This window comes from Manihot esculenta, chromosome 6 (genome assembly GCF_001659605.2).
Source record: "Manihot esculenta cultivar AM560-2 chromosome 6, M.esculenta_v8, whole genome shotgun sequence".
In the NCBI taxonomy this organism is placed as follows: Eukaryota; Viridiplantae; Streptophyta; class Magnoliopsida; order Malpighiales; family Euphorbiaceae; genus Manihot; species Manihot esculenta.
Genome location: NC_035166.2, coordinates 2,835,510 through 2,957,656, shown reverse-complemented (window position 1 = coordinate 2,957,656; position 122,147 = coordinate 2,835,510). Strand labels below are relative to the sequence as shown.

Genomic DNA, 122,147 nt, shown 5'->3' with positions numbered 1-122,147 from the left:
TCCAAACTTCAAAACTTATGTTTTTAGCTCAAAATCTTCAAAATAACATAAAAACCAATCAAACCTTTGCAAGATTTGATGAAAACAGGAAGAATTCTCAAGGAAGATAGGGTCTCACCTCTGAACGTGAAAGAAAAAGGCAATCCTTATCCTTTCAACCGACTGAGGGCCTTTTATAGGTGGCTGGCCAGACCACCTTCGGCGGCCTAACGTGAAACCGAAAGCCATGCAAGTTCGGCGGCCGAACCTGGCTTTTCTGCCTTGGTTCTTTTCTCTCAAAAACTCATTCCATTTCAACTTTAAAACATTAAAACATACTAAAATACTTTAGAAAAAACATTATTCTTCCCTTCTAGAGAATTCCAACATCCTGAATTCTACCGGACAACAGGAATTCCGATGTCAGACTCTAGCCGGGTATTACATTCACCACATGATAGGGTCACGTGGCAAGACCCTAATAAGTTATGACACACGGTTGTAAAAATCTCACTCACAAAAAGGAAGGCTAGGGCATCGTAACACTCGGTGTTTAGAACGCCATGACTCACTCTCTCCTGAACAGTTCGAGTCTTCATATAAAGTTACCGTTAGCGGATACAATCTAGCAGATTCTCATTACACTTATAATCGCTAGATTCTCTATCCACTAACTGGTACCAGTCGAATTTTGAGGAGATGAAGTAACTAACTTCATCTTCCTATAGTATAAAATCTAATAATCACAGAGATCAATGGATGCATTCTAACACAACTACTCTTGAATTTAAAGCATCTCATTACACTCGTCGTTTTTTCCTGTTTACTGATTTGAGTATTGAAATAGTTGCTATAAGCGCTAATTATCTCTTTTTTTATTTATAAATTGACTAATCGCAGTATAATCTCATTTCAGTTATATTAAGTATAAATTATTTTTGTCTAAAAAAAAAATGAAAACTGTTAGAGATATGCCCTTGCTTTTTTTTTTTTTTTTTCATTTTCAAGAAATAGAGATGGTCATGAGGTTGATATTTCTCCTTATGTGAAATTTCCTCCTACAGTTTTCCACTTAAAAAAAATAAGGAAATTAAATATGACAATAAAAGACTTCTCTTTTCTTAAAAAAAAAAACAAATTCAGATTTTTTATGTATGATTTTTTTTAATAAATCAAACTGATATTTAAAATTTATCAATTTTAATTAATTTATATTCACACCAAACAGAACTATTAAAGTAATAAAACATTCTCTTAAATTTAAAAAAATATTTCATAATTGAAATTGAAATTTAAAAATTCTGATTAAAGAAAAATAAATGTGTTATTTCATTTCACATCTTAGTGGTTTATGTATATCTTTTATGAGTAAAGTAGTATTTTTAATGTTTATTTTCTTGATAAACCACAATTTACTGTATTCAATTTAATGAAATTTATGTTTTAATTTCTATAATTTTAAAAAATTTAATCTTTTTAATTTTTGAAATTAAAAAAATATATATAATTTTTACTATCACACCCACTGCATTCCCACTTCAGAAATTTAGCAAAACGTATGATTTTATATAATATTTAGTTTAAAATTATTAAATAAATTTAAAAATTATTTAGTCTAATTATAACCCAACTGTTACACCTACTGTGAAAATAATAAAATATAATTAGGTATATTGTTTATTTGTTTAAAGACTGTTTTATTTTACATATATTTTTTTTTTCAGCAGAACCTTTTTTATTTATTTTGTTTTTTTTTTCTTTTTTGGAATTTTGTTGATATTATAGGAAAAGCAAGGCATGATAGATGATGCAATAGTAGCAGCTCCTTCCTAGAAATTTCTTGATGGTGAGTGGGTGACTGGTTTCTTAAGAAAAAAATAATTTTGCTGATTAAACACACTCATCATCCACAGAAATGATTTACTTCTCTTTTTTGCAAATTTCTTGTATGTGTCTGAGTGTCGACAGCCTATTAATAAAAATATATGTATTATAATTTTAAATAAAATTATCATGATTTTAAATAATATATTATTTTTTAATTAATTGAATATATACAATTAGGAACAGCCGTTATTAATCAGTTTTTAGGTTTTTTACATTATTTTTTATTAAGTTTTAATCCGATTATAGTTATACTTTTTTAACCCTCCAATTCTATTTTCAGTTAAATTTAAATTTTAATCGGTTTAATTAAAATTTTTTAAAATAAAAGTAAGATTGAATAAAAAAACAAATATTAAATTTTATTAAATAAATAAATAAATTATATAAAAAATATATTTTTAAAATAAAAATTAAAAATTAAAATAGTAAAATATGAGACTTTTTAAATCTATTCAAATGTATTTATTATCTAATTAAATCTGAGTGCAAATAGTTATATTATTTATAAGTAAAAAAAACATGTTTCAACTTAATTATTTGATAATTAAATTAATTAAATTACAGATTAATTTTAAATTATATAAATTTATTAAATAATTATTTTAAAAATTTAAAATCAAATTAAAATAAAATCAGATGATAGATTCGAATTAACCGATTTTGATTTGATTTCAATTCAACCAACCCTAAAATAAAGCTTCAATCCAATTTATGGTTGGAATTGAATGGTAACCAGGCCTATATATATCATAGAGTAAGTAAGAAGTTTATTAAGGGAATAAATTGTCTTAATCTCTTCTGCTCTGATCTGTTTGGTGGCGTTGGTGTTGTTCTTCTTCTTCTCACTTTCTGACAGTTTCTGCAGCAAAAGCACATAATATCTTTCCATTGCTGGAAAAAGAAACAAAGAAGAAACTCTTCGTTTCCAGGTCAGTCGCAGTATTATATATCTTCATTTTCTTTCAGATTCAGAATATTAATTTCACTTTTTATTTATTAATTTATTTACCTTTTAGTTTGATATCTTTCTATGAATTATTTGTAAAGTTTCCTTTACAGTTAATCTTTTAGATAATTTTATTTAAATTTTTTAAAAAATTATTAATTAATTTTTATATATTATAAATATTTTAATTTTTTTTATAATATTTAACTGTTAAAATTAATTAATTTATGTTTATGTGCTCAATCGAGACAGATTTTTACTAATGTTTATTATGTTTGGGAAGGATCAAGAAGAAAGCAATCCTTTGTTTGGGAGAAAAAAAAAATTATGGGAAAGAAAAGGAGATAAACACAAAACTAATCTTTCCTAATGTTTATTATGTTTGGGAAAGGATCAAGAAGAAAGTAATCCTTTGTTTGGGAGAAAAAAAAATTATGGGAAAGAAAAGGAGGTAAACACAAAAGTAATCTATAAGACTATCAATTCTCCCTTTTTATGTCCTCAACCCCCTTCCCTCCTTATGTTTTCCCTCTCGTCCAAACAAAGCGTAAAAATATTCCTCTCTATTTCCATTGTGATCATGTGATTGTATTAATTTCATGTAAAACCAATGAAAGTTCAAATATATTTGTAAATGCAAAGTTTGATTTCACTAGTTGGAATCAAATTCATTTATCAAATTTAATATATATTTGTAAATACAAAGACTAGTTGGAATTAAATTCATTTATTAAATAAATTAAATTTGAGTTGATAAATACTTGATTCGTTAAAATTTAAAAATTTATTTATTTAATAAATTTATAATTTAGTTTTTCAAATGTGTACTTATTTAATTTTTAAATTTATTATTTTTTAATTTAGGGTTATAAGTGAGTCGAATTATTTCTAAACCATATGATAAGTTTAGGTTGTGATTGAGTGGTAAAAGTATTTTAATTAAAAAAAATACTATTTTAGATATTATTTGAAAAATAATTTTAAATTTTATATAGATATCATAATTTTTTTTATTAAATGCCACTCCAATTAAGAAATATCAATACTCAACAAATTTTAATTATTATTAATATTTTAATTGCCTCGATATATATAATTTAAAAAATAAATTTACATTGTTAAAGATTTCTTTCTTTCACGAAAAATACTTTTTTTTAAAAAATTATTTTCTATATTTTTTTTTATCTTTAAAACATTCAGAATTAAATGGAAAATATATTTTATTAAAAAAATAAATTATTTTAAATTAAAAAAGTATTTTTTACATTTTAAATTTTTATTAGAACTTCAATATATAATTTTATCTTTAAATTAAAATTAATTAATAAAAAATAAATTATTTTATTAAAAAATATTTTTTATGAAAAATATTTTAATATTTTTAAAATATAAGTATTTTCAAAAAACAAACATAGATATTAAATATTATATTGAGTTTGTTGTTAATATTTTCTTCATTATATTATTTTATTAAAAAATTAAATTAAATAACTCATATTATTATATAACTTTTAAAATTAATAATGTTTTAATATATATTAATAAATTAATTGTTATTTAAAATATTATAATTTAAGTCAGATAAAATAATATCTTTAGGATAAAAATGCATCATTTTCTTCAGCTTTCTTCCGCTTTTAGTTTCTATATCTCGTCCAAACTAGGGAAATGTTTTCTTTACAAGTTTACAGTTTAGTTTTCATGGGTGGAGTCTTGTCCTTTTTTTTTTTTTTTGCATATTTTAATTTCACATATAACTAAAAATTTAAATTTATTTCTGAATTATATAACAAAAATTAAAAATATTAAATTATATTTTTATCTTAATTTATTTTTAAATTATTATTAAAATATTAATAATTTCAGAAAACTCCTTGTTTTTTAAACTCATTTTATTTATTTTTACTATTTTATATGTTTAAAAGGCCCAAGCCCATTCCATAAACACTTTCAGCCTAACAACCCAAACCCACATAGAAATTCAGCCCATCTTTTTTAGCTTTTGTTTAAAATGATCCGTTTTATGATAAATAGTTTAAATAAATTAATACAAAATTATATATTATTTTAATTTTTTAAAATTAAAAAAATAAATTCTTTTATTTTAATGAAAAATTTTAATTAAAACAATCAATTAAATTGTGATCTTAGAATTTATTTATTTTAAAAAAATACTTTTTATATTTTTTAAAATTCAAAATATCAATAAAATTTAATCAATGAAAAAGTTAAAGAAAATTTTAATTTATTTTAAAAAAAATAAATAATATTTTATTTTTTTAGAAATTTCATCAAACTTTAACTTCAAATAAAAATAATAATAAATTTGATAAATAATCGAGGATATTGCAACAACCAACGACCCGTGAGTCGGTTGCCCATCACCTTTTAACTTCTTTCAAGGTCAAAGGACAACTATTGCGGCCATTTCTTGTGCACGTCATGGAATACACTTATCACAAGACAAGACGCGTGACTTATTTCATATTTAAAAAATTATTATTTAATTCTTATAAATATGTAAATTTATTAATTATCTTTTGATTTTAAAAAAATATTAAAATATTTTTAATAATTTATTAATTAATTTTTTTATTAAGTTATTTATTAAATATTATAAAAAAATTAAAATATCTTTAGATAGATTAATCAGTAATATTTTTATAAAATTAAAAAGTAACTTTCTTTATATTACAATAATTAAGTAGTTAAACAATTGATTATTAACACTTAAGAAAAAATTAATTAGTATTTTTTAAAAAGTTTAAAAATATTTAATATATTTTTTAAAATTAAAATTTTTTATATTTTATATATAAAAAAATAATTTAGTCTTATTAATTAATTTTCTTAATATTTAATTATTAAATTTAATAAATAGATTAATTAGTAAATTTTTAAAATATTAGAAATAATATATTTTTTAACAGCTCCACTATGCATTTTCTATGAAGTTTTCAATGTGGATAAATATTTTCAAAAAGTTGGTGGTTAGACATAAATGCTCATTCACATTGTAATAGTTAATTTATTTTCTTTTTCTATGCTTATTTTTATTTCTTTATTTAATTTATGGGTAATTTATGCAGACCTCTTTAAAATTTGATAAAACTATTAAAATTTTTAATAATAAATTAATTTTTAAATTAAATTTTCTTCTAATAAAATAATTTTTTAATTAATAAAAAATACTTGTTAGTCGATGATTGCAATCGAAATATAGTCGACTATAATGGTATTACGATAATATGATGTAAAATTTAAAAAAAATATATTTTTATTTAAATTTTATATTTTATTATTCATCATTTGATTTTTTTAAATAATTAATTAATATTTTCTATAAACATTATTTTATTTGTTTTTATAAAATAAATTTCTAATAAAATTATTTTTTATATAAAGTAATAATTAAATATATATATATATAATTTTTTTAGATATATAAATCATTATAATAATTTTTTTGAAATTAATATTTCTTATTGTTTCACCATATTAAGAAGATGGAATTTTAAAAATATGGAATCTGTTTGACATTATTAAAAAAATCATTTTCTAGAAAAATATTTGTTTAAATATTTTAATTAAGCAATATTAAAATTAATTTAAAATTAAATTTAATAATTTTAGTTTTTAAAGAGTGAAATGTGATTATATAAATCAGTTAATTAATAATTTTAGATATATAAAACATTTCTAACAAATGTATTAATTTCTAAACGAATCTATCCATTGCTAATCTGGAAACAAAATCAAAGTTAAACTTAAAACCAAGAAGGCTAGTACTATTCGCTTATATAAATTATTTGGTTCAATTTTTAATTTTTAAAAAATTTAATTATTTTAATTCATTTCAATTTTAATTAAAAAAATACCTATCAATACATATTAAATTATAAAATATTTAAATTAAAATATAAAAAATAAAAAATTAATTAAAAAATTAACTAATAAAAAAATAAATCAAACCAAACAAAATCAATTTGATTGAAATTAATTTTTTATCTAATTTGATTTCATTTTTATATTTTAATTTTTAATTGATTCAATTTAAATTAAATGGCACAAACTGAACAATCACACTTAAGTGCTCCGACATTTGAGAGTATAATAAGCATATGCGTCATACGACAACGGACTGTGGCCTAGATGGTCGGCTGGGTGGTCGGTGAAGCTCCACCTTTACTCTGCCATGCATTTCTCTTCGATCACGCTTTAACTTTGAAAAAAAAACACAGTCGCTTTAACTTGCAAAGAAAAATATTAACTCTTTCCCAAAAAAAATCAGTTTATAGATATTTTCATTGAAAATAACAGCACAATAAAAATAGACTTCCTTCCTACACGTTAATGTAGATATTTATGCTTCCAATCAATTTAACTATATGTTTTTTCTTTTTTTTTAAAAAAAATATTTTATTTAAAAAATTCACTAATTAATTACTTAATTTTAAAAAATATTTTAAAAGATTTAAACAACTCATTACTTGATTATTTAATTTTAAAAATATTTAAAAATATTTAATTTAAATTTTTTTATAATATTTAGCTATTAAAATAATTAATATATAATTTTAAAATATTCAATGTACTTTTTAAATTAATAAATTAATTAATAATTTTTTATACTGCATAAAACTAGATAATATTTTTTCCTTTAAAATAATTTCTTTATTATATAAGACCCGTTTACTCTTTTTTTATTACTTAATTCTTAATATAAAATAATTAATTCATCTAAAAATAAAAAATAAAAAGTTACTAGATGAATTTTAAATTAATAAGATCGCATTTAACTCCACCTCAAAAGTTAAGTTTGCAAAGGAAGGTTTGCAAGATCACTTACTGGATAGACTTTGAGGTAGGGTTAGGTGGGTCCACATTATCCTATTTAACAAAGCAAAGGAAAGGATTGGATGTAGACAATAATTTTAAATAAATACTCTTAAGTTCTTAAAAAAAAATTTAGTCGGCATTTTAATATTTCTGTTGTTAACTGTTATATATTATTATAATAGTTATAAAAAAAATTTAGTTGGCAATTTAATATTTTCGTTGTTAATTTTTATATATGATTATAATAATTATAAAAAAAATTTAGTTGGCACTTTAATAATTTCCTCCTTAATTTTAACATATGATTATGATAAAATATAATTATTTAATTTTTAAATTTAAAGACGAATATTACTCGATTTATATGGAAAAGATCAATCAAACCTCATAAATTTAATTTAATTTAATTTTAAATTTTAATAAATTTAATCCCATTAATTTGATTTAATTTTGATCAATAAATTTTTAGTTAAATTAAATCGAGTGCTTTTATATTAAATTTAAATAATTAATTATTAAATTTAAATTATTATTGAATTCGTGAAATAAGATTTAATTAGATAAATCACATGAAATCAAATTGATCAATTCAATTTAATTACTATAACATTACGATATTATTTTTATTTTAATTAATTTAATTTAATAGCGAATCGAATCGATTAATATTTAAAGGTATTTAAATTTAACAAAATATAATTATTAAACCTTTAAATATTATAAAAATATAACTATTTAATTCGTATAATTCAAAAAATATTAATTAACTGATGCAGACGCATTCAGAGATTAAATATATATTTTTTTTTCATAAGTTTACTAGGAAATTGCATAAAGAGGAGACTTAGAGGACAAGTAAACGAAATGATAGAAATTTCCAGTCATCTTCCCATCCGAAGTGTAAGCTACGACAATATGCTTACTTTGATTCTTTATTTTTAAGTTTGTCTACCAAGCTATTCCTTTCTTTTAGAAAACCAAACAATGTGATTTTCCATTTCTCCATTAGAAAAAAAAAAGGGAAAAAGCTCAACTTCTCTTCACTTCTTCTTCTTCTTCCATCTTCAGGATTCTCGAGTTGACTAGCTTCTGCAAGTTTTCTTTTTTGCTATTGGTTCTCTTGTACTGTGTGTTTCTTCTTTATATTTTCAAGGTATATTATACGATTTTATCAGTTAATGAGTCTCAAATTCTGTTGTTATTTTTCATTTATATCTTTAGGTTTGGCATTAATTTTCATTAAATTAAAAATATATATTGTTTTATTTCTTGAATCTTGGTGGTGCAGAAAGAAAGAAAGAGAGTTTTTCAGGAATTGGCTGTTCTTGCATTTCCCTGGGTATGTATTTGAACTTTCTTGATCCTCTGTTTCTTTATTACAGGAATTATCAATATTTCATTTGTTTGAGCTTCAGCAATTTCATTTTTATATTTAATTTTCCTTTTTCTTTTCACAACAATTAAGTCTGTTTTAAACTTAAAAGAAAAAAATTATTATTTAATTGATACGTAAAACCACATAAATTAATAGCTTAATTTTAAAAAATCTATTAATTAGTCAATATATTAATTTTAATCATTAAATATTCTACATATTAAAAAATTTATTAATTAATTTATTATTAAATATTTATTAATTAATTAGTCGATAGTATAATATTTACTGAATAAATTTAAAAAAATTTAATATATAAAATTAATAAAAATTAAAATATTTTTAAAATTAAGAGACTAATTAATAAATTCATCATAAAAATAAATAGTAATTTTTCTAAAACTATCAGCATAAAACTTAATTAATTTTTCTATTAACTTCATTAAAAAATGAAAAAGAAAAAAACAAAAATCAATCTCCTTTTCAACATGTAATATTTAGGAATGAACATGTGATGAAAATGTCAAAGGCTAAACACAATTAATCAATGCTACAACCAAAATTTCAACCTTAAACCAGTGTCACAGTTAATTCTTTTTTTTTTTTATTTAATTACTTTAAACTTAATTTAAAAATTAAAAAAAATTAAGAATTAGATTAATAAGATTAAAAAAGCTAAAATTAAAAAAAATTATAGAAGTTTTGAATTTTTTATCATAAACATCATCATTAGTTTTTATCTCTTTGCCTGCTAATAAAATATTGATAATAAACTTCCGCCACAAAAAAGTTAAGATTTATCAATGAATTTTAATAACTGACGAAAGATTTACTATCAATTTTAATAACGGATTTTCATCTGTTAGTAATTTTTAATATAAAAAAAATTATGTAAAAATTCACTAACGAATTTAAAATCAGTTGGTAATTTATTAATATTACTAACCCTAACAGATTTCAAAATCTATTGGTAATTTATAAATATATAAAATAATTAGTATTGAAATTCACTTAACGGACTTAAAATCCGTTAGTAAATTTATTAGTAATTCACTAACACATTTCAATCTGTTAATACATTTAAAAAAGTGTTTAAATTATTAAAGAAATCTAAATTCGTTACTAAATTTTATCATTAAATTAATAAGTAAAAGAAGTGTCAAATTTAATTTTTTATCATAAACATTATCGCTAGTTTTATCTCTTTGCCCGCTAATAAAATTTTGATAACAACTTTAAATTTGCCAATATAAATTAAAATATAATATTATTTTAAGTAATATGAAAAATATATAAATTTGCCAATATTATGTATTAAAGCAGGAGTAATATTATTATGATCAAAACAAGAGTTTAGTCATTAATTCATTTGAGTTTTTTTCATTTATTAAATTTTGGTTTTAATTAGATTTTTTTTTGCATATTTTTGGTTTTCATAAAAATATTATTAATTAATTATAAGGTTTTTTAGTAATAATTTATTAATAATAAATGTTTTACATAAATATATTTAAATAGATAATGTAACGACCCGAAAACTGGACCGCTACCGGCGCTAGGATCCAGATCGGCTTAAGGCCGTCGGGACCCGTAGCAAGCCTAACATACATCCTGTATAACTGCTATAATCTCATACATGATCAAACATTCTATAAAAACTTTAAAACATTTACTATACCAAGCTTGACCTGAACATACTATAAACATATAACCCACACCAGAGCCCTCATCAAATGCTCTAGTGTGGTTCACATTACATAAGTCAAGCCTGGTTTCTCATATAACATCATTTAAAACATAACATACATCATATGCAAAAAGGGATTAACTAGACCTTAAGGCCAAGCACAATACTAATCCATAAACATAACTCCACCATACGCTACATTACATTACATTACATTACATTATCTTACAATGCATTATATCAATTTACATTATATCACAATACATGTCCACGCTAACATGCTAATCTATTATAAAGACATAACATTTACCCTTGACGTCTTCCTGGACTACCTCTGACTTGCAAGCCTGGGGATTAGGGGAAATGGGTGAGCTAAAAAGCCCAGTGAGCAGAACAAGGAAAAACAGTTTAATAAATCATATGCTATCATGGAATGCGTCACATCACAAACATTTCACATCACGGATGGACATGATCACCAAAACTCCTCTGTCTGTGCCCGACCCTCGAAGGAGCTCCTCAGGACTTCTGTAACATAACATGGTGCCCGGCCCTCGAAGGGGCTCCTCAGGACTTCATTAGTGCTCGACCCTCGGTGGGGCTCCTCAGGACTTTATTAACATATCATATCTAGGGCTATTGGGGTTGCCTTGGTCCATCCACATCAACAACAAATTATGCAATGCAACATCTTCGTGAAATCTAATGCAACAGCCTAATACATATACATGGTATTCATGATGCGTGAAACATGCTAAAAACATTTGAGTTAGTTCTACTCACCTCTGGCAGATGCTGAACTGACTCTGCAACAGCTAACACTGCTGGCCTCCTCGGTCCCCCGGGTCCGATCCTACACAGGTGGACTCGAATGAGGTGCCAAACACACCCTAAACAACTCATAAACAACTCCCCAAAAACCCCCTAAAACATCATAGAAATCATGCAAAGGAAGGCTGGACAGGGCACTTTCGGCGGCAGGTTCGGCGGCCGAAAGTCCCTCCAGAGCCGAAAGCCATGCACCTTCGGCGGCACCTTTAGCGGCCGAAGGTTCCTTCTAGATCCGAAACTTATGCATGTTCGGCGGCACTTTCGGCGGCCGAAACTCCCCTCCAGAGCCGAAAGTCCAACTTTCGGGGGCAGGGTTCGGCAGCCAAAACAAGCCACCACATACAGGTTCGGCGACCAAAAGTCCCTTCGGCTGCCGAACCTGAGTTCTTCCAGAATGGTAGAACTCAGCTTCCTCATGCACAAACAGCCTCCCAACCTTCCAAAACAATCCAAAACCTCACATGCTCTCTCCCAAACATGCATACACACTCCCTCATGCATATAGAGCATAAACTAACTTAAATTTCTCAACATAACATCACATAAATATACATTGAGCACAAAACCCACATAAACCTTAACATGCACATCTACCCTCACACAAGCATCAAAACTTCCTAAAACTTCATTAAAACATAAAGGAAAGCAAAGATCCACACTTACCTCTTGAAGATCGAGGGTTGGTGCGATCCCTAACTTGGAGATGGGAGAAATCTAGCTCCTTGGGTCTCCAAGCTCCAAAACTTGATTTTAAGCTCAAAACTCTTCAAAACAAAGACACAACTCATGAAAACTTGAGGGATTTGAAGAAAAAGTATGAAAACAACCAAAGGAGGACATGAACTCACTCTAGCTCGAGAATGGGGAGAAAACTCGCCCATTTTTTATCTGAGGGCCTTTTTATAGGTGGCCGGTCAACCACCTTCGGCGGCCTAAGCTGTCTCCACAACTCCACCACCTTCGGCAGCCTAACGTGCCCCCTAAACTATCCCATGTTCGGCGGTCGAAAGAAAGCCACTTTCGAAAGCCTAACGTGCCTCCTAAACAGCCCCATGTTCGGCGGCTGAACCTGGGTTCTTCCCTCCTTGGTCTTTTCTTTTCAAAACTCAATTTCTTTTGCATTAAAACCATAAAATCATGTGAAAACATTTTAGAAAACACATTTTACCCTTCTAGAAGACTCCGGCATCTTTGAATTCCAAATTCCGATGCCAGGATCTAGCCGGGTATTATAAATAATACTTATATAGTATCATCTTTAACTCAATATAATTTAAATTAATTATTCATATAACTTGTATAATAGAAGTGCATTGTTAGTATTTTGATTTTATACGTGATTTAATAATTATATCATGCTTGTGTCAACACTTAATCATATTTGTGTCGAATTTATGGCCGCAAAAACATAACTTGCCAACCAATTATCATCCTACTAGAGATATCAATTATCATCCTACTAGAGATATCACGAGAAGAAAACTTTAAATTTTTAAAAATTTTATAAGTTTCAAAATTTATTTTAAGAGGTGCATAATGCATTTCAAGCTTAGTAGGACAAAAGATACGAATTATGAGTTGAGAATATAAGGAATCAAAATCAAACTCAAATTAAAATCAACCTTCTACAAAAAAAATTAAACCGAACTAAGTTAGATTAGCCCTGGACTATCCATCCGACCCTAGGAGATCCAAAAGTGAGGTAAATTTCACCTATCCTCCTTGAACTTATAGTGTTGTAACAACATTGTCTCTAAATTTAATTTGTAATATAAAACTCTTCAAACTTTGATCTGTAATAACTAGGTACATGATTATAATATGATAAAATAAATTAAATACCCTAAAAAAGAAAATAACTTAAATAACTCTCTCTTCTATCGCATTTCTCTCTCTTTAATTTCTCGAAATACTATCTCTTATCTCACTACCTTTCTAGTACTCTCTTACATTTTTTCTTAGTCTCTCTCGTACTTTTCAAAAAACTAATTTATTTTGATTTTTTTGAATAGTATAATTAGTTTTGATTGGGTATTGTTAAAGTGTGAACATAATTCCTATATAATTATAGGAGATTATATAATCATAGGAGATTATATAATCATAGGAGATTATATAATCATAGGCTATTATATAATCATAGGCTAATTGATTGATAAAGGATTCTCATGAGTTGGCTTATCAAGGCCTTGTGATACTAGACATAAAATTTGCTTAATAATGTTCAAATATAGAGAACTTTCATTTCTACATGGAAACAAAAATATAAAGTGCGAAACACCCATTTAATTGATTTTCAAAGAAAAACTAGATTCTTCATCGGTGTTTAGGTAAACTTATTATCAATGCAAATTTCAGTAGTCTTCTCTTATAGCAAATTGAGTTTATTTAACAAATAGCATGATAAGGATATTGTAGCCATATATTCAGATTTACATGTTGACAATGTAACAATGAATTGTTTCTTCAACCTCCATAATAGCATAATCATCCATGAAAAACAAAAACCTAATAATACTTTTTTTATTATAAATTTCTCTCACAAAATCACTATTACAATATCCAACAAGTTAGAAATTTTTAGAGGAAGAATAAAACAATCCAAAGATAATTGTACCTTTTAAATAACGAAAAATAATTTTAGCAACTTTCATGGGAGTAAAAGTAGGAGTTTTCATGAAACAACTCACTACTCCAATTGCAAAAAAAAATTCGATCTTATACATATCAAGTATCGCAAGTTTCTTATAAGGCTTTTGAATATAATGAGATCCTCCTTCTTCCCTTTATGGAACTTTGATGACTTTGTTCCATATTTCATAGGTGTGTTCACAGGATTGTAATCAAGCATTTTGAACTTTATCAATAGCTCCCTTGCATATCATTCCTGTGAAATAAAAATTTCATCTTGTATTTGTTTTACTTCTAAGCCCGAATAATAAAGCAATGCTATAAATCTATCATCTCAAATTTAAATGATATAGCCTTCTTTAAATCTTTAAACAAACTTGAGTTAGCAAATAAAGATGAAATCATCAACGTAAGCAAACAAACAGTATATCTCCAAATTTTTATATTCAACATAAAAGCGCATATTCATAAGGGTAACAAATAAATCCATTATCTTGGAAGTACTAGTCAATGTAAGTATTCTATGCATTTGGTGTTTTGCTTCAACCCGTACAAATCTTTATTTGGTCTTAACACTTAATCTTCATGACCTTTAATCATAAAACTCAATGGTTGTTTGACATAAACTTCATCTTCAAGATAGTCATTTAGAAAAGCTAACTTTATATTCAACTGACCAATCTTCCATTTTATTTGAGCTACTAGAGAAATAAACGAATATATTATCTCCATTTGAACAACAGGTATAAAAACTTATTCATAATCTACTCCAAACTTTTATTTGTAACTTTTAGCAATAAGCTTCACTTTATATCTTTGCACATCTCCACTTACATCCTTTTTTATCTTGAAAACCGTTTAACTCCAATTGTTTCATGACCATTGGGAAGATTTGATAATTTCCATGCTCTCCCTCCATGACTTGTCTCCATCTTTTATCTTTTATAGTTTCATTAAATTTAAAAGCTCGCTATCTCTGAGAAGATAAAATAAATTATCATAATATTTAGTAATTTCTTCAATTTCATCGTAGAGTTCTTGAATATTTTTCATCTTTTGTGACCTTCCATTTGGACTTCCTTAAATAAGCACCATGGGTTATTAGCTTTATTCTTCAAAATATGGGAAGAAGTCATAAACAACCTTCTTCTTGCTTTTCCTAATTCTAAATTACCTATTCATTGAATTCAATATATCCTCTTATCACTATATTGCCATTGCTTGGGTTGCACAACTTGTACCATTTTGAATTTGCATTATAGCTAATGAAAGTATGCTTGACACTTGATCATCAAGCTTAGATCTTTCTTGTTCTGGCACATGAACATATACAATGATTTCAAAAACTCACTAGTAGTTGACCCTAAGCTTTACTCACTCTATGCTTAGTAGGGAGTCTTTTATTTCACGCTTATTATTAAAGATATATTAAATAAATAAATTTCATAGAAACAACCTTTAACCAAAATTCTTTAAGTATATTTTTAGCTTTTAACATACTTCTAGCCATGTTAAGAATAGTTCTATTTCTTTCTTTCAGCCACACTCAAAGTATTATTTTTCAGTTTAGACACATAATATATATTAGTAATAAGTCTATGGCTTTCATCTTTTGAAGAAATTAAAATAATATATTTTTTACACATTTGAATTGCTAAGGAGTATCCGAATTAGATATTGCCATACACTTTTTATCAAGCTATAAAAATATTTTTTTTTGTTTCCATTCATGTGTTATTGACTCCATTGTCTAAAAACTATAAACTTGCATTATTATTCTCCATATCTTTGAATGCTAGCAATAAAGCTGGATCATCTAACTCCACCTTGTCATCAACTATATTAGCTTTCTCCTCAACATGATTAGTAATATTGAAAAATTTCTAAGAATAATGCCCACATTTATGACAATTATAGCACTCAACATTAGATTTGTGATACCTCGTTTTACTTAATTTGCAATTGTTGCCTCTTCCTTTTCCTCTTGTTCTTTCATGACTTTTATATATCTAACAACTTTTTTCATTATTGTTGTGCTTGTCATAATCACCTATGCCTCTTCTATTTTGAAAGTGTCATCAACCACAACCTTGTACTTGTCTTCATCCTTACCCTCTTTGGTTTTTCTCTCATTTACCGTCATTCAAATAAACTTTGGTTTTAAAAACTTTCCCTTAAAGCTCTTTATGTCTTCATGAGCTTGTAATTCTCCTTCTAATTCCTTAATTGTCACAAAGTCTAAATCTGTTGATTCTTCAATGACCCATACCACATAATCAAATTTTGGTGGCAAAAATTAAAGAATTTTATCCATCACACTAACATCTTCTACAGACTCTCTATATCTCTTTATTTGGATTACTATGGACTTCATTCTTGAGCAAAAATCTGAAATGATTCAAGTTTCTTTATTCACAAGACTTCAAATTCTCCTCGTAGAGTTTGGAGCTGCACCTTTCTCACTTTGTCAACTCCTTAAAGGAGATTATTTAAAATCTCCCAAGCTTACTTTGCGTTGGTAGCATTGACCACCTTTATGAATATAGACTCGTTCAAACCTTGCTGGATAAGAGCAAGGACTTGTTGACCATTTTTCTTTATCTTAGCAAAATTATCCTTCTCATTTTGAGTCAATAATGCTTTATCTTCATATGGAGTATAACCTTTATCAACAATCCCTTATGCATCTTGTGAGCTAAGTAAAATTGTCATACAAATACATCAACTTTCATAACATTAGTGAGATAAAGGAATTGAAACAAGAAATGAATATTGCTAGCCATTTTTTTCAACTTTTTCAGCCAAGTAACCAAAAGCTCTAATACCGCTTTATTGGAGAGAAAGAGACATTTAGAGAAAAGAAACTTAGTGGAAGAAAATGATTATAAACTTCACTTAACTTACATTATCAAACCACAAAGTATATGAGATATGTATAGGAGTACAAGGGTGACTATTGAATCACAAGTATATGAACTGTAATTATGAGTCTAAGTATATAAAGCACAATAAATAACTACTATATGAACAAAAATACATATTGAACTTAATTACACACTAATCAAGATACATATATCTAGAAATTACAGATTAGTATTTAACAAGAGGAAGTATACTATCGAATAACTCAATAGAGCCATCAATGACAACAATGACTGAGAGAGAATCGTGGGACTCATACCAGGCGATATCATAGATGTTGTCATTTTTATCCTATGGTTTGAGCACAACCTCACACAACCACCTCCTTGGTCCTTTGCTCCTCAGCCTGATGATTGTCCTCAGACTTAAGCAATTATGCCTGTCACGGTTTAAAGTTCATTTGTTGTTCATTTAAGAGAAATGATAAGGGATTGAGTTTGCTCACTATAGAAGTAACACCCCTCCTTCAATCTAAGCACAAGATAAACGAACTCAAGAGGACTATAAAAAAACATCCAGGCATAGGATTTCAAGCTTTATGCCATATGATGTAGAGGTTTCAAGAGAGATGTGAAACTTACTGGCGTTTTAATCTCTTATAACTTTAGGTAAGAGTATAATCAAACTGAGTCGAGCTAATCTTTGAGAAGTTCAGACTCGATTAGCAATAAAATTTAAAAACTCGACTCTAGCCTTAAATATGAGCTTGAGTTTGATTCATGAAAAAATTATTAAACTTGAGTTTAGTTCAAATTCAATTCATAACAAACTTATTTATAATCTTGAGCCAATTCATAATGAGCTTTAACATTTAAACTATTTTAAAGTTTCATAATTATTTATTATTAGTATTATTTATAACTTTAAATATTAATATTTATTATTTAAATACTAATTATAAAATCTTTAATTAATTATATAAAATGTATCTAGACTAAATTTAGTATAATATAATAATGAGTTTAATAATTATTTGATAAAATATTTAAAATATTTTGTGTAAAATTAATTAAAGTATATAATGATGTATAAATCTATATATAAAATATTGTAAATGATATATATATTGTAAATGAGGAAGAGAGTTTATGTCCAACTTATCATAATTTTGATTAAATCTGTATAATTTTATTGCTAGTATCAAGATATATTAATATATTATTTTTTAATTATTAATAATAATTTATTAAAAAATATTTTTAAAAAATATTTTTTAAAATATAAAGAGAACGTCTACTTAAAAAAGTAAATATAAATAATAAAAAAATATATAAACTAATAATATAATCGATCAATTAAAGGAACATGAATATACTTACAATATATATGGTTATAAAATTTATTATTATTTAATTTTATAAGAGTAGTTGAATATTAAATTAATTTTTAAATAATTCATACATAATTTAATTCTTATTAAATTTAAATATTAAATAATTTTCAAAAGAGATGGTCGATAAATTCTGGAATTGCCAAACATCAAGTCGTATAGAGCCCTCCTTACCAACAAAGAAGACTAAACTTGCAAAGACTAAACAATGGAACTTCACTACAAACCTCAACACAGAGATCATCTTCAGGATCATCTCCTTTAAAAACCAGATCTGAAAAATTGAAAACCACGTACAAATAAAGTCATTGTAATTTCTCTGCCAAACGTCAAACGTGTAGCTATCGTGTTGTTGTCTAGACGGCCACGTCGCATGACCGTATGCACGTGTCACCATATCTACCCACGTGCTTTGATTTCTTGCAGTTTGGGGAATGGGATTCCATGTTTCTATTACTTGTTGCCAACTCCTGTGACCCAGCTTTTTTTTTTTTTAATTTTCTTTTTCATGATTTGTCCACGTCGCCTTTAGACAGAAATATTAAATTTCAATTTCTTTATATATTAATACTACAACACATTTCTAATTAAAAATATATTAAAATTCATATTATTCTAGTTAATTTCGTAATATGTCTATGAAACTTTTTAAATGAAAAATAAAATAAACAATAAAAAAATAAATGACTAAATTAATATTTAAAATATAGAGTTTTGCGTAATATAAATTCTTTTGATGTATATTAAATAAGAAATATTAAATAATTCAAAAAAAGAAAATATTAAATAATTTTTCTCAACGACTATAATAATTGATATTTTTTCTACTAATTAAATTACAAAAGAATTATATTGAAATAACCGCTAACGCTAAACATTAAATATATAAAAGTCAAATTCGAATATTCTGTTCAAAAAATATTTTAAAGAAAAGACAAAATAAAGGGCAAATACTAAATAATATTTAATTTTTATTTTAATAAAAATAAAATAAAAATAAAAATAAAGTGACCTTTTTCGTTAAGAATAACATATTAAAAAATAAAAAATCTATAATTTTATTTGAAAAATTTTAATTAATAAATATTCATCTTATAATTTTATTCAATTTACTTTTTTTATATATATTAAAATTTATATATTAAGATTATATTTATTTTAAAAATTTTAAATTTCATTAAATATTAAAATATATTTTAAATATTTATTTAAAAATAATAATTAATAAATAATTATTTTAAAAATAAAATAAAATAAAGTAATATTATAATAATTAATTTATATATTAATTAAATATATAAAAAAGATAATAATTTTAAGATAATTAAAAAATAAATAATAATTATAAAACAGAGAAAATAATAATTATTTAGAATTTAGAAAATCTATATTTTAATTTTATATGCTAATATATCTTTTTATCATATTCTATAATCTTTTATAAATTAAATAAAATAACAAAAAAGAAATTCCATTCAAATTTTTATTTTTTCCCTCTTCTTTAATAAAGTATAGTATCAATTCTCAAGTTATTTTTCTTCCACTTTCATTTTCACACATCACTAAAAATCCTATCTATTTAATGTGGTTGTAAAGTTAAAAAAAATTTATTAATAAAAGAAAATTAATATTTAGTTTTAAAAAAAATTATAAATTGATCTTTTAATGTTAAAAAACATTTTAAAATACCTCTAATAATTTACTAAGTAATTTTTTTAATATTAATTATTAAATATTTTATTATTTAATCACTATAATTTTGAAATTTTATTAATTAATTTATTAATTTTATAAAAATATACTAATAAATGTTAAGAATATATTAAATATTTTATAATATTTAATAATTAAAATTAATGAAAAATTAATTAGTAAATTTTTTAAATGTTAAAATATTTTAATATATTTTGTGAGAATTAGATAGTAATTTTTGAATTCTGTTATAAAATTAATTTTAATTTTAAACTGAATTAATTAATTCTAACATAAATGTCCAAAGACTGGACATAACGCGAGAATATCTCTTAACCTTATATGGAAGGCTTACTGATGTTTAGTTTGTTCCAGAGAAGCGTCAACACTTTTGAGGTGTGAAATTGAAAAGCCGCTTGCGTTTTACGGTAAGTTGTTTGTCGTTTTCACTGCGTTTTAAAGTGAAAGTGCTCTTTCTTTACAAGTTAAAAACGCGTTTTCTGTTTGGATGTGACTCAACTGAGTAGATAATGTGATTGCTTTGCTTAACATAGCTTTGGTTTCTCAAAATTTCTGTTTGGAAAGAGAGATTTGGGAGGAAAATCAGTAGAAAATCTGAGTTAGATGCTTGTCTTTTTTAATTTTTAATTTGATGGTGAAAAAATTGGTGGAAATATTGTGAAATCTAGAGGCTAACGGTGCCATCTCTCCTGCGACAGTATATAAATGGATAGTCCGTTCAAGTCTTCGCCGTATCGCCGGCGACGTGATCTAGAGGCCGGAGACCCCTCCACCGATGATGAGTCCTCCGGTCCCTTTGACATTCTAAGTACTAAAAACGCCTCTATTGAACGTCTTCGCCGTTGGAGGGTAATATAATTTTCTCTCTCTCTCACTGTGTTTTTATTTCGAGTATAACTTAGTTGTTGTAATTTGTGAATATATTTCTATTGGATTGTGCTTAGATTATGTGTTTGGGTGCTTGAATTGGTGGTGGATGCAACTAAATCTCTGATAGGTTCTCTAGACTGAATTAATAAACATTGGCCAATGCAATTACAGAAGAACATTTGCTCCTTGTTATTTGATTTGATGTATTAATTTCATCCCAGATAAGTTGGTGCAACAGGTGTCTGCCGATTAGGTTGTCTCCTATGTTAATAGTTGTTTTTATCTCATCTCTAATGTTTTCCTTGAAGGTAGCAATAGTTTTTCTATTCCCTTTTTTTTTTTTTTTTTTTTTTTTTTTTTTTTCTGGCTAATCGGAAGATGCTTTTCTTTAGCAAGCTGCACTTGTGCTTAATGCTTCTCGTCGTTTTCGCTACACCCTGGACTTGAAGAAGGAAGAAGAGAAGCAGCAAATTTTAAGAAAGATAAGAGCACATGCACAAGTCATACGAGTATATAATCTCTCCTACTCGGATATTCCTTTACATTATTAACTTTAATTGACTTATGTTTTTATATATCGTTTCTGCTGCATCAGGCTGCATATCGTTTTAAAGCAGCTGGGGAACAAGCAAATGGTATTTCTTTTTCTATAGTTTTGCTGTTATTTTTATGCTAATCAACTGTAGACTAAATTGTATGAATAATATGATGTGGTTTTAGTTGGGAGTTTTTCTTTGGCTTTCATTTGATTTGAGTGTCCTTGTGCTTTTTTCTTGTGCATTTTTCATGTGGTATAGAAAGATAATATATAAAGATTTGGTACGTTAAAGTCACTTTATGTTTTTAGTTTTCTTTCCCCTGAGTTTCTACTCATTATTTATTTTATTTTATTTTATTCTTTTAATTCTTACTGTTTCTGCTTCAATTTTGGGTTTAGCTGGAAGTAAGGTCGTCAAATTCCCTCATAGTTTCAACAAGGAATGAATGATGTGTTGGCACTTTGATCTCTTCTTTCCATTCTTAACGGGTCAATTATTTCTTTGTCATCCTTCATTTTTTTTTTTTTAAATTTCTAAATAGTTATCATACCTTTGTCAATATTAGCACAGTGAATTAACTTCAGCATCCATATATAATTTGTTGCTAATATCAAGTGCAAGAAGCATTAGTTCAATATCTTTAATCATGAACACATTTGCTTTTATTTTTTTTCCCCAGCTGCATTTGTTCCCATTGTTCTGATATATATGGAACAAGATTGGTTTTATTTTTAGTTATTTGGGTATTTCCCTGTGTGTTTCATGCATGCGCTGCTTTCCTCATTTTATGCTTTTAAGTTGTTCATCCTCTTTTTGGTATGTTATACTACATCAGTTGTGGCAAGTTAATTGCTATGAAGTTCAAAGGGTTATTGGTTTAATTTATGGACTTCATAAATGGTGTATTAGTTAGGATTGATTTCATTTTTCTCTGGCAGGAAACGTAGAATTACATGCAACCCCTACAGGTGATTTTGGAATTGATCAAGACCAACTTTCCACAATGACAAGGGACCATAAGCTTGAATTTCTAGAGCAAATTGGGGGGGTAAGCTCATTATATATATTTCTTTTGATTTATTTGTGTACTCTTTCTGGCAGGTTTTATCTTACTTGCTTCTTTTTTCTTGTTGCATGCGTGCATCAGATAAAAGGGCTTTCTGATATTTTAAAAACAAATATTGAGAAGGGGATCTATGGAGATGATGCTGATTTACTGAAGCGAAAGAACGCATTTGGATCAAACACATATCCACAGAAAAAAGGGAGGAGTTTCTGGGTAATTGCTATTGCAGATATATAACTGCAATTTGTCGGGATTTTTTTCCATTTTCAAAAGATATCGAATTTATAGGTGTACCCGTCATCAAATTTAGTTTTGTGCTTTATTTTGCAGATGTTCCTCTGGGAAGCTTGGCAAGATCTTACTTTAATCATATTGATGGTGGCTGCTGTGGCTTCTTTGGTGCTGGGTATAAAGACAGAGGTGAGTTTGTACAAAGCATTGCCAATTGTATGACCATTTTGAGTGTTCAATACAAAATATCATTTGGAGGCTTTTTGTGATCATTTATCTATTTGTAATTTTTGAAAGCCCAATTTGTGTCTGATGCGTGGACCATAAATTCTCAATCCATGTGATGCGGAATCCAGGACCAATATGCGATAAAAAACCCTGTTACACAATTTGACAAAGAAGAAGATAAAGATATCTTCTAGAAGGTTGCTCTACTACACTCCTAACACCAACGAATGTGATTAGAAACATAGATAATAGAGCGAAAGTTGCTCTACCTCACCCCTAACCAACCAATGTGATTAAAAACATAGATAATCAAGCGAAGGTTGCTCTATCACACCCCTAACCAACCAATGTGATTAGAAATATAGATAATCAAGCGATTCCAGTTTCGAGAACGCCACAAGAAATTCTTGATAAGTTAACTAAGCATGGAGGAGATCTATATGAGAACGCCACAAATGTTAAACCTTGATAAATTGCTAAATAATGGAGAAGAACCAAATATTGTTTATAATATCATTTTTATTCATTGGCCTATTGTGGCTGTCACCTTAAGAGTGTTTTTATAGTTTTCAAAATCCTAATTCTATTGTAGGAAGGTGTAATTACAACATAGGAAGGGTATCTAGTCAAATAATCAAACCTGAATTACATTAAAGATCATTTTTCTAAATTATCTTGGAGAAATCTCCTTTCTAAATGGGCTGCACGAATTTGGCTTCTAATATAGGCCAAATTAATTTAAAACAAATTCCACAAAATACTAAAATACCAAAATAATAAAATTGACCTAAATGCAATTTGGCCATACATGTATTACGCGATTTGAAATTGTGTTGCGTGTTCACATGTATTGAAGAGAGTGTGGTTTGTTTCCTTATTCTCCCATACTTTCCAAATATAGTTCTCATCTCGTAAGCCTTGAATTGAGCGATAGTAACTTGATTTGTCATGATTTGAAGTTTTTCATTTTAAATCTTTTGAAACATCGTATTATTTCCTTGCTCGTATCACCATTTGCCCTTGGAAAATAAGGATTGGGGTTTGAAAAATTGTTGAAGTTTTGGTCTGATAGACTGTGTTTGGTTGCTGGAGTGGAACATTCCCATTCAGCCTAGGGAAGTCTATTCTTAGGCAAGTGACTTGGGACTTGAGTCGTATTGTAAGATTTCTATCGTTCATTGGTGCTTAGTAATTAGGAGGATGAAGGAATCTACGACAGACCTTAGAGAATATTTGGTTTGTCTGAAATGGAATGGGAATTGGAATGGAAATTGATGTCTATATTTGAGGAATTTTATTCAATGTTTATTTTCAAAATAACTAAATGGAATATAATGGTCGTCTACAAACTATAATTAAATATAGATGTTATTTCAACAAAAATTGAGTTTTTCAAATGTAAACATCTTACAAAAATTGGATTCCTTGTGAACCAATCAAGAATAGTGAAGTCCTTTTAAGAATAGCTTCCCAATCCTCTCTAAAAAATAAACCATACATAATATCAAGAACTTTTCCTTGTTTGATCATACTAAACATCCCTTTTTCAGAACAAAAGAAATGATTGATATCAATATTTTGATATAATTTTTTCTATTTTATTTCTATGCTATAAATGACTCAACTAAGATAATATCCAAATTAGTTGAGGTCAATTATATGAATTTGCTTATTCCTTTCTACTCATTTTATTGCCATATCTTTTGAAATATTTTATATATCAACTCTTTTCTCAGTACTGCCCTTCTTGTATTCTAATATCTTTCCCTCCTTTCTTATCCAGTATCTATCACTACTACAGTGTGTGTAGCACTCTATGGTGGTTCTCTATCTCTTTTGTATGCTAAACCTATGTTGTCTACTTTAGAACCTTTTAAATAGTACATAATCTTCACCTTTCTTTGATGTCCTCTTCTAGCACTTAAAATTTTCATTGGCTAATCGCACACCTTACCTAACTTGATTTTACTCCATCACTTCTTTTTCTTATCCTAGCTACTTTATCCATCTATGATAATAATTAGAGACAATATGAAGGAAAATGATTATGCATATGCAATGTGTGCATAAATATGGCACGAGAGATGCATAGCCATGAACCTCTAGATATTTATTAATTTAAAATGAGAATGTCTGTCTAGGTTCGCATAATTAATGGATTTGCTCTTTATGCTATTTAGCCATCTTTTAGTTAGTGATAGAATGGAAGTGTTTCTGAAAGCAATTGATTTGGTGGATTGATTTGAAGATTCATAGATATCTCAATATACTTGTAGGATAAAGGGACCTTCTAAAGAAGGTAATTTTGAAGCTCTTTGATTCTTTATGGCCTAATTGTTTTGAATAGTATACATGTTTATTGAATGTGATTTTTTATGTGAAGTAAGGTCTTTAACTTAATCAGAAGTGCATAAAATTAATATTGGTAGGAATGGGTAGTGTTGAGCATATTTCAGTTTTAACAAAACCTTTTTCTCAGGGTTCGCTCTTGGTTTAGTTTAAGATTTTCAAAATATCAGTATGTTCAGTTCAGTTAGTTTATTTGGTTTGCAAAACTGAAAACAACTGAAACAACTTTAATATTATATTTTTGTACTCTCTTTATATAAATATTATATCTAGATATAAGAAATATATTTGTGGTTCAATTTTTCGATTTCTAGCTTGGCTTTTTGTTTATTCTGGTCCGGTCTAGTTCAAAGCTCTACCAAACACTTGCATAACACTAGTGACAATGGCGAGTTAGAGTATCTTATATCCTTATTAGTTTGTAAAAGGTAAGATCTTGTCTGTTAGGATATAATTGTATAAGTTTTTTCAAGGCCCAGGGACTACTTATTTGCTGTATTTAACTTGAAGTGATGATGTTCAATGTTTTTCTGTTGAGTGTTGTTTGATTTCTGAACTTCTAAAAATAATTTTCTCTTGATCTATAATTGAATTTTTACTGTTTTAATGACAATACGGGTATGTATGAAAAGAACTGCACCACCTACCCTTTTTATCCTGTAGTTTTGATGTTAAATGTTGGTTTACATGCATTCACTGTCAGTTCTATTATGTCATTACTTGATCGACTGAATTGATATTACTTCGCTGTTATTTCATGTCTTTTACTGTGTTTTTCTCGTACAGGGTATTAAGGAGGGATGGTATGATGGGGCCAGCATTGCTTTTGCAGTTATTCTTGTCATTGTTGTGACAGGTTAGAGATCCAAGTGCAGTGTTCTATTGAATTAGAAATATTTGAAGCATACATTGCACTGGACTGTCAAATGTGTAGTACTTTATATATTACATGGGTACATCTTATCTCGAGACAATTTAAAATTTGATCTTGTCATGCATGTACAAACTGGTAAATGAATTGAATATTGATTACCACATTAGTCATCACATTGTTGTTGTCGTTCAATTATAGACGAAATTGGCTGTTTTGAGCTCAATAAAGTTGTGGAAGCCTTTAAATTGCTCATATTAATGCACATTGGTAATTAACATATCAATTTAATTTCTATCAGTTACTGCAAGTGTGGCAAAATGCGCACACAAATATTTGTTTGGATTGTGCTTATTTGCCTTAATTTTTTTTTCTATATTTTTGCAATTATGAGTAATGAAAAGACATATTAAGCACTATAATGAACAAGTATTAAGCACTTTGAATTTTTTGGGTTGTTGATCATTGATGTTTCATTTGTAAACTGAGTTTGTTCATAATGACAAATTGCTATGGGTCTTGCCACAAATTATTAATGGTTTTTGTTTGGGAAGATTTTGTTTTCTTGTTGAAGTAGGAGCTTCTGCTGTGTGGAAAATAAATGTGGTTCAAGCGTGTTGAAGGGCAGTACAATTTTGAGGGAGGGAATATCTTTTTGCATATAGCATGTCCTGTTTTTGATTGAGAATTTATAGTAATTTCTTTTATAGTGGCTTTGTGGATAGGTGGTTTGTTGACCATCTTACCTTGTTCTCCTTTTATATTCTTCAAGCACTGCACATACTGGAGAGTACTCATGCTTTTGGGATGTATGCTGAAGGGACCTCTATGCATTGTGGTTGTTGGATAATTAAGCTGCAGTCTAATTGCTGAATTAAATGTTTTTATCTGTGCACTACTATTACAAACTCTGCAGATATGACGTTTTAGAGCCATTGTTGTTCCTTTGTTGTTTAGATACAACGAGATGCATTTTCACAGCTTATCTCATTAGTTGCTTGTGAAATTCGTAATCTTTCTTGTCCAATATAGTAAATGATTGGAACTCTGCATTTTACACTCTTTGATAGGAAGGAAATTGGACATTGAAGAAAGTGATAGGAGGGAAAGAATGAATAGAAAAGGATGTATCACTAAAATATAGTAATGATTGGAACTCTGCATTTTACACTCTTTGATAGGAAGGAAATTGGACATCGAAGAAAGAGATAGGAGGGAAAGAATGAATAGAAAAGGATGTATCACTAAAATTTCTTTATGTTTGGAAACCAATGAAAATTGGCTTAAATTGATTGACCATAGGAATGCAAAATAATTATGGGTTAGTTTGGTCCTCCCCTTTCTCTTGTCAATTTCCCCCAAAATGGAGTGGTTTTTTAGCTGGCCCATCAAAACGGACACACTACATTTTCCCCATTCTAACCTACTTTTCTTCTTATTTCACAATTGAAAAAGTCGCCTCTTATTTTATCTCTCTTTCTTATTTCTATGTCGTTTCCTGCTCCCTTTTCATCTTCTTGCTCCTAGTACAGTAACTAGTTATCTTGTGTGATGAGAAAGACTAATCACGGGCAGTGAAGCCTCATTGGTGGTTCTGTATGACATTGCCGTGATTATATTATATGTTTGTATCTTTTGTTATTAATAGAAGTTACAAGCTTTGTGCTAAACCTAGCTAGTTTGTCTCGTTATCTATTGTATGAATGTGTACTTTGCTCTGTTTAGACTACTATTTTAATCTTGTTCTTTGGAAAATAATTTCAACTCTACGCTGCCACAAGAAAATAAAAATAATTTATTTTATGCTGCCATTTCTCTGTAGAAGAGAGTATCCTTAACTTTCTTCATTTATTTACAATAATCTTAATTTTCTTTACTTTTTGTCTTCAGCTGTAAGTGATTACAAACAATCCCTTCAGTTCCAAAATCTAAATGAGGAGAAGAGAAATATACATATGGAGGTGCATTTCTACCACAATAAAAAGTGCTTGTGACTGGATTTTGTTTCTTTTGCATGCAAGTAACGAAGAAACATTTGTGCAGGTTATTAGAGGGGGTAAAAGAGTTAATGTTTCAATATATGATATTGTTGTTGGAGATGTCGTGCCCCTCAATATCGGTGACCAGGTGAGTACATCAGCTCTCCATTCTTTGCAGTATATTTCACTTATTTTTTTCAGCATAATTTATGGACAGTCTAAATACATCTCTAGGTACCTGCTGATGGAATTTTAATCACTGGTCACTCTCTTGCAATTGATGAATCTAGCATGACTGGAGAAAGCAAGATCGTGAGCTTTTTGACCTGGTCCTTGCATGTGGTGGAATTGCTTACTTGTACCTTTTTATTCAAGTGATTATTCTGCAGGTTCACAAGAGTTCCAGGGAACCATTTCTGATGTCAGGCTGTAAAGTGGCTGATGGCAGTGGCACTATGCTGGTAAATTTCATTTTCTTCTCTCTTTGCCATTGCCTGGCATAATACTGTGTCCCTTTTCATAAAATGATGTCTACTTTATTCTCAACAGACCAACTATGTAGTTACTGTAAGGTATTAAGAAACATTTGGTTGATATTTCAAGAGAGATGAGGGTGCAGAGCTTTGTACCATAGTGTGGTATGTTGCAGTTTTAAAATTTGTACAGCCATAGCACATTATTTTTGGGGACCTTTTTTACACGTCTTTTCTCTTTTCAATTGTGGACCATACAGGCACAAAAGATGCAACAATATACAGACTTCCGCACTTCCATTCAATTTTCAAAGACATCTTCTATTTGATGTCCTTTGTTCACCAGACACGTACTTTAGAGGTTGCTATTAGGCCTTGGCAATGGGAGTATCACCTGACACAGATTCTTCCTCTCCCCTTCCATATGATATAAAATATCTTCCTATTCTTAGACTAGAGGGGCCAGGCCTTGGCAATGGGAGTATCACCTGACGGAGATTCTTCCTCTCCCCTTCCTTATGATATAAAATATCTTCCTATTCTTAGACTAGAGGGGTCAGAATGGATGAAAAACTTTATTCGTAAGAAATGCCTTTTGCATTAAAGAAGGAATACGAGTATAGGAAAAAGAATTTGCTTTATACTAGCGCAATATTTCATCAGCTAGCTCCCTTCCTGTTTGGAGATTTCTTCATCAGTTCATGGGATAAAAACCCTTCAATGTTGCCTTTTGTAGAAATATAATATTTGTTATTATCTTACAATAGAGATTACAATCTATTTATACATGAGAGAGTATCTAAACAGGAAGGAAAATCAAGTCTATGATTATGCAATCCCTAAGATTAAGCCACTGACTCATCTATCAATATTTACTTCCTATATTAACATATTTACTTTCTATAACTTATAACACTCCCCCTCAAGTTGGATCATAAATCTTAATCATGCCCAACTTGTTACATATATAATCAACTTGAGTCCCATTCAGAGCTTTAGTGGAAATATCTCCTAATTGTTCTCCAGTTCGGATATGTCCTGTTGATATTATCTTTTGTTGGACCTTTTCACGAATAAAATGACAATCAATCTCGATGTGTTTAGTCCTCTCGTGAAATACTGGGTTGGAGGCAATGTGGATAGCTGCTTGATTATCATACCACAACTTAGCAGGCACCGAATTTGTGAACCCAACTTCTTCCAACAGTTGACGTATCCACAAGATTTCACAAACGACTTGTGCCATGGCTCGATATTCAGATTCAGCACTAGAACGGGAGACCACATTTTGCTTCTTATTTTTCCATGAGATCAAGTTACCTCCCACAAAAACACAATACCCAGTAGTTGACCTCCTATCAACTTTCGAGCCTGCCCAATTAGTATTAGAAAAGTATTCAATATTTGAGTGTCCATGGTTACTATAGAATAGGCCTCGCCATGGGCCCCTTTAAGGTAACAAAAAATCTGTCTCAGAGCATCCCACTGGGCAACAGTAGGAGAAGACATAAATTGACTTACCATACTCACTGAATATGCAATATCAGGACAAGTCACCGTCAAATAATTCAGCTTGCCAACTAATCTTCTATACCTTCCAGGATTTGCAAATGGCTTACTGTCTTCTGTGGTAAGTTGAAGGTTAGGGGTCATTGGGGCACTACAAGACTTAGCACCCAATTTTCCTGTTTCTGCCAACAAATCAAGAACATATTTTCTTTGAGATAAGAAGATGCCTTTCTTACACCGCATAGCTTTGATTCCCAAGAAATATTTCAAGGAACCCAAATCCTTTGTATGAAACTGTGTTTTAAGAAATTCTTTTAAGGATGTGATGCCAGCAATGTCACTTCCTGTAATAACGATATTATCCACATATACTATAAGCAGAATTACTCCACTATCAGAATTTCTATAAAACACTTAGTGATCACACTTACTCATCTTCATTCCAAACTATTGAACCACCTCACTAAACCTGCCAAACCATGCCCGAGGACTCTGTTTCAAGCCATAAAGGGATTTTCGAAGTCTACAAACCTTACCTGACGGGGAGCAACAAAACCAGGTGGTTGCTCAATATAAACCTCCTCCTGAAGATCACCATGAAGAAAAGCATTTTTAATATTCAGTTGATGCAAGGCCAATCATGAGTAGCCGCCAAGGAAATAAACAATCGGACAGATGCGAGCTTGGCAACTGGGGAGAATGTATCAGAATAGTCAACTCCATAAGTTTGTGCATAACCTTTGGCCACTAAACGGGCCTTGAGGCGAGCAATAGATCCATCAGGGTTTACTTTCACTGCAAACACCCATTTGCACCCAATAGCCCGCTTTTCTGGGGGCAAGGACATCAACTCCTAAGTACCATTAGTGTCAAGGGCCGTCATTTCCTCTTCCATTGCAGCACGCCAACCAGGATGGGACAAAGCCTCAATAACAGTTTTGGGAATTGAAATAGAATCTAAAGCAGTGACAAAACAACGAGAAGAGGAGGATAATTGATCATAAGAGACACAAGATGAAATAGGATAAGTGCAAGTACGTTTACCTTTGCGAAGAGCAATGGGCAAATCCAAATCAGACAGTGAAGGATCAGTGGGAGCAGGATCGGTCAACGAAGAAGTGGGTAGCGGAACGGAGTCAGAGTCTTCTAAGCGTCTAGAATACATATGAAAGATGGGAGGGCGACCTGGCACATGAGCGAAAGGTGTAGGAGTAGTCTGAGGAGATAGAGAGCGAACAGTGTATAACAAGAGGTCATCTTCCTCCTCCTGGGTGTTATAAACAGATGATGGCGGAAAAAACGGAGTGGACTCAAAGAATGTTACATCCGTAGACACAAGATATCAATTCAGATCAGGAGAAAAACAATGATACCCTTTCTGACGTCGAGAGTAGCCAAGGAAGACACGTTTGAGTGATTTGGGATCCAATTTAGTAACCTGTGGACGAACATCACGAACAAAACAAGTACAACCAAAGATACGTAGCTCAATAGGAAACAAAGATTTAGTGGAAAACAAAATATTATAAGGGATATCACCATGAATGATGAAGGCATGCGATTGATCAAAAAACAAGTAGTGGATACAGCATCAGCCCAAAAACATTTAGGTACCTTCATTTGGAATAAGAGGGCTTTGGCTACTTTAAGAAGATGTCGATTTTTTCTTTCAGCAACTCTATTTTGTGAATGAGCGGTAACACAAGAGGACTGCTGAAGAATCCCTTTTTGTAACAAATAAGATTGAAATTCCCCAGAGAGATACTCTTTAGCATTATCACTTTGTGAAGAATTTTAGGGAAAATTTTGAGTATTGTATTTCACTTTTTAATCTTTACAATTGGTCTACATGACTATTTATACGCAGAGAATCATATCTAAACAGGAAGCAAATAATCAAATAATAATTACAGAGATAATTAAGGATCCTAATCAGATCAAATCAAATCCCTAGAATTAGCTAGGATTAGTAAATAAGTCAACACTCCCCCTCAAGTTGGTGCAAAGATGTCACACATGCCTAACTTGCAAATCAGATTATGGTAGATCTTGTTGTTAAGCCCTTTAGTAAATACATTCGCAAGTTGCCCCGTAGAAGTCACATGAACTAGGCTCAAGACACCGTCTGTTAATTTTTCTTTAATGAAGTGCCGATCAATTTCAATGTGCTTGGTTCGGTCATGTTGGACTGGATTTTGTGCTATACTTATAACAACTTTATTGTCACAATACAAGATTATCTTGTCTCTCTCGGACAATCTCAACTCTTCCAATAACTTCTGCAACCATAAAAGTTCACATACTCCTTGGGCCATTGCTCTGTATTCTGCTTCCGCACTTGACCGACCAACAACACTTTGTTTTTTGCTCCTCCAGGTGACAAGGTTCCCCCCACAACTGTGCAGTAGCCAGAGGTGGATCTCCTGTCATCGAGAGATCTTGCCCAATCTACATCCGTAAAAGTTTCAATTCGGAGGTGACCATGTTTGGAGTAAAGAAGCCCTTTTCCTGGCGCAGACTTAAGGTATCTCAAGATGCGAAGTACAGCTTGCATATGAGTCTCGCGAGGGTCATGCATGAATTGGCTGACTAAGCTAACAGCATAGGCTATATCCGGTCGAGTGTGTGAGAGATAAATCAACCTTTCTACCAATCTCTGATATCTTCCGATATCCACGGACTCACCAGTTCCTGCTTTCAGCTTGTGATTACTTTCAATGGGAGATTCTGCTGGTTTACACCCCATCATACCAGTTTCTTCCAAAAGATCCAGAATATACTTTCTTTGGGAGATGAAAATTCCTTTTTCTGATCTAGCCATCTCAATACCTAGAAAATATTGCAGTTTTCCCAGATCTTTGATTTCAAATTCCTGGGCCAACAACCTCTTTAGTTGAGCCATTTCTTTTTTGTCATCACCTGTCACCACTATATCATCAATATACACAATAAGAAGGGTGATCTTACCCTTATGATGTTTGATAAACAGAGTGTGATCAACATTGCTTTGTTGGTAACCAAAGGACATCATGGCTCTGCTAAACTTGTCAAACCAAGCTCTGGGAGATTTTTTTAGCCCATACAAAGCCTTTTTTAATTTGCACACCTTTCCTTGTGTCTTCTCGTCAGCGAACCCAGGAGGAATTTCCATGAACACTTCTTCCTCTAAATCTCCATGGAGGAAAGCATTCTTCACATCAAACTGTTGCAAGTCCCAGTCCAAGTTGGCTGCGCAAGATAACAAAACTCTAATTGAGTTCATTTTTGCAACCGGGACAAATGTCTCTTGGTAATCCACTCCATAGGTTTGGGTGAATCCTTTAGCAACCAATCTGGCTTTAAACCGTTCAATTGTGCCATCAGCTTTGTATTTCACTGTGAACACCCATTTACAGCCAACGAGTTTCTTCTCAGGTGAGAGAGTGACAAGCTCCCAAGTCTCATTTTTAGCCAATGCTTTCATCTCTTCAATCATTGCTTTCTTTCATTTAGGATCTGCAAGAGCTTTCTTCCAATCCTGTGGAATAGACACAGAGGAAATAGACAAGGCAAAGGCTCTATAGGAAGGAGATAAAAATTCATAAGAAACAAAGTTAGAAATAGGGTGTTTAGTGCAAGATCTGACCCCTTTTCTTTGTGCAATAGGTTTATCTAAGTCATTGAAACATTCAAGAGTTGTGGGTAACTCACCAGAAGAAAGAGTTGTGGGTAACTCACCAGAAGAAAGAGTTGTGGGTAACTCACCAGAAGAAAGAGTTGTGGGTAACTCACCAGAAGAAAGAGTTGTGGGTAACTCACCAGAATAAGATTCTCGACTCCGAGTAGACTGCATAATAGCTTCTTCTGCCTTGTCTCTCCTTGAATACCTTCTCAAATTTGACTTGTCCAAACGACCAGTTCTTTCTCCCTGATTGGACATCTCCCTTTGTCTACTAGAACTCAAACTTTCTAGTTGAACCATATCATTCAGAATCACAGAATTCGGGATCACCTCTTCTTGCTCATTATTCTCCCCCTGAAGAGGTGAGTGGGTGGTACTGAAGTAGGGTTCAGTTTTTCGGAAGGTAACATCCATACTAACGAAGTATTTCCTAGAGGGAGGATGATAACACTTGTATCCCTTCTGTGTTGGAGAATACCCAACAAACACACATTTAAGGGCCTTGGGATCCAGTTTTCCTGCCGTCCTAGTATGGACAAAGCAAACATACCCAAATATTTTTGGTGGAACAACGTATGAATTCTTCCCTTGTAGAACCGCCAAAGGACTCATAAAGTTAAGGGTCTTGAGAGGCATTCTATTGATAAGATAAGCAGATGCAATAATTGCATCTCCTCAATATGCTTTGGGTAGATTCATGGTGAACATTAGAGATCGAGCTACCTCCAATAAATGCCTATTTTTCCTCTCAGCAACGCCATTTTGAGCACTAGTATAAGGACAACTAGTCTGGTGTATTATCCCATTACTCTCCAAATAAGCAGAAAAGCTACTATCCATGTATTATTTTCCATTGTCAGTTCTCAAAATTTTCACCTTAGTATCAAATTGAGTACAAACCATCTTATGAAAGGATTGAAAACAAGAAAAGACATCACTTTTAGCTTTAATCAAATAGACCCAAGTCATTCGAGTGCAATAATCAATAAAGGTGACAAACCATCGATTACCAGATAAGGAGACAGTTTGAGTAGGCCCCCAAACATCAGAATGAATAGTCGCAAAAGAAATTTGACTTTTATTATGACTCAAAGGATAGGATGTTCTAGTGTGTTTAGCATACTCACAAGCATCACAAAATAGAGAATCAAACTGAGTTTTAGCAAACAAATTAGGATAAAGTTTTTCTAAGGTAAAGAATGATGGATGCCCTAACCGTCTGTGCCACTGTATTATTTCCTGATTGACATCCTTATTTTCTCCAAAACAGGCTTGAGATATCGAAGAACCTGGATCACCCTCCAACATATATAAGCCATCATGCAGTCTACCATTACCAATCCTCTTTCCTGTTTGAAGATCCTGAATAACACAATGACCAGGAAAGAATTCAATTTTACAATTAAGGGCATTAGTGATCGCACTAACAGATAAAAGGTTGACAGGAAAGTGGAGAACATGGAGGACAGATGATAATTTAATATTGGATGTGCATATAACAGAACCTGTTCCGGATATGGGAGTAAAAGAGCCATCAACAATTTTGACACTATCTTTGGTTAGGGAAGGAAAATAATTGAGAAAGCCTTTAGAAGAACCTGTCATGTGTCTATTCGCACCAGAATCGATAATCCATGGAATATTATGAAGAGATGAAGCATTACCTAACTTTACAAAGTCAGATGTGACACTAAAGAATGAGTAATCAGAGTTAGGAATCGAGACTCTTTTACCTTCTGCTATCGACACCCTTTTACCTTCTGTCATTGACATCCTTTTACCTTCTGCCATGGTAAAGGTTTATAAACTGTGACAGAATAGGAGGTATCCAATGTTGTACACAGAAGAGAGCCCAATCGATTCACCAAAAAGACCGGGTAGCAGCACGGGAAGGCCGGAAAGATGATCGGAATCGTCGCCGGAGTGATCGGAGCAGCAAAGCAGTGACAAGCGATGGGTCACGCGCCGGGAAGTGCCGGGTCACGCGCCGGGAAGGGGTGGCGCGTGAGCCTCACGCGCAGGCTTTTCCGGCGTCGAAGCTGGTTGATCGGCCGGCGGCAGTCCGGTAGTTCTCCTGGTGCCGGTGGTGAGAGAATGAGAGGCTCCTAAATGGGTTAGTACCAAAAAGGTAGATCTAGGGTTTTGAAACCCTAAAGAGGAAAAATTGAATTTGGACCCAAAAAAATCAGGAAAAGGCTCTGATACCATGAAGAATTTTGGGGAAAATTTTGAGTATTCTTGTATTTCACTTTTTAATCTTTACAATTGGACTACATGACTATTTATACACAGAGAACCATATCTAAACAGGAAGCAAATAATTAAATAATAATTACAGAGATAATTAAGGATCCTAATCAGATCAAATCAAATCCCTAGAATCAGCTAGGATTAGTAAATAAGTCAACACTTTGCAATATACGGATGGAAGTATTGAATTGGGTTTGGATTTCAGCATAAAATGCACAAAAAATAGAAAATAATTCTGAACGACTCTTCATTAAAAATAACCAAGTAGTACGAGAGAAATCATCAACAAAAGTAACAAAATACTTAAAGCCAGACTTAGACACAACAGGACAAGGACCCCAAACATCTGAATGGACTAACTCAAAGGGGGACGAAGCCCGTTTATTGACTCGAGGCAGTGTAGGTAAACAATGATGTTTGGCAAATTGACAAGACTCACAATCTAGAATAGACAAAGAATGAAATTGTGGGTATAACTTCTTCAAAGCCGAGAGACAATGATGCCCCAAACGACAATAAACATCAAAAGGAGTTAAACGCGTGGAGCATACCAGAGATTGGGGAGATCGAGATAGTTGCTGATCCAAGATGTAAAGACCCTCTGACTCGCTCCCTCTACCAATAATTTGCTTCGTCGAAAGATCCTGAAAAACACAGTGATCAGGAAAGAATGAGACACAACAATTCAATGCACGAGTGAGTTTACTCACGGAAAGCAAATTAAATGCGAACTTAGGGAGACATAACACAGAGGATACAGAAAGAGAAGGGGTTAAGTTGACATGACCAGAACCCATGACAGAAGATTTAGTGCCATCAGCAAGAGTAACATAAGAAGGCGATGTATGAGACCCAAGATTGGACAAAAGGGTAGAATTACTTGACATATGATCGGTAGCACCAAAATCAATAACCCATTTGGAAGATGAAGACACAAGACATGCAGTAGAGTTACCTGACTCGGCAATTGCAGTGATAGAGGAGGAATTAGAGGATTTTAGAGATGCCTGGTATTGGATGAATTGTGCATACTCATATGCAGATATCAAAATTCCCTGATCGGAAGATCCATTCAATTTGTGTTCCGTGATTTTAGTCATCATAGGAATCACATCAGTTACGGTGGTGGTTTTAACTTCAGCCATAAGGACAACCAACCCAAAACGATAGCAACAAAAGAAACATAGAATCAGAAAACAGTACCCGGCGTGAACAGTACCCCGTGAACAGTACCGATGAACAGTACCCGTGAACAGTACCGATGAACAGTACCGATCAACAGTATCCGTGAACAGTGCCGATCAACAGTACCCGAATATGAATAGTACCTAAAACACCTCCACCCAACACCCAAACGGCAAACAAACTTCAGATCTGACAAGGGGACGGTGTGGCAACACTAAAGACGGTGAAATCCAAATGTTACCCTTTATGGGTAACCGAAATGAACAGAGCCCTAGGTCTCAAAAAAAAAAAAATTAAAACTTGATGAGAGAGAAAAAATTAAATCTCTATGAGAAAGGCTCTGATACCATGTAGAAATATAATATTTGTTATTATCTCACAAGAAAGATTACAACCTATTTATACATGAGAGACAATATCTAAACAGGAAGGAAAATCAATTCTATGATTATACAATCCCTAAGATTAAGCAACTGACTTATCTATCAATATTTACTTTCTATATTAACATATTGACTTTTTATAACTTATAACACCTTTTTTTTGAAAATATTAACCGGCCCAAAGGAGGAAACAAGGGAAAAAAAATGGAAATTCTGAAAGGTTTATTGTGAGTTGATAGCTTTATAAAGCTTCATAACCAAAATTTAGAGTACTCTGTGGATCAGATTTCATTATCGAACACACTCATATATATATGTATTTCTCCATTTATTATCTATCAGCATAAATTTATAACTTTTCTTTCCCCATTACCTAACCCTGCCCACAAGGTTTTTTTTTTGTTAAATTTTACTTTTTTCACAAGATTTTCCTGTACCTATAAATCTTAGCAGTGATTTGCCTGGTAACGATCTTTCTAATGTATTAAACTGCTCTGTCAGGATGAAATGTCAAGTACATATATTTTTATAGAAGGTTCAGTTTGCTTTATTCTTTTTCTCTTTCCCATGAGTGTTTGATCTCATACACATGTTTCAGCTACCTGTTTTTGTATTTTTCTCGTATTGTATGATTTTCCTAAAATTGTTATAGGTGATGCTTTCACCTAATGAGGGGGCATTACAACTTAACTCGTTTAATGACACTTAGAACCTACCTTTTCAGTTCAAGTACATAAGAAACCTCTTTTTTCCGAGCAAAAATAAAAACAAGGAAGCAAAAGGTGGTCTCAACTTTTATTCGTGGCTTACTTTCATCTTCTTTACAGGTGACAAGTGTTGGTATTAACACTGAGTGGGGGTTGCTTATGGCTAGCATTTCAGAAGACACTGGTGAAGAGACACCCTTGCAGGTTGCTTTTCTCATCACTGTTTTTAGTTAGGTTTGAATTGGTTTTTATAATCTGTGCTCATTTTTGTGAATGATGACTGGTAGGTGCGCTTAAATGGAGTTGCGACTTTTATTGGTATTGTTGGACTGACTGTGGCTCTGCTTGTCTTGGTTGTCCTTATGATCAGGTAACTGGTGCTTTTTGTCTCCGAGTGTGTGTGGATATCTGTGTTTATGTACATTATTGTTCATCCAATTTATGTTCCAATAGATTCTTTACTGGTCATGGGAAGGATCCAGATGGAAAAATTCGGTTTAAAGCGGGTAAAACTAGTGTTAGTGATGCAGTAGATGGAGCCATTAAAATCCTTACTGTGGCGGTACGTGCACTTCTAGTCAGATGCTAGTCTTTATTCACTTTTGTGGTCAACTGATGTTTAGAGTTTTTAGGTCACCATCGTTGTAGTTGCAGTGCCTGAAGGTCTTCCTTTAGCTGTTACTTTAACGTAAGTTTCTTTTCATAGAAAACGTCTCTTATGTATTTTTAATTTTGTGTAAACATCAAAATACTGTTCACAATAGTGCATTACAATTTACACCATCACCTCCTCTCTTGTTATCATTTGAAGTGGTATGGGTTATTGATTTCTGTATCTGATTAACTTCCACCTTTTATGGCAAATAATGCTAGTTGACCACGTTTGCTGCTTCCATTGTGATATCTTTTGGATTTGTCCATTCTTGTTTGCATTCTAAAATTTTCTTTATGACAGTCTTGCCTACTCTATGAGAAAAATGATGGCAGATAAGGCCTTGGTATGTTTATTTTCCTTATTTTTTACTTTTGGTTTTTACTTTTGGTTGTTTCTTTTGTCAAATTTGACTACTTGTGCTCAATAGAGATCAAATTGCAGGTGCGCAGGCTTTCTGCCTGTGAAACCATGGGTTCTGCAACAACCATTTGCAGTGACAAGACTGGAACTTTAACCCTGAATCAGGTAAATTGTTATGTACTTTTATGTGTGTGTGTGTGTGTTTTTTTGCATAGTTCTATATGGAGAAGTGGAAGAGATTTTGATACTATTTCATTTTGTATCTGTTTAGAGTTTGGACCATGTCAATTTAGTGGATGATAAGATTTTAAACATTGATTATATTCTGTGTATCATGTTTGATTTGTTGCAAGGAAAGAGTTTGCTGCTGCAATTCTTTCTTTTTGATCAAAGAGATATGGACAGAGTTCTTCTAGTTGCAGGAGGGTGTTTCATGCTTCTTGATGTGTTTTAGAGATTTATGGAAAAGGGGCAGGGACTGTGATGCAATTCCAGTTTGTATCTCGTTAGAGCTCAGACCATGTCAATTTAGGGGATGATAAGCTTTTAAACATTGATAATATTGTAGGCCTACGGAAATTGGGTATGCTGTGGAAGAAAATTGTCTAGGAGCATGTTTGATTTGTCACAAGGAAAGAGTTGCTTGCTGCAACACTTCTCTGTTTGATCATAGAGGTGTGGACAATTTTTTTTCCTTAATTCCCCAAGTAACTGTTTCTATTATTCACAGATGACTGTTGTTGATGCTTATGTCGGTGGCAAAAAAGTTGATCCTCCAGAAAATAAGTCACAGTTGTCTCCTAAGCTGTTGTCATTACTTATTGAAGGCATTGCACAGAATACAAATGGCAGTGTTTTTATTCCTGAGGTAAGTACACTTAGTATTTTTTGTACGAGCTGTGTAACCAAGCAGAATTCAAGCTAATATACACCATGATCTGTTTCATCATTGCTCTTTGGCAGGGTGGGGGAGACCTAGAGGTTTCTGGATCACCAACAGAGAAGGCAATTCTTGTTTGGGGAGTCAAGGTTTCTTTTGTAACTATGTCTTTTTTGTCAACTAGGTGAAGTTTGAATTCTTAAACTAATTATGGTTACCTTTTTCTTTATTTATAGATGGGCATGAATTTTGATGCTGTCCGATCAGAATCTACTGTTATTCATGTTTTCCCATTCAACTCACAGAAAAAAAGAGGCGGTGTAGCATTACAACTGGTAATCTTACTTGATTGTGATAGGGAAGATTAGTTGGCTTATTATTAAGGGTGTGCTGTAAGAATTGAAATGCATATTAAAGCTACCAAACCAAACAAATTAAGGGAGTAACCAAATCAAACAAAAATTTTCGGTTCAGTCCATCTGTTTCTTCCCATTTCAGATCAAACAAATACCCAACCACAAATCCCATGATTTCAACTAAAACACAACAAACAAACACAATTCCAACAATCTAAAATGCAAAATTACGTTTAAAAATCACCTTTTTTTTTTCTTTGGAAGAAGAAAAGACATGGGAATCTTTTTGACTTTTCTTCACCTTTTTTGCTTTTCCCTTGATATTAGTAGTATATAATAAATTATTTTAGTATTAGTAGTATGGAAATAGAATATTAATATAAATATGTTATAAATAATATTTGTTTATTTATCAATAATATTTATCTACAGAAAATTAATATAATATATTTAGTTATATTTATATTTTTTATTATATATTATATTATTAGTCTGTATTAGATTTATATTCTATATTTATATTTTATATCAACTAATATTATTATTTATTATTGTAGATTATTCTATTATATTATTCTATTATGTAGCATAAATATAATCTATATAATTTAGAAATTTTAATATTATTTTACTATTAGTTAATATTATTATTTAATTAATTATCACTTTTATTATTATTATTATTTAATTATTGATATATTAATTATATATTTATTTAGTAAGGCATCATCTTGCCTCCCGCCTAAGGTGATAGGAGGCTTTGTCACCTTATGGTTACCTCTTGCCTTGATAACATTGAATTGCTACCCTCCTATGTGGTACTATATCTAAGCATGTTCGAAGCTAATCTCCATGGGCATTTGATGGTTGTAGGAATTGCACTATGTTAATAGTCCTTAAGTTTTTTTTGATAAAAAATAATTTTTAATTTACATGAAAGATCAAATACAAGAAATTAAAATGTATTCTTCTAAAAAAACAATAAAATGTTATTCAACTTAAATACAAGAGATTGAAATGTAATAAAAGGATTAAATTTTATAAGGACAAAATTTCTCTCCTTTCCATAAAAAAGACTAGATACATTTCTTTCCTATTTTGCAACTAGTTATATGAGTGGCATATATATTTCTCTTCTTTCCATCCTCCTATATGAGTAGGATTGAGCTTTTTCTTGCAAGGGTGTAGGTAGGAAACATATTTGAGGTGAAGGGGGTGAGCAAAAATTTATTTCCCCAAGAGGTGAATTTGGTTGGTCAATACCAAATCGTGTTTGAAAAGACTTAAAATAAGGAGAAAATTTTAAAGCGTAGTATCAATATGGATTGTGATTGTGACTTCTCGTGTTTATGTAATATGACTTGGGCAAGTCCTAAAAGATTATTACGACTTGCTTAAGTTTTTGGCTAACTTGAGTTTTATTTCTTTGTAACATACAAAAATCAATTTTAAATAGCTAGTCACTTAAAGAAAATTATGGAAAAGATTTTTGGGCTCCTTCAAAAAATATATATTTTTTTCTAATGTAAGTTCTATATTTAATGCAGAAATAATTTGGGCTTCAAAAATTTTATTTATTGTATTTTGTTTTAGAACCATGCAAAAATATTTTTAAATGTCAAAAAATTATGAAAATTTACTTTTGAATTCTTTATAACATTCTTCAAGTTTTTACCATAAAGTTTCTGTTTTTTTGATGCAATATTAAATTTAGGGTTTGTTGAAATAATATTTTCTTCTAATTTTCTTTTTGAGTCCATGGATAAATAACTTGAGAATTTTTAGAAAATTCTCAAGAATTATATTTGATTTTCCCATGGTCTTGATTTTTAACAAAAAAAGTTGTATATATGCAAAAAAAAAGAAGGTTATATATATGCAAGAATAACATTAGTGACTGGACTATTAGCGGCCAAACTCGCGGCGATTTAAAAATAAATTCTTACCCCTTCTCTAGATATATTTTGGCTAAAGGCCTAATAAGTCCTTAAAGCATTTTCTAATAGCCAAGCTAGCCCTTCAACAAAATTTGCAGTTGACTATGCTATTGCTTGAAGAGACTGCTACCCAGAACGTTCTACCTGGCATAAGGGGATAAGCTTCAATGGAACTTGCTAGATATTCTGTCACTTGAAATTCTTAGGCTCTCGGGGCTAAAGGACTTCTTTTCAGTTTCAAGAACCTGTTCTTCTCGGAACTAGAGGACAAAGCTAATGAACATGAATTCTTTGGATTTGCCGTGCTAGGTGTTCCTCTTATTGCGCTAAGTCCAGCTAATAAGCTCTTTTTCTACAAGCATGATATCAGCCCAGGCCTTAGGAACTCCATTGAGATGAGAATATAAGAGTTGGATTTTCATGGTGATAGAGATGAGAAATTAACGGATGTTATATCACGTACTGTCACTTGATAGAAATTGGGTAGACTTTATCTAAAATTTAAATTTATGAGGTTTATTTACTCAAAATTAAAATATTAAGAGCATAATTTAACCCAAAATTTAATGGAGGGCTAAATTGAATATTAGAGTGTTGAATCCCACATCGGTTGTGGAAAGGGGTTGTGTACCCCTTATATGGGCTATAGGCAATCCTTCTCCTTGAGCTAACTTTTGGGGTGGATTAGGCCTGGTCCAAATTTAACATGGTATCAGAACCTCCCCATCCGATGTTGGGCGCCTTATAAATATGCTACGCACCAATAGGAATTATGGGCGTGGGGGTGTGTCGAATCCCACATCGGTTGTGGAAAGGGGTTATGTGCCCCTTATATGGGCCATAGGCAATCCTCCTCCTTGAGCTAGTTTTTGGGGTGAGTTAGGCCTGACCCAAATTTAACATAGAGTATAATTTAAGGGCTAATTTGAGTCTTTTGCCTATATTTTTTCTAGATGCACCCTTTTGGAAAAGAACCCGATAATATTAATATTCTAAGAATATGAATGGGCATTGAATTCTTGATCAAATGGTTTGTCCACTTGCTTCCCAGATGACATCATTATTTTTTTTAACCTGTTATCTTTGTTGAACTAGTCATCAAGGGTTTCAAAAAAATGGACCGAGGTAGTGCAGTACAGTTTCTGTACGTAGGGATGTTTTTTTACATTCAAGAAGTTGATGGGGAACCATAGTTCTTGCTCTTTCTCTACATTTTTCCAAATTTACTATGTATGAAATATTGGAAATTTGTTTGTGATATTAAATGTAGGAAATTGTTTAAGCAAAAAGTTGTCTTGTGTATATCTTTTTGAAACATATTTAGGAATACAGCTTTATAACTTGTTATTCCTCAACTTTCTGGATATATGTTTTAAGTTTGGAGTTTTTCATGAGTAACTATGATTGAGTCATACTGTCGCACTTGTGATGACTTCTTGATTTTAAAATTCTATTGCATTTACAGCCTGATTCTGAAGTTCGTATACACTGGAAGGGAGCTGCTGAAATAGTCTTATCCTCATGTACAGCTTACATTGATGGAAATGATGACATCATCCCAATGGATGATGAAAAGGCGAGTTGAAAAGCCCTACTTTCTGATTTTTCTATTTGTTACAAATTGAGGGTCATAACTCATATTTCTTTTAAACCTAAATGTTATTTTATCCTTTGCTTTTTATTTTAGGCAAGTTTTCAATTCATGTTTTGTTTACAGGCTCTTCTTTTCAAGAAAGCTATCGAAGATATGGCAGCAAGCAGTTTGCGCTGTATTGCTATTGCATATCGATCTTATGAGATGGACAAAGTTCCAGTTGGTGAAGAGGAGCTGAGTCGATGGTCATTACCAGAGGATGATCTTGTTTTGCTAGCTATTATTGGCTTAAAGGTATTAATTCCCTTTGAAATCACACTGAACCATTGTAGTGCAACATTTTTATTTTTCACTGTAGTCTTTTTATTTTTTATTTTTTTTTCTCTAAATTGATCACTGATGGATTTCTTTGTATTTGACATTACTTTTTGTTCAACATTGATTCTTAGAGAGGTGACACAGTAATGTTTTATTTTAAAAAGAAAGGAGATAGCTGACTTTTTGCTATCAATAACTCTATGTATCAGCTATTCTATCAAATTCTTTTGTTGATAAAATACAGTCCACAATGCCAGATTAAAAGTATCCATATGCCTTGTAGAGTTTTCTTATTTTTATTTCTTTATTTAAATGTCATGAAGTAGTTACATTATGTTAAAAAAGAAATTCATACCCTATTTTATGTCGGCAACACAAATACATACTTATATGAGTGTTATGTAGTTTTCCATGTGAAAACATTGTGCAAGGTTTAAAAAAAAAGATATTTTGGTAATGAATGTACTTGATTAAATTTAGGATATGAATTAATACACATCAGATGCATTAAGATTTGTCCTACGCATATTCTAAAAAGTAAATAATTTTAGTTATTATAGATTTTATATAAAGAGAATCAAATCTATTTATATTTTAGCTTGACAATTATCGAAGAGGTCACTGAGAGATGGTATATTGGGATATAAATGATAGTGGTGTTTTTGCTTTAGGCATTTTGGTTCCATTTATTTTTGAAATTTAGAGCTATGCCATGGAATTCACTTGCAAGTGGGAATTATCCCAAGTGAATCGAGTTTGATATAAATGAAATGGAATTTGAAATAAATAGTTTTTGAAGGATAAATTTGATGGGTGGAATTGCCAATGGGTGTCATAAAATTTGTGGATTCATTTCTTCCCAAGACTACAGAAATTGTGAACATGTGTGCAGTATGCTAAATTTTGTTGAAATTGCATGCAGGACCCATGCCGACCCAGTGTCAAAGAAGCAGTGCAACTATGTCAAAGCGCTGGTGTGAAGGTACTTCTGTGATGTCAAATTTGATATGTTGAGAGCATGTTACTGTGAGCGATGAAATATTTCTCACTTGTTTGTTGTAATATTTGCTGTCCTCTTTATTGGTTTTTATTTTATTAATTATTTTTGAGCTTGTATAATTTGAAATTGGGAGTGGTATTTTGTGACAATATGTAAAATCCCATGCATTCTTTTGTTTGGACTACTGAAAAATGGGGATTAGATATATGCTTATAATTGTTTTCTACATGCTCTTCTGAATCATACATACACAATCAGCTTGATTGTGTTGTTTTTCCGTCCTAATACTTTGGATATATGTTGCGATGTTGATTGCATGTCCTATATCAGTCTATTTTGGCAATGCCATATATCACATATCCAAAGCATTGATGCTGTATTGCTTATGCAGATTGCTGTACATTTTGAAGACCTAATGTAATAACAAAGTAAACTGTTTTGGTTCCATTAGGACATTACCTTTGTGGTTGGAGTTGGATACCTGTCATATGGAGTGGAGAGGTCTCAAACCCCTACCCAACTCCCTGCAAATGATTGAAATTGACATAATCATCAATTAAAGAAGACTTCTGTACCCTTTTCTATTACTGAAAACCCTGGTATCTTCTGTATGAAACTATTTGATATGGTTTTGATTGATGCCATGGTATTGGTGTGGCTTGTTCATGTCTTAAGTCATTAAATAAAGTGGAACCTGTTAGTTATAGCCTCCCCATAAAATAAATAGTTATACAGTTGTCGTTTTGAAAGTTGCAAGCATATGAGATTTAGTGTTGTCCGTTGAATCGTTGCAATCAGATGAGTGCACTTTCACAGTCGTTCTAATGTTGGCACACTATATCATGACAAGCTGCGGATCTAATTTAAAAGAATCTTCTATTTCCCCGTCTTTCCATAGGTGCGTATGGTCACTGGCGATAACCTTCAGACTGCTAGAGCAATTGCTTTGGAATGTGGAATACTAGGTTTAGATGAAGATGCTGTGGAGCCCACCCTTATTGAAGGAAGAGTTTTTCGAGAATACTCGGTTGAAGAAAGGGAAAAACATGTTGAGAAGATATTGGTATGAACTATGGGTCCATGTTTGAAATTCTTTCTGTTCGTCTTGCATCTTTCATATCCTAATAGTTTATCCAGGCGATAAATTTGTTAATTTTGACACAAGCACAATATACTCTGTAGGTAATGGGACGATCTTCTCCAAATGACAAGCTTCTGCTTGTGCAAGCATTGAGAAAAAAGGGACATGTTGTTGCTGTAACTGGAGATGGTACAAATGATGCTCCTGCATTGCATGAGGTTTGTTCAGTTCTTGTATTTGAAATCCATGAATTATTTGTATGTTGAAAAGATTTTGTTAGAGAACTGGAATTGAATAAATAGTGATCAATAAATTGCAACTATTGCTTGGTTTTCGATCACTTGAATCTCTAGTTATTTGGTTTTTGTTTTTATGTCAACAGATCACTTGTGGTCACACTATAATATTTATGATCTTAATAATTCTAATCTTTCTGTGTTGTTCCTTTTCTTCAACCATTCTTCCAGTGTTGCTCTTTTTCTTCAACTGTTTGTGTGGGGTGTGCACACATGCACTTATGTGTTGTTTCCATCTTATTTTTATTTTCTTAATTTTATTTTTGTTTTTTGTCATTATTATTAGTGTCATTGTATGTTCAGGCGGATATCGGCCTTTCAATGGGCATTCAAGGAACAGAAGTCGCCAAGGAAAGCTCAGATATCATTATCCTGGATGATAACTTTGCTTCTGTTGTGAAGGTTTGTTTGGAATCAAAAGTGTCAATGATATCCAATTATGGAGCAGGACTAGTGTCAGGTTTTTGTAATTCCTTGTTTGCAAATGTTGAATTTCATTGGTGAGATCTCAGCCTTGCTATTCTGCATTCTATTGCCATTTATGCAGAATAGTATAATTACTCTTGAACCCTCTGCCTGCTATTCGGGTCTGATTAAAAAAAAAAAACCTCTTGAAATAAATACAATATTCGATTTTTTCAATCAGTGGAAGTACCAACACATTAGATTCTGTTGTATGTAGGTTGTTCGATGGGGTAGATCTGTGTATGCAAATATTCAAAAATTTATCCAGTTTCAGCTCACAGTTAATGTTGCAGCTCTCATCATAAATGTTGTGGCTGCAATCTCATCTGGTGATGTGCCATTAAATGCTGTTCAGGTATGTGGATTCATCTTTCCAGGAGAAAAGTAGATTGTCAGACGTACAACATGAAAAATAAAGGCGTAACGTTTACACTTTTTTTTTTTTTGCATACTTGGGTTAATCTTTCTCCTCTTGCTGTACAGCTTCTCTGGGTTAACCTTATCATGGATACTCTAGGAGCATTGGCGTTGGCCACTGAACCACCTACTGATCACCTAATGCATCGTTCCCCTGTTGGTCGAAGGTAAGAATGTTATGATGGCTGCTCCTTGACGTACAAATGTTATATCATCATAATTAGACTATCTCCAAGAATATGGTAAAATGGAGCTCAAAATATCTATAGCTGAAGGTGAGCTATGTTGGATAAAGCTAGGATATTGAAGTGGTTGCTTGCAGCAAGACTCTTTAGGTGGGTTTAGCTAGGGTTGGCCCTGATCCTTGGCCTTATTGTGTGCCCCCACCAATCAGACATAATCGAGTGGGTAATCTAAAAGTTAAAAGTGGTTGGATATACAATATTAGCATGATATTTATAAGCAAGGGCTTGATATTCATTTATTTTTCAAATTCTAATATTCTTTCTTTTAAATTATTGCACAGATTTTTTTAGTTGGTTGACATGATCCTTAAGTTTAAGGTTCAACTTATCCAATAAGTTTGGATGGTACTTCAGTTACAACAGAAATTTATGCTGCTTTTTTTTTTAATCTTGAGAAAATGGACTTGGTCTAACTTACATTAAAAGCTAACTCAAAAGCTGACACAAATGGGGAGGAGCATCCAAGCCCTCAAACCAATACGGGACTAACACACCCTCCTCACACCCACCCAGTGCCATACACCTAGAGTGTGGAACACTTATGTGAGGCCCAATGTAGATCGAGAGGCTTTGGTACCATCTTAATAAAAAGGACCAGGTCTAACTCACACCCAAGAACTAGATCAAGGGAGAGAGAGAGTGTCCAAAGTCTTATAAGAGTGTCCAAAGTCTTATAAGGAGCATATTATCCTATATCAAACCAATGCGAGATTAGCACCTACTAATCTTCCAGTCACTTGAAACTGACTACGTCTTCCCAAGGTTAAGCTGTTTATCATCTCTAAGTCGGTCACCTCTTTTTCATAAACATGTTCAATAAGGTTAACATGTTCGATAAGTCAACTTATGCAAACTGTAATATTTGTTGGGATTGTGAATTTTTCTTTAATAAATTGCTTTGTCCTTGCTTACGAGGCAAGGAGTTGCTAATTTTCAATTTTTGGTAGTCCAAGAAAAATGGATTTTTGACTTTAATTCTATTGTTTTATGTCTACTTGGCATCTTTTGTTCACTTTTCAGAGATTCAGCTCTGTTAACAAACCAGCTTAGGCAATTCCATTTTGCATTTTAGATGTTATGTAAATTTGCTCATGTCATATCATTTATTTAGGGAACCTCTGATAACAAATATCATGTGGAGGAACCTGCTGATACAGGTAAATGATTTCTTGTTTATATTATTTTCAGGTACAAATGATAACTGTTATGAAATTCATAACAAGCATGTTTTCAGTAATTTTACTTGTATTTGAAAATTCAGGCAGCGTATCAGGTGACCGTGTTGCTTATTCTTAATTTCCGAGGAAAAAGTTTATTAGATTTGAAGCATGATAATGCTGAGTACGCAAACAAAGTGAAGAATACAATAATATTCAACTCATTTGTGCTGTGTCAGGTTAGTCCCTTGCTCTATAAATTAGCATATTCTTGAAGAATTTTGAGAGGAATTTTTTATTTTATTCCGATTGAATTGATCTTTACAAGGATTGAGTATTTATACATAAACAAAATCGACCTAAAAATATTTACAATAAAAATAAAATCCCTATAATCAAACCTAATTAGGATCCCAAAGATTTGAATCCTCCTAATTAGGAACCTTCTATGTTGGTCTTTAACACTCCCCCTCAAATTGGTGTATAGATATCACATATGTTCAACTTGTAAACCAAAGTGTGATAGGTCTTGTTGCTAAGTCCTTTGATAAACACATCAGCTAACTGTTCATCGGAAGTCACATGACCTAACCTCAAGTCATTATTAACTTCTCTTTAATGAAATGAAGTGTCGATCAATCTCTATGTGCTTCGTTGGGTCATGTTGAACCGGATTGTGAGCTATATTGATGGTAGCTTTGTTGTCACAGTACACATCGCTCTATATTCCGCCTTAGCACTTGATCGAACAATAATGTTTTGCTTTTTGTTTCTTCAAGTGACAAGGTTTTCTCTCTCAAGTATACAATAACCATTAGTCGGCCTTCTATCGTTAAGGATTCAGCCCAATCTGCATCTGTGAATGCATGTATGCGAAAGATAACCCTATTTAGAGAATAGGAGACATTTTTCAAGAACAGACTTCAAGTATCGCAAAATGCGAAAAACAGTTTGCATGTGAGACTCACGAGGATTATGCATAAACTGATTCCCTTCTTTGATATGACAACCTCGATTTACAGGAAATATTGCTGTTTTTCTATATTTTTAATTTTAAATTCTTGAGCCAAAAGCTTTTTTAGCCGAGTCATCTCTTCAGTATTATTTTCCGTCATTACTATGTTATCAACATAGATTATAAAAAGAATAATTTTACTCTTGTAATGTCTGATAAATAAATAGGGTATGGTCAGCATTGTTCTGTTGAGCCAAAAGCTTTTTTGGCTGAATCATCTCTTCAGTGTTAGATAGCCATAGGCAATTATAGCTCTGCTGAATTGATCAAACCAATCAAGTTTTGGGTGACTGCTTCAACTCATACAAAGCCTATTTTAGCCTGCACCATTTTTCTTGTGTTTTTTCATCAGCAAATCTTAGAGGGATTTCTATATATACTTCCTTCTTCAAGTCTCTGTGGAGGATGCCTTCTTCACATCAAATTGATGTAGACATCAACTTTCAAGTCTCATTTTTATCCAATCATTGCTCCCTTACAATTAGAATCTTTGAGAGCTTTCTTCCAATTCTGTAGGATAAACACAAAGGAAATAGATAAGGTAAATGCTCTATAGGATGGAGACAAAAAATTATGACAGTTAGAAATATAGTGTTTTGTGCAAAACCTAATTCATTTTCTTTGAGCAATTGGTTTATTTAGATCATCAATGGGTTCAAGATTTATGGATGACTCACTAGATGGAGAAGGAGAAGATTCACGACACTGACTAGGCTGCATAATGGCTTCTTTTGCTCTTTTTTTTTTGTCTCTTTTTGAGTATCTTCTTAAATCTAGTTTATCCAAATGCCCAATTTGGTTATTAATAGTCTCTCCTATATAGTAGTCTTCTCTAAAGTAAAACACTCTAGAGTTATAAAACTAGAAATTATCTCATTGTTCTCCCTCAAGAATTCAATTTTACAATCAAGTGTTTTGTTATTAATAGGAAAATAAGAAATATGAAGAACAAAGGATAGTTTGATATTTGGAGTACAAACAATAGAATAAGTTTTAGAGATAGGAGTGGAAGAACTATCTGCGATTCTGAAAGTGTCTTTTTGTAGACATGGAAGATAATTAAGGGAGTCTTCAGATGAGTCTATCATATGTCTATTTACACCAAAATCAATAATCCATGAAGCAGAACCAAGCAACGAAATAGAAGCATTATCAGAAGCCTTTACATTATTCATACAAGTCAATATCATTTTAAGAAAAATCACACTTTCTGTCAAAAATAGTGAAAAAAAACTCTTATTGGAAAAAGAATTAATGTTCACTGGCAAAAAAAGCACGGGTCAAAGTATCCTAAATAGGAAAAATTGAATGTAGATTCTAAAATTGAAAAAAAAACTATGATATCATGAAGAATTCTGAGAGGAATTTTTTTATTTTATTCCAATTGAATTATTTATATATAAAGAATTAATCTAAATTATGAATATTTACAATAAAAATAAAATCTCTATAATTAAGTCTAATTAGGAATCTTCTATGCTGGTCAATAATTCTAATGGTGATTTAAGGTTTATTTTTAAACTTTCAGTTCTCACATTCTCTACTACTTTAGAGTTTGTGCCCCCCTTCTCTCGCAGAGCAATGAGAAAAGACATATAATTGTAAAACGTATGCCACAATTATGCTAATTTTATTTCTTTTCATCTTATTTGGTTTGAACTTCTTAGAAATGCCTTATAAATAAGATGGATGATCGAAGGATTTTCTATTTTGTTTTGTAAGTGATAAATTTGCACCTCTTGATTGATTAAATTCTTGAATTTAGCCTAAGTTCATTAACTTTAGGGGAAAAAAAAAAGAAACTATATTTTTATGTGGACTTGCAGTGTACCTGGAGCTAGGTATAAATTACTTCCATCTCAAAGAAAAAGAGGATTTTCATAATATAGATTTTGGTACTTGTGGTTCATTGATAACTTCATAATTTAGTCGTTGAATAAAATTATGAATTTTTTTCAATGTAATATGAAATATTTAGTCCCTCTCAAAATCTTGTTCGTGTCTATGTAGTTCTTGCTATATGAGGTTTTTAGTAATCAAATATACCAATCTTGCTTCATATAATAGGTCTTATTTTCTTATGTGCGATTATGTAAAATATCTTCATGCGTAATTGATTATGACATAGAGATTGGCAAAATGTGATGAAGAGCTAATTGTTTGAACTGCAGATCTTCAATGAATTTAATGCCCGGAAGCCAGATGAAGTAAATATTTTTGAAGGAATCACAAAGAACCATCTCTTCATGGGGATAGTTGCAGTAACACTCATTCTTCAGGTATACTTCTAAATTCTCCAGTTTGTTAAGGCTTTTTGTATCTTCTGTGACCATTTATATTTACACCGATATTTTCTGTCCTGATGTTTTCTTGCAGATTATTATTATCGAGTTTATTGGGAAGTTTACCTCAACAGTAAAGCTTAATTGGAAGCAATGGTTGGTTTCTGTTGCTATTGGTTTCATCAGGTTGGTGATTGGAGTTGTTTCATGTATTTCTATGACATCTAGCACAGCAAATCTTAACTGTCCTTCAATTGGGATATTGGGGTCCAGGTCTGGTGCCCCTTTCTTGAGCCAGTACTGGAACAGGCTCCGAGCTGTCGGTTTGAGCCGTCATTTCAAACTGGAACCTGACCGATTCAAAAAACCTTTTTCTTCTCTTATTTTTGTTTTTTTTTCTGAAAAAATAAAAATTTATATTAGTTCTCTTACTAGGAACTAAATAGACAGTGTCTGATAAATCTATATCTTGTAGATTATCGTAATTCTTAGTAGAAACATTTTTTAACCAAAACTGTTTCAAACCATTACCGTCTGAACCATGAAGTCACCTGAACCGGAATCAGTAGTTCTGGCCCATCAGTGATGTTAGGCTTAGCAACTAGATTATTGTTATATAATTTGTGCTTGTCTAATGGGATCCCTTTTTTTTATTTTATGTTTTCTTTGTGCAGTTGGCCTCTTGCTTTTGTTGGCAAACTGATACCGGTTCCGGAGACTCCATTGCATAAGTTCTTTCTTAGATTTTCTCGGCATACAAATCCTCAAAGCACCGAAACTTGATATTTCAAGTGGTATATTTTCCTTAAATATACCGATATTTTGATGTTATTATTATTGTTATTATTATTATTATTATTTAATATCCTGACGTGGGTTTCAGGTTGATCAGAACAAGGCATGAGGATTTACAGCATTGCCTTTAAAACTTTCATATACGAAGTTAAAATACATAATTTAGATGTTTTGTTTTGTTTTTGTTTTTTTTTAAAGTCTCTATTTTGCGTTTATATAGAATGAGATACGAAATTATACGGATCTTTTACTTACAGTTGTTGATGAAGAAAAGGGAAAAGGGCAGCAATCCTGTTTTGAAGGAGTTTTGTGTTGTTTTATTCTTTACACGTCTGCTTTTCCCGAAAACTTTTTTGATGTTTTTTCAAACTTTATTTTATTTTTTTATTTTTTAGCTTGTGCTGGTGGATTGTGTTTGTACATGTATATTACTTTTGAAAGTAAATTAAGGATGTTACTGTGGATTATTACGCGGTGTGGGGATGGTTAAAACTTACAGCAAACATATTATATTCTCTGCTCGAATATTATTAATTTGATTATTATTTATGTTTAGAGAAATTTTTAATTGTAAATACTCGGATATGATTAATTTTTTGTGTGTTTCACGACGTGTGGAGCAGTCAAAATTTAGTTAAAAAAATATATTGTCAAAAGAAAATCAAGTTATTTGAATTTTTTTTTAATAAAAGAAGCCGTTTTGAATTTAATAAGATTAATTTAAATTAATACATTTTAGTTGTAAATTAAAATTAAATAATAAAAAAATAAATTATTTTATTAAAAAATATTTTCAGATAACGGAGCCTAAATTAGTATTACTGTTATTACGGGTTTTATTAAAATGAAGTAGCTATTTCTTGATGTAAGACCGTCTCTCGCCTATTCCCTCCCAGCCCATGGGTTCATCGTCAGGTCTTCAATACCACGCTCCCTCATCTCACCAAAATCCCTAGAGAGTTGAGGGAGATAGCAACAATAACACGAGGACTGGGGGTTTGATGTTGGTTTGTGCAATTGTGGTTATCTGGAGATATATTTTCAGATGTGATTGAGAGATGAATCTTGTAGTTTCGATTTTGGCGACCCATACTGCCCAACTGCTTTTGGTGTAACACATGTTTTGGAGCATCGCCAGAGAAATGGGAGTGAAGCAAATGAATTTTAAAATGTTTTTAATAATTAATTAAAATTTTTTTATTTTTATAAATGTGAGAGAAAAAAATAATTAAATAACATAATAAGTGCCATGTCAGCAAATATTATTTAAAAAAGGCTACTACAATTTTAAAAGGGATTTTGTATTATTCAAAATAACCATAATTAAAGATTAGGTAATTTGAGATACCATCAACATAATTTATCCCATTATTGACAACCCCAACCAAATTACATAGAAAATAAGAAAAGCCTGCTTGGTATAACAAACAAAAATCCATGAGGAATTCAAGTCCCTTTGTGTAAAACCATAAAAACCAAGTACCAAGAATGAACTGCAGATATTACAGTAACCCATGAAGGTTGTGATTAAGGCATTAAGTAGACTCACATTTTAAGATGATGATGAAGCAATAGGTGGAAATGATGCATAGCTTGCTCCACCGTGGGTGCATATCTGCCGCTACAATACGCGGGCGTTTCAAGACCCCTCTGAACGCCTTCACAAAGCATAACATCCTCCATCTGCACATCAACAATGAATGCTTAAAAAAAGAGCCTAATATTTTTACAAGAACTGATTGTAGCCTCTGTACCTGTACTCTCTCACTATCTTCTAGACTCTTCTCAATGAAAGCTTTGTCATCCTGAGGACGGATGTAAGATATTAATAGAGATGTATCATTAAAATTTATTCCTGACAAAAAGACATATCAACCATAATATTTATTTTAAAAAAAAAAAAAAAACATGATAAACTATCTGTCCCGAGTTTCAATTCCACCAACAAAGAATATAGCTTTATTATCCCAAGTTTTATTTTATCACAAAGTGTCCATTTACCTAAATTACATATTTACTATTTATTTAATTACTTAAATAATAATATTTTATTTATTTTATATTATAATCTATACATATCTAATAATATACAATATTGTTTATTAAAAATATAGCTTTATATAATATATATTTTCAATAAATCTTTAAAATTAATAAATATAGTTACTGATATATACATATTTGTATAAATAAAACAAAACCAACTTAAAGATCATGACAGCATTAATAAACTATAACTATAAACCATCTATGTTTAATTAGAATTTCTAAAAAAATCAGGTTAAATAATTTTTATAAAATTAACTACTTTTTGCCCTTTAGAGAAGCATATCATTTAGAAAAGCCTATTATTTTCTAATGAACTATTTTAGTATTTTATATTAAAAAAAATTATATGTTTTAATTATATAATTACTTAAATATAAATTCTGGATGAAGGAACCATTTGATAAAAAGGAAAACATAAAGGACATAATTACTTCAAACTGAAAAAGAAAACTAAATATTTCTCATATAAAACACAGGGACTGACTTGTGCTTTTTGACATACCTCATGGAGTAATTGTAATTTACGATAAATGTTAGAATTAGTTAACTTGACAATGTACCTTGTGAGAACCTTCAATAAAGTAGTCAAATATAACTTGGCATTTGGTGGGTCCTAGTGGGACCACAAGGTTGGTATCCATCCAAGGTCCATACCTGTAAGACCCATAAATGATTCAACGTCTAAAACAGAAGGAAACTATAAATAAATCAATCATTACATCTTGAACTTAACCATCAACCTGTTGATCATAAAATTAGGATAAATGAAAGCATATAAAGCTTTTGATCCAAGCCGCCCAAAATCCTCTTCACTTCCAGTTGAACCACCTTCACACCTTTGGATACTGACCTTTTCATACATCTATCTCAAAAATGGCAGTGATTTTGGTCAACCAATGAATATGTCAAAAATATGATGTTTTTATAACAGTCTCAAACTTTGATTTTATTTCAATAAGATTGCTTCTGCTAAGACATTCAGCCAAAGTTATACACCAATCAAATACATCTATCAGTCTGATCATATAATTTATGTATCATCTTCCAAATTACAAAAGTTACAAAAGATATAAGATTGGTCCGACCTCTACTCGACTCCGAAGCTGGTGATTATCATATCAAAATATGATTTATATTTTATTAAAATCTAGCACTGATGAACTATCAAATGAATTAAATTTGGATAACTTTAAAATGATACAAAATGAAATTTAGCGACAACATTGAAATTGGAGATTAAGTTAAATGACCATAATCAAGTGCTACTAGTGATAAAACTAAAACATATATATCCAAGAATGATAAGGAAGCATGAGATGCATACTATGGTGGAGTAAGAATCAAGCTTCAAACCAGATGCCAGAGCTTTATGTGCATGCGGGACGTGGTAGCCACCATCTAAGTAATTATCGCAGAACACCTGAAAGGAGGAAGGAGAATCAGCAGTCCACGAAATCAAATTACACAAATGCAATATATGGTCTCTGTGTCTGAAGTCCAATGTAGAGTGAGCTTATTGCCAAGGATGATGTGACAGCCCAGCCCAAATGGACCCAAATAATTTTTCAATCCATTTTCTACTCCGATCAAAATGGTTAATCCAAATTATTTAGTAGTTTCTAACCAACAATTATATATTTCTACAAATTTGCTTATGTTGCTGATGTGGAATTGTAATTCCCAGCTGAAGGGGGACGTCACAAATGATGACTAGGTGAATTAATTCATTGCAAGAGATCTCATTCACCTTGCATAAAAAGTAACAAAATCAGATGCCAAAAATGAGGAGGATACTTATATTTAAGCATCTTACCTTCCAGTTACATTCAATATCGTATACACGTCTACAAACATAACTCAAAGAAGAATCAACTCCATTGGTTTTGAGTGCATCAGAACAGCTACCAAGCCATTCACTTTCCACCATATTGCCATCAACTTCTTGATGAGTTGAACTCTCTTTGCCTACATTGAGAAGAACAAATGGCCCCCAAGTAGCTACATTTAGTGGAATAAGCCCAAACTCCTATACTCCAAGGCAGGAGAAATTAACTAAATTATTCATTGATTCTAAAATTGCCATATATTAGTGGAAAATGATTACTATTATAACATTTCAGCATACATTTACTTTGAAATTTTGCATCCCAGTTATTCTTGTCGCTTTAAGAAGTCCTCCATCTAGACCATAAGTCCAAGCCTGCACAAAATAATTGCATACATTAAAAAAAAATCATGAAATAGCTTGTCATAAGAATAGTAATGCTAAAACTTCAGTATATATATATGTGGAAAAGTAACTCAATTCCTTTGGTTATGAATTCTATATATCTGAGTTATGGTTTAATGGGGGGAAAATGAAATGGAAAGGACATGAGATGTTGCCTATAGTAACTTCTTAAATTCTGGAGACATGTAAAGTTGTGAATAGTCATATATCATGGACTAGTGAAGAACATAAAACTTGGCTGGGAGGAAAAGTAATGTATGATAGTATAGAAAATTCATTTTTTTTACTACCACTTTCCACTCACTACAAGAAAATTACGATTTCCTAACGGATTTTACTAACGGATTTTCATCCGTTATTAATTTTAACGGATTTACTAACGGATTTGAAAATTCATTAGTAAATCTTAATGTAAAAAATTTTGTGTAAAAATTTACCAATGGATTTGAAATCCGTTGGTAACCTATTAGTATTACTAACGGATTTCAAAATCCGTTGGTAATTTATAAATATATAAAATAAGTAGTGTTAAAATTTACTAACGGACTTAAAATCTGTTGGTAATTCACTAACGAATTTTAATCTGTTAGTAAATTTAAAAAAGTGTTTAAATTACTAACGGGCTCTAAATCCGTTAGTAATGTGTTCAAAAAATTACTAACGGATTTGAAAATCCGTTAATAAATTTTATCATTTAATTAGTGAGAAAAAAATGTTGAATCAACGAACGGATGTCATCCGTTAGTAAATCCGTTGGTAAATTTAAAATAACATCTCGTATAAAATTTTTGCGTTCGTTTTAAAAACCCACATTTTTTTTGTTACTAACGGATTTCAAATCCGTTAGTAATTCTTGGAGGGAAAAAAGCCCACTTTTATTTTCAAAATTTAGTAACGGATTCAAATTCATTAGTAAATCCGTTAGTAATCCGCATTTATAAATATAACACCACCTCTTCTCCTTTTATCATTCATTCATTTTATCATTTTTATTTCTTCCATTTTCTTTCCCTTTCTCTCATTTTCTTTCTTTTTCTATTACTTTCTTTCATTTCACTTTCTTATTTCATTTTTTTTTCTCATTTTTTTTTCTATTATTTTCCTTCCATCTCTTATTCTTTTTTATCTCATTCTCTTCCCTCTTCTATTATTTTCTTTATTTTCCTCCATAATTTTCCTTTCACTTTCTCCATTTTCTTGTCCATTATTTTCTTTCCTTTCCTCTCTTATTTTTCATTTTCTCTATAATTATCTCATTTTTTTCATCTCATTTTTTTCTATTATTTTCCTTTCATCTCTTATCCTTTTTTTATCTCACTCTCTTCCTCTTCTATTATTTTCTTTATTTTTCTCCATAATTTTCCTTTCACTTTCTCCATTTTCTTTCCCATTATTTTCTTCCCTTTCTTCTCTTATTCTTCATTTCTCTATAATTATCATTCATATTATTTCCTCTCATATTATTTTCTCCTATCATTTTCTTTCTATCTATATTTTTTCTCTTAGTTTCTCTTCATTTATTTTCTTCTCTAATCATTTTCTCTTTTTTTTCCTCATTTTTCCAATCATCTTTTAACTCTACTCTCATTCTTCCTTCTTTGTCATAATTTTTATTTTTCTATCATTTTTTTTTCTTTTCTCTTTTTCCTTTCTTTTTTTTTTTATCATTTACTCTTCTCTTATTTCCACTTTCTATATATTTCTAATAAATATTGGACATAAATTAAAAATTTAGTAACAATAATAATATAATTTTAAATCTTATTGAATTAATAAAAAATAATATTAATAATAAAATTTATTATTTAGTCGAAATAATAATTATTTTAAAATTATTTAAATTTTCAATAGATTTACTAACGAATTTCAATCCGTTGGTAATTTACTATCGGATTTACCAACGGATTTAAATCTGTTAGTAAATTATTTTTCTATCAATTTACTAACGGATTTAAAATCCGTTAGTAATAATAATGGAAATTCCGTTAGTAAATTCGTTAGTAAAAATTTACCAACAAGTTTTTTAACAACGGATCATAATCCGTTAGTATTAACCGCTGCTCTCGCATCCTCAACGGATTCATCTTCCCTTTTCATTGTCGATCGTTGTTGCCCATAAATTGAAGCACAAAAAGACTCAAATCCAGAATCGCAGCTCATTCTCGTGTTTCAACATCCTCATCATTGCAGCATTCGTTGACTCCAGCATCGCAGAGTCCGTCGACCCCAAAATTGCAGCGTCTGTCGACCCCAGCAGCATCGCTGCATCCATCAACCCCAGCAGCATCGCAGCATCCATCAACCCCAGCAGCATCGCAGCGTCCGTCCACCCAAGCATCGAAGCGTCTTTGTTCGTCGACCCCAGCATCGAAGCGTCTTTGTCCGTCGACCCCAGCATCGCAACGTTTGTCGTCGACCCTGACGCGATGTGGGATGAAAGGACCAGTTTGATAATTTTTTTTGAGAAATTTATAATTTAGTCACAGAGTATTGTCATTATTAACAAGTCAGTCCCTGCATTTTTAAAAACCTATTAAAACGTTATTATCTTTTCTCTCCGTCAACGAAATAGTCCTTCCGCCTATTTCTGCCGTTAAAAATATAGCAAATACCAAATTACCCTCTCTCTTCTCCTCCTTCTCCTTCTTCGATTCTTCCTCTTCTTCTCCTTCTTTTTCTTCTTCGGTTTTTCTTTTTCTTTTTCTTCTCCTTCTTCTTTCTCTTCTTCTTTTTTTTTTCTTCTTTTTTCTTCGTCTTCATCATCATCTTCATCTTCATTTTCTTCTTCTTCTTTTTCTTCTTCTTTTTCTTCTTCTTTTTTAAGAGGAGGGACTATTTTGTTGACGGGGAGAAACGATAAGGACATTTTAATAGATTTGAGAAAAGATAAAGACGTTTTAATAGATCTGAAAAAAGATAAGAACGTTTTAATAGATTTCTGAAAATGTAGAGACTGACTTGTTAATAATGACAATATCCAGGGGCTAAATAAAAGATTTTATTTGAGGGCATAATTGGGTTTTAAAAATTTTTTCTTTTATTCCTCATCTATTTTTAACGGAAAAGAGAAGAGAACGAAAGGACTATTTCGTTGACAGAGAGAAAAGACAAGAACTTTTAATAGATTTCTAAAAATGCAGAGACTGACTTGTTAATAATAGCAATATCCAGGGACTAAATAATAAATCTCCTTGTTTTTTTAGATTGGATGAGAGGATCAGAAAGAGGAAGAGGGAGAGGGAGAGGGAGAGGGAGAATGGTTTCTGCATTTAGGAACTAGGTGAAAGTATGTAAGACTTTTCATGTTAAAGGTTATTAAAAGAAGAATGATGTAATAGTTGTATTTTGAAAACACAAAGGACATTTTAATTGGAGCTAAGAATTATAAGGACTAACTAATGAATTTTATTAAAATTCAGGGACCAAATAGTAAATTTCCAAGAAATATTATTTTGTATATAGAATGAAAGATAATTATTAGTTTGAGCTCAAAAAATTCATAGGATGGTTCCAAAATCTACCCTACATTATCTAAAGCTATTCACATCACTTCCACAAAGAGATTCTGAAACTCATCCACCAGACCTCCAATCCTACTATCAATGTCCCTGACATGATAGCTGTATCATTCTCCCTACAAAACTCTTGTGATCCCTCTTATACAGTTTCTAATGCACATTAAACATGCGGACTAAAACCTTACTAAAATCACTTCAATCCCAGTAGCACTCTTGCAAGAACACCTTATGGTCAAGAACATAGGAAATGTTAAGGTATAGCACCAGTTTGGGATGAATTTAAGTTGCCCTATGCTATGGTGGAGTGGCATTTCCTAATGCTTTTGAGAAGCATGATCACATCAAAGAAATCCATCATAGGTGTAATATTTTGTATCTCTTGTATTAGAAACCTTTGGATGAAAACAAGTTCTGCAAGTCAGGTGCTTCTCAGGCTTAACAGATCATGAAATTCATATGAGAGAAGTGTTGGAAATTTTCTTTGAAAGTAAATCTGGTTATGAATGTTGTGTTCAAATGATAATACTCAAGTTAATAGAACACATACTTGTCCTACAAATTCTAATGTCCTTAAAGTCTGCTAAAAATAGAGCTGGTTTTGTTTGCAAGTATTGTTAGGTGCAAAGTTTAATATTTCCTACAGCTTTAACCCTAATCCCTTGTGTAGATATATTGGATTCCATTGGCTAAGTTGTTGTGTTATGCAAATCGCCTATTGATAATCGCGCAAATAAAGTTGATTGAATGCATCACTCGAATAAAGTTGATTGAATGCATCACTCGCATAGTACCCACCATGCAAACTTAGCAACCCACAATCAACTGTTGCATCATCCAGCTAGTCTGTTTTCAATTGATGATTTCAATTTTCAAGTCAAATGGAAATCTCAAAAAGCTTTCTCAAAGTTCAACTGGATGAAGAAGAATGTTATGAAGATTAAGTAAAAATTTAGTTTAACTCCCTATATCAAAAACTTCCCCAAGAATTGCCAATGGAAGAGAACATTTTTGGTTCCATTAGGTATCAAAACCACAATCAGACAAGACAGCCAATTAATCTATGGACTGAGAGAAAGAAAAAATCAAGTATCACAGTGGCACATACTAACATTGCTCCCAACAGTTGAGTTAGAATTCATCTATTGAATTAATTCACTACAGAAGCAACATTAGAAAATTTAGCAACTAAGCTCTGTTTCAGAATCTAGGTGCCACTGCTATGCTAACAAACCATGGTCCACAGTAAATGTCCTAATCTTGTCCATCTTCGAAGTGGACTGCTTTATGCATGTCTTCTTGTTGGCTTAGAGAACAAATGCCTAAGCTAACTGGTCACTCATCACTTAATGATTCACTAGTGATATTATTTTGGTTTACCCTTCACATAAAAGCTGTTCCCAAGCAAGAAGGGAGCGTTTACCTATGATATAAATTTGTGAATTATACTCTTCATCAACCAAAATGGTGTGACACAAAGCATTATAATTCCAAAATTGCATGAAGAGGAACCAAATAAACTCACATGATAAGGGCATACAAAGCAAGACTTTTTCCCACTTCCTGATGCAAGAAGAGAGCCGTGATGGCGACAAACATTGTGGAAGGCATGAAGTTTGCCATCATTATCTCTACACACAAGAAATTCTACATTTCCCAGTCTGCCAGAGTTGATACTCCATTAGGTTCTCAGGAAAGAAAAAAAAGAAAAAGAAAAAAAGGAAAATGATTGGTTGGATATGACATCCCTTGTATGCATTTCAACCAATCTTTTTTTCCTTTTCTTCTTCTAATAACCAAATTGGAGGCCGCAAGATTAGCAACATTCAAATGACAGCATATTGAAAAAAGCAAGAGAAAAAAAAAAAACCAACTTTGCTACCAATATAAATGTACCTTCCTGTGAAAAAGTCACCAGGATCCTTTACCTGCTCAGTATATCCTGAAATTCAACATACAACCCACAAATTGATCACCAAGATTCTGATATGTGTGATGTATGCTAATTGATAATAGTTGAAGCCTCTACTTTATGCATAATGAAAAAGGAATTTACTATTTAGTCCCTGTACTTTAGTATAACTGACTACTTTGTCTCTCTATTTTCAAAAATATAATAAATGGCTCCTATCCTTTTTAAACCCTTAACTATATAGTCCTTCCGTCTATTTAAAACCTTAGTATGTAACTTTCTTTCTAATTAGTATTTGTAATTTCAAAATGTAACTATTTTGTGCCTATAATTGATAATATTTGAAGCCTCTACTTTATGCATAATGAAAATAAAATTTACTATTTAGTCCTTGCGGTTTACTGTAATGGACTACTTAGTCTTTCTATTTTCAAAAATACAATAAATGGCCCCTATCCTTTTTAAACCATTAATTATATAGTCCTTCCATCTATTTAAAATCTTAGTATGTACCTTTCTTTCTAATTAGTATTTGTAATTTCAAAATATAACTATTTAGTGCCAATAATTTCCAAATCACAACTATTTATTTCTTGCAATAGATGAAAAGATTGTATAGTTAATGTTTTGAAAATATAGGGACTATGTAGTATGTTTTCAAAAATTGAGGGACTAAATATTAATTTTCCCTGATGAAAACACCTGGGAAACCCAAGCTAGTAATTCAATTTAGTCTTAAATTGCAGTTGATAAAATCATACCAAATTATCAAATTCCTCGTGTTATTACATTTTCTAAGCAACTTGACAGACTTTTTCCAAAAAAATAAGTAATACTAATAACTAACCAACAGCCTGCCAGCCTCCATAGAAGACACGATGGAGCTCATACTCATAAAATGAAGGATCTGTATACCAAGAGCTGGGTGGAGTCAGGGCTTTCTCAATCGGAATGCGAGGATCAAATTCATCCACGAGTTTCTGATAGTGAGAATCGCGAGAGATTGGATTAAGAACACAGCAAGAGACCTTGAAATGCAGACGTTGAGCAAGAATTGGAGTATGATTTTTAGATTGAAAGCGGCGACCGTTGATAAGCTTAAAAGGGATCAGAGCGGTGGCGATGGCCATGGTCTTTGCTTCGACGGTTGCTTGCAAATAAACTACATGCTTCAGTTCTCCCTTTTTTGACAAAAAAAAAAAGCGTTATATATATATATGAAAATTATTATCAGTTTATTTTTAAAATTTTATTTTAAAATTATGAAATCGAAGTATTTAATTATTCTATTAAAAAAATAATTAATTTTTTTATAAAATGATTAAAAAAATTGAATTTCAAAATTATAATATTATTTTAATTGAATAATTTTAAAATATTATTTTTATTTATCCCACCCTAAATTTATTTGTATGAGCATTTTAAAATCAGTCACGTTGAATTATTTTATAAAATTAAATTCGTTAATTTTACCGTTAAAAAATATTTAATTTTTTAAAATATTTATATTTTTTTAATTTTTAAAATTTAAACTATAAATTTTTTTTATGTCTTATAATTTAAATATCTCATCCTATCGTCTCTTTCACTAAAGCAAAACTAATGATTTTTTAATAAAAAATAAAATACAATTTAATTTTATAAAATATAAAATATTTTAAATAGCAATAAATTAATAAATATTTTCAAAAATATATAAAGTTTTATTTTTACTATTTAATTTTTATATTATCACAAAATTCATTAATTAATTTTTTAAAATTTAAAAATTATATTAAAATATTTTTAATGTTTTAAAAATATATTAATTAATTATTTATTAATTTTAACAGCTAAATACTTTACTATTTAACTGTTTTAATATAAAAAAAAATTATTAGTCAATTCTTTCATTTTATGAAAAATTTTTATTAATTATATTTTTCATATTAAATATATTTTAAATTTTTTATTATATTTAATAATTAAAATTAATGAAAAAATTAATTAATAAATTTTAACAAATTTACAAATATTTTATTATATTTAATAATTTGTCTATATTATGTAAATTAAATAATAATTTTCTTTTTATTTTTTATGAGTTATCTGAAAATTTTATATATATATGTTTAAATTTTCCTATTACTTATTAATTTAGAATCTAATTTACTGTACATTTTAATTATATAAATTAAATTATTAACATATATGGCTAGCATGAAATAAATTAAATTTATAAAATCTGGAACGCAATTGAAAAAAAAAGAATGAAGGTTTGAACCCAAAATCAAGCTAACGAGTCCTCGAGATGTCTGGGCATTTTTGTGATTATCCTAGGAAAGTACGTTCACTTTACGGACAACACAACCGACATCAAACCAACTCGATTAGTAATTGCTTGTCGTGTGACGTGTTTTTATACATCCACATTGTCGTTGTGTAACAGTAGAGCATTTGGTTTGATTTAAAATTAAATTAAATTAAATAAATAAAAATTAAATTTTAATATTTATAAAAATAACTTAAATTAATTTTAAATAAAAATTTATTAAAATTAAATTAATTTTAAATAAAAATTTATTAAAATTAAATTAATTGAACTATTAATAATTTTTTTTATACTTTATTTTTAATATTTAAAATTTATTTAAAATATTTCAATATTAATTATAATTTAATTTTTTTATATTATTAAAAATAATATTTTATTATTCATTAATTAATTTAATTCAATTTTATTAATTTTTATTGATTAAAATTAAATAAAATTAAAATATAAAATTTTAAAAATAAAAATTTAACTAAATAAAAAAATTAAAAATTAAATTAAAATTTTAAATTAATTTAATTTAATTAATTTTTTCAATTTAAACTAAATACTATTCACGCTCACTGCATGCCCAAACACAGCAATTCCTTCACCCTTTTCGACCTCTATAAAACGGCGTCGCTTTCATCTAGTGTGAATTTAAAATATAAATTCATTTTTTTATAAAAAATCTCAAATTAAACCCAATTTTGGATCTGTAGCGCACGAATTACATCTACCATCTGCTTCTGCCTCTTGTCCATATCACATCTCTGCTTTTTGTTATCGCACACGTAGGTGCACACGTGTATGATTTAGAATATCTAATAATTTATAATTTTTATAATATAATTAAAATTGAAACATTAAATTATTTGATTGTGATGGAAAATATTAAAAAACTATTTCTCTTTTTTTTTTGGGTGATTTACGATTTAGTCCTTGGGTATTGCCATTATTAACGAGTCAGTCCCTGTATTTTTAGAAATCTATTAAAACGTATTTATCTTTTCTCTCCGTCAACGAAATAGTCCTTCTGTCTATTTTTGCCGTTAAAAATGTAGTAAAAGACCAAATTGCCCTCCTTCTTTTCCTCTTTCTCCTCCTTCTCCTTCTTCTTCATCGATTCTTCCTCCTTCTTCTTCGATTCTTCACTTCTACTTCTGCTTCTGCTTTTTCTTCACTTCTGCTTCTTCTCCTTCTTCTTCTTCTTCTCCTCCATCATCATCATCATCATCTTCTTCTCTTTTTTTTTTCTTCTTTTTTGAATGAGGAGGAGGAGGAGGAGGAGGAGAGAGGAGGAGGAGGTGGAGAGAGGAGGAGGAGGAGGAGGAAGATGATGATGATGATGATGATGATGATGATGATGATGATGATGATGATGAGGAGGAGGAGGAGGAGGAGGAGGAGGATGATGATGAGGAGGAGGAGGAGGAGGAGGAGAGAGGAGGAGGAGGTGGGAGGAGGAGGAGGTGGAGAGAGGAGGAGGAGGAGGAGAGAGGAAGGACTATTTCGTTGACGAAAATAAACGATAAGGACGTTTTAATAGATGTGAGAAAACATAGGGACTATTTCGTTGACGAAAAGAATCGATAAGGACGTTTTAATTGATGTGAGAAATATAGGGACTATTTCGTTGACGAAAAGAAACGATAAGGACTAAATAAAATGTTTTATTTAAGGGTAAAATTGGAATTTAAAAATTTTCTCTCTCATCCTTTATCTAATTTTAATGGAAAAAAGGACGGAAGGACTATTTCGTTGACGGAAAAGAAAATATAAGGACGTTTTAATAGGTTTCTAAAAATACAGGGACTGACTTGTTAATAATGGCAATACCCAGGGACTAAATCGTAAATTACCCTTTTTTTTTTAATGTTTGAAGTACTCAACAGAATTTATAGGTGAAAAATATTTTTCTAATATAATAAAAAATTAAATTATGTTTTTAAATTTTTTTAATTTTTATTTATTTGTAAAAATAATTTATATGTAAAAAATATTTTTATTGAAAAATATTTTTTAAAATAAGTTATTTTTATTATTTGACTGTAATATTAAAACTATATGATATTAAAAATTTATATATAATGTGTTATTACAATTCTCAAAATACAGAAATTTATATTTATTTTTTTAAAAGAAATCTATTTTTCTTAAAAATAATTAATTTTTTATTTTAGTAATAAAATATTTTCCATTTTTTTAAATAAGTTAAATATTAAAAAACATTCTCCGTAAAACTATATATAAATTTATTGGTGTCCATTATTTTTTTTTAACACTACAATTAAATAATAAAAATAAATTATACTCTTAAAAATATTATAAAGAATATTTTTATAAGAAATAGTTTTCTTTTATAAATTAATTATTTTCCATAAGTTAAGAATTTTTTTATTTTTTTATTTTTTTATCATGAAATATTGTTTATTCTGTAGATGATATTGATTGTGTTCTGTAGATGATATTAAACAATCAAGATAGAAATTCTTTTTGAGATATATATCTTCTGGACCTTTCAATAAATGAGATTGAGAAATGTATGGTCATACTCAAATAAATTGATAGTGTAATCAATATTATTTGGTTTTATCAGTCTACTTAGAGATCGAAAAATTATAAGTTTGAATTTTATAAGTTTGACATTGACTATAATTTATGTTCAAACTAAACATCGTGTGACAAAGAGATTAACACATGTTCTGTTTATTAGACTTTATTGGACTATCGATTCTCATATTAATTGGATAGTCATAATGTCTTGCTAGAGACCGCTTATGATTTATAGGTCTTATGGGACTGAAGTTATTGCCAATTAATATGAGCCTATTAAATCACACACAAAAGAATGTTACTGATGTGCTATGTCATATTAATGGGCTAAAAGCACGTTAGTGTAATTAATAATTATAAAGATGTTATTATTATTAATATTATTTATTTATTATTATCATATAATAATATTTAAAAGATCTGCAGTCTATCTATAACTGTTACAGATAAATAATTTTTTGTTTTCGCTTTGAAAAATGACCTATCACATAGATATTTGAGTATCTGCGAGATTGTGATAGTTGGTTATAAATACTAACTCTTTTACGAAAAAAAAGTGTGAGAGAACAAAAAGACTAAAAAAAATGAATAAAAGACCTTTTTTTGAATTGTGGGAGTAGGTTTTTTTGAGTGATCGTTTTCTGAATTGCAGATTGGGGAGCACATAGCTTATCCATCCATTGAGAGAGCTAGCACTCTAGACAGAAACGTTCCTGTAGATACCATTGATGGTGTTTATTTCGGAAGCAGCACCATTAGTCTGAAACGGTCTCTTTCATCAAGTCTAAAATGTTAGTCTCTTATCCTTCCTTTCGCATTAAACGAAGCACTCGGATCTTGAAAGGGGAAACATAGATTTTTATTTTCCGCTGCGTAGTTTTGGATTGCAATAATCTCTGGGTTTCCTTACATTGGGCTCCTCCTCCCAAATCCGCTATAAATAGAGAGACCATCATCCTCAAAGAGAAGAAAGAAGAAGATCAAGTCTCAATTTGTAGAAACTCTGTCAAGACTATAAGTTACCAGCCCTGCAGAACTTTCACTCATGTTTTAGACTATTAAATCTATAAGTCCTTCCTCTCTAAATCGAAGAGGTATTCTCTACCAATTCAAGAATAAACTTTTTCAACCCCTTGAGTCACAAGTGTCAAAGAAAAGAATATACCAGCTCTATAGAACTTCCACCTAAGTTTTAAAACTATCAAATCTATAAGTTCTTTTTCTCCAAACTAAAGAGGTCTTCTTTATCGATTTAAGAATAAGCTTTTCAAGTCCTTGAATCACACAAGTCAAAGGAAGAAAATCAAAGGATCGAGATTTTTACCTTAAGAAATTCATTTTTGTAGATCGAACTTCATTCTTTTATTAAATTGATATTTATTCATATTTTTCTTATCTTTAATTTCAGACATGAAATTTATGTGTACAAATTTCTAGCACGCTCAGTAGGATCTCACTTCCTTTCATCTCTTTCCTTTATGAAGAATCAAGAATCAACTTCCATGGCTTCACAAGGAAATACACTAACTACTACACAAAATTCAAGTGAGAAGTCATCTGGAATCGTTTAGGCTTATGAAAAATCCAAGAAATCTAATACCATGACTATCATGATGACTAACACAACCACTCTAGAGGAGCAAATCGTCAAAATGGGTAAACTTTTGAAAATATTGGTTGACTCGATCAAAGAGAAAGATAATCAGTTACTTATTTAATGAGAAAGATGGACAAGTTGACTGAGAAAGGACCAATAGCCATCAAGGAACCTCAAACCCAAAGTCAAAAAGAAGGCGTGGAGAGTTCTATTGTCGTTACTACAAAAAGCTTGCAAGTTATTATTGGTGGCTCGATTTCTTCAAACCAACTCAAGGATATCATCAAGGAGGTCATCAATAATCAAGTTGAAAGTATCACCCAACCTTCCTACACATATGCTAAGCTTTACACTCAAAGGGTTGACCTCATGAAGATGTCTGCTAACTATCAGCTCCCAAAATTTCAACAGTTTGATGGTAAAAGCAATCCGAGACAACATATGGCCCATTTTGTGGAAATCTGCAATAATGCTAGTATTGAAAGAGATCCCATAGTCAAGCAGTTTGTTCGATTATTGAAAGGAAATACCTTTGATTAGTATACTGACTTGGAGCTAAACACTACTGACAGTTGGGAGCAACTTAAACAGGAATTCCTCAATCGCTTTACAGTACATGTCGAGTTGTTAACATGATTGAGCTCACAAATACCCATCAATGAGCAAAAGAACTTATAATTGATTACATTCATAAGTGGATAAACTTAAGTCTTAACTGTTAAGATTGCCACTTAAAAATGTCCTCTTTGGATATGTGTATATAAGGCATGTATTAGGGGTTGAGTTACATTCTTCAAGGTAACAAGCCTAAAACTTTTGAAGAATTGGCTACTTATGCTCATGACATAGAGCTTAGAACTGTTATAGTAGAAAGACAAGTATTTTCAATACAAGAACCCGAGAAAGCTAAGAAGAAGTATGAGTTTTGCAAAGAGGGTAAAGCTCCTTCAAAAGTTGAAAAAAGTATAATCTATGGCTATCGGTACAACACCATTTAAGTTTTCTACCAATGCTAAGTCATAATAGAAGAAAGAAGAAAATGGTACTACCAAGAATTATAGTAGAAAGAAAAGCACCTTGAAAGAAAGACAGGAGAAACAATATCCTTTCTCTGATTCTAGTACACTAGGAATATTGGATGATTTGCTGCAAGCTAACCTCATTGAATTGCCAGAGATGAAACGTCCAGAAGAGGCTAACTGTGTGAATAATCCAAGCTATTATAGGTATCATTGATTGATTAGTCATCCTGTATAAAAGTGCTTCAACTTGAAAGACAAGATTATGGAGCTACATGCATGAGGAAAAGCCACTTTTAACGAAGAAGCTGCAACTTCAAATATGATTATCATTGAAAAGATCAATCGCATGTGGACGTACCTGTCATGATATTAAAATTTGGATCTTTTAAACCAATTCAAATCTTGAGCAATACATCTCTGTCTCAGACCTTATCTCAACTCGAGGATAACAACCAATCACATATTGAGGGAATTAGACTAAGACACAATAAAAAGGAGGTAGAATTTAGGCTCTTATTACTCACAAAATGAGTAAAAAGAAGAGAGGATCATTGCGAGTGTAAACCCAACTAAATCCAGAATGGTGAAGATGCCTACAAAGAAAGCAATGTCCCAGAAGGGAGAGAAGAAACTGAATCAATGCATGACTAAGAATGGTTTCACACAAAAGCCATTATTCCTTATGGCTTTAAGGGAATTTCTTTCAAAAGTATTAACTGAACCTGAACCTGAACCAATAATCTTTCCATGCTATCATATCAATGAAACAAATAACTTCAAGACTGGAATGCATGTTGGATCCACCAATGGTAGATTTCAACAGAAGTACTACGCATGAAGTTTGCAGTGCTTTTGGCCCACATGAGCTAAAACTATGAATTGCTCTCCCTTTAAAAAAAATTTCTATGAACTATATTTTGACTTGATCCTTCTCAAGAAGGTACATAGGCAGCTTGGATTGTTGCCAAGTTCAGTTACATGAAAAAAAAGTAATCCAAGTGGAAATTACATCTCATGATGATCACCAATCTTGTGAGACTTCTTGTGAAAAGCAAGAAATATATACTTGCAGCTATGAGGAATATAGGGCTTGCCACTTCAATCAAGGCTTTTTAGCTCTTCGGCTGAAAGAATGACTTCATCGTAGAAAGCACCGCAAATAGGAAAACCGCCTTTTTTTTTTCAAGTTTCAATGTGGATTTGTCCCCACCAAGAGTTGAAAGAGTGTTGGTTGAAGCATTCTACTACTCACAAAAGGATTGCATGCTACTTGGGTGGTATAGTAGAGTCGTGTGTTCTTTAGAAGATGCTCATTGTTTGCTAATACATTTTCAACCTATTTCCAATAGCTTTTTGTGTAGCAAGATTTGCCAGAAAAGATAGAACATGACTTTCATGAGACTTTTTCTTTGTGAATGCGATGTTGCAAAAGCAGCAAATCATGAACTGAAGGCTTGCTAGAGCGTAGCGAAGATTATAGCAAGGATACTTTATAATTGACAATTGTAAAAAAATTATAGTAAAAAAAAGTCAATAGTTAAAAAAAAAGATCAAAATAAAAAAAGTGAAAATAAATAATAATAATAATTATTATTATTATTATTATTATTGTTATTATTATTATTATTAAAAAGAAAAGCAAGAAAAAAAAAGAGTAAAATGCACACTATTTCATGTTTTTTTTTCAAAGAATGTAGCTATGATGGAATACACGAGAAAACTCTTCTCTAAGGCCAACACATTTTGCCATTGAGAAGAAAATAGTAAACAAGTCTCGAGGGGACATTTGTAGGAATAAAAAAAATTAATTTCTAATTATATCTTTTGAGTCCACAAATTTTATTTAGTAATTTTTAATTAAATTGATTTCACTAAATAATTCATTTAAGTATTTGTAATATAAATTGACCAATTAAAAAATTACATATCACTCAAATAGAAGCGAAAAAATTAACCAATAAAATAATGACATCTGTCAAAAGGCAATTGGTGCTTCTCCTCCAAAATGATCTCCTCTTCAAACAAATGGAAGAAGCAGAACTTTCACTTAAATTTCAAGAATATCAAATCTACAAGTTTTTCTCCAAATTGAAGAGGTCTTCTCTGTCAATTCAAAAACAAACTTTTCAAGCCTTTGAATAATAAGTGTCAAAGAAAAGAATATAACAACTTAACATAATTTCCATTTAAATTTTAAGACTACCAAATCTATAAGTTTTTATTTAAATCAAAGAAGTATTCTCTTTCGATTCAAAAATAAGCTTTTCAAGCACTTAAATCACACAAATTAAAAAAAAGAATTAAAGAATTGAGTTTCTTTATATCGAGAAATTCATTATTAAAGATCGAATTTCGCTTTCTTTTATTAAATTAATATTTTTTTTTTTTAATTTCAAACACAAAATTTATATGTATATATACGCTCAAATCTTAAATCTAATAAAAAAAATTAAAATGTGGGGAACTATTATAAAGTAAAGCTATAAAAGCATGCTCTGCTAGCCATTTTGAGATACACCCTCTTTACTTATACTCTCTTTACTGCATATTCTATTCTCTACTGTTGGATTACTAAATTACTCTAGCTGCTTTTGCTCTTACAATTAATTATTTCAGAAAAATCTGTTTCATTCCGAGGAATTAAATCCTTAAAAATAATATGCTCATACATAACTCAAATTTTTATATTTTTCCGCTGTTGCTAACATTTTATTAGTAGTAAATGATGATAAATTTTGAATTTCTTGCATTACAATGAATACTTATTCGTATATAATAGCTACTATGGATAATTTCTTACCATTGTAAGTCTATTTTTTTCTTAAACTTTCTTTTCTTTTTAATAAATTTACTTTTCTTAAAGTTTTTAATCAAAAGTAATACTTCATATGTTCCATAATTTTTATTTATCTTTTATTTTTTTGTTGTCTCTAAATTATTATCCAATTTTCTTTTTTATATTATAGTAATATAAAAATTAACTATATAATAATATATAAATTAACTGTTATAATCCTATTTGATTTTTTAAAAGAAAAAAAATAATTCTATTTAATTTTATTTTATTTCTAAAAAAAACTTTTAATTTATTATTATTTTTCTAAATGAGTATTTAAAATATATTTTATTATTTAATAAAATTTAAAATCTTCAAAATAAATATTATTGAAAAGTTAATTAAAAAAATCTTTCATACTATGTATGAAAAATAAAGAGAATAAAAATTACGAGACGAAAACAGTATGTAATTATAGTAATTTAATATTATAATAAGTAGCTGTTAAAGTTTTTTTTTTAATATAAATTATTAAATTAATATATTATAATAATACAATATTATATGTAAAAATTAATACGACGTGTAACGCAAATCTAATATATATAAACTCATTCATTTTCTTCAAAGTATTATAATAAAGAAAGTCTTAAAGGCAATCTTCAAAAGAAAATATTCCTTAATATTCTAAATAGATTAGATATAAAAAGCATAAGATTTGGTCAGAAGTGGAAGAATAGGATAATTGGTGGACAGCCATAGCCATAGCAATAGAAGAAGGAAATTGGCAATTTGACTTTATCAAATTTTCATACTTAGCTATCCAACTCTTAAGTCTACATTCTTGTACTTTTGTATTCTTTTCTCCATCATCCTCATCCGTACATCCTCTAAACCAAACCTAATTAAAAAAAAAATACCCAAAAATAAAAATCTTAAATATTCTCATAATTATATTGATATCAATCTCTTTCACTATTCTTTGAAGCTTAATTGAAAATTAATTAGCTCAACATCTTCATTTTCTAATTGGGTTGTTGTTGCTTCTCTATGAAGATGATGTATGAACAGCAACAACTTCAAAATGATCATATGATGATGAAGATGGATTTGAAGAACAAGAAAGTTGATGGGAATGAATCCATTGAAGAAGAAGATAAGCTTGAAGTTTTTGTTGATTTGAGTAATATGTGTTTGGATTCTCTTCCTAATCCTTCTATTAACTTAGCCACCATTTGTAAACTTGACCTCTCCAATAATAATCTTCAGGTATGTCTTTCATTTTTTCAATGGAGATTAGATATAGTTTTTACTGTGATAAGCTTATTTAGGAGAAAGATATTTTACGAAAAATTTTCAATTAGTTAACTTGATGAATCGAGAAGTTTTGTTTAAAGAAAATTAAGAAGACTTTTAATATGAAGAGAATTTTTAAGCATTTTTTTCAATCTATCAAATGTTGTTTATTTGAAAGATGAATTTTTAATCAACCGTTTAACTCACCAAATTAGTGAATTAGAAAAGTTTTTTTAAATCATAATTTTATTTAAAAAGAAAAATTTTAATAAATCTTTTAACCTATCAAATGGGTAAATTAAATTTTTACTCGCTTATTTTATAAAAAAAAAACAATTTAAATGGATTATTACAATATTGCATATGAAAATGTTTCAAATTAAAAGAAGAAATTGAATTTTCTTATTACAAACAAGAAAATTTAAACAAAAAACAGTTGAATTGAATTTTTTTGAAATTTTTGGAGGATTTTTTTAATCTATCAAACCGGTGGATTCAATAAATTTTGATATGAAAAATTGTTTAGATCAAGTCTACATATATCTAAGATATAAATATATAAAGAAGACTATATAACAACTATAAAAAATATTTGCATTTATGTTTTAGATCTATATGAATTCAATTCGGACAAAACTTCTATAATTTTGATATTTTACGCATATTATTACATACCCATCCAAAGAAAGAAAGTTTGAAATTTTGATTATGAAAACTGGGCAGAACATACCAGAATCTTTAACAGCAAGGTTGTTGAATGTGGTGGTGTTGGATTTGCACTCAAATCAGCTAAAATCTCTTCCTAATTCAATTGGGTGTTTGAAAAAGCTCAAGGTTCTCAATGCTGCTGGCAACCTTCTTTCTTTTCTCCCAAAAACTATTGAAAATTGCAGGTCTGTTCTTCTCTTCTCATCTTATGTTCATCTATTTTCTGCATATATAGAATACAACTATGTAATTTAACTACTTTATTTTATAACTTAAATTTCTAACTGAAATGTTAAACCTATAATAAATCCATTTCAAAAAAAAACCTACAATAAACAATGATAGTCTAACTGAAATAAATTTTAATTTTTAAACGAGAGTAAATTGACATATTTAACTTCAAGTTCTTAAAAAGTATTGAAAAATTAAATTTTATTTATCCATAGAAACCAAATATGTTCAGAGTGAATTTATAAATAAATTTTATAAATTGAAAAAAGAAATGGCAATTCTGAGTCGTAATTATTTTGTGATGAAATGATCAGATGTTTAGAAGAATTGAATGCAAACTTCAACAAGCTAAGCATGATTCCAGACACAATTGGGTATGAGCTAGTTAATCTGAAGAAGCTGTCAGTGAATTCAAACAAGCTATTGTATCTTCCTCACTCCATCTCTCGCCTCACCTCTTTGAAATCATTAGATGCACGTCTTAACAATCTCAGATCTCTCCCTGAAAATCTTGAAAACCTAATAAACCTGCAAGTTCTTAACGTTAGCCAAAATTTCCAATTCCTTGAAACCCTACCATACTCCATTGGTCTCCTCATTTCTCTTGTGGAATTAGACCTCAGTTACAATAGAATCACTTCTCTTCCTGACTCTATGGGCTGCCTCCGGAAGCTCCAAAAGCTTAGCGTTGAAGGGAACCCGCTTGTTTCGCCCCCGATGGAGGTGGTTGAGCAAGGTTTGCATGCGGTTAAGGAGTACCTGAGCGAGAAGATGACTACAGGACACCATGGCCCGAAGAAGAAGTCATGGGTAGGTAAGTTGGTCAGGTATAAAACCTTCAACGAAAGTACAAGGAATCATCGTAACACTGAAGAGAGGGAAGGACTGATTTCCGAATACCGCTCCATCGAAGCCCTTGCGTCTCCAAGGAACTTGGGGATGTTCTCGCCTCGTCGTTTCTTTTTGCATAAAAATAATCTTCACTAGATGATATTGTTGGTATTTCATTTTTCTTTTAAGGGACAGATGACTACCAAGGAGTGGTTTGGACTATTAGTATGCAATAGCAATTTTTAGTTGTGTATTTGTATTGCCCTACTAGGTATCTGTGTAGTGTGCTAATGCACCTGGATATCAGCCTTTTCTCTCTTGTAAATAAATAGCATGCAATATAAAGTCAATCTAGTTGTAAATAATCGACTTCTCCATACTCTAAGATGATTTTAAAATGAGAGTGCGATCGTGAACTCAAATATTGGTGAAAAACTAAATAATTAAGAAAATATTAGAGATAAATTCAAGAAAATTTATCCAGCCAATGGTTAAAACAGGTTAAAACATTACCCTTGTAATATAACTAAGAGCAAAAGCATAAGCAAACATATGCTTAAGACCCACTTAAGGCTACCTTCAACGGCCATAAAGCACTCTCAAATGAGCAACAGGCAGACCCACAAATGCCACATATAACACAGAGCCTCAGCATTTTAGAATGCTAGAGAAACAAACTAGACGCACAAACATCTTCCATCACAAGATCAGAAGCAGAATATAATACCAAAGCGCCACGGTCCATATTGAAAGGAAGAAGTTGATTAAACCATAACAGCTGACAATGAACCAAACAAAGTATTATTATCTAAAGCATGTTCATAGCAAAATAGCATTATCGTTTCTTAGGAAACTCAAACTTCAACTTTTTGATAAAATCTCAATCATTCAGACCAGAACAAAATACTGGATTAGAAACCAGAACAAGATAATGCAAATCCTGTTAGAGACCCTTAGGACATATTTTCAAATCAATAATAATTTTCATCATTTAGGATTTCTTTATAATAGCTATATAATTTGATATTTCAAAAGCAGGATTTTGTTATCACTTAACCAGAGACTTAGTATTAATATCTTCTTATTTAGAAAGTCCATGTTCTTTAAGGATTGTGTTGTATGCTTGATGCTTTATTTTCCAATAGAATAGAATCAACAATCCAAAAATAAAGTTTTTACTTCAAAATTTTTAGATAGAGCTTTCTCCATTAGAGGGAAAAAGAGGCATAAAAGAAAAATAAAATTGGAAATTACTTCTATATGATCAGTAATTTTTTATTTTTTATTTTGCCAATAGGCTAGTAGCCCATTTGCAATTGTCAATTATCCTAGCAGTCCCATCACCTTTAGGATTTTCCAATTGTATCAAAAAGCAAAAAATAAATAAATAAAAAAGGGGGTGAAGGGGGAGAGCTGGGGGACATCATTTAAAAATGATATGTTATTTCCTACATATATATGATCAGGGTGTTCTTATTACTTGGAGATTTATCAACACTAAGAATCTTCTAAAAGTTAAAATCTTATAAAAATAAGGTATTAAAGTACTTACAGGTCTAGGATTCCTTTAGGTATGTAAGTATATGATTTATCTTCTGAAGTATAAACTTGATGATTAAAGAGATTTACAGCAATTATGATTCTTTAAAATAGTGTGATCAATTCTAACAGTGCATGAGATGCAAATGAAGCCTTAAGAGTTGTTCTTTTCCTTCGACTTCAAAAGCAAATATTGATCACAATTCATCAATTAAGTTCCTAGGCAACAAAAAAATAACAAAAGTCCCATCAGATACAAAAATCTTGGTATTTGCTAAGAAGTTATTTGTACCATGGTACCACAGATCCAAAATGGAAAACCACCTCATCCTTTATTATTTTTATTTTTTCTCATCTTATTTTATTCCCAATTATACTGCAAATGTCCACAAATCTCTAGTTTCTACCCTTCTATCCTTCAAATAAACATAAATAACAGCTTATCAATGCTGCCTTGCATTGTCTTAGCTACATGATAGTCTAGAAAAGGCAACCTAGTAATGCTAAAGCATTCAATCCTATCCTTCTCAAAACATCAGTGCCAACACATAACTACATTAAGAATTATCCAATCCCATGCATTACACATTCAAGCAATAACAATATCACAAAGATAAATCTGAATCTGAATTGATGCAGTCTGAATTTTGAGATCGATTTACTAAGGATAAACTTTTGCAATTTATTTGAAGTATACATTTATGCGCATATGAACACATCAACGAATACCCATGTTCAAAGGAAAAAAAGAATTCAAATGAAAAAAAAATATTATTTGCAACAATAGAAGAAGATAAAAATTACAAAAGCCGTTGCCGTTGCAGCCTTGTTATGCATTTTTGCAGAACAAAAAAAAAAGAAAAATTACAAAAGAAAAAAAAAAAAAAAAGAGGATCTACTGCTGTGCCCAAAACTTAACTTAGCATGTCCAATGATGGGAACCTAAGCTGGGAGCTTAAATAGAGGGTGGAAGATCCAAATTGTATTTTATACAAGAATTTGAGTTTTGAAATAAAAATTTTCCATAAAGATGTTATCTTTAATATTTTGAGTTAGATAAAACAGTAAATTTAGCTTTCTGGGAAGCAAATTGTTCCACTGCATTAAGTCTTTTACTGTTATTCACAGGACCAACTTTCAATCAACATGTTTTTCTAGTTTTCTTTCTTCTAGAAATGCAAACCGATAAAATCCAAATATGCTGCCTGCAAAGTTCTAAGTTGTATTTACATAAATTTGTATTGAAAAATACTATAGGTAATTACACGGAAAAAAAATATATAATTTAATCACAAGCAGTGCACACATATGTAAGCTTCAAACAAATAACTGGTGTCATCGAATTGGTCACAAACTCAAATATAATAAATTTTCAGCGATAAATATCAGAGTGACGTAGGCGAGGATAAGATTTATGATTTGGGAAACTTGAAATTAGCTATTCTTCAGTAAAAACCCCAATAGATCACTCAGATGAATGATAGAAATCCATAGTCCCAGTGACATAAATATAAGGAAAACAAAAAACCTCATACATAACCCAGTCACATTAACTCAATTCACCTAAGATACGCAGGGATTTTAATTCGAATGAAGAGCATACTCATTACATAGGCGATGATCAGCGATGAAATCCCAGCAGTGGCATACGAAACCTTTACACTCTTAGCACGATTCTTGTCCAGGGCAAGATCCATAAGCACAATTCCAATTCCACCAAGCACAAACATAAACCCAGAGGACAAACCCTCAATAATGTACTGGCCGTTGACGCGGCCAGGTAGGAAGACAACAGGACGAATTGAGCCAGTTGCTGGATCCTGAGTAGAGCCTATGCCCGGTGGCTCCACAATTACATCGTAGACAATGCCGGAGACGACCATGAAGTAGGTTAAGAGAACTAGGGCAAACACGGTCATCGGCGAGGGGAGAGTAAGGGTGGGGAGCTTCAGGCGGAGGCGGGGAGGGCGGAGGACGGAGAAAGGGATGATTTTCAGGGTGTGAAAAATTGGATCCATAGAAATCGAAGTTAGATCCGTCGGGGTTTGGGAAGCCATTTTCGTTCGGAATCCCTGAAGTTTGGCTAGTGAATTCCAATTATAATTTGGTTTGGTTTCATCTTGAGAGGATTTGTTAAGCTGCTTTTTTGTTAAGGAAAATTACATAATTTCTTTAGGTTAAATTACTCCCAAGTCCCTCAATCATATCAAAATTAATAAATATATTATTATATATATTTTTTTAAATAAAAATCGAGAATTGAGAGTAAAATAAAGATCTTTTAATTGCATTTCCCATCAAATTAAACTCGTTTTCATTAGTCAAAACATCCATCCATCTATCAAGAGCAGTTATATCGGGTTTGGAGATGTTTGGTAGTTGGGTTTTCGTTGTATTGAAATTGAGTTCAATTCTCATGTGGTTGTGAATATAATTCTGGGAAAAGAGAATGAGAATTCAAAATTGATGGGTTTGTTGGTTCATTGTAGAGAGCTATTGAAATGAGAGTGGTGCTGGAAAATTAATCATTATTTTAGAGAAACTAACAGGGTACCGAACAGATTGGCCAATTTGGCTGTGAGTGCTAATATTGGTTTATCTAATTTGCTGGAGATAACGAAATATGTTGAAGATCTACCACTCTTCAGTTTCTTCAGTTGGTGAGATACAGAAGCTAGGTTGTTGGTTTTATTGGGTATCCCCTCCTTTCGAATAAAAAATCATTTAATATGTAATAAATAACTTAATTTATCTTTAATTTATCTTTAATTATAAGTGTATATAATTTAATTTTATTTTTTATTTTTTTAAATAGTTTCACCTATAAAAATATTAAAATATCTTATATTCTTTAATTATATGGTTGAATTATTTATTAATTATTAATACTAACAGAGGAACTATTGGAAGAATAAAGGCTAAAGCTCAAAGGTGCCTTTCCCTTGCCCATTCCAAGCCAAAACTTTTTTTAAAAAAGCAGGAATTTTTATTCTATTAGCATTTAATAATAGATTCTAAATTTTATAAGGATAAGACTACCTATTAGCATTTAATAATAGATTCTAAATTTTATAAGGATAAGACTACCGACAAGTTATATAAACAGATAATCTCTAAATATGTGATCCATCCTATTATCTTATCTTTTCTCTAAATTCATCATAGATCTCTTCAGAGGTTTTATTCACCAAACCACCCGATGTTTCTCTCTCTTATTTTGTAGATCTATACCCGAAGAAAAACTCAAAGCAATATCATTGGCACTATTTGTGAAAAATAAAAAAAAATTCTCATAGGAATACAAATTTTGTGATTGTATCACACCTTACCCGTCTAAAAAAAAAGCTTAGTAAAGAATGCCACATACTATACTATATGCAATTACATATGTGGATATAAGTTAACTTTTACATTATAAATTGTTATTTGGTTTGTTTAAATACATGTTAATTCACCAAACAATTTTAAATGGTGAAACTGCAAGAATCTCCCATGTTTATTACCAATTATCCTTATGAAAAATAGTCATAAAATTTCAATATTTGATCATTTCACATTATTAATTCCATAAATAGAACATAATAACTTAAAATAGTAAACACATTTGTATATATTTATACTATTTTCAACGTTCATTTACAGACTCTTGATAGACTACTAATGTACATGCCAAACATAAACAACCTCTGTACAAATCTTGTGAATGACTGGTTATGATGATGTCTCTGTGCTGATGCAGAACCAGACCTCCTAACTGTTGCTTCCTCTATCTAATACCTGCTCATGGAAAGTCCAATGCGCTGAGTTTATGCCTAGTGGGTGAATAATTCAAGTATAATAGGAATACTCATGACAGATATACTGAAATCATTTTATAAAAAGCAAGTGAAAATTTTATGTATCAGTGGGTGAAAAGTGGACAAATCAGGTCATGAAATTTTATAACAGTAAGGTCATTCATATTTTGGTAACCATCTTGTGTGCATGCTAGCAAAGCACTCTTTTTCCTTGCCTTTCCCCTTTGATGTACCTTCCTCCTTTTGAGTTTGTTCTTTCCAAAAAATAAGAAAAACATGAGTTTTAATTCATTTAACAACATATAATTGATTGAAAACATGAAAGGATATGTTTACCTAATCTAGTTTTCAATTCCTATCACTTACCATGTAAGCACCTTAACTTCTCTCCTTCTTTCTTCCCTTTTCTATGGTTTCTTTGCTGGTTATTACACCTAGGAACAGATTTTGCATGGATGAAGGCTTTTTCTCTTTATGGTGAAATATGGTGGAGATGAAAGAAAATAGGAAATTCACTTTGTCTTTTCTTTTTGGTGTAGCTATGGCAAGGATGGAGCAAATGGAAGACAACCCTTTTTGTAACGACCCGAAATCGGACCGCTACCGGCGCTTGGATCTAGATCGACTTAAGGTCGCCGTGACCCGTAGCAAGCCTACTATACTCTCTGAGTACCTGTAAAACCCCATACAGGATCAACATAACCTGTAAAACTGAAAACCTCCTACTATCTCATACCATGGTTCAACCTGTGCATGCACTAACTCTGTACACAGACTCCCCTTGCCAGAGCACTCATCAAAGCTCTAGCTGAGTCCACACAGTAAATGTCAAACCTGTTCATCCATACTCATCAACTAGCCATATACATAATAAACTACAAAAGGGATTTACATTACATCTGGGTCAAGCACAATACTAGATACAAACTCTATACCGATCCATTACATCTCCTTACATCATTACATGTCCACACTATGCTATTACATATCTCTTACTCTTTCTCTTCCTGTACCCTGCTAGCCTTCCCCTGTACACTGAACCTGCAAAACTAGGTTAGGGGAGAGGGGTGAGCTATAAAGCCCAGTGAGTCGAAACAATGAATTGTAGTTACATGCTCTTATGAAATGTGTCACAGCACAAACATTTCACATCATGGATGGACATGACCACCAAAATTCCCTCCAGTGTCAGTATACCTGGCCCGGCCAGGTCTTACAACATCTCTAGGGCTATTGGGGTCGCCTTGGTCCATTCACATCCTCAACATATTATGCAATGCGTCATATTCGTGATACTAGTACAATCAACCTATTACATATCATCATGATGCATGAACATGCTTTAGGCATATGATTTCTCAATTTAAAGAATTAAGTTTAGTTCCACTCACCTCTGGCTGAATCTGAATCCTCGGAAGCAGTGCTCACTGCTACTCTCTTCGGTTCCTCTGATCCGTTCCTACACAGGTGGACTCAAATGAGGGACCAAACTAGCTCCAGAACAACTCTATAAAACTCCCCAAAAGCCCCCCTCAACATCCTAAAACAACCACAGAAAGTATGCAAAAGAAGGCTGGACAGGGCACTTTCGGCGGCAGGTTCGGCGGCCGAAAGTCCCTTCCAGAGACGAAACTCAAACACCTTCGGCGGCCAAACTTAACTTTCAGCAGCCGAACCCTTTCGGGGGCAAGGTTCGAGGGCTGAAAGGCACTCCAGAGACGAAAGTCTCTATCCTTCGGCGGCCGAAACCCCGCTCCAGAGCCGAAAGTGCAAACCTTCGGGAGCGAGATTAGGCAGCCGAAACCACCTCCTTAGCACGTTCGGCGGCCGAACCTTCCTTCGGCGGCCGAACCTGGATTTGCCATTTAGGCAGAATCCTGCTATTCTCATGCACAACTTCCCCCAAACACACTCAAACATGCAACCAACCAAACCACAACTAGCATATACTCATGTACATGCACAAAGGGGTCCAAAACTATCTTAACACCCCAAACAACAACATCAACACAACACATAAACATAGTCTTGCACAAAACTCACATAAAACCTACTTAACCTAAACATGCATATCTTCCCAACCAACTCCATAAAACCTTCAGAAAACATAAGAGAAGCTAAGGATCCACACTTACCTCTGAAAGATCTTGAGGATAGGCGATCCTAACGTGGAGATATGGAGAATCAAGCTCTCAAAGTCTCCAAACTTCAAACTTGGTCTTTTAGCTCAAAACTTCAAAACAAACATAAAACTTCTCTCAAAACTTGGAAAGATTTAAAGGGAAACATAAAAATCACATGAGGAAGGAGAGGAACACACCTCTGGCGGCTGATGGATTCAAATTCTATCCATTTCACCGACATGTGGCCTTTTATAGGTGGCTGGCCAGACCACCTTCGGCGGCCAAACGTGCGTCCGAATGCCATGCATGTTCGGCGGCCGAACCTTGCATTTCCTCCTTGGCTCTTTTCTTTCAAAAACACTCATTTCCTTTGATACGTAACACATAAAATCATAGCAAAACACTTTAGAAAAACATATCAATACCCTTCTAGAGGGTTCCGACATCCTGGATTTCACCGGAAGGTAGAATTTCGATGCCGGACTCGAGCCGAGTAGTACACTTTTCCTTTCAAGCTTGGTCATCTCTTCATGTATGGCTAGGTGACACATGGTGGGTTTAGGTGAAAATGTAGAAAAAGGTGGAGGTTAAACTTGAAATTTTACTTTTAAACTTGAAATATTCATAGATTCACCTACTAAACTTACATTTTTAACCTTTAGAAGTTCATTTCATTTAAGCAAGCACGTCGGTTTTAGTAAGCACCTCAAGCTAGAATGTCGGAAAACCCTTAAGCACCTCCCGATAGCAACTTGATTCCGACCTGCTTATGACATTAGATGCTTTATTTTAAGATATGTCTGTTTTTTCATTTGAGCTTTCTATGATTCAGTCATTACAGCTTAAAGTTATTAACATACTATTACTGGTCGTTCTTATATGAAATGCAAGTTGAACCTCTAAACTCAACTTTTAATGCTCTATCTATAAATGATTTGTGTGTCAAACGGCTATGGATAAGCTAGCACCTCCCCTAATTAACTAGAGGTTAAGCTAGCATCTCCCCTGAAGCTAATTACTCTAACTTTGGAATGGTACAATTTAAATCTCTTAGTTGCTCTATTTCTATCCATAGGTTTTGGAATGTGACAGTGATTATTTGTCTCGGTTCCTTCCTTAGGTGATTTTTTTATCTCCTCACCCCTAATCGCAATAATGGATAACAACGGTACCATCAAAGTAGGCAACAAGTGAAACCTCACAAGTATGGAAGAAAGTACTGGAGATGAATCTTTAACGCGAGAACAACTTTTGGAGGAATTGAAAACGTTGATGGAACTCTTGAAAAAATGAGAAGGAGATTGCATCCTGCAAGGGATCCATGATCTTTGCATTAAGAAGAATAAGGATGATATATGAGAGGGGACGACGAAGAGTCATAAAACTATAGAAATGAAAACTAGAAACCAAGAAAGCGGGCATCTAGAGGAGAGATTGATAGATGTTGTAAGGAGAATCTAAAAGGAGCAGTTGGACAATGAATTTGGAATCAGAGATATTTCTCCATTTTCTACTGAAATACTAACCAAGTATTTTCCAGACTAATTCAGGCTACCGTTTTTGGAAAAGTACAATGTGAAGATTGATCTACGTAGCCACCTAACTAACTTCCAGACAACTATGCTCCTCCAGAACATTTATGACATGGTCCAGTGCAGGGTTTTTTCTTCCACTCCCACTAGATTGGCACAAAAGTGATACCAACACCTTCCAACTAACTCCATTCATAACTCTAAGGAATTAGTTTATACCTTTAAACAAAGATTCATCACGTGTATCCCTTCCAAGAAGTTATCTTCTAACCTTCAGAAAGTAAGGCAAAGGGAGTATGAGTCCTTCAGAAGCTATGTAGACAGATTCAATGTGGAAGCAATTCAGGTAAACAACCTGAATTATGAAACGGCCTGTGAAGTGATAAAAAGGGGTGCCACAACAAACTCGGTTAGAGACTATCACCAGTTGATGGAGAGAGCACAAAAATACATCCGCCTAATCGATGAAAGGCAAGCCCAAAAAGCGAAGAAAAGAAATGATAAGAGATTCCACGATGGAAAGGGGTATCATGCGACATGGGAAGAGCAATGTGGGCCTATAAAAGCTGATGTGCAATTAGATTCAAAGTGATCAAAGTAATCAGACCAGGAGACTATAAGTTGGCAAACTTAAACGGGAAAGCTATTCCAAGATCATGCAATATTGCCAACCTTAAGAAATTCTATCAGTAATCAATTCTCTTTCTTCTATTAAGTATTTTTATTGTTTTGTTTCAATTGAAACTTATACAAAGATTGAAATATTTCCTTACTAAATAAAAGAATAAGTTTTCAAGTGCCAAGGTGTCCTACCATCTGTTTTGGCATTAAACAACTAATTGCCCACTTAGGCATCATAAGAGCGCCGCTAGGCAATATAAGAGCGTTATTTCAGGCAACCATTTGCCCTTTAGGCAATGTAAGAGCGTCCTTAAGTATTGTAAGAGTGCCCTTTCAAGAAACTACTTGCTTTTAGGCAACATGAGAGCGCCTCTAGATAATATAAACGCACCCCTAGATGATCCCTTCAAGCAATCGATTGCCTATTCAAGTGACGTCTTTCAAGCAACCACTTGCCCCTGAGGCAATGTAAGAGTGCCCCTATGCGATATAAGAGTGTTCTTTTAGGCAAGTAAGAGCACTCCTAGGTAATGTATGAGTGCCTTTTTAGGCAACCACTTGCCCCTTACATAAGAGCACCCTTTCAGGCAATCAATTGCCTACTTAGGTGATATAAGAACGCCCCAAGCAATATAAGAGCACTCTTTCAGGCAACCATTTGCCCTTTAGGGGACATAAGAGTGCTCTTAGACAACATAAGAGTGCCCCTAAGTGACATAAGAGTGTCCCTAAGCGACATAAGAACACCCCTTCAAGCAACCAATTGCCCACTTAGGCGATATAAGAGCGCTTCTAGGCAATGTAAGAGCGCCCTTCTAGGCAAGCAATTCCCATTTAGGTGACATAATAGTGCCAAGAAATATTAAATGGCAATGTGCGCGGCGGCCAAGCCATAATTCAAAAGGCATTGACCCCTTTCAAGCAACTATTTGCCCACTTAGGCAATATAAAAGCGCCCCTTCAGTCAACTAAATCCCACTTAGGAGACATAAGAGTATCTCTAAGTGATGAAAAAGTGCTCTAATCAGCAATTAATAGTATCGTAGCATGGCATCATGGCAATATGGTACCATGACAATATGATACTAGATCTTATCAATGTCAAGTCACTAATCCAAAGGGGAAATAAGTCAGCCAACCAATTTTCCAAAGCATTTTGAATGCCCTCATGAGTATGGTACCAGATCTTATCAACATCAACTTGCCAATGCAGTAGGGGAAATAAGTAAGCCAACCAATAGCCCACTAAGCCTTATGAGCACCCTCATTAGCAACTGATACCATGGCAGTATGGTACCATGACAGTATGATATCAGATCTTATCAACATCGAGCCGCCAATGCAGTGGGAAAATGAGTCAACTAGCACTAGTGTGCTACCATGCTAAGACCGAAAATCCAAAAAGAGGACTGATCCAACGAAAGCCAACACCAGCACAAAAACCCATAAGGGTGGCCGAAAATCCTTTTCAATCCAGCAAGAGTCCAAAAACTTTTCCTACCAAGAAAAGAGCAGAAAACTCTTTTCAACCCAGAAAGGGATTGAAAACCTTTCCCATCAAATGAAAAGCTGAAACCCTTTTCAATCAGCAAAGAATCGAAAACCTTTCCTATCAAGAGAAAGCCAAAAATCCTTTTCAACCCAGCAAGGGATTCAAAATCTTTCATATCAAATGAAAAACCAAAAACTCTTTTCAACCAAGAAAGGGATGGAAAATCATTCCTACTAAGAGAAAGTCGAAAACTTTTTTCAACTAAGCAAAGGATCGAAAATCTTTTCTACCAATTGAAAAACTATAACCCTTTTCAACCCAGCAAGGGACCAAAAATATTTCCTACTAAGTGAAAAGCTAAAAATCCTTTTCAATCTAAAGGGACTGAAAAGCTTTCCTACTAAGTGAAAAGCCGAAAATCCTTTTCAAACCAGCAAGGGACCGAAAGTCTTTCCTATCAAGTGAAAAGCTAAAAACTCCATTCAACCCAGTAATGGACCGAAAACCATTTCTACCAAGTGAAAAGTCGAAAATCCTTTTCAACTCAGCTAAAGGACCAAAAATCTTTCTTACCAAGTGAAAAGCTGAAAACTCTTTTCAACCCAATAAGGAACTGAAAACCTTTCCTACCAAGTGAAAAGTTGAAACCCTTTTCAACCAGTAAGGGATCGAAAATCTATTCTATCAAGAGAAAGCCGAAAGCCCTTTTCAACCCAGCAAAGGATCGAAAACTTTTCATACCAAATAAAAAGCCAAACACCCTTTTTAACCCAACAAGAGATCGAAAACCTTTCCTACCAAGAGAAAGTCGAAAACCCTTCATACTAAATGAAAAGCTTAAAACTCTTTTCAACCTAACAAGGGATCAAATACCGTTCCTACCAAGTGAAAAATTGAAAAATCTTTTCAACCTAGTAAGGGACTGAAAACCTTTCCTACTAAATGAATAGTAAAAAAACCCTTAAGGTTTCTTTGAAGGCCGAAAACCCTTAGGTATTGAAAATCTTGAAGGCCGAAAACCCTTAAGGATTGAAAATCTTGATAAACGAAAACCTCAAAAACCAAAAATTTTCACTTAGAGATCGAAAACCTTGAGGGCTAAAAACCCGTGGAGATCGAAAACCTTTAAGGACTAAAAACCCTTCTTGGATGACCAAAATCCTTAAAAACCAAAATCTTTTTTTGAAGTTCAAAAATCCTTCTAAAAGCCCTTTAAAGCCGAAAATCAAGAAATTTAAAATCTCTAAAAAACAAACCAAATCTTATATCGAAAGCAATCAAAGATAGAATTTAGAGTAAAAAAAAAAAGTAGAGTAAAATACCTTAGATCAAGAATCATAAGAACAATTTGAAGTTAAGGGCTACCAAACCAAAAATAAAAAATAAAAAAGAACCAAAACCTCTTAGAGAAATAAAAGTTAAAGAGGAGGAAGAACTTTTATAAAAATAATTGTGGGGCAAATGAGCCTAAAGGTTCGTGGACAAGAAGGGAGATAAATAGTATTAATAGTACTAATAGATGAACCATTGGAAGAATAAACACTAAAACCCAAATTGGCCTTCCCCTAGTTGTCCTATTAGAACTTAATTACATATTTTGAATTCTCTTAAACTACTGACCAGTTATATAAACGGGCAACCTCAAAGTTTATGAACCATTTTATTATTTAATCTTTTATCTAAATTCGTCTTAGATCTCTTGATTGACTTAAATATAGGAGGTTTTACTCATCAAATCACTCGATATTTCTCTCTTATTTTATAAATCCATACTCGAAGAAAGAACTAGAGCAGCATATATATATATATATATATATTATTTTATTATTGTGTTTGATTTTAGAAATTTAAAATTGTTTACAATTTTAAAATGAGATAAGAATGTTGTACTTTTAATTACGAGTGTACAAATTTATTATTATTTTCATTTTTTTATTTTTTAAAAATAATTTTAGTTTTAAATACAATTAGTTATCTTATAGTCCTTAATTATATGATTGAATTAATGCATGTTAGGTGTTAATTACATATATATATCTTTTAATTAAATATTATGTAGTTAAGAAATATGTAAAAGATAATATAATATTTCTAGTAAGAATTATATATAATATATTTTTAGTAATAATAATTACCGGTTTACTATTTTAAAAATAATATAATAATTTTATAATTTTTTTATGTGTAAAAAATCAATATTGGATTGAAATTAAAGTCAAAATAAAACTGAAACAATAATCAAATCTCATACCTAATTGATTGCTTAGAACTAGGGGTGTATTCGGTTCAAACCGAAAAAATTGACCGAACCGAATCGATTTAAAATTTTAGTTCGGTTTTTTATACATTTCGGTTCGGTTCGGTTTTTAATTTCAGAAATTTCAGTTATTTCGGTTCGGTTCGGTTTTGATCAGAAAAAAACTGAAAAAATCGAACCGAACCGATTAGTGATAATAATATATTTTTTCAATAATATAGAGAAATTAAATTATATTAAAATTAAAATATTTTAATTAAATTTTAAAATATTAAAAATAAAGTGTAAAAAATAAAAAAATTATTAAAAATCGAAACCGATCAAACCGAACCGAATCGAACCGAATCAGACCGATTCAGTTCGATTCAGTTTCTGATCAAAATCGGTTCGGTTCGGTTTTCATAAACACTAAAATTTCAATTTTCGGTTTATTCAGTTCGGTTCGGTTTTGAACCGAACCGACCGAATGCTCACCCCTACTTAGAACATAACCAAAATTAAAACTGAAGTTTAATTTTAAAATGATTCCTAAAAATTAAAGAGATGAAAATTTGATTTTATTTTTTATTCTTAACTAGAACTTATCAAAAGTAAAATCCAACATATCTAATACCTTGACTGGTCTTACAAACTGTCCAGACTAAATTCCATAATTTTGATTGGACTAGGAGTGTCCACATATCCTATTCCATGTTGTAGAATATAATTCTCTGAATATTTCTAGTCCTACTTACATCTCACATTCTGATTTACCTTTTTGAATGTGACTAACATACATTTATCAAAAAATTTATAAAAATTCATTTAAATTAGTTTTACAAATACTTTATTTTAAATTTTTTATTTATAAAAAAAAATAAATAAATTTTATAAAATTATATATAATTTTTTAAATTAAAAGAATTGAATTAAATATAAAACTATTATTTTGAAATAATATGATCCAATGGTGAATATTTGCAGATATATTTTGTCAGATTCTCTGTAAGTCAACAGCCAACACTAAGCAAATTGCAGGAAGATAGAAAAAGCAGGCATTTGATATTCTGAATTCCTTTGTGCCACGTGTCGACATAATAAGCCATCATCTATGTTTTTTAGTAGTGATCTAATATTATTTGGCACAAGTGTATATGATTATGCTTTAGCTTTGGTGCACCTGAATTAAGCTGATCTATGCTTCACCTGATCATAAATAAAAGAGGGAAAGAAAAAAAAAGAGTGAATCATATTGAATATATAACAAAGGTTAATTAGGAATAGCAATGGTTTGGATTTTTGTAGATACTTATTTAATCAAATTTTATTGGAGTGAGTTTGAGTAGTGTGTAATTAATAGAATTTGAGATAGTTAGGATTTCAAAAAGAAAAAAAATATTATTTAATCCTTATAATATGAGAAATTTATTAATTAATCTCTTGATTTTGAAAAATATATTAAAATATTTTTAATATTTTAAAAAATCTATTTATTAGTCCTTTCATTAATTTATTTTAGTTGTATAGGAACAAATTAATAAAATTTATAAAAATCAGAGATATCAACTAATAAGTTTTTTAAAATTATAAGAATTAAATAATAAAATACTTAACGGTTTACCAATAGACTTTTTAAAATATTAAAGATATTTTAATATATTTTTAAAAATCGATATACCAATTAATAAGTTTTTTCATATTAAGTTGTAATTTTTTTAAAAAAAATATAATAAATATGTTAAGTTTAAATTAGACTTTATATGTTAGGTATTTGTTATTTGAACTTTGAATAAATAATTAATTAAATATATCTTATAATAATAATTAGCTTTGAGATAAAAGATAAGTTAAGATAATTTTCACTCGTTTTTACTAAAAAAAAAAATAATTTTTTTTTAACTGGGAATTAGGGATCGAAAAAGTAAAATCTCAGACTTTTCATATTTAAATACATTTATCTTTTATATCATATTTTTAATAGCGATTTTGTAGTTATTATTATTTATTTATTATTAATAATAATTATAATGGCAAAATTTACGACTTTAATTAAGAAGACATATATAGTAATTATATGGTAATTTCACTTGCTCGTATTTTTTGACTGTGCATCTAATTACAGGCATGCCAATTGGTTGCAACCAGAGAAAAAGAAAAAGAAAAGGGAAAGTTGCATAATATTAATAAGGGAAGAACCTGTGGATATGTGGAAAAGAGAGAGGCAATACAAAGTCAACAATGGTAATCTAATGTTCATTAGATGCTTGGGGAAGAGGAAAAGTTAGAGAATCCAATTCTTAATGAATTAGGTTCTTCTCCACCCCACCACTACAAATCTCCTCTTTTCCCTCATTGACTTTTTCTTAGGAGATAGATTCATTCATATCCAAACCCTAAACTTAAACCACGCACTTTTGAATAACCCACTTCTATTGGTTTCAAATTCTTATTGGTCAATTCACCATTAAATTTCAAACTTTGAATCGAAGAATATAAGATCGATTACTTTGACACTTATATTTTTTAAATAGGATCGAGTGTTTAACTTTTATAAATAAAATAAATAACCACTTAAAATATTTTATTTTTTAAAAGATCGTTTCAATATAAATATAATTTAATCTCAATATAATAAATTAAAAATATATGCAGTAAAAATTTTTGAGTTGATAAAATACACACGATTAAAATTATTTTTTCAGTCTCATAAATTTTATTTAATTTTTTTTTGTTATTTTAAATTATTATCCACTTTTATTTTTTAAATTATAGTTTTTCAATTATAGTAATAACTATTATAATCGTATTTAATTTTTTCTTATTTTTCAAAAATCTCTTAAAATATTTTTTAATAGGGAAAGTTACTTTGTAGTCCCTGAGATTTAACGTAATTAACACTTCTGTCCCTCTATTTTGGCGACCCAACACTTAAGTCCCTCACTTTCTCTTTCGTCCAAATTCGTAGTCCTTCCGTCTATTTAAACCGTTTGGTCAAAGAGTCAAAGGTGAGATGTGATAATTTTTTCCAAAAATACCCTTCTTTCAATGTGAAATTCCAAAAGAAGAAGAAGAAGAAGAGGGTTAATTTTGTCAATTCACGTGTCCCAAACGGCTATTTTGGATGGAAGGACTACGAATTTGAACGGAAGAGAAAGTGAAGGACTTAAGTGTTGGGTCGTCAAAATAGAGGGACAGAAGTGTTAATTACGTTAAATTTCAGGGACTACAAAGTAATTTTTCCTTTTTAATATTAATGAAATTTAATATATTTAAAAGGAATATAATTAAAAAGTTAATAAAAAATTATTTTTTTAAATATATATAAAAGAATAAAATAAATAAAAATTATGGGATAAAAGAATAATATACAGTCATATACTAATTATTAATTTAAAAATTAATATACATGTGATGAATAATTTGATATGGGGAGTCAACAACACACATACATATATATTCTAATCAAGGAATTTATCATGAAGATAATATTAATTTGAATTGCTATTGTACTTGAATGTTCCTGCTGTGCATCACAGATGATGCACTTGTTTTGTCTATCAAACTCATTGTTCAACCAATAAATCTCACTCCTTTTAAAGAGGCATCTCTCCAAGTATTTACAAGATGATTATTCAATTTGCTTAAACTTGATGGCATATATGTAAGATCAATCTCTTCGTTTTCAAGCCAATTTTCTATTGTAATTTTTAATTACCATTATCAATAAAATAGACGAATTAATACTGATGTGAGATGAGATAACACGAATATATTTTTTGTTAATTAAAGGTCTCAGGTTTGAACTTTACATATGGAGTATTAAGGGTGAGCATTGGTCGGTTCTGTTTAAACTCGAACCGAACTGAATAAACCGAAAACTGAAATTTTGATATTTATGAAAATTAAATCAAATTGATTTTGATCAGAAATCGAATCGAACTAAACCGATCTGATTCTATTCGGTTTGAATTTTTAATATATTATTTATTTTTTACACTTTATTTTTAGTATTTTAAAATTTAATTGAAATATTTTAATTTTAATATGATCTAATCTCTATATTATTAAAAATAATATACTATTATTATTAATCAGTTCGGTTTTATTTTTTTTTATCAAAATCGAATTTAATTGAAATAACTGAAATTTTAAAATTAACAATCAAATCAAACCGAATCAAAATAAATAAAAAATTGAACTGAAGGTTTAAATTAATTCAGTTTGGTTGATTTTTTCGATTTGAACTGAATAATGCTCACCCCTATGGAGTACTTTTAATGGATTTGATTGGCTTGGCGTGAATTTCAATTAATTTACTAACTTCGAAAATAGAATTTCAATTAATCGAGTAAATTGACTTTGAAAATAGATAGTTTAAAAAAAATTAAAAGAATTTATTGATTTTTTTTTAGCATAAATCAAGAATTAAGATATAAATAACTTTTGTAAAAGAAATATTTTCTGGTCTCATTAGTTTCTGCAAGACTTTTCAAGGGCAACTTGGCATGTTTTTAAAATGGGGATTTGATTCTCCATTGCCTCCTTTCTCTCTGTGCTTCCTTTTATATATGCATACCTGTAAAGCATATTTAGTTCCCACCCATTAAATCCCATAGTACCCAATAACAGAAGCAGCAGCAGCAGCAGCAGCAGAAGAAGAAGCTGAAATGAGGGTGGACATACAAGGCAAGTTAAGGCTAGCTCTTGGAACAGTGAAGGATCATGCAGCTATTGGCAAAGCCATGATCATCAACAATCATGAAGGTAAAAGCTTTTCTGATATAGAAATCGCAGTTTTACGTGCAACTGCTCATGATAATCTTCCCATTGACGATAAACACATGCATCAAATCCTTTTCTTAGTCTCAAATACTCCAGGATCCATCCCTTTTCTCGCCGAGATGATTTCTCGCCGTCTCGCCAAGACAAAACACCCTCTCGTTACCCTCAAATCTCTCTTACTTATTCATCGAATCCTCCGTGGAGGCAACCGTTACTTTGAGCAACAGCTTCGTAGCTCACATATTTCAGGTCATCTTCAAATCAGCACCAGCTTGTTCTTTAGAAATTCAAAGTCCTCTTCTGATCCTTATGTCTCTTTTCTTCATAAGTATTCAGCTTATCTTGAAGAAAGAATTGGGTGGGTCATTAACCAGGCAGGGAAGCTTGAACCTGTTAATGTTATGTCTCAAGGGCTACAATTTAGGTCTTATGATGACAAGTGGGTTGATATAATATTTCATAAACTTCCAAAATGTCAAGTTTTTATAGATAAAGTATTGGGTTGTTCTCCGATTCCACCTTTTGATAATCTTGCTCAGGCAGCCATGAGCAACACCTTGAAAGAGAGCTTCCAAGTTTACATGACATATTGTGAAGGAGTTGCAGCTCTTGTTAATATGTTCTTTGATTTAACTATGCCTGCAAGAGCCTTGGCCTGTCAGATACTACAGAAAGCATCCAAGCAGAGCCAAGAGCTTCAGAATCTCTATGAGAATTGCAAGAGAGTTATTGATAATAAAAATTTGGAGTATCCAGAGGTGCAAATCATCACCATGGATCATGTGAAGGCATTGGAGAAATGCTCTGAATATCATTCTTTGACACTTGAATGCCTTGAAAATAAGCCAACTAAGTGGAGAGCAAAAGGAGGAGATCAAAAGGATCATACAACTGATAATTTTAGTTTGTCTCCTGCTCTTTTCTCTTGTACTATGGAGACTAAAATAAGCAAGGTATGGGTAGTGTTTGAAGATGAAGATCATCAAGAAAATTTCCCATGTCAAGAAGCCAAGTCATAGGAGAAAGGAGAAATTGCTAATAATTTTAAAGATTTCTAGTTTGGAAAACCTTTGTAATTGGAGAAATTCCTATAAGATTAGTCCTTTGAATTGGGGAGAGTGTGTTTCGATGATGTGGTAAGATGACGTGAATTATTTTATCATACTCACATGTCACGTAAATAAATACTATTGATAAAAAATTTAAAATTTTTAGCTATTTTGTAATTTAATCCAAAACTTTAAATAGTGATGTAATTCAATTCAAAATTTCTAAATTTATTTTTCCTAATCTTCATCTAGTTTGAAGTAAAGAACTACAAATTTAACTTTTTTTATTTGCCACTAGTTCAATATAAATTATAATTGGTCTCATATTTATTAGTTTCTTATTTTTAAAATACCTTATTAGGTGTCCATCACAACAAATTTCTCTATATTCGTTATAAGAAATCATGTCACTATAATGAAAAATAAAAATTATAATCTTACTGTTTACAGTTGTACTATTAATTTTCTGTTACTGCTTAATAGTATAAGTGAGCCTTTGTAATTTAAATATTTTGAACATTTAAGTTATAAGAAATGATGTTATATTCATCTTAATATAGCTAATAAAAAATTCATAAAACATAACAAAAAAGTACAAACAATAAATATATAAAAAGTAAATAAAAAATTACAAGAAAATTTCTTTGTTTCTCAATTATGCAAGTCCAATCTCATATCCATATATAAAAAATAATTCAGATTTCAATATATTTTTATAATTTTTCTTATGTATTTATATATGTAAAAAATATCATATATTTTTTCATGATACCTAAAAAAAATAAAACAGATTTGATAGTTAAAATTTAGTGTTTAGTTGATGAGAAAATAAATATATATCTCAATTATTTTCAATATTTAGTTAAAAAAAAATCTTTTACATTTTAATAAATTTAAATTTCAATCTCTATAAAATTTAATAATATTTTATTTATTTTTTAGCTTTTACAGAGTTATTTTATTTATTTGCTAACAATACATGTTAAGATAATTTATACATAAACTTAATCATATAAAAATTTAAAATTAAATTTATTTGTTTAATAATTCTTAAATGACCTCTTTTTTAAGGGTTTAAATTGTATATTCTTTTAGAAAATACTTATCTAGATCATATTCTAATATGTCCACATAGATTTATGACTTGATCATAATCCTTATGGCATATCCTTTCCTAATTAAAGTTGAAGATTTATTTCTCAATAGGCAGAGACTTATAATCTTAGTAGAATACTCATTTCTAATTCCAGCGAAAGATTTATTCCTTAATAGATAGAAGACTATAATCCCTGATTTATATGTTATTTCTAAATTAGGTGAGATTCCTAATTAGATTAGGACTGAAGTGTCTCACACTATAAATATGAGCATGGTTGATAGAGTATTTGGGCTTTATCTAGCGAGTGGCATGCAGTAAGGTGACGTTGTGAGTGATCGAGTAGTATGGGTAATTTGTGAGTGAAGAAAAATAATTAATAGTTATAATTATTTTTCTTTATTAGTAGATTTATTACGGAGTAAGCTTATATCAAACCATGTTAAATTTTATGTTGTTTTATTATTTATGGATTAATTATTATAATAAATTAGTATTCAAGCCAGGTTCGTATATCAAAGATGGAGAGCAAAAAATTTAAGGTGGAGCTATTCAATGGGAAAAAAAAAATGGTTTGTGGCAAAGTACCGTAAAGGATGTCCTTATATAATAAGGATTGATTAAAGTTTTAAATAAGAAACAATCAGCAACAATCAACAATGATGATTGGGAGAAACTTTAATAAATAGCAATAAATATAATTAAATTGATGTTAGTCCTGATGTGAAGTAAAATGTCTTAAAAGAAAGTTCGCCAATTCTATTATAAAAGAAGTTGGAGGGTTTATACATGCCAAAATCACTCACAAAATCGTTTATACTTGAAGAAGGAATTATACCAACTCAAAATGGAGGAAGGTATGGATGTTTGAAATCATCTTAATATTTTAAATTAATTATCCAGTTTGCTAATATAGGTGTAAAGATTAATGATGAAGACAATATTTTTTTGCTTTTAACCTCTCTCCCACAATCCTATAAAAATTTGGTAATAACATGGAAATGAGAAGTTGAAGGTGGAATAGATTATTCTAGTGGTTCCAGATGATCAAAATTTCAAGAAGTGGTGATGTGGGATCCCCCTCACAATCCCACATTGATAAGCTAATAAATTAGAGAGAAATATATAATAGTTGGCACCAAACTATTAAATAATTTGAGTTAACCATTTTGGACCGAGTGAAAAGTGGGTCTAAAATTTATTTGAGTCAGTTTTAGTAGAGTATTTATAATTAGTATTAGAGCCACCATGGATCAAAAAATAAAAAAGAGCTAGTAGGCCCGTAAAGAAAGAGCTACTCATGAGACGAGATGAAACCGCTCGAGACACTGGCGAACCATAATACTTGAGAGTCTAGTCTTGGATTAGCAATTGTACTCGATTCAACACAGCAAGGCATGGAACTCGATTCAACACAGCAAGGCATGGAACTTGAGGCAAAGAATTTCTATACACAATCCCCACATTGATAAGCTAATAAATTTGAGAGAGAGAAATATATAATCAATTATACTCGATTCAACATAGCAAGATTGCGACTGAGACATCCCAAAATTTAATGGGAGATTCAAAAGTTATTTGAATCAATATTACTGGGCTGTTACATGTGACAATGAAGGTGGAGATTTTATTACTAATTTGAATCGTAATAGAAGCAATTCACATGGAAATAATTCAAGAGGTAGATCAAGTTCGAAACCACAAGTAACCTTACAGATAAAGAATGTTTCTATTGTCATGAGATAGGTCACACTCATTACACCTGTAAAAAGATGAAAAAAGATCTTGCAGAGTTTAAATAATTCAAGAAAATTCGTGGAAAACAAGCAATTGTTGTTGTTGCAATTGAGGATGATGAATATGATGTAATGAATGTGGATGATGATGAAAAATGACAAAGGATCCATTACAAGATGAATAGATAATGGACTCTGCTTGCCCTTTTCATATTTATTTAAAGAATGAATGGTTCGATACAATTGAGAAAGAGAAAGAAAATCAAGTAAAGCTAGCTGATGGGAGTAAGGTGAAAGTTGAAGGTATTGGCATGATAATCGTGTAAATATATTTGATAAAGTAAGCTATGTTCCTAAAGTGTAAGACAATATAATTTCTTTGGATAAATTATATTCTCTCGGTCATAGATTTTTTCTATTAAAGGTGGAGTCATAAGATTTAACTGTGGTGCTCTTGTGACTATGAAGGTCGTAGAACTTAAAGCAAAGAATTTCTATGCATTGGAAAGAAATACTTTGATTGGAGGATTGTGAGTTAAAGTAAAAAATAAAATCAACAATCAAGAGTGTGCAAAGTAGTATTTAAGAAAAAGTTAAATTTTGCAGAGTCATAACGATTAATTTTATTTGACTTAGAGGTAAAGAATTTTGAAGATATAAAGATTTAAATGGTTCAAGCATAAACATGAAAATTTGAAGGGTTCAAGTTCAAGTATTAAAATTTGATAATTGAAGATACTGAACGTATACTATGGTTGATGTATTTTGATTCAAGGTGAAGATTATTAGATTTATAACTCATAATCCTAGTAGAATACTATTTCCTAATTAGAGTTGAAATTTTATTTTTCAATGGGTAGAGACTCATAATCGTAGTATGATACTCTTTTTTAATTAGAACGAAAGATTTATTTCTCAATAGATGGAGAAATATAAAGAGTAGATCTCTTGTTTATATATTATTTCTAAATTGGATGAGATTTTTATTTAGATTAGAATTGAAGGGTCTAATATTATAAATAAGAGTATTGTTGTTAGAGTATTTGCACATTGTCGAGTGAGTGGTATACAATAAGGCCAAATTATAAGTGATCGAGTAGTGTGAGTGATTTACAAGAGAAAAAATAATTACTAATTGTAATTTTTTTTTATTAATAAATTTATTGTGAAACTAGAATTACTGTGAACCACGTTAGATTTTATATTCTTTTATTATTTGGAGATTGAATATCGTATAAAAAAAAGTTTAGCAACTACATGAGGATTTTTAAGCGAATCATTTTATTAAGAATTTGAAGTTTAAGATTTTTAGAAAGCTCAAGAATTTTTACAAAATCAATGGCTATCAATACAATAAAATGAAATCCATAAGAAAAAAAAATTAAACCAGAAAATCGATAATATAATAAGCAATTATGACTTCTAGAATGCTACCCTTATCATGTGGTTGCTTTTGCCACTACCTCCCACTAGATTGACGACTTTAATTGATGAAAAGAGGAAGTCAGATAATAATGTATTCTCAATACCCAAAAGAAAATATCATAGAGAGAAAAATATATAGACAGTAAAGAGAAGTAGAAGAAATGATAAATCAAAAATAAAAAGAAAAACAAAAATTTAGAGGAGGTAGTGAAAGGGAAGAATGGAAGAGTTAGGAGTTGTTCATTTTAAACTTTTTATGAGAAGAATGAAGCAATGGAAGTAATAATAAAGCAATATCGAAAGAAAATGTATCATTAAAATAAAACCAAGAAAAAGTATAAAAATATTTTGGGTGATTGTTATGTAATATCAGAGGTTTTCCGTTGATTTTTTATTCTTCAGATTTGAAGGTAACGGTTTGTATGTTCGACTTAAAATACGTGGCACGATTAGGCTGGTCTTTTACTGTTTGCGTTATATTATCTTCATTTGGTCATGATGGTTGTTTCATTTCTCGAGTCATATCCAAAATTTTGCCGGCTATGCCATTATGTAAGAACTCTCCCTTCGCTTCTGAGGCAAGCATCACGGGAATACACTGGACAATCCCTATTTAACGATAACTTTGTACCAAAACTCGATTCGTTTAAGGCAAGGCGAGTCTTGATGATAAACTAGGTATTATGGTGTCCACATATCTTCTTTTTCTCGGGCGAAACTGCATTACCCGCTTATTAAATCCTTGCCACATGGACCTGTTTTAAGTGACAACTCATAGTTTATTTTGGTCGATTGTTATATACCATCACATAGCAAGAGAAAATGAGAAGAAAATAAAAACTAATACTACTGCTGCTACTCCTAATCTTATTTTAAGAAGAGGGTCCAAGAGAAAAATATCCTCACTCCGTAAAGGATATTGTGGATAATGGTGTTTATTGAAATTTTAATTTTCAAAAAAATATATATAAGGAAAATTACTACTTAGTTATTATGGTAAGAAAAAATTCACCAGTTGATCTTTTGATTTTAAAAAATATATTAAAATGTATTAATTAATCATTTCGTTAATTTTAACTGTTAAATATTACAAAAAAATCTAAAATGATCCTTATACGAAAGAACTAATTAGTAAACTTTTTAAAAAATCTAAAGGACCAAATAATAAGTTTTTTAAAATCATAGGGACTAAATAATAAAATATTTAACGCAAAAATTAACAAAAAAAAATTAACTAGTAGATTTTTTAAAATATCAGAGACGTTTTAATTTATTTTTCAAAATCGAAGAAGAAACTAGTAAAATTTTCCATATTATAAATACTAAATCATAATTTTTCTAATGAAAAATAACATTACTTTATTTTAGTTTGTTTTAAGAATTTGATAGCCAACCAATGAAGAAGATCAAAAGCCAGTCAAGAAGAAGTTATTCACACCTAAATTCAACAACTCATTCAAGTCATTATCAACATCCAAGTCAATCTCAAATTTTAAGTAAAAAACAACTATGAAGAATGTAGAATCCTCAAATGGGACCTAGGCTCAAACTATCCACACTAATCTAATTACAAATACAAATGTAATACCAATTTGCACAATTTCACACTCTTTTTTAGTATAGCAATTTGATAACTTTCACTATTAATTCATTAAAAGAAATTACGTTTTTCAAGTTATTTAAATTGATCACGTCTATAAAATTTTTAACCTTAATTTTTATTTGTCATGATTGTCTTCAAACGGTGCTATCGATACCTAATAATATCATCACTCGAACCTTTATTCATCTCCACAAATGAAATGAGGAATTAGATTAAAAACTCATTTGAATGTAATTTGGAAGGTATTATATTTAGTTTTTTTTTTCAATTTCACTTTTCATATGCTTAGTAAAATATTAACCGAAAATAATATTTTTCTTGTTATTTTAGTATTTTCAGACAATATCCGAAAATTGTTATCCTTTGTTATTATATCATGAGATACTATTTTATTATAAAATGAATTTTAGATGTTAAAAGTGAAAATAGGTGAAATAATAGGATAGTTATTTATTTCTCTTTTTTATGATTTATTCTCTAAAAAAGGAAATAAAAATATCTTTAAAAGAAAAAAATATTAAAGTCAAGAGAAAATTTTACGTGGTTGAGTATTTTTTTTCCTTCACTTTTCTATAAAATTATTCAAATCGAATTGTACCAATCAAATAAAACTCGAACTAATTAAAATCACTTGAATGAACCATTCAGCCTACTAGTAAAAGAATTGAATCGAACTTGAAACCTTAATTTACCTAAAACTGTTGCCAAATTTACCTAAAACTGTTGCCAAATTTCTGGCTATGGTTATTGCCTCAGAACCATTTCAACTACGGTCATTCACCATAAGGGAAATGACGAATGCATTTTTTTTTCCATTAAAAATAAAAAATAAATAAATAAACCAGTATTATGTCACGGGGTCCCTCTCCCATCTCCCGAGCCCACACGGCCCAGAGCCTGAAGTCCGACCCTCCCGTGATCCATCCCATTGGCCTCACAACCGCCGGGCAGGATTTGTCCCAAGACCTCACGAGGCCAATGGGATTTGGCCCAATATTCCCCACATAGGAATATTAGATCGCCTCCCCCACCACTCGAACCCAAAACCTCTCCACATAAGAGTCTGGCGTTACGAACAATTGGTACTCACCCTCGTAACGCCAGACTCTTATGTGGAGAGGTCTTGGGTTCGAGTGGTGGGGGAGGCGACCTAATATTCCTATGTGGGGAATATTGGGCCAAATCCCATTGGCCTCGTGAGGTCTTGGGACAAATCCTGCCCGGCGGTTGTGAGGCCAATGGGATGGATCACGGGAGGGTCGGACTTCAGGCTCTGGGCCGTGTGGGCTCGGGAGATGGGAGAGGGACCCCCGTGACATAAAAATAGGGCTGTGCAATCGGTCGGTTCGGTTCCGAACCGAACCGAACTGATAAAACCGAAAACCGATTTGTTAAAATTTATAAAACCGAAAAAACCGATTATGAAGGTATAACCGAACCGATAAAAATCGGTTCGGTTCGGTTCAAACCGAAATTTGTATTTTTTTTAAAATTTTTTATTTCTAATTTCAACAAAATAATTTAATAAATATTCTATTAAAAACCATGGCCAGAAGCAACCCAGAGATGAGAGAAACTCCTCGCAACCCAGTCCCAGTCCCAGATGAGAGGAATGAAGTATATGCAGAAAATTGTATAAATTGTAGAAAATTGTATAATTTATACAAGTAAATACATATAATTTAAACTCCCACAAAAAGCCACTACGCCACTCACCGCAATGACTAGGCACCACATGGGCGTTAGAATCTCTGGATCTAATACCCTCAAACTCCACTTCTATCGCCGCCTGCAACTCCTCTAGCTTACTCACCTCCTCATCCAACGCTGCCACTGTAGCAGCATCAGACGCCGACGCAGAAACCTTCTCCTCGAGCTTAAATCCAGCAGCGGACGTCCCGCCGGAAGCCGAAGAAGCCAAATTATTGGGGCTCTGGCGGGCTCTAGTCAACGGACCTCCATTGTGGATCGGAGGGTGAGAGATCAGGCCCTTCTCGCGTGTGAGCCGTTTCGACGGTGTAGACGAAGAGCTGGATGTCGAGAGCCAAACTCTTCTTCACCGTCTTGATCCTCGTCACCGTCTTCCTCCTCGTCGTCGTCATCGTCATCGTCATCGTCATCGTCGTCTCCGCCTTCACCATCGTCATCGTCGTCTCCGCCTTCACCATCGTCATCTTCATCGTCATCCTCGTCGTCGTCCGCCGACTGAACCGGTGGCCCTCTGGAGGATTGTAAGACCTGAACCTCGTCGTCTTCGTCGTCCTCGCCCCCCTCATCAGTCATCATCGTCTTCGTAGTCTTCGTCATCCTCATCTTTCGGGAGAATAGGGGTGGGGGAATCGGGAGATTGGAGAATGTGGAAAATGAGATGGAGGGGTTCGGCGAAAGGTATAGAGGGGGTTGGGTTGGGTTGGGTTCGGTTGGGTTCGGTTCGATTCGGTTCGGTTTTTCGGTTTGATCGGTTATTTAACATGTTTAAACCGAACCGAACCGAAAACCGAATAATTTTAAATTTACTAACCGAACCAAACCGATCTTTTCGACTAACCGAACCGATAAACCGAATTTAATCGGTTCGGTTCGGTTTTTCGGTTTATACCGAGAATTGCTCAGCCTACTAACCTCAACAAGGACTAGGAGTGTATCCTAATTTTTAACTAATCAATCAATCAAATAGCACCCATTGTGCTTTCTAAATTGAGAACTAAAAAACTAATTTTTCAAGTTTTATTTTTTAACTATTTTTCCAATGAAAAAGATTACTATAACAAAGTTATATTTTAATATTTTCATAATTAAAATTAAATGATTATTAAGAAAAAAATTTCTTACAAAATAAGAAAGTATTTCCAGATCCTAAATGTCACCAAGTCATTTGAGTCGACACGTAATAATGGAGTTTATATGTGTTTTGACTATATGATAATGTTATCAGTATCCTCTATTTGCACTTTCGTTCATCAGGTATTTCATTAGGACTCGACACACAGAGGTGTAAATAGCACCTTCCTCATAACCAGCAGAAAAAGATTACATACAAACCACAAACTTTGATGAATAATACGTGAGGACAAGAATCGAGAAAACGTAACCAATGTCCTTAAACCAATGGGACTTATTGCTTTCCTAAATATTCTAGTACTTGTATATTATTCAACCGTAAAAGCACTTGTGTTTGCGTTGTCCTCGGAAGGTTTTCGAGAAAATTCTAAATGCAACCTTCCGAGAAAATTCTAAATGCCAAAAGAAACGTCCAAAACAAGAGATGTATGCTTTTAAACATTTGAAAGCATCCACAACATTACAAGTTCAAAGTAATAATAATAGGGACAATTTACGGTATGATCCGAGATTTACCTAAATCTATAATTTAATTCCTACTTATTAAATATTAAATAATTCAATCCTAAGTTTTTATTTTATCAATAAAATAGTTATTATATTAGATTTAACTTGGTAATAGCTGCTAATTGAAAAATAACTCAAATTAAAGAGACTATTACAATTTATTGAGATTAAACAGTTTACTTTATCAATAAAATAGTCATTATATTAGATTTAACTTGGTAATAGCTGTTAATTGATAAATAACTCAAATTAAAGAGACTTACAATTTCTATTAAAAAGAGTAAACTGTTATACAAGATCACGATGAATGGTTGCATACATAACCTACATAACCTACAACAAGGTGTTCACGTCTACTTTGCTGAAAGCATGGATGCAACGACAATAGTGGTAAAAGTAGTAGTAGTTCAAAAGTTAATACACGTTCCAATGATAGGTTAAATGGGATACGATGCTATTCTTCTAGTACAAATAAGTCCCATAAATAAGTCACACATAAATAAACCAAAAGTTAAAAGTGTAAATAAACCAATTTGTTCATAAACCACTCGAAATTTGAACTGTAATATTCAACCCATTAAACCTCATGAATTTTAACTCATTTTCGAGAAATAAACTCAAACTCTCAAACTATCTATATACTTTCATAAGCTAAACTTAAAATTTTCAAACTTTAACTCTACATAATTTAATTGAACTTTCAAAACTTACAAAATTACACTTTTAAAACTTCAAAAATTTTAACATACCAAGCTGGCTCGATTCATTTACAAAACAAACCCATGCATATGTTTCACAGTGAATATACAAACCACAATTTTACCTAAATTCCTGAATAATTAATTTCAATATCAAGTCCCACTAGGACTCAACTAATTTTCAACCACTGAAATTGGTGGAAAATAGGAAAATTGGTAATTGGATAAAATTAGCAATAGATTATCAGTGTGAGAGATATAACATGTTCTGAGATCACATAAAACCAGATTCGACAGCAACACCAAAGTAGAGATAATTTGCTAACAAAATTACACAATAAAAAATTTAAGGCTTAAAGAGATCCCGATCCTTTGCCAAAATCACTATCCTTTAAAAAGAAATCTACTTGCATTTACCAATGAAAAGCAATATATCGTCATCTTTCATCTTCAATCACCCTTCCTCCTAAAAGAGCATCCCTCTGTAAGCCTTGCACGCCCACCAGTTGGTTGGCACAACACTGTCTGACAGTTTCCACACACCACCACCGTTTGCGAGTGACTAAATACAGTAGTTCTGCCACATAAATACAACTTTTATATTAGAATGGTGATTATAACAACAATAATAATTATTACTAGTAGTAATTGTAGACACATTACTTTGTTAGGAATTCACATTGAAACCAATGTTTGCTAGAGTTGATTAAGATAGTTGCAGTCATATTAATTATCACAATAAGTGTTTTCTATAGTTTTACTCTACAAGAGCAATTAGCATACATAACAAGTACTGGTAGATCCATAAAACTCCTTGCTCTGTTCTTTCACCCTATTCTTCCTAATTCTTGACCTTTTCTCTCCATTGTCACATCTCCCAATTAATCTCAGCTCCTAAGGAATTAATAAGCCATAATACCAATAACATATTGCTATACAAACCAAGAACAGGACCATTACAGATAAAAGACAGACATATCTTCCTGGGAGCTATACTCTTGAAGTATGCTAAAAAAAAAAAGGTTTCAAAATGTTCTTCCTTAGCCATAATTATAAGATTTTAGCATACATGTTGCAGAAGAATATATAAAAACTTACATGTTGAAGCAGCCCTGGCATTTCACATCCTGCAAATCCAAAGATGCTTATATCAATCTAATCCCATAATAAACAATTCCAAAACGGGGTCGACAAAGAAGAAACAGAATGAGAAGAAGAAAAAGTTTTACCATAAAAAACGAGTTAGGAGACTGCACGAGGCGCTTGAGTTTGTGCTTCCTCTTCTCGATCTCAGCTGGAGGGTTGAGCAAATCAATATCGTTTTGGAGAACCTTCAATGAAGCAATCACAATATTTTAGTGAACAATAAACAATCAATTCCAAAAATAAACAAAACCCTAGGAATCGTAACTGTTACTCACCATCTTGAACTGTCGATCAGAAAAGTGTAAACCCCAGAAACCCTTCTGCCACTGCCACAGAGCTTGAGAGATAAAAATCGGTTGAATAAGATGAATATAAAGGGCTGGATGAGATCTGCTGGCCGTTGGATTTTAAGCCTCTCGTATCTCAGCCTTTCATCTTAATGATTCGCCTCCTCGACTCTAGGGCAACAACTGTGAAGGGGTATAATCGTCTATTCAACTCTGTTATTTGGGTCGGTTACTTTCCGTTACAACTTGAACGCAACCCGATTTGAGACGAAAGTAATTTGGATAGATGCAAAAATTAGCCCATTTAATATTGAAAATTTTATAATTTAGGTACTGAATTTTTACTAAAATAGGTAGAGTAAATATTCGATTAATTCAAAATTGAATAAAATAAATTAAAAATTAAAATTTTAATATTTATAAAAATTAAATCAATTAAATTTAATTAAAAATTAATTTGAATCGAATTAATTTTGATTTAATTTAATTTGATTTGTTGATTTTTTTAATATATTTTTTATTTTTTATTTTTATTTTTAATATTTTAAAATCCAATTGAAATATTTTAATTTTAATTATGATATAATTTTTTATATTATCAAAAATAATATAACGTTGCTGGCTAATCAAGAGATAATTTAGTTATTTAAAAGTTTTTTCCCTCGTTTGACTAGTAAAAGTAACGAGACTACAGACAATATTGGATGAACGAACTTCTAATTTTAATGAAAACATTTGTTGGAATTAAAAAGTAAATTTTCCAAAATCAAGGAATATATTCATGAATATAATTAAAATTTGAGGACTAAATTGTAAGTTTTTATTAATATATATGATATTTTAATTTATTTCAAATTTAATTCAAATTTATTTTAAATTATTTAATTCATTTAAAATTTGATTATTATTACCCAAAATATTTTGAATATATTTAATTTTATAAAGTTTAATTTAATAATTTATCTAAAATATATTTTAAAAGATTAATTTATTCAGAAAAATATTAACTTATATTTCAAAATTTTAATAAACTAACTAAAGAGTTTAAGTTCTGATGATCGCTGCATTTCTCCATCCCCTTATGGAGCCGGACCGAAAGTAGCAGTCCACAATCAGGAGATCCCTAAGCCCCCGAATGAGCCAAGTCCAACCCGTTCATCCTCCTGATCAGATTCTTATGTAAGTCACTCATTCGGACCGGTCCGGCCCATTTCAGCTTTGGAGCCAGCCTTTTCTAGGTTCTGGTCCTTTTCCCTCAAATTCGGTCACAAAAAGAAAAGACTGCGGATCCAGTCATTTCACAGCCCTGCCCGCGCATGCGCCGAAGAGAGTTAAATACTTGGAGGGGCATGAGATTATCCCTACGCTGCACCTAGGAGTAGGTGGTCTTATAACGGAAAGGTCGTTTCGCGTGAAGGATAAAAAAGAGTATAAAAGGGAGGAAATACTCTTCTCTAAGACTAAATTTTTTCTAAATTCACAAAATCCCTATAAAACTCTATTTTTCTGAATTTTAAATCATCAAATTTATTTAGTTAATATAAACCGTTGATAAATAGTTAATACATTTAGTAAAAGTAACTTATGAGCATATGTATTATTAAAATTATAAAAGAATATAAAATAAAATATACGATAACTTATGAGCATATTCATTATTAAAATTATAAAAAAATATTAAATAAAATATAAAGTCAACTTTTAAAATTAATTAGGATGATATAGTAACTTTGTCAAGTTAACTCATGAAGCTAAACCTATATATATACAAAGAAATTTCATATGGCACCGGACATAACTAATGAAAATCATATTGTAAAAACTAATGAGGTAGAGCTCTTAGCCTCTCAATGTTCTAGATCTATAGGTTTTCCTATCACTAATATAGTGGTTATGGGCGAAGGGAAGGTACGGCAGGGGTACGTGCCGTACCGGCGACCGAAAAATACTTTGAAAGAGAATGAAGGTGCCGCAGCGGTGCAGTCGGTGCCCTACTAAAGGGAAACTCTCGGCTCCGCCACTGATAGTGGTGTTAACTTAAGGATACGAACATGTAGATCTCCTTTCCTTTATTAAAGATGTATAAATTCAAAAATTCAAATATAACTTTTCAAATAAAGCTCCATCTCCATATCTTCAAAGCAATCTTCTTCTGAGTCAAATCTAAAATAACATATAAAAAAAAAACACATTACAAAAATATCAAAACAATCGCACTGGTGAAGAGGAGAGAATTATAAGCATAGGAAGCTAAAAATACTAAACAAGTTATGCTCGTTATCAAAACAATTCTCTCCTTCTTTTAGTTATTTTTCTCTCGCAAATCAATAAGAGGTCCTTATTTATTAATTTATTTAACCAATTTAATTAATTAATTATAATTTATTTTATATAAATAAATTATAAATATAATATATACACTATTTTCATATTAGTAATATTATATTATTAAAATGTAAATTATTAAAATAATAATATTATATTACTAGAATATAAATTATTAAAATAATTATATATATATAGGACAGTATATGTACTCGTTATCATTATATATATATATAATAATAATAATAATAATATAAAATTACTATATATTTTAATTATTTTCAATTTTTAAAGGTTTATAATTATATAATTTATTAATTTAATTATTATAATTTATTCTATTTAAATAAATTATGCATATATACTATTTTAATATCAATAAAATTATATTAATAAAATATAAACTATTAAAATATATATATATAACAATATAAAATTATTATATATTTTAGTGACTAATCAATTATTTCAAATTTATAATCGTATAATTTAATTTATCAATTATAATTCATTTTATTTAAATAAATAATATTATATATTATCTTTATATTAATAAAATTTATACTAATAAAATATAAATTACTAAAATTAATTAGAGCATATGTACTTTATAATAATTATTATTACTCCTATATTTAATAAAATTAGAAGCAAATTAAATTAAAATATTATAACTACTTTTTAAAAAAATATATTATTTTTAATTAAATTAAGTAATTTTATTATAAAAAATAAAAAAATTAAAGAAATTTATAATATATTAAAAGAATAATAAATGAACTTTTAAAAAAAATTGCAAAAAAACTTTTAGAAGTTTTATTGAGAATTTTTTTAAACATTTGAAAGTTATAATATTAAAGGTTATATTATATTTAATTATTTAGTATTTTGATATATTTTAAATGAAAATAAAATATTTTAGATAAAAATATTATATAATATTATAGATATTTAATAATGTTTTGAAATTAGAGATGTGAAGTTTATTAGTTTAATATAAATAATATTAATATTATATTAAAAATATTTATTTATTTTGGTGAAATTTAAATTTTATTATAGAAATTTAAAACTCTATTAAAATTGAAATTAAAATAAGAATGGATATTAAAATCGAATTAAAATTAAAAATACATGAAATTATTTTAAATTTTAATTTTAAAAATTAAAAAATAATTTTGATTTTAAAAAAAATTATTTGGAAATCAAAATCAAATATCCCAGATTGAAACCGATAACAGATAACTAATGGTAAATGTTTGATAAAATATATATAACTGCTTTTTATATATGAAATGATGAATAATAATATATACTATATATTTATTTATTATTGAAATTAATGATCTGAGATTCAGAAAATAGGGTTTTACAAGGATTTAGTGAATTAAGAAAAAACTTTTTTCTTGTGAGAAGGGTGTCTTCCTTTTTATCCTGCATTTCTATTGCCGTGTCACGACCTTTCTGTCACAGGACTACACTTGTTGTAGTATGGGCCCGTACGTACGGATAATGCAGCGATTCTCCCTGTATCAGGTGGCCATTTAATTTCCTTCGGCGTGCGAGTGGACAGAGTTGCGAAGTGACCGGGTCTATTGTCCTTTCTTCTCATGACAGGGTTGGAGAGAAGTAGACCGATCCAGATGGAGATCCGGTCTCAGAGCCAAATGGGTTGGGCCGATCTGACTTGGGGGTTTGGGTGGACCCTGGTCTTAAGGCTGAGCGAGCTGGTCCTGGTTCATTCAAGAGGCCGGAGGACTTCCAAATAATAGGCTATTGTCATGGGTCTGGTCCCAGACCGGGATAGAAAAATCCAGCGGTCATCAGAAATATATATATATATATAAGTAATAGATTACTATATATTATATAATTTAAATATATGATGGTTAAAAAATATAACATTTTATGCATATGTATTTTTATTATATAGAAAATAAACTTATAATTAATATAATTATTCCATTTCAAAAAAAAATATAATTATTATAATATTTTATATTCATTTATTTTACATTTATAAACAATTTATTAATATATTAAATTTTATTTGAATGCAAAAAAATTATAATTACTATATACTAAAAATATAATATTTTTTAAATAAAAAATAAGATCTTGTTGGCTACTGTTTAATAAGAAAAAAAATTTTAAAACTAAAATTAATTGAAAATATAATTGATAAAATACTTCTCAACTATTAAATTCTTTTTAAAGTAATTTATCAAACAGATAAAATAATTATTTAAAAAATTTTCAATTATCAGGTTAGTAAAAAAATTAAATCAAATATCCTCTTAAGTAGAAGGTTGCCCTTTGTCTCAATAGAAAAAGGTTATACCACATGCAATATTTTTTTTTTTAATAAAAAAGTCATATATTGCTTCAAATTAAAAATGAGAGAAGGTATGAGAAATTAGAAACGAAAGAAGAATTGATTAAGGAAATGGTAGCTTGACGAGAATACGAGAGATTAGACCAAGGGTAAGGCTATACCTAGGGGTGAGCAGTATTCGGTTTAAACTGAAAAATTGACCAAATCAAGTCAATTTAAAAATTTGGTTCAATTTTTTATATATTTCGGTTCGGTTCGGTTTTTAATTTCAGAAATTTCAGTTATTTCGGTTCTGTTCGGTTTTGATTAGGAAAAATCGAAAAAACCGAACCGAACCGATTAGTGATAATAATATTTTTTTCAATAATATAGAGAAATTAAATTATATTAAAATTAAAATATTTTAATTAAATTTTAAAATATTAAAAATAAAGTGTAAAAAATAAAAAAATTATTAAAAATCGAAATCGATCAAACCGAACCGAATCGAACCGAATCAGACCGGTTCAGTTCGATTCGGTTTCTGACCAAAATCAGTTCGGTTTGGTTTCATAAACACTAAAATTTTGGTTTTCAGTTTATTCGGTTCGATTCGATTTTGAACCGAACCGACCGAATGCTCACCCCTAGCTATATCTCATAGGGGTGAGCAGAATTCGATTCAAACCGAAAAAACCGACCGAACCGAACCGATTTAAAAATTTAGTTCTGTTTTTTATACATTTCGGTTCGGTTCGGTTTTAAATTTCAGAAATTTCGGTTATTTCGGTTTGGTTCGATTTTGATCAGAAAAAAACCGAAAAAACCGAACCGAACCGATTAGGGATAATAATATGTTTTTTTAATCATATAGAGAAATTAAATTATATTAAAATTAAAATATTTTAATTAAATTTTAAAATATTAAAAATAAAGTGTAAAAAATTAAAAAAATATTAAAAATCGAAACCGATCAAATCGAACCGAATCAGACCGATTCGGTTCGATTCGGTTTTTGACCAAAATCGGTTCGGTTCGGTTTTCATAAAATCTAAAATTTTAGTTTTCGGTTTGTTCGGTTCGGTTCGGTTTTGAACCGAACCGACCGAATGCTCACCCCTAATACCTCATGCTGCCCAAAGACTAATTGGCGTATATATTTGAATTTTCATAAATTAAAATCCAACCAAATCAATTGAAATTCTACATTGCTTGAAATTAAATTTCATTTTTAAATGAAATTGGACTAAAATTTAATATTTTAAAAAATTAATCACTATCGATTCCTTAATTTATTTTAATTAATTAAAATATTTATAATATTTTAAAATTATATTAAAATATTTTTATTCTATAAATAATATTGTAATTAATGAAAATAAATTATAACAACAAGCAAACGTGAATAATATTCGGTTTAAATTGAATAAATCGATAAAATCGAATTAATTTAAAATTTTAATTTGATTTTTTATTTATTTCAGTTTAGTTCGGTTTTAATTTTATAAATTTGAGTTATTTCAATTCGATTTAGTTTTAATCAGAAAAAATTAAAAAAATCAAATCGAACTGATTAGCGATAATAATATATTATTTTGAATAGAGATTATATCATTTAAAAATTAAAATATTTTAATTAAATTTTAAAATAATAAAAATAAAGTGTTAAAAATAAAAAATTTATTAAAAATTTAAACTGATTAAATCAAACCGAATCAAATTGGTTTGATTCAATTTGATTTCTGCTTAAAATCGATTCGATTCGATTTTTATAAATAGTAAAATTTTAATTTTCAATTTATTCAATTTGATTTTATTTTAAATCGAACCGACTGATTGGTCACTCTAATTAGAAGAATAATTATTTTAATACTAAATTATTTCACTAAAATTTATATAATTGGAATCACAAAAATGTAAAAACATATGTATTTTTTATTTAAATATATCATTTAAAAGTTAATAATATTTTAATGAATTTTAACAAATTGGACTATTTAGATAAAATTAAAAAATTTGAATATCTTTTTATAATTAAGACTTGAGAAAATAATAGTAATTACAAAAAATTGGACAAACTACTAAAGAAAAACAAAAGATAGGGAAAAACTAATAAACGCGGAAAGCAAAACAACCTTTTTCTCAATGTTTTCATTTTCTTGGTGTCCTTTTTTTTTTTTTTTTTTTTTCTGAAAAAATCTTTTTAAAGGTCAAGCAATTTAGATTGGCTGCTCACTGTTCTACGTTTTCGAATTTCGAAATTGGATTTCCTTATCCTTTTTCTTTTCTTGTTTCCTTAATTTGCATTTCCTCTCTTTTTTCTGGTTGTTGTTGTTTATAATTCAATAAGTCTGAAGATCAAGCGACTTAAGATCGTCGGCGATTTCTTCTCCGACGGCCTGTACGATTTGCATTTCCCTCCTCTCAATTTCTATTGCTCATAGATTATTTATTATAATATATATATACGTTATTAGCTCTGTAATTTCATATTTTTGTCTTTTATTATGTAAAACCCTAATTCTATTTAATTTTTTTTTCCTTTTAAATTTATTCAACTCGCCATCTCAGAGCTTATAGGTATTTGGGTTACTTTTGATTTTGGGTTTTTCGGCTGCTTAATGAACCACATTTGAAATTTTGTTACTTTCCAGTTTTTTTTTTTTAATTATTATTGTCATTATTATTATTATTATCATCCTGTGGCAACTGATATTAATGTGTATTGGTTCTTGAATGAGTGATGCATCCATGGTTTTCTAGGCGTTCATGTGTTTGTGTGTGTCTGCATATTCTAAACCTTGGTTTTTTAATTGGTTTTTTCTAGTAATTGCAAAAACAGGGGATCCTAGTAAAAATGACAGAGATCCCTGAGGAGTCTGACAAAGAAGCTGCAAACTCTGAGAATCATCATGTGAATTCAAGGGAAGATAGTGAATTTATTAGGCTTGTTATTTCCAATGAACCAGGAGTAGCTCATCTTGAAGATACTCAAGTATTGCAAACTGAAGCAAATGCAAGAACTGAACCTTACATTCAGGGGATTAGAGCTCTGGCTCTTTGCATTCTCCTGATTATACTTCTTTTCATTTTGTTGAAATGGGGAGCGCCATTTTTTTTTCAGAAGGTTCTTAATTTCTCTCTCTTCATTTTATTTCCATCTCTGGCTTTCATTTATTGTATGCTTTCTGCGTATCAATCTATATCTTTGATTAGTAGTTGACAAGCTTTCTAGTTATTCTTGTACCCTTTTCTTTTTATTTGCATGATGAAAGCCATTGGTGGAGTAAGCCAAATACTCTGTATATTAGATTATAAAATCCTCCTCTGGTCATAACAGTAGCAGCAATAGACAGCATCAGAACAAATAAAAACACGAAATAACAGAATAGGGCAAGGCCTCCAGGAATAAAATCCTTAGCAGAAAGAACAATTCTTCTAGTCCCAATTTGTAAACTAGATTGTTCACATCTTGCATGCAACATTATTCTTTTATTTATACATGGCCTTCCCACCATTGCCCTTCCATGGGTGTCCCACGTCCTCAAACAATGCCTTTTAGGTTCTGTCATTAACTGTTTGTTGGTTCTTTCTTCTTTGCTGCTGATATTGATTCTTCCCCTTCTAGAATAATGATCTTGGTCCAGGCCTGCTACCTCCTTCCCTATCAGCCACAGTCATGTCCCATGTTTAAATTCATCGCATTGTGGGGATGACACATATCTTTGCAGTTACTAAACTTAATTGGGCAGGCAATAACTGATGTCTTTAAACCTAAATGTTGATTTAATAACTATAAATTTGCTAGCTTTCCTGAGAATGTTTGAAAGCTGTAGTTTTTAGGCTGCCATATGCAAGCATGCAAATATCTGGAATATTTAATCTTAAATTGCTTAAGCTCACAGTTACAAACACAAAAGAACATGCACAAATCCACATTTTTCAGATGATACTTCCCTAAAGCTTATCCTAGTTTATTGTAGGTTCTCTTGCCATTCATGGAATGGGAATCAACTGCCTTTGGCCATCCAGTCCTTGCAATCGTGTTGGTTGCTTCTCTGGCCTTGTTCCCTGTGTTTTTACTTCCTTCAGGACCTTCCATGTGGTTGGCTGGGATGATTTTTGGATATGGAATCGGGTTCATCATAATTATGGTTGGAACTACAATTGGAATGCTCTTGCCTTATTTGATAGGGCTACAGTTCCAGTACCGCATCCATGTAAGTTCAGCGAGATTTTATTTGATCCATGTTTTCTTTTAAATAAACCTATGATGAAATAGACAACTGACTATCTTTAATCATCTTATTCTTATTTTAACTTCTGAGAATTACTTCCCGGTTAATATTCAGCAATGGCTAAAGAGATGGCCCCAGCAAGCTGCTATGATCAGACTTGCTGGGGAAGGGAGTTGGTTCCATCAATTTCGAGTAGTTGCACTCTTTAGAGTTTCACCATTTCCATACACAATTTTCAACTATGCAATAGTGATAACAAGCATGAGATTTTGGCCATATTTATGTGGTTCAGTTGCTGGAATGGTGCCAGAAGCTTTTATCTACATCTACAGGTCCATTCTTTTTTCATTTCCTACAACTGTTTGGCCAGTATACTAGTTTTCATTAATGAAAATATGCAGTGAAAAATCGAAATCTCACTTGTTGTAAAGTTAGCTGCAGGAGAAATCTGCAAACAATATTTGGAAATAACACCACTATATGCCAAAAATCTAGTTATATGTTGTGGAATTTGACTAAAAAATTTCCCTCCAAAGATCTTTTTTCTGTCAAAACTAGGAAATTTCAGTTATGCTTTTCTCCTCCTTCCCCTTCTCTCTAACTGATGCTACAATTTTGTGCAGTGGTCGGTTAATAAGGACATTTGCTGATGTGCAATATGGGAACTATCGAATAACTACTTTGGAAATCATATATAATGTAATCTCCTGCATTATCGCTATCATTACCACGGTTGCTTTCACTGTTTATGCAAAAAGAGCTTTGCAGGAGCTTGGAAGGGCAGGGACTACTGAAGAAGAAGTTCCTGCACACAGCCCTGGCAGTTATGAGATGGGAAAGTTCTCACTTGAAAGGAGTGATCGTATAGGTTTGCCATCTTCTCCATCATAGTGTGTACACTTGGGAGGGAATTGTTAGCACCTGTAAAAATATTTCACACAGTAGAGGGGTTTTACTATACTTGATTGTTCATAGCTTCTCTTTCTCTTTCTTTCTTTTCTTTTTTCTTTTTTTTTTTTTAAAAAGGAAAAGACCTTTTCATTATTACCTTAAACCCTTGTTTTGTGTAATTACAAAAGTACATGGCAAGAAGAAAATGATTGATCATCTTTATATAAATTGTGTGCCTTCTGAGCCTATTGCTTGTAATTTTTACTCCCCATTTCAGCAAACAACTTGGTTAAGTTAGGGCTGATTACTTGTGAGAAACAGTTTTTTTTTTTTTTTTTTTTTGAACCCCCAAACGTCGAAGTTTGACATAGAAACAATGTCTTTGGCTAGAACGTGAGCACATTGATTTGTAGGCCTTTTGACGAAAGAGATAGACACACCATTAAGCTCATTTAACAGAGTCTTAATATCAAGAAAAGCACCTTATCGGGACCCACTCCCTCTTGATTAGTTGGAACTCCTGCACCAATTTACACTTAAAAGAAAAGAAGAGGGAGGAACCATCCAATATACAGTCCCAACAACGGGCAACAAGGAAGGAATCACCTTGGACGAGCTATGAGCAACAGTCCATTCCCTTACAGATTGAGTGGCGCGTGCTAAGCATGAACAGCATATCCAACTCATACTAGTCTAGGATTATTTCCAACCATTCAACAAAAGACAAAACATGCTCCAGGAGAATTGTCCAAAACTCAAACTAAGCTTGAATTGCAACAGAACAATGCAACAATGCATGTAAGACATCTTCTTCATTAGCATGGCATGGCATATTGGACACAAAGCATAAACATTATCCCACCGAGAAAAAAGTTGTAGCTGCATTGGAAGAGCACCAACAAGTGCCCTCCAAACTATGATTTTGACTTTTCTTGAGACAGAAATACTCTAGAAACGACGCCATAGATCTACTGATAACACTGAATTAGGAAGCTGTTCTTAAGCCTGATACATAATCAATCAATATCTAAATCAATATCTACTCTTCACAGTATACAATCCTTTAGGATGACCAGCCCACTTCCTCCCTGAACAAACAGCTTGTCTTCAAGCTCAAAAGTTGGATAGGCCTGATGAAAGGCTGGAAGGATCTCCCAAGTTGCATCAGCTTCCAACATTCCGGTCCAATGGATAAGAACTTCCTAGTTGCTACGATTCAATCGAGAGCGCAATATTGGGTATGGAGTTGGAACAACTTTACCGTCAATTAAAGGTGAAAGGTGTTGTAGGTCTAAAGAAGGGACTAGTGTTGTAGGTCTAAAGAAGGAGTCCCGTGAAATGGTTCTATTAGCAGAAAGAGTATCGATAATAATGAGAAAATTGTGTATTTCTATTATATATATTTTACAGAGATATTACATCTATATATATAAAATTGTGTATTTCTATTGTATATATTTTACAGAGATATTACATCTACATATACAAAAGAGTATAAGTTAATTATGACAAGAATAATAATCGCTATAATTATGCAAAGATTGATTTCCTATAATCATGCTAACACCCCTCAAACTCAAGGTGGTAGTGCAGGTGTCAACTTAAGTTTGCATAAAAGATCTTGGAAGCGAGCTGAAAGATGCGGTTTGGTGAAAATATCCGCAGTTTGATTAGCAGACGAGACAGAAATCAAACATATGGTGCCGTGAGCAGCATGTTGACGTACCAAACGACAATAAATTTCGATGTGTTTGGTACGCTCATGAAAGATATCATTATGAGAAATTTGTATGGCACTTCTATTGTCACGATGAAATATGGTGGCAGAAGAGTGAGTGATCCATATCAGTTAATAGCCACCGTAACCAAAGTAGTTTAGATTTAGCATTAGTAAGAGCACAATATTCAGATTCAGTGTTACAACGAGCAACAACAGTTTGCTTTTTTGCTACGCCAAGAGATAAAAGAATCTCCCAAGAAGAAACAATAACCAGTTGTAGAGCAACGATCAGTCCGATCACCGGCCTAATCAGCATCAGAGTAGTAAGATAATACTAAGGAGGAGGTAGCAAAGAAGTATAAACCAGAAAAAAAAAGTTCATTTGATATAGCGAAGGATTCAAAGCATTGCAGAGAAATGAGTTGAACGAGAAGCATATATAAATTGACCGACTAGATGAACAACATATGAAATATGGGTAAAGGAATAGAGATGAACAGTGTGTGAAATACGGGCAGAGTTAGGTGGCTTGGTAAAAAACTAATCATAATTACAGAGAGAGAAGAAATCTTAGAAACTAGAAATCGAATCCTTGCGGCTCTGATATCATATTAGCAGAAAGAGTATAGATAATAATGAGAAAATTATGTATTTCTATTATATATATTTTATAGAGATATTATATTTATATATACAGAAAAGAAAAGTATGAGCTAATTATGACAAAATAAATAATCGTTATAATTATGCTAAATAAATCTTCTATAATCATACAAATATTGATTTCCGATAATTATGCTAAGAGTTTCAATAATGAGATGTGAAACACATCATGTAGTTGGTTGGCGGGAGGTAACTCGAGCTAGTAAAACTCGAGCTAGTAAGCAACTGACCCGATCTTGTTGTAGGACCTTGAATGGTCTCAATCAATTGAATCTCAATATATGAGAACAGATCATTTTCAAGACTTCCATATCTCATTAACTAGTACTTGGTTTTGGTTTTGGATTTGGTTCAGATTCCGATTCCGGAATGGTTCTTTGTAGAAATTAGAATTGGAAGTCTTTTCTTAAATTTTTTAGAACCAAAAATAAAATAAAATTTCAGTACAGTTTTCTGTACGATTTTATATATTTTCTGTTTCGAATTTATTTTAGTATTGGTTCTAGTTTCGGTATAATTATGATTTCTATAATAAAATTTAAATTTAAATAAAATAATTAAATACTTCTAATATAGTACTAATATTATTTATATCAAATTAACGAGTCTCATATTTTAATTTTAATTTACAATATCATATAATATTTTTATTTATATTTTTATTTAAAATATATATTAAAATACTAAATAATCAAATATAATATAGTTTTTCTATTATAATTTTCAAACTCTTAATAGAAGAAATAGAAGAAGAAATTGAAAAAAATTCCCAATAGTGTTTTCAAAAACTTTATTACAATATTTTCATAAAAAATAATTTCAACTAAATAAATTTTTATTATTGTAAATTTATTTATTTTCTTTTATTTTTTAGCAAAATTAGATAATTTTATTTAAAATTATGTAATATTTAAAATTATATAATTTAACTAAATAGTATATTTTTTTCAATAGTCATAATAATTTAAATTTAATTTATTTTTAATTTTATCAAATTATATTTTATTAATATATATAACTTAATTAATGATTATATATATAGGAATAATAATAACAATTATATACATATATATAATCTATTTTAATAAATTCTATTAATATGAAAATAATGTATAATATAATCTATTTAAATAGAAGGAAATATAATTGACGAATTAAATTAATTAAATTATATTTTTATAAACTTTTAATAATAAATTAATCTGTAAAATACATAATAATAATTATATATTTTATATATATTAATAACAATTATAATTACACATATATGTATAAACTGATTTATATATAATTATTTTAATAATTTATATTTTATTAATATAATTTTATTAATATTAATGTAGTGTATATATATAATTTATTTAAATAGAATGAATTTTAATTAATTAATGGATTAGTTAAATTATACTATTATTAATATTTAATAATTGACGAGTGATTAAAAAATATAATAAGTTTATATTATTATTATTATATATATAAATAATAATATCAATAAGTATATATATATATATATATATATAATTTATATAATTTATATTTATATATATATAATTTATTTAAATAAAATAAATTTTCATCGACTAACTAAATTAATTAAATAAAATGATAAGAAATATTTAATAATTATATAATATTATAATTTTAAGTGTGTAATTTTATTAAAATTATATGATATATAAAACATATTATTAGAGTTATGTATTAAAATTATATCACTATAAATTATTTAAATATATATATATATATATATCGATTTTTTGGTACGGTTTCTGATTGGTATGGATTTAATATGGTTCCAATTTGATTATTAATAAAAAAATTATAAATTATTTAAAAATATATATATACATATAAATTGATTTTTTGGTACGGTTTATGTTCGGTATGGGCTTAATATGGTTCAAGTTCGGTTATTAATAAAAAATTAGAATCAAAATCATAATCAAATATATAATTAAATTTAGTTTAATACGGTTTAGTTTCTAAACCATCTATTCTTTTTCGATTCTGATTTGATTTGGTATGATTTTTCAGTTTGGTCCGAAAACTAAAAAGCCATGCACATCTCTAACTAGAACCAAAATGCATAAGGTCATGTACCATAACATCTTTCATTCTTGTATCGTTGCCAAAATAAATACAAAGGTTCTCACAGTTTGATAGTCAGGAATCTACATATAAAGGCAAGGCCACTAATTTTTTCAAGCATAGAACCTATTCCAGCTCAATCAGGCCTTATGAAAATCTCCACTCCACTTGATTATTTTAAGTCATTGAAACAATCTTGTCGATCACGCATTACACAAAGAAATTGGGGCATAGATGATAGAGCATAATTTAAACTATTTTATCATGATGTTATTGATGTTAATTTACACTTTTTCTATCTAATTTTGTGATTTTAATCTTATTCTGCAGAAAATGGTGTAAAAAGACAATTTGATGAAAATGCCCCTAAAACTGCCTAAAATGGAGCAAAGGAGAGCAAGTATGCCAAGTGCAACTTGAAAGGAGCCAAATAAGGAAAGTAATTTGAAATTCAAATTTCAAATCTTCAAGAGCATTCAAAATTCAAGATTCAGCTAAATAAGGAAAGTAACAAATAAGGAAAGTTGCAAACAAGAAAAGTGTAGAGCAGTTTGAAATTCAAATCTTCAAGAATTCATTTCCTTATTGAAGAAGCCAAATCTCTAGAAGATGCACATTCAAATTTGAAATTCAAATTCAGCTTGTCAAATAAGCCAAAGAAGACACACATACTAACTCAAGTCTTGCGCATTCAAAATTCAAAATTCAAAGAGAGGCTCCACCTCATCAATGCAAGGTTGGGTGGCATGGGCAGCATCTTGGGCAACAAGGACATCAACTTAGGCAGCAAGGAAGACCTAAGGCAGCACATAAATCCTTTATAAGGATCCCTAAACCAGCCGACCATCTCTCTTCTCTCCTTCTCTTCGGATTCAAGGCTGCCGCACCACATCTTCTCCAAGCAAGCTTCGGCTCTTCTCTTCTTCTACCGTTCTCCTTTATTTTTGGTTTTGTTTCAGCCATGAGTGGCTGAAACCTTTAATTCTAGTTGAAGATTAGGTAAAACTTTGGTTGTTTTATGGATTGGGAGACTTGATCATACATTATTCATCTTTTGATTATTCAATATTTATGCAATTTCATGCTTG

General features: G+C 30.7%; 8 protein-coding genes across 22 annotated transcripts; 4 read left to right on the top strand and 4 right to left on the bottom strand.

Annotated features, from left to right (window-relative positions):
• The first annotated feature begins 2,638 nt into the window (after positions 1–2,638).
• On the top strand, positions 2,639–53,761 carry LOC110618156 (calcium-transporting ATPase 10, plasma membrane-type). Of its 11 annotated transcripts, none has more exons than XM_043957270.1 (38): positions 2,650–2,795; positions 8,720–8,804; positions 8,944–8,990; positions 20,495–20,547; positions 20,839–20,989; positions 21,403–21,519; positions 21,606–21,645; positions 22,488–22,597; positions 22,697–22,828; positions 22,946–23,035; positions 26,210–26,279; positions 28,185–28,255; positions 28,338–28,421; positions 28,508–28,585; positions 28,663–28,734; positions 38,562–38,645; positions 38,729–38,811; positions 38,895–39,003; positions 39,074–39,129; positions 39,397–39,439; positions 39,538–39,621; positions 40,187–40,324; positions 40,420–40,485; positions 40,573–40,671; positions 44,095–44,205; positions 44,347–44,517; positions 45,464–45,523; positions 46,440–46,604; positions 46,724–46,840; positions 47,222–47,320; positions 47,601–47,738; positions 47,867–47,967; positions 49,157–49,202; positions 49,307–49,441; positions 52,389–52,496; positions 52,594–52,685; positions 53,174–53,293; positions 53,383–53,761. In XM_043957270.1, exons 5-37 carry the CDS (start codon positions 20,846–20,848, stop codon positions 53,280–53,282), a joined length of 3,222 nt encoding a protein of 1,073 aa, XP_043813205.1. In that variant the 5' UTR covers positions 2,650–2,795; positions 8,720–8,804; positions 8,944–8,990; positions 20,495–20,547; positions 20,839–20,845; the 3' UTR covers positions 53,283–53,293; positions 53,383–53,761. The 11 variants fall into 11 exon arrangements, with proteins under 11 accessions (XP_021616919.1, XP_043813205.1, XP_043813202.1 ...); XM_043957267.1 differs by having other exon boundaries at positions 8,940–8,990; XM_021761227.2 differs by lacking the exon at positions 8,720–8,804 and having other exon boundaries at positions 2,639–2,795; positions 8,940–8,990.
• Positions 53,762–54,574: 813 nt separating this feature from the next.
• Positions 54,575–64,185, bottom strand: LOC110618115 (choline monooxygenase, chloroplastic). Of its 3 annotated transcripts, XM_021761169.2 has the most exons (11): positions 63,848–64,185; positions 62,985–63,030; positions 62,614–62,749; positions 57,469–57,543; positions 57,157–57,369; positions 56,668–56,763; positions 56,084–56,205; positions 55,904–55,997; positions 55,049–55,099; positions 54,801–54,977; positions 54,575–54,708 (listed from the first exon to the last, which is right to left on the bottom strand). In XM_021761169.2, exons 1-10 carry the CDS (start codon positions 64,128–64,130, stop codon positions 54,840–54,842), a joined length of 1,254 nt encoding a protein of 417 aa, XP_021616861.1. In that variant the 5' UTR covers positions 64,131–64,185; the 3' UTR covers positions 54,575–54,708; positions 54,801–54,839. The 3 variants fall into 3 exon arrangements, with proteins under 3 accessions (XP_021616861.1, XP_021616860.1, XP_021616862.1); XM_021761168.2 differs by having other exon boundaries at positions 54,676–54,977; XM_021761170.2 differs by having other exon boundaries at positions 54,676–54,977; positions 57,475–57,543.
• Positions 64,186–74,217: 10,032 nt separating this feature from the next.
• Positions 74,218–76,657, top strand: LOC110616708 (plant intracellular Ras-group-related LRR protein 6). Its single transcript, XM_021759176.2, has 3 exons — positions 74,218–74,510; positions 75,261–75,430; positions 75,791–76,657. The coding sequence occupies exons 1-3, from the start codon at positions 74,292–74,294 to the stop codon at positions 76,461–76,463; spliced, it is 1,062 nt and encodes a 353-aa protein (XP_021614868.1). The 5' UTR covers positions 74,218–74,291; the 3' UTR covers positions 76,464–76,657.
• Positions 76,658–79,264: 2,607 nt separating this feature from the next.
• On the bottom strand, positions 79,265–80,007 carry LOC110616709 (putative oligosaccharyltransferase complex subunit CG9662). Its single transcript, XM_021759177.2, has one exon. It carries the CDS (start codon positions 79,901–79,903, stop codon positions 79,406–79,408), a length of 498 nt encoding a protein of 165 aa, XP_021614869.1. The 5' UTR covers positions 79,904–80,007; the 3' UTR covers positions 79,265–79,405.
• Positions 80,008–94,232: 14,225 nt separating this feature from the next.
• Positions 94,233–95,643, top strand: LOC110617106 (putative clathrin assembly protein At1g33340). Its single transcript, XM_021759713.2, has one exon. It carries the CDS (start codon positions 94,315–94,317, stop codon positions 95,446–95,448), a length of 1,134 nt encoding a protein of 377 aa, XP_021615405.1. The 5' UTR covers positions 94,233–94,314; the 3' UTR covers positions 95,449–95,643.
• A 7,343-nt stretch (positions 95,644–102,986) lies between these two features.
• LOC110617346 (phosphopantothenoylcysteine decarboxylase subunit VHS3-like) lies at positions 102,987–103,686 on the bottom strand. The gene has a single exon (XM_043957236.1). The coding sequence runs from the start codon at positions 103,649–103,651 to the stop codon at positions 103,322–103,324; it is 330 nt and encodes a 109-aa protein (XP_043813171.1). The 5' UTR covers positions 103,652–103,686; the 3' UTR covers positions 102,987–103,321.
• Positions 103,687–105,604: 1,918 nt separating this feature from the next.
• Positions 105,605–106,961, bottom strand: LOC110616766 (40S ribosomal protein S27-2). Its single transcript, XM_021759248.2, has 4 exons — positions 106,806–106,961; positions 106,614–106,715; positions 106,483–106,511; positions 105,605–105,961 (listed from the first exon to the last, which is right to left on the bottom strand). The coding sequence occupies exons 1-4, from the start codon at positions 106,806–106,808 to the stop codon at positions 105,835–105,837; spliced, it is 261 nt and encodes an 86-aa protein (XP_021614940.1). The 5' UTR covers positions 106,809–106,961; the 3' UTR covers positions 105,605–105,834.
• A 6,624-nt stretch (positions 106,962–113,585) lies between these two features.
• LOC110618218 (TVP38/TMEM64 family membrane protein YdjX) lies at positions 113,586–116,711 on the top strand. Of its 3 annotated transcripts, XM_021761341.2 has the most exons (6): positions 113,586–113,857; positions 114,284–114,583; positions 115,440–115,676; positions 115,809–116,026; positions 116,318–116,393; positions 116,463–116,711. In XM_021761341.2, the coding sequence occupies exons 2-6, from the start codon at positions 114,314–114,316 to the stop codon at positions 116,583–116,585; spliced, it is 924 nt and encodes a 307-aa protein (XP_021617033.1). In that variant the 5' UTR covers positions 113,586–113,857; positions 114,284–114,313; the 3' UTR covers positions 116,586–116,711. The 3 variants fall into 3 exon arrangements, with proteins under 3 accessions (XP_021617033.1, XP_021617032.1, XP_021617030.1); XM_021761340.2 differs by having other exon boundaries at positions 113,594–113,857; positions 114,299–114,583; positions 116,318–116,711; XM_021761338.2 differs by having other exon boundaries at positions 113,596–113,857; positions 116,318–116,711.
• The last annotated feature ends 5,436 nt before the right edge of the window (positions 116,712–122,147 follow it).

Excerpts from the sequence above, each read along its gene's own strand:
- LOC110618218 (XM_021761340.2), top strand. The coding sequence starts at position 114,314 with ATGACAGAGATCCCTGAGGAGTCTGACAAAGAAGCTGCAAACTCTGAG. Across the intron at positions 114,584-115,439 it reads CGCCATTTTTTTTTCAGAAG|GTTCTCTTGCCATTCATGGA; the intron begins GTTCTTAATTTC and ends AGTTTATTGTAG. Across the intron at positions 115,677-115,808 it reads AGTTCCAGTACCGCATCCAT|CAATGGCTAAAGAGATGGCC; the intron begins GTAAGTTCAGCG and ends GTTAATATTCAG.
- LOC110617346 (XM_043957236.1), bottom strand. The coding sequence starts at position 103,651 with ATGAGGATGACGAAGACTACGAAGACGATGATGACTGATGAGGGGGGC.
- LOC110616708 (XM_021759176.2), top strand. The coding sequence starts at position 74,292 with ATGAAGATGATGTATGAACAGCAACAACTTCAAAATGATCATATGATG. Across the intron at positions 74,511-75,260 it reads TCTCCAATAATAATCTTCAG|AACATACCAGAATCTTTAAC; the intron begins GTATGTCTTTCA and ends AAAACTGGGCAG. Across the intron at positions 75,431-75,790 it reads AAAACTATTGAAAATTGCAG|ATGTTTAGAAGAATTGAATG; the intron begins GTCTGTTCTTCT and ends TGAAATGATCAG.
- LOC110618115 (XM_021761169.2), bottom strand. The coding sequence starts at position 64,130 with ATGGCCATCGCCACCGCTCTGATCCCTTTTAAGCTTATCAACGGTCGC. Across the intron at positions 57,544-62,613 it reads GCTTTGTATGCCCTTATCAT|GCTTGGACTTATGGTCTAGA; the intron begins GTGAGTTTATTT and ends TATTTTGTGCAG. Across the intron at positions 55,998-56,083 it reads CCTAATTTTATGATCAACAG|GTATGGACCTTGGATGGATA; the intron begins GTTGATGGTTAA and ends TGGGTCTTACAG.
- LOC110618156 (XM_021761227.2), top strand. The coding sequence starts at position 20,846 with ATGGATAGTCCGTTCAAGTCTTCGCCGTATCGCCGGCGACGTGATCTA. Across the intron at positions 40,672-44,094 it reads GCGGTGTAGCATTACAACTG|CCTGATTCTGAAGTTCGTAT; the intron begins GTAATCTTACTT and ends TTGCATTTACAG. Across the intron at positions 47,739-47,866 it reads TGCCATTAAATGCTGTTCAG|CTTCTCTGGGTTAACCTTAT; the intron begins GTATGTGGATTC and ends CTTGCTGTACAG.
- LOC110617106 (XM_021759713.2), top strand. The coding sequence starts at position 94,315 with ATGAGGGTGGACATACAAGGCAAGTTAAGGCTAGCTCTTGGAACAGTG.
- LOC110616766 (XM_021759248.2), bottom strand. Across the intron at positions 106,512-106,613 it reads CTCCTAACTCGTTTTTTATG|GATGTGAAATGCCAGGGCTG; the intron begins GTAAAACTTTTT and ends TTGGATTTGCAG. Across the intron at positions 105,962-106,482 it reads TGCCAGGGCTGCTTCAACAT|AACTACTGTATTTAGTCACT; the intron begins GTAAGTTTTTAT and ends TTTATGTGGCAG.
- LOC110616709 (XM_021759177.2), bottom strand. The coding sequence starts at position 79,903 with ATGGCTTCCCAAACCCCGACGGATCTAACTTCGATTTCTATGGATCCA.